Here is a 144,179-nt window from a genome sequence, read left to right on the forward strand (position 1 = left end):
TTTCTAATTTAAAACCTGTTTATTAAATTTTTATCACAAGGAGGTGCCTTAATTGGAAGGAGTGTTAACCAGATTGACCAGGTTTTCAAAATGCAAAACTAGGACACACCTGCAGTGGAATGTTTGGTATAAATAAAACAGTTTAAAGAGTGTTTAACATTGTGCATTCTGTCAGTCACAATCTGAGGGACTTTAAACTCTACTTCTTTTTACTTTATGGTCATTTGCAAACACGTATTTCTGTATTTTGCCTAAAAAATGATAGTTTATGCTCCGTTTTTCTGTTGGCAGATGTCAGATTGGTCAAGAATTGCGATAGTTCTGATCTAGACTTGATGTAGTCCTGGTTTAGACATAGTTTAGACCTGGTTTAGATCAAACTGGTCAAAAATAGGGATGCCTGGAACATTTCTTGTGTAAAACTGGGACAGATCACTGGTTTGTATAAATCTGCTGGGACAGGGGACACAGGGCTCAAAACTGGGCCCGGGAAAATAAGGACATCTGGTCACCCTATATTAAAGTCCATAGAACAGTTTTTCACTCAGTCACTCTCACCTTTTTTTGCTGAAAACACCGAAACAGAACCATGAACACTCGTATTGATCACAGCTTCTGAAAATGTGCTGTTTAAACCCATTTTGTACTTTTTCTTTTGTGCATTGAGCAAAGGTGGGACCAAGTCTTTGTTTTGCAAGTCTCAAGTAAGTCTCAATCTTTGACCTCAAGTCAAGTCAAGTCCCAAGTCAAATACAGGCAAGTCCAAGTCAAGTCTCGAGTCACTGGCCCATAAGTCCAAGTCAAGTCCAAGTCGTCTGCTTTGAGCTTCAAGTCATTTCAAGTCTTTAAACCAAAAAAACTACCAAATTAAGCTTAGATTTTTGCAATTTATATGAATTTTAAACTAAATTGTACTTATAAAATCATAGTATATTTACATATGAGTATTTATAGAGTATATTAGAGTTGTAAAAATATAAATTTTTCCTTTTTAAATGTCTTGACAAGATCTTAGTGTGAGTCATTACGGTCAGAATAGAACAAATTCAGATTTAAAAGTGCTTCTCAAGTCTTCTCAAGTCACTGACCTTCAAGTCCAAGTCGAGTCCCAAGTCTTAGTCCATTTTATCAAGTCAAGTCTCAAGTCCTAAAAATAATGACTTAAGTCTGACTTGAGTTCCAGTCACGACCTCACTGAAAAAAAAAGGTTGCTGGATTTGCGTAAAAAAGTTATGGACAGCGGTTGCACGCAATAAAATTATGTTTAGGCTTTGAAACTTATTCCGATCCCCTCTACACATATTTTTCTCGGAACATGAACATCACTTTTTCATGTTGATGAAATTTGAACAAATCATGCTGAATATGCATATTTATCTTATGGTACCTTATCATGAAATGTATAAGTATGTATAATTTAATTTAATTGATCTAATTCTGTAAAAGAATACAAAAACAGTCTTTAGTTTTCCACAGTTCTGTATTGTCTTAAACAGAATCAAACACAAAAGAGAGCACAGGGACAGAGACACACAGTTTGGAGCTGGACAGTGTGAAGATTTATTCCAGTGAAGAAGCTCTGGTCTCTGCCTGTGGACACAGAATAACACATGATGATCACATTCTGATGATCTACTCTGTTGTACATGTTTAAATACACTTAAAGTACTTATTACTACAATAACGGACCAGAACAGAATCACAAGAACATTAGAACTGTATCTGCAGAAACAAAACTCACCATGTGCTGCTTTTCTTCCTCTAAACACAGTAACAGGGAGGGCATCTGGTATAAAGTCTCCTAGTGCCACATCACCTTGTACAAGTACGATAACAGTTTCAATAGGAAGTTCATTTTGAAAAATTTTAAAATAATTTTAGTTGGTTTACTTACTTTGTTCATCTGTGGTCTGTGTTTTGTTGGTTCTCAAACATCTTCCTTTTTTCTGAAACATCAGCTGTAACATTCATGAACTTCCCCACAGCTCCAGCAGAGCTCTGGACGTCACTCTGTGTTTGTAGACGACTCTGGAACAAACACATTCAAATCTTAGTACAAGTGTCACACTCTTGTAGATGGACAGTCAAAAACAATTTGTTTCAAGCTGTCCTTACATTAACTCTAATTTCAAATAAAACAACACAAACATGTTTTAACAATGACGACATTCTAGGCCGGAGAAGCACATAATAAAATCTTTGAAAAGTCTCACCTCCAGATCAGCTCTGATAATCCTCCTGCTCCACACTGTGTGTCTCTGCTCCTGTAACTGTCCTGTGTCCTGTTACATTTGAATTTTCCCTCCAAAAGTTTTGGGGAGGAGAATTCCAGAGGGAGGAGCCTTCACCACAGATTATAATAAAGTCATGTTTCCTCAACCTGATTAAAACATGCAGGTCTAACATCGGCCACAATCAAGCGATGTTTGTAAGATTTAAACATGCTTGACAGAGAAACGTAAAAAAGTGATGTTATTGTTGTCAAATTTGTTTTTGCAATTTGAGCAACCCCTCTCAGACCGTTTTTTCAGTGCTGCAAGTCCCCACCTCTGTCATTGAGTCACCATGGTCCGGTGTGTTTACATTCATGTTGTCATGTTTGTCCATTGAACATGCTCTGTCCCAATCAAATAAATAAATAAAATAAATAAATAAATGGTAACTGATGAACATTCCGCCATAGAAATAATAAATACACCCCCAGCCTGGTGTCACTGCAAAATATCAATAGATTTGTTTATTCTGAGTAGCCCAGTGCATAGTTATACACTGGAAAAAAATATATCTAGGTAAGTTAAAATGTCTTAAATTATGAACATTTTACTTTACCTGAGTAGATTCAGCTTGACAAATAAAATGATCTACCAATGGAGTAAGTGTGTTTTTCTTAATTCAAGCAACATTCGATTTTGTTTTGTATTTAAATGTGAAAAGTTGTTGTTTTTCTTCTTCTCTTCCTATAGCAAGATGTGTTTTCATATTTTAAGCACAAAAAGTCTCATTCCATTGGCAAATAATTTTACTGACAAGTGAAATTTACTCAAATCATGATAAAACTTTCTTGATTCAAGTCATCTTAACTCGACTAGATTTTGTTTTTTGCAGTATACGCTACTATTTTATTTTATAGACGATGCTCAGGTTGTTGTTTTGTTATGGTACATGCTGTTAAGTGTATATAGTAGGTTATAATGGGAAAGTAGGCTACAGAATAGGCTAAATGTTCAATTGAATGCCATTGATCAGTTGCCATAGTAATTAACAATTCAATTAGGCTACTCTTTTAGTGGTCAAAAGTCTACAATATAACATGTATATCCAGGAATATAAAACAAAAACTTATCTTCGTGTAGGAATCTATAGACTGCTGCGTTCGACTCAAAAACCTGAGGTGTGTTTTATTTTGACAGGGCATTTCCGGCGTGCCTTCGTGTTTTTCCGCGTGTTGACGGCGGCGGCTGCGGAGGCCAGAGGCTCCTCGCTCCGTGTCCCCCGCGGTGGACATCCCGCCGCGCGCGCAGGGTCGGCCCATTAGCGCCCCCTGCAGTCCGTTCACAGCTCGGGGGCTTTGAAAGGTCTTCAGTGACATAACGAGCAGAGAGCCACGCCCATGTCCGCGCGCCCTGGTTATTCACAGGTCAGATGCTATTTTTACGTCCATCTAATTACGCTAATGCTTTACGTGAGTGTAGGCAGAGAGTGTACGTCTGTTTAACACTGTGCACGTCGTTATTAGATCTGCACACACGAGATTAAACAGGCGACTCACATTTAAAGTTAAAGGGCTCGGGTTACTTTATTCTCTCATGTACAAACAGACCTCGAGTTGTGTTTTTTTTTTTTTTTTTTTTTTTTTTTTTTTCCATTCCCACATGTTTAACACACAAATCCTGCATATTTAGGATGAGCTCTTCTCTCAAACAGAAAACACTCTGTCCCACCTTGTGATGTCATGTGGTAATGCACAAAGTTCTCTACTGTGTTTTCAAACTCCCAACATTTTCTTTAGACTCATTTGGATCATTTCAGGCCTGGAATTGCCGATCTCTACTGAACAAGATGTAAAAGGTAGCTGTTTGTGTAATCCTTCAGTCGTCCCTGTAGGATTCATAACAAAAGAAAAATGTGTCCATTTGGTTGCACTGAATTTTTCTTTTGCTATGTTAAATGTAGCTATGGAAAATAAAACAATATATGCTACATTTAGGCTACGTTCAGGCTGCAGGGCTTAACGCTCAATTCCGATTTTTTGTGAAATCCGATGTTTTTGCGAGGTTGTTCGCATTTCCAATTAAATGCAACTTGTATGTGACTCCAGTGTGAACAGTAAATGGCCCGAAAGTGTCCCTCATGTGCACTGGAGACACGATGACGTCAACCGCAGTGAGCGTGCTCTGTGTTTACGGAAGTTGTCCAAACATGGATGTGAGCATTGAGCACCTGGAGATTTTAAAGTTCCTCTTGTACTGGAGCCAGAACATGAACAACTTACTTGTTTTAAAGAGGAGAATGAGAAGGACGAGGTTTTTGGCCTTGGTGTTTTGTGGGGCAGCGGCAGAAACGTCCGTTGAAAGGAACGTGTGGATGTGGAGACGGAGCCAAGAGTGGTGAGTGGGGATGTGCTTCGCTTCAGTGACACAGAGTTCATTAACAATTTTCTCCTACTTCAGCGCAGAATAGTGACGTTTGTGGCTTGTTGATAACGTGTGGGTGGATGAATGCACTTTGGCCGTTCACACTGAAGTCGCATGTCAAAAGATCTAATATGTATCGGTTTCAGGAGCACATATCCAAGTGGCCTGAGTCGCATTTGATAAGATCAGATCTGTGTCGTTCAGACTGTCATTAAAAGATCAGATACAGGTCACATAGAAGCCAAAAAATCAGATTTGGGTCACTTCAGGCTGCAGTCTGAACGCAGCCTTAGAGATGTCAGGTTGAAACTTCATCTGTAGTTATAATTGCGTGAAAAATAAGTTTTTTGTCATTCAATATTTTCATATATAAAGGGATTTTATGTGTAAGTCTATATGAGCTTATCCAGGCTGGCGCTACCTAGTGCCTCAGCTCAATTTAATTTCTCTCTAGCGACTAGCTCAGGAATCAGAACACACTAAACGGTTCGCAAAAACTCCGGAAGTTGTAGACCGCGCACCGGCCAATCAGAGAAGAGCTGAACCAACCCGAATCGCGATAACAGACTGCTATCCTTCTTTGGACTTCCTTTGTCAAATACAAACTTCGCATTTTTTATTTTGCCTTTAATTCGCAAGTTCATCTCGCAGAAACGACAATGATTTTTGACATGTTCACTCTCTGCTTTGTTTGCTGTTGTGCCGGAAATTACTTGGACACCACTGAGTGTTCCGGCACATTACATACATCACGACCAAATAGCATCGACTGGTTAAATTTAAAAAAGTACCCACCTATCGAGTGAACAAATCCTAATGCTGGTCAGACGATTTTCTACGAAGTGAAACCGGCAATGGGCTAACTTCCAATTCCGCACATACGTAGATTAAAATTAAATTTGAAAATTGTAAAAAAAAAACTTGCCTGAACCATAATGTTTTAATAAAAATAATAAACACTGGATTTGAATGTGTTCTTCACTTTTGGTGTTTACTTCCAGATGGCAGCAAGAGGCAGTTTTTTCTATTGATTAAACTGGATTTTGCCATGAAATATCCAAAAGGTAAATTCACAAATATTGAACCTGATCATTTCTGTTAGTGGTTAGACCTAAGAACTCACTGTACTGCAATAAAAAATCTGCATTTCAACAATATTCATTTTACCTGCCCCCATCTGTACACAGCAAAAAATGGAGTGTTACAGAATCAACTTTAACATTTTCTCAGAGTTTATAAGAGTCTAATCTGTTCTAGAGTTAATTTAACATTTTTGGAAATGTTAATTAAGTAACACTGGACCAAAGTTCCTGTTTAAAACCGAAATCCAGAGTTATTTTAATGTTTTGAGAGTAAACAGATAACACTTTGTAGAGTTATCCTGATTTAGCTAAACAACACACAGAGGTTTTTTTTTTGTTTTTTTTTTTACTTTATTTTAGTTAATTTAAGATGAAATTATGTACAAAACTGGTTCAAACTGGTCTTCTCTCACAAGAGTTTGAAGTGGTGAATGGGAGGAGCCAAATTAACACTAAGAAAAGTTGAATTAACACTAAGGGAAGTTGAATTAACACTAAGGGAAGTTGAATTAACACTAAGAAAAGTTGAATTAACACTAAGGGAAGTTGAATTAACCTCAACCACATCAACTCTGACAAATAACCCCAACTCAAACCCCCATTTAACTTTCAAATAGTTAGAATAACACTTTTGGTGTTAAAAACAACTCTGAAATATTTTACCTTTGAATTTTTATCTCCAGTTTTTGCTGTGTATGAATCATTTTTGGCCTCTGAAACCCAGCAATCTGATTAAACTAGAGTCTACTGAAAATATGTACAAAAAATGAGTTGAAACTTGAATAAATCGGTCTGAGAATTTAGAAGTATGTGGAGTACAGGTGCTGCTTTAACGGTGATTTCGATGTTTCTATGTGAGATTAATGCGTCTGGAGAAAACAACCTTTGTCTCATAACAAAATTGCAAGTTGAAAATTGTTTTTGTTTCCAGACGTGAGTTTAAATGAACGAGTAAAATGAGACACAGGCAAAACATGTTATTAGAACCCAGAATTTGTGCCAGAATTTAGACTTTAGCGGCAAAGCGACTGAAATAAGACACAGGCAAAACATGTTATTAACACCTAGTTTTGCCTGTGTCTCATTTTACACGTTTTTTCAGTCGCTTTGCCACTAAAGTTTCAATTGTGGCACAAATATTCCAAAATTGCTACTGAAGGAACAAACAGTCCTGTCACGTAGGCTCAGTTTTATCTCCAGAGTTTAAAATTTCAGATCAAAACTACGAAACACTTTTTGCAGAACTTAAAACTTAATCATCAGACCATAATTGTAACTCTCTCTGCAGTTGCTTTAGTCTGTGTACATAAATACTGCAGACTCTTACAAAAGTCCACAGACCAAAGACCAGGAGAAGTTGAGAACTACAGTATAAACAGACACAGAAGCTCTGGAAGCACAATGTAAAAGACTTCCTCTTGGAGCGAGTTTATATTTATTTAAGAAATTATTAATTTGATGAATTTTATATAATAGTAAACTGCATTTTTCTTTCTTATAGAATTTTGTATAGGTCATCCTGATCTCCTCTCCCCTCCCCTCCTCCTGCAGTCAGGTATCTCTTGTGGCTCGTAGCAGCAGGACGAGGAAGGCAGCGCCCACAGAGAGGAGAAGATACTATTTTGTGACCACACATTATATCGAAAAGAAAGTCAACCATGGAGAATATTATTATCTTTTTTGTTCTTTAAAATAAATGGATAAATGAATCTGGATCTCCACGAGTGCTTATTTTTTACCTGAGTTACAAACCTCCTCAAACAAAAAGGGCTCAACACTTCAGTAGAGAAAACCTGAGCTTCATTCAGAGACAAGTCTGACACAGTTCAGATGAAAATTTTACTTTTTTTGTTCCCTACATGATCGTGAAATATTGTACACATATTTACAGCATTTCCCTCACACGATCAGATGCAGACTTAAAGTGTAGGAGCATTTTCCAACTAGTGTCTAGATCAGGGCTCATCAAACTAAGGCCCACGAGCCCCTCTGTTCTCACCACTTGAACTGGCCCTAAAAAGTTGTCATGACCTGTTTTTTTTTATTACTTTTTGGTAAATAATAACATGTCTGCATCTTATTAAGCCAATGATGTTCATTTTGTCTTCTTATATACTTTAACTTCTTAGGTTCTTTTTAAAGACAATGCAGTAAAGTTTATTTACCTTGTTGACATGTTCCTGTAGGCGTGGTCAGTAGGAAGTAACAACAGCTGATATACGACACGTCACCACCAACACCGGTGACAGTTCTGAAGATGCAGCAGCCAGGAGCCGAAACATGTCAACAAGGTAAATACACTTTACTGCATTGTCTTTAAAAAGAACCTAAGAAGTTAATGTCTGCATCTTGTATTTTGTAGATTTTTTTCAATTAAAAATGATATTTGTATGAAGTATTTATATTTAAATAATTATGTGAGGTATTTACATTTGCCGCTAAATTTGTCGCCAAATAGTTCTGTAGAGCAGTTAAGGACAGCAAAATGGCGAGTGTTAAAGTACAAAAAGTTGACAGAGAGTGACGAGTTTTCAAAGAACAGTGGTCGACCCATTATTTTTTGTTCAGCGTAAAGAGCGTGCAGTTTGTCTGATATGTAAAGAAAGTGGGGCGGTTTTCAAAGAATATAATCTGCGTTGCTCAGGTCATAGAATTCTGTTATACGGTCAGCCTAACCCCGGACCTCATTACAGTCAGAGCGATAATGTGGCCCCCAGAGATAAAAGTTTGGTGACCCCTGTTCTAGATGATAGCTACATGAGTTTATTAATCTGATGACTGTTTGTATTTGAAGATTGTTTTACGTTGCGTTCACAAAGTTACATTTTTCAAACTTTCTTTGTGGATAGTTTTGCAAAGTACGTAAGAGATTTGCCAGATGTCAGAAAAGTTTCAGAAAATAGGCCAAAGTGATTAAAAAAACTGTAACATATGCTCATGCAGGACTGTGTACAGTTACGCTGACCTCTAGTGGCCACTGTAGTAAGTGCAACCAGCGTCCCTTTGGCTTTATTGGTGAATTTGTTCTAAGATGTTGTGACTATTGTATTGCAGAAAAAATAAAAGTTACACAGTCCACCTTTAAGCTTTTATTCATCAGCACATAATATTAAGGCAGTGACATTCAACACAAACTTTTCTGTCTTTCTTATAACATTAACTGTGACTCATATGTTCTTCTGTTTCCCATTAGACTCTCACCTTCAGGGTGTTGACACTGTGGCTTCCTGTCCAGTTGGTTCAAATAATTTAATTTAATGGTCCTGTATCACACACAATTTACTCTTGTGAGCTTTTAGCCATGTTATAAGGAGGAATCCTGCATTATTAGTCTATATCAGGGGTGTCAATCTCAAATTCACAGAGGCCAAAATTAAAAACTGGGACTAAGCCGTGGGCCAAACTAAATATTTATTGAAAAATTTCAACAACATCTGCATGTTTTCTCCTTTTGAGATATGTAATGTTAAATCTTTTCTCATTAAAATAAATGTTTAATAATAGTTTTGCTTAAACACTGAATTCAGAACAAGCAAAATATAAAATAATAACAACATTTTAAATAAATAATGTCTCTGTAGTCGATCTGTAGCCGGTGGGCAGCTCTAATACATATTTGATATGATCTTGCTGGCCAAATATAATTATATCACAGGTCAAATTTGGTCTCCGGGCCTGAGTTTGACATGTCTGGTCTACAGCTTCCAGCCTCAAAATCCTCTGTTCCATCTTGTGATGTCATGAAGTGGTAGTTCTCAAATTAACAGCTCCTTTCACCTTTAGTTGAGGAGAGACTGGCAAATCCAGGACTGAAATTAAATTATTATAATGATTCTAGTGAAGGTGTTTGGAGTAAAAAAACAAAAACGTGGAGTTAAAAAAAAAAAAAATAAAATAGTGGAGCAGTTCTTGTAACCCCACATGACATCACAAGGTGGAACAGAGCGCTTTCCGTTTGAGAGAAGAACTCAGAACTCTAAATATGCAGCATTTCTGTGTTCACTCCAGGTCTGTTTGTGATGAGGAAACAACATTATAACACAACAACAGAAAACAGTGTAATATGAGCTGTTTAGAGACAAACCCAGTGTGTGAATGATCCTCTGTTTTGACCAGCGTGGGGTGTGTGAATATATTTAAATCTGGCCTCGTGGACGGCCCTGTGTGTGTGGGTCCTGATGTTTGTCTGTTGGCAGCAGCCGTGGCCCAGACTCAAGGTCATGGCTCAGTGTGGACGCAGCTGCTCTCTGACCACTGTGGACTGCAGGCCTATTCTTGAACTGGCACAATAACACACAATGATTCAACTACACGGTCTTATGTTACACATGCTCAACTTTTAAAACACTTTTATGTGCAACAAATAAGACCGTCGACCAGAGGATTGCTGGTTCATATTAAAGAAGGCGTATTATTATTATTTTTATCTAATATTTATAGGGCCTACAGTATATTACGCTATTTTCTGATGTTATAATGTTGTTTCATCATCAAAAACAAACCCAGTGTTGTGTTTTGTTTCATTCACACAAACACCTGTTATTTAGGAATCTGTGTATCATTTGTTCATTCGTTTTTCAAAATAAAATCAAAATTAAGAAAATGAAAAAACAACAATTTTCTTCATTATTTGTCTTCAAAAGCAAATGAAAAGAACGGACAATGATTAGTTTTTTCAGTTTTCGATTTTGTGTTTCAATGAGTAATGGAAGAAAAATTGATAACCTCAGTTTCCCGTTTTCATTTAATCTTGGTTCAGTCCTGGTTTAGTCTTGGTTTAGTCCTGGTTCATTTAGTCCTAGTTTAGTCCTGGCTTAGTCCTGGCTTAGTCCTGGTTTAGTCTTCCTGGTTCAGTCCTGGTTCAGTCCTGGTTTAGTCCTGGTTCAGTCCTGGGATCAGTCCTGGTTCAGTCCTGGTTCAGTCCTGGTTCAGTTCTGGTTCAGTCCTGGTTCAGTCCTGGTTCAGTCCTGGTTCAGTTCTGGTTCAGTCCTGGTTCAGTCCTGGTTCAGTTCTGGTTCAGTCCTGGTTCAGTCCTGGTTCAGTCCTGGTTTAGTCCTGGTTTAGTCCTGGTTCAGTCCTGGTTCAGTCCGTTAGCAGCGCAAAAGTCTGGCATCTCGATCGATGTTTCTTCTGCCTGTGAAGTGATGACATATTTTTGACAGTAAAGTCGTGTCTGTGAATTCGTTTTTGTACTGAAGAAAGCATAAATTTTCATTTCGTGATTGTAATTTTTGATGTCATAACTTTTCAGTTCGTATTCTGATGGACAAAATACACACAGTCGTACATTTTATTTACGACTGGACTCATTCGAATATTTATTTAATGCTCAATTACAGCCAAATATGCATGGATTTCTCTCCTATGCACACGAATATTTCTGAAAGCTTTCTTACTCCATACATGTGTCAGACGCAGAACTGGACACTGCTCTCCTGTCCTGTCATCAATACATGAGGTAAGTGCAAGCTCTAAGTATTTTGTTTTGTTAACATGATCGTCTGAAATGTTAGACAAGCGCAGACTAAGTCACGGAAGTGGGAAACGGCCGTTATCTGTTTGTCCAATTATTCATTTAAACACAAAATCAAAAACTGTTTTGGAGACAAATAATGAAGAAAATCATAGTTTTTTTTTAAAATTTTCTTATTTTTGGTTTTATTTTGAAAAACATATGAACGAATGATAATCGGGTTTTAGGCTGAGTTCTTACCATCTGAAAACACTCTGTTCCACTGTGTGATGTCATGTGGTAAAACAGGAAGTGCTCCACTGAGTTTTGAAACTCCATAAACCTTCACTAGAATCATTTGGATGATTTAAGCTCTGGAATCACCAATCTCCACTGAAATAAAGGTAAAAGGAGCTGTTAAAGCTGAAAAACTACCGCTTCATGACATCACAATGTGGAACAGAGCATTTTAACCTGATGCAGACAGACTAATAATAAAAGATTCCTCAAAACAAACACAGCTCCAGGAATGTTTTTGAGGACCTGGTTTAAAGCTCACAAGAGTAAATTTTTATAATAGGATCTTTAAGTGTGGAGCCAGTTGCCATGTCACCAACGGAAAATATTGACAAGAAATATTAAAGAAGATTTAAGTCCTGGGTCAACATTGTTCTAAGAGGATTATGAGGCATCGTCTGACAAAACAATAAAATGTCCCGGCTGCAGACTGGACTGTCCAAATAGAAGCGGCTCCATCCACACCCCAGATATTTGCCTTTACGATTGTAATATATAAATTTACTTTCACATTCTTACGTCATCTCAGATGGAGGGACATTCATATTCAGAGTCATTCCATCAAACAGCAATCTCTTTTTTATAAAGTAGTGTCAAGATAATTTCACTTTTTATTTATACTGACAGAGAAGATGTTGACATTTTTGTTTTGTGTGGATAGTCAACAAATCTCCAATCCTACAGTTAAATGTTATGTTTCCTCATCAAAAACAGACCTGGAGTTGTGTTTTGTTTTATTCATACAAGATTAACATGCAAACCCAGCATAATTAACTCTGTTCCACCTTGTGATGTCACTGTGTTTTTAAACTCCACACACCTTCACTAGAATCATTTAGATCAGACATACCAAATTCAAGCCCAGGGGCCAAATTGTTTGTTTTGGATTCAATGTTTAAGCAAAACTATTATTAAACATTTATTGTAATAAGAAAAGGTTTAACATTGCATATCTTGAAAGAAGAGAAAACATGCAGATGTTAACATTTTTCAATAAATATTATATTTATTTTTATATAAATATAATATTTACAAAAGTACAGCGTTAAAAACAGGCACAGCCGTAACCTGCACTCACACACAACACCTTCCCCAGACAAAGGTGAGGCTGGCTCCTTTTATAGGCCTCCTCCTTTAATTGGGTGAGCTCAACTTACACTGCAGGTAAGTTCAAACTATTTAATATTTACAAAGTTCACTATCAAAAACAGTGCTCAAATATTCAATTAAATCTAAATACAAAAATATATATCTTTATTAATTATTATGAATTTAAAATACTAAGTAGAAAAGTTAAAATCTCTGTGCTCCCCTCCTCCCCACAAAATGGTTGTCTGCCCCTGAACCTTCTTAAAGTGCTCCAGCTCCCTGGGGACTCTTTTAGCTGGAACACCTGAGGCAGACAACACAAGAGGGTAAGTACATTAATTTCAAACACAATTACTTAAGTTAAATGCAATTGTTTCTTTTACTTATTTTCACAACAATCAATTATTCAATAAACATTTTTAAAATTCTGCATTTGTTTCTCCTTATTTCCAGTGTTGGCAAGGTTACTTTTAAAATGTATTCCTCTACAGATTACATACACCAAAATGTAGGTTGTAAAGTAATCCATTAAGTTACTTAAAGTGAGTAACGTAATCTGAATACTTTGGATTACTAGATATTGTCATGCTTTTTAAAACGACATGAATGTACCAACTACTTCCTGAAAATTCTTGTTTGTTCTCTTCAAATTCTCTGTTGAGCCCAAGAGACAACTGTTTACTGTAGTCCTGGTTTTAATCCTGTTTTAGTCCTGGTTTTAGTTCTAGTTCAGTCCTGGTTTTAGTCCTGGGTTTAGTCCTGGTTTAGTCCTGGTTTAGACCTGGTTTAGACCTGGTTTAGTCCTAGTTTAGTCCTGGTTTTAGACCTGGTTTAGACCTGGTTTTAGTCCTGGTTTTAGTTCTAGTTCAGTTCTGGTTTTAGTCCTGGTTTAGCCCAAAATGAGAAAACAAGAAAATACCACTGTGTAATCCATTTATTTCAACAGTTACTCATATTTGTATTCTGATTACGTAATGTCGGTGCATGTAATCTGTTACTCCCCAACACTGCTTATCTGACCTGTTGGTTAGCACCAGGCCCATATCATGGACTAGCTACATTACAATCAGATCTGGCAAAATCATCCATTCCACTCAACATTTACTAGAGACGTGATGTAAAAAACAATAAACACTGATAGTGATAAACCTTCACTTGAATCATTTGGATGATTTAAGCTCTGGAATCACCAATCTCCACTGAAATAAAGGTAAAAGGAGCTGTTAAAGCTGAAAAACTACCACTTCATGACATCACAATGTGGAACAGAGCATTTTAACCTGATGTAGACAGACTAATAATAAAAGATTCCTCAAAACAAACACAGCTCCAGGAATGTTTTTGAGGACCTGGTTTAAAGCTCACAAGATTACATTTTTATAATAGGATCTTTAAGTGTGGAGCCAGTTGCCATGTCACCAACGGAAAATATTGACAAGAAATATTAAAGAAGATTTAAGTCCTGGGTCAACATTGTTTTAAGAGGATTATGAGGCATCATCTGACAAAACAATAAAATGTCCTGGCTGCAGACTGGACTGTCCAAATAGAAGCGGCTCCATCCACACCCCAGATATTTGCCTTTACGATTGTAATATATAAGTTTACATTCACATTCTTACGTCATCTCAGATGGAGGGACATTCATATTCAGAGTCATTCCATCAAACAGCAATCTCTTTTTCATAAAGTAGTGTCAAGATAATTTCACTTTTTATTTATACTGACAGAGAAGATGTTGACGTTTTTGTTTTGTGTGGATAGTCAACAAATCTCCAATCCTACAGTTAAATGTTATAATGTTTCCTCATCAAAAACAGACCTGGAGTTGTGTTTTGTTTTATTCATATAAGTTTAACATGCAAACCCAGCATAATTAACTCTGTTCCACCTTGTGATGTCACTGTGTTTTTAAACTCCACTTCTGGATTTAAGCATTATTAAACATTTATTTTAATAAGAAAAGATTTAAAATTACGTATCTTGAAAGAAAACTAAGCATGCAGATGTTGAAATTTTTCAATAAATATTTAGTTTGGCCCACGACTTAGTCCCACTTTTTAATTTTGACCCTCTGTGAATTTGAGTTTGACACCCTTGATTTAGATATTTTCAAACCTGGAATTGTCAGTCTCAACTGAATTAAAAGTAAAAGGAGCTGTGAAAACTACCCTTCATGACATCACAAGGTGGAACAGAGCATTTTGAGCTTTGGAAACGTAGACAGACTAACAATGAACGGTTAGTCAAACATGTGTGAATGAAACAAAACACAAGTCCAGGTCTGTTTGTGATGAGGAAACAACATTATAACAGATCAGAAAATAGCCTAATATACTGTAGGCCCTTTAATTACTAGAAAAAAACAGGGGGTAACAGCATTATAACATTCCTGAAAGCTCACGGGGATCAGTTTTGCATTATATAAGACACATTTTAGTGGCCTGACGGTTTCACTTCGTAGAAACCGTCTGACCTCGCAGTATTATGATTCATTCCCTCGACATTAGGCAGGTGCTTTTTAAATTTAACCAATCGCTGCTATTTGGTCGTGACGTATGTAATGCGCCTCTAACAGGGGTAACTGGTATATTACGATTTTCCCAAATCCCGTAGGAAGAAGGGCAGTAACGTCTTTCCCCTTGATAAAATTCACCAAACATTATCCTTGTTCCAGCTTTAAATCCTCGATCTCGGGAATCGTGGCCAACACAGGATGTATGGCTCTTTGCTGATTGGCTGGTGCCCGGACTCGAACTTACGGGGTTTTTGCAAACCGTCTAGTGTATTCCAATTCCTGACCTAGTCGCTGGAGAGAAATGAAATTGAGCAGAGGCACTAGGTGGCACCAGGATGGCTAACATCTTAGGGGTGAGTAGATTTTCCTGTAAAGCAAAATTAAACCAGGACAAAACATGATTTAAATACACCAAAGGCCCAAACAGAAAAAAGGACTTCACTTGGTTTGAACCAGTTTCTGCAAGATTCCAGACAAATCGTACATATGTAGGCTGAGTTCTTCTCTCAGAAACAGAAAACAATCCACTTCCACCTTGTGATGTCATGTGGTATTACAGGAAGTGCTCCACGGCGTTTCTAAACTCCATACACCTTCACTAGAATCATTTGGATAAATTAAGCCCTGGATTGGCCAATTTCTGATGAACAAAAGTTGAAAGGAGCTGTTAATTTGGAAACTACTGCTTAATGGAACAGAGTATTTTGGGCTTTGGAGATGGAGACAGACTAATAATAAAGGATTACTCAAACATGTGTGAAGGAAACTGCTCACAAGAGTCAATTTAGCGTAATATCAGACCTTCAAACAAACCTGCCATAGGATCCTGACCTGTCCTGCTGCTCGGCGTTAAACTCTAGGGATTCTAGATGATGCCAGGTTATGTAAACACAACCTATATTCTCTGGAGACAACATAAAGAGCCCATAAAGACTCACTTATGTAGCACCTTTTCACTCATGTGAGCCCCAGCGGAGGAAAGCGCATAGCAGACAATGTGCAGATGCCAGGTCCTGTCTGAGATTTATCCTCAGAGTTTGTGGTCCAGGGGGAGGTAGAGTTACAGCAGAAATAGCCTTCCACCTGCTCAGGATCACACTGAAAAGATGAGATGATATGCGCCGTCTTGAAGATTTTGGTTTGGCACTATGTAAATCTACTATTAACCCAAGCCTAATTTTCCATCATAAATACACAGAATTTCGGACCCTGTCATTAAAAAAACATATGAAAGATTTTCATAAAATTCTACAAACATACACTACCGGTCAAAAGTTTTAGAACATCCTAATTTTTTGAGTTATTTATTGCAGTTCAAGTCATGCAAGTTCAATGAAAAACATGAAATGGTACAAAAGTAAGAACTGAACAGCCACAGGTTAAAAAAAAAGATACAAAACACAAGTCCAAGTTCTGCCAAAACTACCTAAGGAGAAAAGAGCAAGATGGTATCAAGCTGGGTTTGGATGAACTGGACAGAAGAGTGAAAGCCAAGAAACCTACAAGTGCCGCACATTTATGGAAACTTCTGCGACAGACTTGGGAAGAACTGTCAGAAGAATATTTGATTTCTGTTGTAAAAAGAACAAGCCACGAGTGTGTTCAGCTGTTATATCTGCCAAAGGTGGACACTTTCATGAATCAAAAGTTTAGAATATGTTTTGGTCAACACTAAAAAGTAAAAATTGGAAAAAGTTTGGTGTTCCAAAACCTTTGACCGGTAGTGTACCTTAGATACCCAGATACGAGGTAAAAAGGTTCAAACCAATAGTCCAATGAGATTAGTTTGGTCTTTCAGATATTTTATGTTATTAGGTTCTTTTTACAGACCAAGAGTTTGTTTTCATACCTGACAGTTTCCTGTTTAAATCAGCTGACCGACATGTCACAGCAACATCACGTGACCACTCAGGTGTGAAAAAGAACCTAATAACATAGGTTCAAACCAAATATAGCTCTCACTGTTAACAATTGAAACGCTGATTTATTCTTCATTTTAAAAAACCTTGAAGATGCTACTTATGTTTTAATTTGAGGGGTTTTTTTTTGGTTCTTAAGATGATTATCCAGTCAGAAAGCAGAATGAGTCTCACATGAGTCTCTCATTTGGGTTTGTTCTGTTAAAACATGCTGCAAAGATTAGTTCTAACTTTCTGTCTCCGTGGAAAAATGCAGGTGGCGTGCCAGGGCCCTAAGAATCTTACACAGTGTTGCTTTAAAAATTGTTCCATGATGACACTGATCAGTATAATACCTGGATAGCAACTTTAGCAGTATAAGAGGAACAGAGTAGAGCTGAGCCGATTTACAGTGCAGATCCCAAGTTGAAAAATATTTACAAAAGTACAGCGTTAAAAACAGGCACGGCCGTAACCTGCACTCACACACAACACCTTCCCCAGACAAAGGTGAGGCTGGCTCCTTTTATAGGCCTCCTCCTTTAATTGGGTGAGCTCAACTTACACTGCAGGTAAGTTCAAACTATTTCCATTTAATATTTCAAAAAGTTCACTATCAAAAACAGTGCTCAAATATTCAATTACATCTAAATACAAAAATATATATCTTTATTAAATTAGTAGTGTTTAATTATGAATTTAAAATATTAAGTAGAAAAGTTAAAATCTCTGTGCTCCCCTCCTCCCCACAAAATGGTTGCCTGCCCCGGAACCTTCTTAAGGTGCTCCAGCTCCCTGGGGACTCTTTTGGCCGGAGCACCTGAGGCAGACAACACAAGAGGGTAAGTACATTCATTTCAAACACAATTACTTAAGTTAAATGCACTTATTTCTTTTACTTATTTCGACAACAATCAATTATTCAATAAACATTTTTAAAACTCTGCACTTGTGTCTCCTTATCTCTAGTGATGGTGAAATGAAACCCCATGAAGCACTGAAGCGTTCCAGCCATTTGCTCGACTCTTGCGCCGACGCTTCAAGGTGCTTCATTTGCTCCACTGCGCCATCAAGTGTCCAAAAAAATTTATAACAGGCAGAGTGAAAATAGAACAATCAACATGATCATCGAGGTTCTGATGGAAAGATTTATACCACAGGTGTCAAACATAAGGTCCGGGGGCCGGATCCAGCCCTCCAAGACCTTTAATGTGGCCCTTGGCTGATTTTCTACTAAAATATTTTAATTATATTTTCTATTAAAATATTGGTAATTTTCTGCGCCGTTTAGCATAACAGCGTCTCCAGTGTCTCTGTACGTGGCCCCTCCCACCAGAGCAGCACAAATGAAGACTTGTCTCTTTCCAAACGCTCTTAAAGGACGATCGTTTTGACCTCATCAGCAAATTGTCAGAAATGAGAAAAGTGGAGCCAAGTGCAGGATTTTCCAAGAAAAATTTACTTATTCCTATTATATACAAGTTAATGTTAAAACATTGTGTTGAAATTGCATTTTTCTTAAAGTTTCAGGTTGTTCATAACATTATAATATTTTTGTGAAAAAAATAGTTCATCAATTAAAAAAGATTTCTGCAATAGATTTGCGTTTTTCTGCACAAATATTTGAACTTATTGCTATTTTGGGGGTATATATGCCATGAGTTTTCTGATCTGGACACTTTGGGATCAAAGTAGGCCGGATACGGCCCCCAGACCAAAATGAGTTTGACACTCCTGATTTATACTGAATAAATGAACGATTAAATATTTGAATGTTTGTGATTTCAACATAAAGTGTGAATGGAGTCTGTGTTCGTGATATAACGGTCGGGTTAAAGAAAAAGTAGGAACAAATTGGAGATCAGGATGTAATGTGACTGTGCTTGTGTTACGACTTTGTGTCTGTGCTTATGCCATAATAAGGACGGCAAGATAGGGTCATTTTATTCATTTTTATTTAAAAATATCAATTCCCCCCCCCTTAAAAAAAATTATAATAATAAAATAAAAACATTCACAGCGTACAGATGAAGCAGGCGTGCAGAGAAAAGCCACTTACTGGCTCCATCGCAAAAAAAAAAAAAAAAATCTCAAATAGAATGTACCAAACTCGCAATAACCCAAAACCACAAAATGTTTTGGGGGAATCCGTTGTGTTCCACTGGCCCTTATGTTTCGAATCGCGCCAAATCCGCAAACCACTTCCCGAAGCAGTCACGTGGTAAAGCCTTTAATAGATCCATGGTAGAGCCGTTTAGTGAGGCTTCGGATGTCATTATTTTTGGCTCCTCACCCAAATGAAGCAAGCCTCGATATGCGGGGGGGAAACACCCCCTTCATTACTCGACACAGGCTTTGAAGCCTCGGCACATCTCGTAACATCACTACTTATCTCACCTGTTAGTTAGCACCAGGCCCATGTCACGGACAAGCTACATTACAATCAGATCTGGAAAAATCATCCATTCCACTCAACATTTACTAGAGACGTGACGTAAAAAAATAATCACTGATTGTTGAATGTGATATTTTACACTGTATTCAGCTCTCTGACACTGCCTATACACTTTTGAATGTATAAATACAATGAGTATGATAGAGAAAACAGAGATTATTTTGCCATTTGTACCTGACAGAACTGCAGAGACACTAAAAAAGGTGAAGACAACTGGATCTGTACTCACAGTAACAAAATCTGCGCAATCTCACACTAGGCTAAACACCTTACACCATTTTGGGGTTTGTTTATTCAAAGATCATTTAAAGGCAAACTTGATGAAACCAAAATGGCCCCATCAGTCTGTTCTCACCTGGCCTCCTCCATTAGGGTTAAATCATTGTCTATAAACGTCTTCACTCTTGCCTCAGTGGAACATTAAAGAAACCTGATGCCCTGGAGATGAGACAAGCTCTGACCGACAAATGCATTATCTGAAATCAAGACACACTGGAAAACAAAGTACAAATCTGACAAAGTAAATATGTACACAGTCATATTAAAGGGCCCATACTACACTCTAATCTATGTATAATATTGTTTCCTCATCAGAAACAGACCTGGAGTTGTGTTTTGTGTTACTCACACATGTTTAAACCCAGCACTTCACCTTGTGATGTCACTGTGTTTTTTAACTCCACACACCTTCTCTAGAATCATTTAGATAATTTCAACCCTGGAATTACCAATCTTTACTTAACTAAAGGTAAAAGGTTTGTTTGTTTTCTATTTTGTGTTTAAATGAAGAATGGAAAAAATGGATAACGGCCGTTTCCCGTTTACGTGACTTCCGTGACTGCGATGCCAGACTGAACCAGGACTGATCCAGGTCCAGGACCAGAGCAGGACCAGAGCGGGACCATGCGGACTCCGAGCTTTGACTCTGAGCCTCCGCGGGGTCCGAGCCTCAGCTTCGAGCTCCGGCCCTGCAGTGGGCTTTGAGCCTCCGGTCTGGTCCCGGTCTGGTCCCGGACCTGGATCAGTCCTGGTTCAGTCTGTAACTGAAACCGTTATCCATTTTTTTCCATTCTTAATTTAAACACAAAATCGAAAACTGAAAAAACAAATCATTATCTGTTTGTTTTTTTTCATTTTGGCTTTGGAGACAAATAACAAAGAAAACAGTTGTTTTTTTCTTGTTTTCTTATTTTAGGTTTTATATTGAAAAACCAATGGACGAATGATAGACCCCGGAAGTTGTAGACCGCACACTAGCCAGTCAGAAGAGCTGTGAAGCCATGACGTCAAACTCAAGAGCCTGTCTGGGTCCCTTTTGTGGTACAGCACAACAGTAAACAAAATGGTCAGATGGATGTAGACGAAGACAGACATTCTGTGTTGGGAACGATTCCCAAACAAAGAGCATGTTTGGTGAATTTTATCAAGCGGAAAGTCGTTATTGCCCTTCTTCCTACAAGATTTGGGAAAAGCTTAATATATCAGTTATCCCCGTTAGTGGCGCATTACATACCTCACCACCAAATAGCAGCAATTGGTTAAAAAAAAAAAAGTACCCGCCTACTGTCAAGCGAACAAATCCTAATGCTGCGAGGTCAGACGGTTTCCAAGAAGTGAGACCGGCTGATGAATCAAGCTGTTAACTTGAAAACTATGCTTCATGACATCCCAAGGTAGAGCATTTTGAGCTTTGGAGATGTAGACAGAATAAAAATGAAGGGTTACTTAAACATGTGTGAATGAAACAAAACACAACTCCAGGTCTGTTTTTGAGGAGGTAACAACATTATAACATCGCTGAAAGCTCACGAGGATCAGGTTTGCGTTATGTAGGACTTTTAACTACTTGCCTCAAATTTTAGTGGTGAGTGATATGGAAAGAAAAAAATCTGATTTTTTTATACAGGCTAGATTACAATGTAGATTTTCCTATAAAGCAGAACTAAACCAGGACAAAACATGATTTGAATACGACAAAGGCCCAAACAAAACACTTCACCTAGAATGAACCGGTTTCTCCAGACTAATCCTTATGTAAACTTGGTTCAGTCCTGTTTGGTCCTCTTACATTTTGGCCTCAGTTTTGATTAGATGTGCAAGTAAGTGAACACACCCATAACAAACCGGTATCTTAAAGTATAATGTCTGTAGCTCCCTGTGTTCAGGCAGCGTGTGATTATAGAGCTGGAGCCTCTTAAATAGCAGTGATGCCCGGACACTAATAATAGAATCTGATGCAGCTGTATTGTTATGGGCAGAGTCTGGGTGTGGACTCAAGCAACCTGTCTCTACATTATTTAGTCTTCTATTTAGGCTTTTTGTTGTATTTAAACCACAAAGAAATAAGTTCTTTAATTCCATATGACTTATAATAATAATAATAGTCGTGCTAAGTTTTGTATTGTAGGGATGTAACAATATCCAAATCTCTCGGTACAATATTATCACAATATGCATCTCACAGTACGATATTTATTGTGATATTTTGGAGAGGCTGATATAATTGTAAATAGAATGCTTTTTTGGTTTTTAAAATACCCTGAAAAGATTTTGGTATAAATTATTTCCGTCATAATCCCAAGAATTCAAGTAAAAAACATATTTCTTCATGTTGTCTGCACTGAAATGAATCATGGGCAATATCGGGAGTAACGCGTTATAAAAGTAACGAATTACTGTACTGCACTGTAACGCAGTAATGTTACGACATTACAGGGAAAAAAATGGTAATATTTTACTCGGTACAAATGTCAGTATCGTGCGTCACAATGCATTTTTAACCTGGATTGAAGTGGTGAATTTTTCTTTTTTCTTTATATAAATTTGCTAATATCACAGCAATATCAGCAGCGGTAAAATGCTATTGTTACAGTTCCGAATGTCTGGATGGGCCCAGAGGTGCGCCCACGTAGACCATCAGGTAACCCCGGGCAAAAGGACTAGCACAGAGCTCCACGACCCACAGCAGCGATCGTGCTTTGCAGACGCCCTGCTCCACGGGCTCGGGGTTGTTTCAGGGGCAGTCCTTGATTTCAAGTCCTAGTTCAAGATTAGTCCTGGTTTAGACCTGGTTTAGTTCTGGTTCAGCTCTGGTTTACTCCTACTTTATTCCTGGTTTAGACCTGGTTCAGTCCTGGTTCAGTACTCATTTAGACCTTGTTTAGTCCTGGTTCAGACCTGGATTAGTCCTGATTCAGTCCATATACGGCTCAAAAGTTCTGCATTTTCGCACGTTGATTGTTATTTGACGATCGGCCACAGTTGTTTTGGTGAGAGTAACTTAAAGTGCTGCAATAGTCGTGTAATGTCTTATATTTTAAATGCAGTAATATTGTAAAGTAATGATTACTTTGAAATGACAGTAACAAGTCATAAATAACACATTACAGTTTTGAAGTAACTTGCCCAACAGTGATCGTGGGATATGTAGTTCCCAATTTTTATTAGCTATTGGTAACATAAAACCATGAATTTAAGCAAAGGATTTTGTAGTTCAACATATTGTGACAGCCCACTGTATTATTGTGAGACTTTTGATGATATCACAATATTTCAGTTATTGTTACATCCCTTTTATCAATTGTACATGGTGAGCTAATTTGTAATTTGTCATATACTGTGTTTTGAACTACGTAAATTCTGTGGGCCAGTGTGAGTACTATTAGATGTTTTTTTTTGGATTTTTTTTAAGTTGCAGGTTTGGTTCTGGTTTGATCAATCCAGATGTAGACTTAATTTGGTCCTGTTCTAGTCCTGGTTTAGTTCATGGTTTACAGCAGTCTCACAACTTGATGTTGATGTAAGTATGGATGTGTGAAGTCATATGGCAGTAATCTGCCTTCCTATATTACACAAAATTGACACTTGTGAGCTTTAAGCCATGTTAGAACATTGTTACCTCCTCAAAAACAGACCTGGAGTTGTATGAAAAAATTGAAAACAGATAATGATTTGTTTTTTTCAGGTTTTGATTTTATGTTTAAATGAATAATGGAAAAAAATGGATAATGCCGTTTCCGTTTCTGTGACTTTCGCGCCGCATACAGACTGAACCAGGACTGAACCAGGACTGAACCAGGACTGAACCAGGACTGAACCAGGACTGAGTGTCGGGACACCCGGAGGTGCACCCGCGTAGACTGACGGGTGATCAGGATTGATACAAGTACCAGACCAAACCGGGACTGAGGCTGGGACTGAGACTGAGACTGAGACCAGACCAGGACTGACATCAGGCCCAGACTGGGACTGAGACCAGGAGTGAGACCAGGACCAGACCAGGACTAGGACCAGGACTGAGACCGGGCCCAGACCGGGACTGAGACTGGGACCAGGACCAGACCGGGACCAGACCGGGACTGAGACCAAGACCTGGTTTAGTCCTGGTCTCAGTCCTGATCACCCGAGAGCCTATGCGGGCTCCCCTCCCATTTAAACCCAAAATCAAAAACTGAAAAAACTAATTGTTATCCATTTTTTAATTTTGGTTTTGGAGACAAATAATGAAGAAAATAGTTGTTTTTTTCATTTTCTTATTTTTGGTTTTATTTTTGAAAAATGAATGAACGAATGATTCTTTAAAGTACGTATATGATTTTAATGGAATTGTCATTATTATCAGATCAACTACAGAATAAACAGTTTTCTTGTGATATGTGATACAAGAAATATTTTACAGCCATATTGCAGTATTTTTAATTGTAAGCAGCATATTTTTTCGAGTTGTTTTTCACACACGCATTGTTCTATTATAGACCCTTACCCCGATAGTGAAAGATGACTTCACCCACAGCCTTCAAACAGGTTTATTCTTACCCCCCAGTGCTCTGTAGTACTCAGTATCGAGGAGTCAGGGGAGGTGACTAAATCCTGGAGCAGAGCCAGACCTCCGCATTTTCCCCTCGCCCTCATAAAAGCTGACCATTTTCCACCATCATCACTGTTTGAAACTGTCCAAAGCAAAGACCCCTCAAGGTAAGGACTAGTTTACTTATTTTTATGAAGTAAAACAGTATTAATAAAATGCATAGTGACCATTCTTAACTACTGAAGAAACCAGACAGAATCATTTGTAGAATTTTGTGTTTTAAAATATGTAAACTATATATAAATGACCTTATATCTTCTTTAACCTTAATAATGACTTGCACATTCTAAACTCAGGCTAATTGATTATCTATAATCTATACGTAAAGTCCAATTGACTAAATAATGAACAGACTTTAATAATAACTATTTTATGGTATGTAGATTATTGTATTTTCTATGTAAAAGCACCAAAATCTCTCATTTTTCATTAATTATATTTTTTATTATTATTTAAATAAGATCCAGCCTATTCCAGTTATTATTATTTTTATTTTTTATTTTTTTATTATTATTATTTATTATTTATTTAAATACTGAGCTTTTTGACAAATTAGTAGAAATAACTGTACCAGCCAAGACTCTTTGGAAAATATCACTTGAAATTTTTATCTTAAATCTTCTTCTTTTTTTTTTTTTTTTTTTTTTCATTTTTCTTGTTTTCTATTTAAATACTTTATGTTGACCCAAAGAGAACAACTTCAATTTTTTTATGTTGCCAATTTAAAATCTATACATTAATTCAGAAAAGCGTGACTTTATTCTGTTTATTTAAGGTGATATTTTTACTGCTGATATTTTTTACATTTTTCCCTTTGAAGAGTGAAAACTTATAACTTATTTGTACATACAAGAACAAAATTACAGTTTGATTTGATGAACTGTATTTGACTCAAAGCGAAGAACTTGGATTTTTTATGCTACCTACTTAAATTTTTTACATACTTTCTACTTTAAAAAAAAAAAAGAGTGACACAATACCATTAATTTGAGGTGAGCAATTTTTATATTATGTATATTTTTCCATTTTTAACTCTTTTCTATACGCATAAAGTCCTGGTTAAACAACAATAAAATGACGTTTGATTGGCTGAGCTGCGTTTGTCATTCCAGGACCCTCACGAACTCCGCAGCCATGAATGTGAAGGGGGATAAGGTGAGTTGATCCATGACTTTGGACTATGGGCACAGTCTGTCCCTCCTGCTCCTGTCTCACTGCGGACGGTCCTGGCAGAGAGCAGGACCTGTCAGTGCTGTTATCACCTGTCAAGCTCTTTCCCCTTGACCTTAGACTAATTATAAAGCATTATCTACGGACAGGCGCAGAGAGGTGCGGGCCTGACACCAGCATATGTGCTTTACTGTATATGGGGATGTGTGAAGGTTTGACAGATAACAATGGTATAGAATGTGCTTCAGATTAGGAGTCACGGGGAACAGACTGCAGTCACATACACACTCCAAATCTGATCTTTAGAGTTTTAAGATCATTAAAATGAGATGTAAACAGCAAACTATCAGATTTGTTTCTTATTTTGGTCCCTCACATCAGATTTTGTGGTTTGTATATCATTTAAATAATCTTAAAGGTTGAGAAAAGAGATAATAAACTGAGTTTGGTGAGCATGGAACTGCAGCCAGTGTCTCAGGAGGTAGAGCGGTTATCTTATAAATAGGGCATAATGTTGTGCCCTTGGGCAAGACACTTGAACTGTTTGTTTGAATGTGAAGTGCAGGTCAGAGAGGCTCTTGGCTGTTGTCTGTAGGGAAAGGCTTGGTGTTTTTGGTTTGGCTGTGAAGGGAGCAGCAGAATATTCTCAGCCCCAGGGCAGCTGTGGCTACAGTTGTGTATTTTACCACCACAGTTATGTCAGTGATGCAAAGTCATCTTTAGTACCAATAAACAGCCATATAAATTATACACCATGTTATACAAGAGCTGCATATTTGTCATAGTTGTCCAAACTATGGCCTGGGGAGCCAAATGCGGCCAGCAGTCAGATTACCGGGGCCCTGGAGTTTGGTGAAATGACTCACCAACCACAACAGTACTTTTTCATTTATAGACCCAATACCACTTGGTATTAATGTTCTAAAGTCAAATTAAAGGCTCAGTGGCTAAGTAAGTAAATTTTTATTACAGCATAATGTCACAAAAACACTTTACAGATCATTATTCATTCACTCCACACCTGGTGGTGGAAAGCTACTATTGTAGCCACAGCTGCCCTGGGGAAGACTGACGGAAGCTCTGCTCCATCAGCCCCTCCGACTATCACTGACACACACACCACTTTCATACTAGGCAATGTGGGTGAAGTGTCTTGCTTAAGGACACAACAACAGTTTTCTTTTTGCCACTGTTGCCCCCCTGTGGCACCTGGAATTCCCAGTGATCTCCCATCCAAGTACTAACCAGACCCGGATCTGCGCTGTTATATTAAATACAGCTGTTTAAATACATTGGCTTTGTTTCAGTATTGCTCTTGTCCCTTGATAATGAGAAAAAGTCTGGGCTGCTCTAGTTTGTGTAATGAAATTTCATTATTCATGGAAAATTATTATTTGCTAACGAGGCAGAACAAGCCTCCACCTGACTGAAAGGTGGAGGGTTCATTCCTCACTCCGATTCAAAAAACTGTTTTGTTCTTTGTCATGATCCTACACCTGCTGGTCCCGTGTAGATTGTCTTGGATAATATGGCCGCCATGTTTCAGTCTGTCCAAAGACTCTCATTGCTTTGAATAACTACAAAATATTACTCTTGAGTTAAAGATGCATTGTGTAACTTTTCCGGTGGCGGGTCTGTCAACTGCTTTTCTCCATGGAAATGTTATTGCTTTGTCTGGAATGTTTCACAGTATGGCATTAAACCTCTCTGTCTTCATGAAGACCAAACCAGATCCAGTTATAGGTCAGATCTGTGGAGAGGCGACCCTGCTTACAGTCAGAATGCCTGCTTTTCTGGGTATTTATGAGCTATAAAAACATCTGTAACTGAATAAATGTAAAGTAGAGCTGTTTAATGTCATAGTGTGGAACATTTCCAGCAGAGCAATGACATCTCCATGGAAACAAGCAGGTGATGGACCCCCAAATAAAAAGTTACATAGTGCACCTTTATTGTTAGCTCGTCCTTTTCAAGTTGTAAATGTATTATGAAAATGAACATGGTTGATTTGAAAACAATATTTATTTCTTCCCACAGCCGAAGAGCAAAATTACGGCCTCTCGTAAGCTCTCTCTCAAAGTAAGTACAGTCACAATATTTTGCATCTTATATCACAAATGTAGGAGTTTGGGACCAGACTAATCCTGGACGTGGTGTTTTCAGATGCTCCTGTTGACCCGAGCGTCAGAGGATCTTCAGCGTGAGAGGCAGCAGAGAGAGGATGAGAAGAAGAAATACCTGGGAGAGAAGATGCCCCCTCTGCAGCTGTCCGGGAAGTCCTTGGACGAACTACAAGTGAGACCAGAAGCAACATCTAGAGTCTGGGATTCATATAAAGACAAGTCCTACCTCTTCACATGGGATTATTAGTGTTAAAGACGCATATCGGGTTTAAATGGACTAAAAGATTCTTGGTCATAGTAGTAGATTTATGAATTTGCACACTGTCAGTAGTTTAGAAATTGAAATATGTAAGAGACCTGTTACATAATTTGGTATCTTCATGGCACAAACTGATTTAAGAATATTATGTCAATACTTTTTCACATCGACTGCCACTTAAAGGTGAACCGTTTAACATTCCCTTTGTCTTTTAAATACTCTGTTATTATTAGTAAAATCTTGTCTTGTCTTGTTTATTCACAGAAAATTTGCAAACAGCTTCACGCCAGAATCGACGTGGTGGATGAAGAGCGGTACGACTGTGAATCCAAAGTCAACAAACACAACAAAGATGTGAGTAAACTTTTATGTGCATTATTATGAATAACTTCTAAAAGTGTCGAAATTTGTCCCATATTTGTTTTTATTTGCGCTTTAGTGATATTATTTTGAAGTCTTATTATACTTCCAGCTATACATTTTAAGATCCATCCATTTTTTATTTTTTTTTTGTGAATGACATACATACATAAAAAATAAACCGTGAATCAGATGTAATGTCAGTAAATTTAACCAAATCAGACCAAGTTACAGGTCAGATCTGTGGAGAGGCGACCCCGCTCACAGTCAGAATGTTTGTTTTTATATTATATACTAATAGAAAATATTCCTAAAATATGTAAAGTGTAACTTTCCTTGTGTAGAGTCGGCTATCTGCTTGTCTCCATGGTGATGTGATTGCTTTACCTTGAGTACATTAGATTAATTGAATAAATGCAAAACAACTAGGTTTAATGCCAAACTGTGAAATATTCCAAGGAAAGTGTTGACTTCTCCATGGAGACAAATGATGAAATAAAGCAAAGATACTAAACAGAGTACAATACTAATGTTCTGGAGGTTTGCTACTACTGTCTGGTTCAGTAGAGTTGTGATCGAGGAGTGTGCATCGGTCAGAATGCAAGGATCAGGTGGAATGATCTTTACTTTTCTTTACTGTAAACTTGAGTCTTTGGATGGGATGGGTATGTGAGCGTGTGTGTGGTTCTGTAAACAAAACAAATAAACACAATATTAGAAATAGACTAGATTAATAATAAAAATAATAACACATAACAATATAATATAACAATAATAATAATAATAGACAATATTGCGCAATACTAAAAATATAAATCCAAAATATATATTAACCAATAAGTACTGGGCAGCCACATGAAAAAAGTAGGCCTCAAAACCTCTACTACTAATGAAACTACAAACATAATCCCCAAACAAGACTGACTGAGGCATATAAACAAAAGACTTGAATAACATGAATTAAATAATAAGATAAAGTGCACATAAAACGAGGGGTGGCTTAGCGTCCGAACGAAATTTAGCATAGAACAACTTTAAACACTCAGTTTTTCATCAAACACCCTAATATAACATGGCAAAACACCCACCTGTCTCATGGACGCACACTACAATAAAAAGAAACAGAAATATAAGAGACAACAACACACTTCCGATGCACAGACTAATAATGAAAACACTAAACTTATCATTTAGTCACAAAAATGGCCGCGCTCAGGCTTGGTACTGCACCCTAACTGAATAAATGCTACAATACAGCCTTGCCTTCATAACAACTAAGAATAAAAGACATTATAAATAAAGTATTGTCTTAACTGGTCTTGTATGTACTTCCTCTTTCTCCTCAGATCCATGAGTTGAAGCTGAAGGTCCAAGACTTGGGCGGTAAGTTTAAGAAACCCGCCCTGAGGAAGGTGAGGGTCTCTGCAGACGAGATGATGAGAGCTCTGCTGGGCTCCAAACACAAAGGCTCCATGGACCTGCGCTCCAACCTCAAGTCTGTGAAGAAGGAGGACGTCAAACAGGATAAGGTACAAACATGACCACATTTTATCCAAAAGGTTCAGAATGATTCGTTATTAAGAAGCCGTATTGATAAAACATTTAAAACAAAATTCAATGGGAAAAAGTCCACAAAACGTTACATATATGGTAAAAAAGCAAAATCCCGTTTGTTAAGTGAGAGGTACAGAAGACAAACAGGGTGAGCTCGCACTTTCTTGTTCTTGTGGCTTTACAGCAACATCATGTCTTGGTCTCTTGACAGTGGAAGGTGTTTCTTGGTGAACAGCTGGTGCCTTTTGCTTTGGCGTTGACTTTTTAAATTCGTAACCAAGGTTGAGCGAGGAATCAGGATTTTGCTTTGTTGGCACTCCACATGCAAAATGTTCACTGCAAACTTGGGATGATTTCTTAGGCAGCCAAAAGGTTTCCTTTTTGGATCCTTCCTGTGTATCAATACTGCCCATCGCCATCGCCTTTCACTGTTTTTCAATTCCATTGCGAAGGGAAACAGTTTGAACGGAGGTTTGCGGTCACACACATCTGACAAACAAATTTCTCGAGACGTTTTCCGCTGTTAGGACATCCAACAACCACACAATTTTGATGTCCGAATCCCATAGCTAAAATATGACAACATCAGAACCAGAAACAAAAGTGATATGGTTCAAAAGACTTGAAAAGATCGACTTTGACAATAGACACATCCCACTGACCTGAAGTGCAAAGTTTGGGATGCATGTATTGGCCATTGTGAGATTCTTCAGGGATACAGGTATATTCTACAGTTCTAATATTTGCTTATTTTCTAGTTTAACTCCAATTTAGGCCAAGAAAAGTCCTTGCAAATACCTGATCTAGATCTGGGGATTAAAAACCCTTTGTCTCAGATTATTGCAACTAACTAAATTAGCATATTACATAATTAAAGCGTCCGTATTACGCTGTTTTCTAATCTATGTTATTACATTGCTGTGTTTCATTTACACATGTTAAAAGCACAAACCCTGACTAAAAATAAAGGGTTACTCAAGCATGTGTGAATGAAACAAAACACAACTCCAGGTATGTTTTTGAGGAGGGCACTACATTCAGAATTTTATACCTTTAAAGTTAGTGGTTAATAATAACAGATTCTATGACACTCCATAGTCAGATGAATAGTAGCCTGATTCATCAGCCGGTTTCACTTCATGGAAACTGTCTGACCTCACAGCATTAGGATTTGTTCGCTCAACGGTAGGCAGGTACTTTTTTATTTAACCAATCGCTGCTATTTGGTCGTGACGTTTGTAATGTCAGTGGTGTCCAAGTAATAGCCGACACAACAGCAAAGAAAGCAGAGAGTGAACATGTCTGTCAGTGATCATTGTTGTTTCTGTGAGATGAACTTCCAAATTAAAGGCGCAATAAAACATGCAAAGTTTGTATTTGACAAATGAAGTCCAAAGGAGGATAGTGTATGCGGTCTGTTATTGCAACTCGGGTTGGTTCAGCTCTTCTCTTATTGGCAGTGCACGGCAAGCCCCCAGTCTGGCCGTCCACAACTGGGCTCTCGGCGCATGATCCCAGCTTAGCTAGCTGGCTAACTTCCGTGGCCGTGGGCCGACCGAGCATGTAGTGCTCTTTTCTCCCACGGGCACACGCAAATGCATGCTCGTGTATCACGTGATCGCTTTGACCAATCAGAGCGAGAGGAACTAGAGCTGATTATAAAGCGTTTTTTAAGACAACTCAAGGATTTTGAGCGAGAAAAAGTTTATGATCTAAAAATAGGTAAAAATCGCCAACAAATCCGATAATTTTGAAAGCTGTAGGTGACCTGTCAGACGAACACGAGCAATTTGTGATCACATTGCCTCTATGAGAAAAATCTTGTCTCGGCCCACGGGACTTTTCTGCTGAAGTTCCAGTGAGTGACACTACGTCAACTGGAGGCAGCTACAAGCAGCAATACTGTATCCAGTTATTTTAATAGATCCATGGTGCACGGTCTACAACTTCCGGGTTTCTTGCAAACCGTCTAGTGTATTCTGATTCCTGACCAACTCACTGGAGAGAAATGAAATTGATCAGAGGCACTAGGTGGCACAACCTGGCTACATGAATAGTAACGTGAAAGAAGCGGCCCAGAGCAGCCCAGGCAAAAGAAACCATCGATAGTTATAGTTTCTGATAATGGGGTGTCAAACTCAAATTCACAGAGGCCAAAATTAAAAACTGGGACTGAGTAATGGGCTAAAATAAATATTTACTGAGAAATTTCAACAACATCTGCATGTTTTTTTTCCTTCTTTCGAGATAAGTAATGTTAAACTTTTTCTTATTAAAATAAATGTTTAATAATAGTTTTGTTTAAACACTGAATCCAGAACAAGCAGAATAAAATAATAATTAAAAAAAATTAAATAAATAATGTCTCTATAGCCTATCTGTAGCCAGCAGGCCAGCTCCAATACATATTTGATATAATCTTGTGGGCCAAATATAATTATATCGCAGGCCAAATTTGGCCCCCGGGCCTGAGTTTGACATGTCTGTCTTATATAGTCAGAGGACATTGGGCAAACTATCCGACAGCTGCTATACGAGAAAAGTGACATAAAGCGTATTCAGCTGTAATTCACGTCCAAGCTCTGGAAGACCGGAAACCTCCAAATTTCTGGGAACAGAATGTTGTAAATCTGTGCTCACATCTGGAGAAGAGCAGAGGAGGATTTCATGCTCACACTGTGTGTCTTTGAAAAGTGAAGAATTAAGTCAACAGTGTGTATTTCTGTGTAATTCCAGGTGCTTACGAGTGAGGTTGGAGACTGGCGTAAAAACGTGGAGGCCATGTCAGGAATGGAAGGTCGTAAGAAGATGTTTGACACAGGCGGAGCTGCTCAGTGAGGTGTTCAAGGACCGGAGGAGAAAGTACAACTGTCGACATGAAGCTGGGGCAAGTTTAAAGTGTTTAAGGGTAACATGAATGAAGAACTTTGAGCTTTTTACAGTGTTATAGTTAAAGTTATGAAGTTTTTTGTCATCAGAATTACCAGAAGGCGTCTTGTATTTGTGTATTCTCTGGCATTGCGTTTCTGTGTCGTGCTACCGTGTAAGTTCAAAGTGTATTAAAACTAAAATAATCTAATGCTAAACAAAAGTGGGTGGGTGGGTGGAAATGTGGGATTGTTTTTAATCTGTGTAAAGCACTTTGTGTTACATTTTTGTATGAAAAGTGCTTTATAAATAAAGTTTGATTGATTGATTGAAAAGTCAGAATATAGAAGCATAGAATAACTGAGTATGTCCAATGATATTTTTATTTGAACCCTCTCCTGTTTTGCTATAAGATGTTTGTAGAGATTAAAACAGAAATGAACAATGTGCTGACATAATAGTTTTCCTGTCTTTTGTCCATGCAGCTCTGAGGAAAAAAACAAAAAAGAAAGTAAGAGAGTAAATACAGCTAAATTATGTTGAAACGTGTATTATAATATTTTTATTATTATTATTATTATTATTATACTACAGTACAAATGACAAATTATAATAATTATTACCCTTATAATTAACTTTTTCAGATGTTTATAGCGTAAGTGTAACAAGGCCTAATTACAAATGTTACTCTGGGTGGGGTTTCTGGGTCATTGTGCCTTTTTGTGTAAATTATTTAAACATGTATTTTTAACTGGGTGGGATTATAATTAGCCTGATTCATCAGCTGGTTTCACTTTGTAAAAACAGTCTGACCTCGCAGCATTAGGATTCACTCGCTCGATGGTAGACGGGTACTTTTTTTTTAACCAATTGCTGCTATTTGGTCGGCTAAGCTTTTTCCAAATCCTATAGGAAGAAGGGCAATAACGTCTTTCCCCTTCATGAAATTCACTAAATATTCTCTTTGTTCCAGCTTTAAATCCTCAATTTCGGGAATCGTTGACAGGACAGAATATATGACTCTTCACTGATTGGCTGGTGCCCGAACTCACACTTCCGGGGTTTTTGCGAACCATCTAGTGTATTCTGATTCCTGACCATGGACATATTAAAATTATTAAAATAACTGTATAGGGTGTTGCTGCTTGTAGCTGCCTCCAGTTGGCATAGTGGACACTCACTGGAACTTCAGCGGAAAAAATCCCATGGCCTGAGAGAAGATTTTTCTCGTACAGCACAATGTAATCACAAACTGCTGGTGTTCGGCTGACGGGGCACCTACAGCTTTCAAAAATGTTGGATTTTGTGGCGATTTTTACCTATTTTTAGATCATAAACTTTTTCTCAGCTCAAAATCCTTCAGTTGTCTTAAAAAACACTTTATAATCATTAGCTCCTGCTCTGCTCTAGTTATGGGAGCAGCTAAAAATGCTCTGTTCCACCTTGTGATGTCATGAAGCGGTAGTTTCTCGCTCTGATTGGTCAAAGCAATCACGTGATTCGCAGGTGCCCGCGGTAGAAAAGAGCACTAATGCACATGCTCGCCACTGGTAGTACCTCGCCACGCTAAAGGCGAATCTGGAATCATGCGCCATTGAGCTCGGCCCATTGATTTGAATAGGCGACCATTTTGAAACTCCGGGCCTTGTTTCTGACCTAGTCGCTGGAGAGAAATGAAATTGAGCGGAGACACTAGGTGGCGCCACCTGTCTAGGATTATAATAACACTAGCATGCAAATGTAAAGATTAACATTTAAAATAATACGTTAACGTTTTGTCTGTTATAAAAGTTCAAATTGTCCTAGTGCACCACTGACTCACTACTGTCTCTTTCTTCTTTGTATTCTTCATTCTTTGTATTGGCCTACTTGTGTTAAAAAGTAACTAGGTTAGTACTTTGACTAGTATTTTTATGTGTACCTTTTACTTAACTGCAAATTTGACTGCAATAGGCTACTTATAGTCAGTGTTGGGAAGGTTACTTTTAAAATATATTCCCTTACAGATTACAGATTACACACCCCAAAATGTAGTTTGTAACGGAATCCATTAAGGTACTTAAAGTGAGTAATGTAATCTGAATACTTTGGATTACTTGATTTGCTGTAGAGAAGCAAAGACTAGGATATCTTAACATAAGAAGTTCTTTCTGATAAAAGAAAATAAAAAGCCCAGACTTTACTGAACCAGATTAAAAATATTATTGATAGAAGAGGAGGAGATACAGTCCACGCAGCATGGTTTAGTGCTGTTCAACCCTGTTTTAGACCTGGTTTAGTCCTGGTTTTAGACCTGGTTTTAGACCTGGTTTTAGTCCTGGTTTAGACCTGGTTTAGTCCTGGTTTAGACCTGGTTTAGATCTGGTTTTAGTCCTGGTTTAGACCTGGTTTAGACCTGGTTTTAGACCTGGTTTAGTCCTGGTTTAGTCCTGGTTTTAGTCCTGGTTTAGACCTGGTTTAGTGTCCAGCAATGAGTGGAATTACAGAAAAAAAAAAAAAAAGAGATATAGCCCAAATGTGAAAACAGGAAAATACCGTCATGTAATCCACTCACTGAAACAGTAACTGTAACTGAATACAGTTAATCATAATTTGTACTCTGATTACGTAACTCTGGTACATGTAATCTGTTACTCCCCAACACTGCCTATACTTGTAATTGAGTACATTTTAGTCATGTTACTGTACTTTTACTACACATTTTCAATACTCCTTCCATCATTGGATACAGTGAGCCTATATTTTTCTTAGATTTTTACTCTTATTGTCTTATTATCATGTTAAAGGTGAGATGACAGCACCCCCCTGTGGATAACATTTGCATTACACTTTGCGTTACACTTTCGTTTTGTGTTTTTATCGAGTTTCGTTTTCCTTTCAGATGAAATGTGTCGTAATTTTTAGTGTCTCGGCGCTCAGTGCGGTACAGTCATGGATACAGAGATTTTAAAACACATTTTGAGCAGTCAAGGCTCTGTGGACCGAGAAGAACTGGAGTGTAATCTCGGCGACGCTTCGTTTATCGCAGAAATTATTGACTCTAATGACAAACTCGTGCCGTGTTTGCTCAACGGGACTCCGAAGGTTGTGGCCCGGTGCAGAGTGAGACTGTGCCGGGCCAGAGAGTGTCCGGGCTGCGGGGGACTGCACCTGTGCAAAAACGTGCTGTTCACTGGAGACTGCCCGTTTCAACAAACAAGGTACAAATCTGCAAGTTAAAGTGCATGAGAGGAGTTAGAAAGTGGATATATTTTGGGATAGGAAACACACCCCCTCCCGTATTTAGCCCACAGTGATTTTGAACTGTATAATAATAAACACATCCATTGATTAAAGGTCTTATATTACGCAAAATTGACTCTTGTGAGCTTTAATCCACGTTATAATGTTGTTACCTCCTCACAAACGGACCTGGAGTATATATATATATACACACACACACATATATATATGTATGTGTATATATATATATATATATATATATATATATATATATATATATATATATATATATATATATTTATTTTTTTTTTTTTTATATATTTATAATTTTGTAACATGTCCTCTGTAATGGACACCGGGAACATTTTAGTGTTAAATCCACATGAAGTTAACAACCACAACCGAACAAAAACAAGTTTTTGATGACCAACATCTCTGACAAGCTTCTACAGTCGCCTCAAAAAGTTTTTAGACTCTTTTTAAATTTATTTTTCTTTTTTTAATCATAGTGCAGCCACAAAGTAACTACTATTCAGTTTTTTTTTTCATCCTGAATGTGATAGTACAATATAATCCCCCAGCCCTTTTTAGGCAGAAGAACCTAGTCCCCCCATTATGAATCTACCTCAAAACACTTAAAAGATTGATTGATTGAAGACTGGTTAACTTAATGTCCACTATAAAAGACACAAATGAATGGGCCGGATCTCAGGAGGATATGCAGGATTTATGTGTTAAACATGTGCGAATGAAACAAAACACAACTCCAGGTCTGTTTATAATAAGGAAACAATATTATAATGCTTTAAAGTGGTTGTTTCCATAGTGACAGGCATTTGTTCCCCATGATTCTTAGCACACAATATTCCTGAATGGATGAAAATGAGAGACCCTGTCAGTAGCTTCTTTATTAGTAATTATCCAACAGAATACTTTGTAAAATGCATAGGTTGTATTTCTTTTCAATTGTTTTCCTAATTGTCTACACTTACATTACACTGGATAATACACTGCAAAACAGCTTGACCAAAATTTAAGATATAAACACTTGGGGTGTAACGATATCCAAGTCTCACGATACGATATCATCACGGTGTGAACCTCACCGTACGATATTTATTGCGATATCGTGGGAAAGCTCACGATATGATGGGGAGGCTCACAATTAGGGATGTAACAATATCCAAATCTCTCGGTACGATATTTTCACGATATACATCTCACGGTACGATATTTATTGTGATATTTTGTGGAGGCTAATAAAACTGTTAATATTCTACTGTTTCCTCTTAAAATGTCTTCACAAGACTTAAAGAACTAAGACTTAAAAGTGCTTAGAACTGTTATTTCTTCATGTAGTCTACAATGAAATGGAGCAAAGGATCATGGTCTATGTAGTTCCCTCTGTCTTTTTTTTTATCTATTGCTGCACCATAACTTAATAATAATAATTTAAAGAAATTCAATATATTGTGATGGTCCATGATATTATTGTGAGAACTTTGACGATACGATATCACGATATTTCGGTTATTGTTACATTCCTGGTAATTATCCAACAAAATAAACTGCATAGTCTGTCTTTCTTTAATTATCTACATTTACATTACACTACAAAAAAGCTTGGCCAAAATTTAAGATATACTGTAAACACTTAAATCTATCAGAAAATCACTTAAAAGTATGAAATTATCTGTCTATGCAGCAAGATCATTTTACTTGACAAGTTATTTTAAAATAAATTACCTCTAGACTGGAATGAAGCTGTAGATAAATCTGAAAACAAGATGTAGAACCTGATATAAGTTTTAAAATCTTGGTCAGATCAGAGAAATTTGCAGTGTCTAAAGATCTTGCGTCTCAACCAGAAGATATTAAACTCAGGCATGGGTCAGGATTCATTTGGAAACAGCCTGTTTACTCAGTTTTGTGTTTCTGTTTTGCTTTTGCCTCTCCGTGCTGTCTGTGTTGTAGGAGAGGCTGTTCTTTCTCCCATGAGCTCCACTCTGAATACAACATGGAGGTCCTCAGGGAGTTCGGTCTGGAGACTCTGAGCAGGACGGCGCTGTGTCTGCTGCTGCTACAGAGCAACAACATGCTTCTGCCTCAGGTTTGTTTAAGTGTAATGTACGTCAACAGTGTTATGACAACCACTGCGTTACACAAGACTGGGTGTAGTCCAGACTCTACTTGATATTTTGAGTTAAAGGGACAGTCCGCAATTGTTGGAGTGTTGGAGACGTGTGGAGACACTTTTTTAAATATTCCATCCAGTCCTTGTATTTGCAGAGGTCGCTGGTGCTAGGCTAGTGCATGTCAATGGCCATAGTTATCCTGACACTAAAAACAGTCATATGCCGGACATACATAGTGCGATATTTTCAATCGTTTCACTCAGCCCCAGGTCGAAATGTATGATCAAATCACAGGGTTTAAATGGTCATAGGATGAGAGGCCGATCATGAGGTAATGGTAAATGGTCACATTTTTCTATAGCGCTTTTCCACCTTCAAGGCACTCAAAGCGCTTTACAACAAGGAACCACTCACCCATTCACACCCATTCACACAGACACTGTGGGCAAGGTGGGTTAAGTGTCTTGCCCAAGGACACAACAACAGCATTCATCTGTGGGAGCTGGAATCACATCAGCCAACCTGTGGGTCAGTGGATTTGATTGTGATGTTTTATGTTGAGAACTGGATTCGAACCACCAACCTTCAGATCAGTGGGCAAATGCTCTACCAACTGAGCTACTGCCGACCCCGAGGAAGTAATCAATTCTCGTTACCCCGTGTATACAACACGAAGCACGACAACAAACACACAACACAAAACTCGGCCCGATCCCAAAAACAGTTGCACGAGTGAAAAGTCGGCTCAAAAAGGGCCAAAAATCGGATAATGTACGGACAGGTTTACCCACTCCACAAAGCATCCAAAGCAAATCTGTTATTACACCAGACTGTCGATGTGAATGTCTGTGTTAATAGAATCATTTTAGAAGTAAAACTAATCTTGCATTTGAAGGATTTATGTCTGAGGAGCAGCAGCGAGTTGTACTTCCTGATAGAAAACATGGCAACGGCGGACTGATATATGAGAAAATAGTTCCTCAACGTTCGACGATTCATGCGATGCAAGACCCATTATCACAAAATAATAAGCCTAAATAGGTTATGACCCATACGATATGGAGAAGTTTGACTTTTCATATAATTTGGATGATGCTTGTCTTTCTAAAAAAAATGTCAAAAAAAAAAAAAAAACTTTGAAAATATTAATTAATAAATTCCTCAATCCTTATCTGTTACAAAGTGGTCGCTGCAAACTCTAGCATTGTTCATTTTTGCGTCTCCTGTTTATAGCTGTTTTTAGATTGTCTTTCGTCGTCTTTTTTCTCGAAGTTTTTTTTAAACTAATTCACTTGTAACACACCACTTTTGGTACATGAAAAAACTTGGGTCTTTCTCCCGATTAGAGCGGTTGCGGCACAGAATTTAGGCATTTTGGCGCCAAGTCAACGGAGGTAAACGCAGTTCTGTGCGTCTGTCTTTACGTCCTGACTCCCATCTGCTTTTTGTGATGTGACGTCATCTGAAACCCAGCAATAACTGTTAGCATCATGAGCTTCATTTGACGGGAGCCATATACTGTGGGCACCTTTAGTCCACTTCGTTATACAGCCTGTGGTATGTGGTAAATAAATAATGTTTCATAACTGGTTGTACTTGTCTCATGCACATGTCAGTCTGTTGTGATTTCCTGCATTTATATTAAACCAGTATGATTATAGGCTTTTTAAACTGGGTGGATGTGAGACTCCCCTTAGAGCTGCCGAGAACCACATCCCTCACGGCATGGTTTAGTCCTGGTTTAGTCCTGGTTTAGTCCTGGTTTAGTCCTGGTTAAATCCTGGTTTAGATCTGGTTTTTAGACCTGGTTTTAGTACTGATTTTAGTTTTGGTTTAGTCCTGGATTTAGTCCTGATTTTAGTCCTGGTTTTAGTCCTGATTATAGCCCTGGTTTAGTCCTGAATTTAGTCCTGGTTTTAGTCCTGGTTTAAGTCCTGGTTTAGTCTGGGTTTAGTGCTGGTTTAGTTCTGGTTTAGTCTGGGTTTAGTCCTGGATTTAGTCCTGAATTTAGTCCTGGTCCTGGTTTAGTCCTGGTTTTAGTCCTGGTTTAAGTCCTGGTTTAGTCCTGGTTTAAGTCCTGGTTTAAGTCCTGGTTTTGTCCAGGGTTAGTGCTGGTTTAGACCTGGTTTAGTCCTGGTTTTAGTTTTGGTTTATTCCTGATTTTAGTCCTGGTTTTAGTCCTAGTTTTAGTTTTGTTTTAGTCCTGGTTTAGTCCTGGTTTAGACCTGGTTTAGTTCTGGTTTAGTCTGGGTTTAGTCCTGGTTTTAGTCCTGATTTTAGTCCTGGTTTAGTTCTGATTTTAGTCCTGGTTTAGTCTGGGTTTAGTGCTGGTTTAGTCTGGGTTTAGTCTGGGTTTAGTCCTGGATTTAGTCCTGATTATAGCCCTGGTTTAGTCCTGAATTTAGTCCTGGTTTAGTCCTGGTTTAGTCCTGATTTTACTCATGGTTTAGTCCAGGTTTACTGCTGGTTTAATCTTAATTTAAGTTCTATTTTAGAGGCGCAGCCAAAGCAACGTACGTGAGAAGACACAGTCCACGCTGCGTATACAAGCCAAAACAGTGAAACTAATAGTAAGTTGTCAGAATGGCAACATAATTTTACAGCTACGACACACGCGCACAATCACCGATATCAATCCTGCTGCAGATGTGTACAGACGTGGACCTTTAGTTTTTTCTTCACCTTTTGAAACCCGCTGTATTAAACCCTCACCAGACTGATGCTGTGTCTCGTCTTCTTCAGATCTGCCATGATTACAACAATCGCTCCGGTTGCCCTGGAAACTGCCAGCGTCTGCACGTGTGTGAGCGTTTCCTGAGTCGAGACTGCAGCTGCCCCAGGACGCACGACTTCACCGCTCCACAACCCCTCAAACTACTGCAGGAAAAACACATCCCCGACCATCTCATGAAGGTTTTAAAGTCCGTGTACGCGAACAAGGAAGCGCTAAGGCTCGTCGACAAAGAAAACGGGAGTAATAACAGTCACACGGCGTCAAGCTCAGATATTAACAATGAATAAATGTTACGGGGCTGATTTTCTAACATTTCTTTTTGTTCTCATTTGATTTTACTAGTTTTATTTTCTTAATTAGGACTAGTGGAGTTAAAAAGAGCTTTGTTTTTAGTAATGGGATGAGACAAAATTTCCACAAGACGAGACGAGATACGAGATTGGGTCCACGAAAATGAGACAAGATAAGATTTTAAGATAATTCTTAATATTTAAATTTCACAGTTCAGTTTTCAATTTTGACCTCACATTTTTTTAATTTGATTTCATAGTTTTGTTTCAATTCTAGTACTGTTTTTTGGAAATGTAACTCACCAAAGTGTAATCCATTTTTAAAGATGCACAAACCCAAGGCACTCACTGGTTAAAATAAAATGCCTTTATTAATTTACGGCATGTCTTAATGGACAACTTACAAAGTCCCGACGCGTTTCAGCCTATGATTTTCCTCAGGGGACACACAAAATTGAGAGCAAATCATGTGAATAGGAGGGTTTCAGTCACGTGATCACGATGATGCGCGAATTTCAGGTGGAGGGCAGGAAGTGAAGACAAACACGGCTCTGGAGAACACAGATATGGAGAAGAGTTCTTATTGTAAGGATTTAGAGCCAGGACCAAGGCAAAAGTACGAGCAGTTAGTCGACAAATATATTGGACGTGACCCTGATCTTATTGAAAATGAGAGAATTTTCAACCAAAGTAAAAGATTTGCTAACAATCGAGGCCGAGGAGATCACAAACTATTTAGCTCTTCAGACATCGTTCTACACCAGACAACAGATGAAGACGTACAAAAGTTTGGAGGCATAGAACTTTTTATCAGTGGATGGGTCCTCAACCTTGGTGCAAAACGCCTAAATGATGATTATCGTTTGGTTTTGGCCAGGGTGAGTGTTTCTCTTATTTTATGTGTATAGACTGTTATGGAAAAAACTGCAGTGTATCGGCAGTAACCTCTATCTGAACTATTTAATGTCAACAAATCTCGTTAGCCGTTAGTCGTTAATGATTCGTTTATGTTTAGGTAAACCACAAAAAACAATTTAGCTTTGTAACAAACCTTTGACGAAGTGGTCACTGCAGACACGAGCATTAGCGAATTCTGCTCCTCCCGACCGCAAACAGGTTTGTAATCCACTTTTTATAGCGTTTTTCTGTCAGCTTTTCCCATTTCTGACCTTTGTGGACGACTATCTTCGGTACTCTAAAAAAATCGCTTTTCCTTCTCTCGGTTAGAACGATTGGCACAGCCGTAAACTACACAACACATCAGCATTTTCCTCCAGTCAGTTCACTTCCTGCCCTCCATCTGATTTTGCGTGCTGACAAACGTAGCCCTGTGACGTCACGTGAAACCCAGATATTAAATACAAAAAACCACCAATAGGGCTGCTCCACCTGGAAGAGGAGTGGAGACTCACCTGTGGACACCACCTAATAACACCACAAGATGGCAGTGTTAAAACAGTGGGACATCATAGAGTGTATAAAAACTTATTATTTACAAAAATATTAAATATATACAAAAAAATACCATGCAGTTATAAAAACACCATGCAGTTTTGTAATCCTTTTTTGTCCAGTCCAAATGTAAATACACAATCTTGTGGAATGAGATTTTGTACCATCCCCATTTATTTTATTTTCGCATTGTATTTTTATTTTATTTTTTAATACTTTGTTTATGAAATGTGCTGTATAAATGAAGTGGATTGAATTGGATCAGTCGGGGTGAGACAAGACACAAACTTTGGATTCATGAGAACAAGACCAGATTTTAACATATTTTATCAAGCATAATTTACATTTATTTCCTTTAATATTCTTGCTGCACTATTTTTTGCAACTACGGCTTCTCAAAATATGTAACTTACCAACATTTAATCGTGCTGAAGTTGCAAAAGGATGTAAAAATATAGAAATTATTGACACTTAACACATATACTGAAGGTGACCAAAAATGAATGTAAGCATGTTTGGTCTTTTTCACTTTTCACAAAGACCACTTTCCTGTTTCTATGCAATGGTGATATACAGTATAATATTCCACGGTCTGGCATAAACCTCTTCTGTCTCCGTGGAGACGTACTGTATCTTTAAAGACCTACTCTGTAAAATCGACTTTTAGGAGCATTTAACCAGAGGTGGGACCAATACTTTGTTTTGTAACTCTCAAGTCTTTGACCTCAAGTCCGAGTCAAGTCCCAAGTCAAGTACAGGCAAGTCCAAGTCGAGTCTCGAGTCACTGGCCCATAAGTTCAAGTCAAGTCCAAGTCGTCTGCTTTGAGCTTCAAGTCATTTCAAGTCTTTAAACCAAAGTGCCAAATATAGCTTAGGGTTTTGCAATTTATATGAATTTTAAACTAAATTGTACTTATAAAGTCATAGTATATTTATATATGTGTATTTGTAGAGTATATAAGTAGAAATGCTATTTTTTCCTTTTTAAATGTCTTGACAAGATCTTAGTGTGAATCATTACGGTCAGAATAGAACGAATTTAGATTTAAAAGTGCTTCTCAAGTCACAGGCCTCAAGTTTGAGTCAAGTCCCAAGTCATTCACCTTCAAGTCCAAGTCGAGTCTCAAGTCTTAGTTCATCTTATCAAGTCAAGTCTGAAGTCCTAAAAATTGTGACTCAAGTCTGATTGAGTCCAAGTCACACAATCTTTAATCGCTGATTATTATCAAATTAAATAGAACTGAATAAAGAAGCTACAGTAAAGTGTTAAAGTGATCATGTTACATTTCATTGGATCTTTTGTCTGTGTGGTTTTAAGTTAGACGGGTTAAACCATGAGACAGATTTAAACTTTGTAGAAGAAATCTTGAGGTGTCTGTTTTTAAATTGCATGTAAATTAAATGTCATAAATAAAGAGTTGTATTTAAAGTTTTGTTGTTGTTGTTTTTTTTTTTCTAATTATGACCAAATCAGCGTAAGTAATAAAGTAAAAGTATGCCAAAAAAATACAGCTCAAAGTTCTGTTTACTAGTTACAACTGAATGCGAAGTTAGTCCATTTTACATCAGCCCCTTATACAAAACTTATCAATTAAACGGTTTAAAGCTGAATTTATAATGAATAAAGTTGTTTTAAATCACAATCTGATCTGATCTGAGCTCTGGCCAATCAGAACAGACGACATGTTGTGGGTTTGTGGGTATAGAAATAAGTAGCATGTTTAAAAATCTATAAAAGTACAATTAAAGTACAAAATAAAGCACAATTACCCCAAAGCAGTGACCTGTATTACTTACTTTCCACCCTGCATATGTGTAATGACTTTTTATTGTCTTATTGCCTGACGACAGCTTCCCCTTGTGGATGAAATTTGCACGTCATTTAACTCTGATTTGCATTGGAATAAGTTTCGATTTCTGCTGAAGGAACATGTCCACTTCCATGTTGGCGCTGTGGTCATGAGTTTTCCCGTCACTTTGAGATTTTAGAATCATGGATACGGAGATACTAAAACACATTTTGAGTTGTCAAGGCTCCGTGGACCGAGAAGAACTGGAGTGTAATCTCGGCGATGCTTCGTTTATCGCAGAAATTATTGACTCCAATGACAAACTCGTGGCGTGTTTTGTCAGCGGGACTCCGAAGGTTGTGGCCCGGTGCAGAGTGAGACTGTGCCGGGCCAGAGAGTGTCCGGGCTGCGGGGGACTGCACCTGTGCAAAAACGTGCTGTTCACTGGAGTCTGCCCCTTTCTACAGTCAAGGTACAGATCTGCATTACATTAAATCAGCACTACGTCACTTTTTGGTTGAGGGTCTGTCGACTTCTTGTTTCTATAATGTGTCACCTTGTCTGGAATGTGCCGTAGTGTGACATTAAACAGCTGTACATTATACGTATTAAATTACAGGTGGTTTTATGTCTCGTTTACATTTATTAAGCGTTTTACGAAGGCACATTATCTACTGTGGAGAGGCACAGTTCTTCGTGTCTCAAACTCTACACCACTTTATTTGATGAAAATTGACCTCTTATTAGCAGAGATATGTTTTTATAATAAATCCCAGTTGAAAAAGTTTGTAGCGTCGTGACCTCAGACGCACGTAACCGCGGCGCGCGCGCGCTACACGGAAAAAGTGCACAAGAAGGTCTGGCTGCAGACACATGGGGAAAGTGGAGCTCCACTCCAGACCGGAAACACGTGACCTCCACCGAAGACGTCATCTCTACTTTTATGTAGACTATGGGGGACGAAACGATTTATTTTGACCGCAATTAAATGTTTATTAAATAAGATTGTTTTTACGTTATGGAATTTGTTTCGCACAGACAAACACAGAGCAAAACGACCATCTGGAAGACGGAGAAAACATGTGAGTAACACGCTTTTTAACTTTAGGAAATCATTACTAACACAACTGTAAATGTAAAATACAGCCATAACTCCCACAAAACTGTCAAATAAGTTTATTTTTAACTGCGTGAACTCGGAGATTTGAGCTAAAAGTTTGATTAGTAATCTGCAGCTAACGCGATGAAAAGTCAGCTCAAACTTTCATATTTGGACAGATTTCCATCAAACACTAATCATGTTTTTACTGTTAGGGGTAAAGAAGCCCACGGAGTGATTTAATGAATCTACGAGGAGAAAACTTGTAAACACTTGGCCAGTATAAGTGTAAGTGCGGTAAGATAAAAACACGCATTATTTCATGCATTAAACATAAAAGACACAGTTTTTTATGTTTAATGTATAAAACATTAAATATATCAAAGCTTATATTTACTTATATTCATGTAACATAAACCTCCAACGTGTGCATTTCATTCTGGGAATACATTATCTGCTTTTAACAATCCGTGCATGTTTGTAAAGTGAAAAGTAAAGAATCCTGCCTGGACAGGTCAGATATAAGGTGGACATAAGGCCATTTAACAGATTTTGCAGACACTGTTGTAGATACTAGACACCTGTGTCTGTTTGGCCTATCACATCTAATATCATAACAGTGAGTAAACTGTTTGATATTCATGTTCTTTTCTCATCTGCAGCTTCCTGTATGAGAACACAACACACTGCTGGGGCCACAGAAATGTTGGCTGATGAGACGCTCATGATTCATGAAATGGGTCAAATGCAGATGACAAAGAAAAGTCAACAGCAGGAGGTGCTGACCCAGACTTCTGCCTCTGTTTAGGTCTGGGACATGTTACATTGAAAACTCCAATAATAATAAATGAATCAGGCTCATGTTGAAATCATTATTTAATTTTCTGAAAATATACATTTCTCAAATGTGTGATATTTAGCTGTTTGGATTTATGTAATAGTTTTCTTAATGTGTGTGTCATTACAGGTTTTCACTCTGCAGACAGAAATTTCAACCAGTCAGACTTAAGGCCCATTCTGCTCTTCCTCCTCCAGAAAACGAGAGATATGTCAGACTGAATGATCCAAGTACACTGGGTCATGTCTCCACTGTCCATGTCCAGACTCACAGAGGAGGAGGAGGAGGTCCAGACTGTAGACCTGTGGGGCCTCTGGTTGCATCAGGCCTTCCTCCTGCACATTCTGTTTGCTGCTGTTCCTAATGTGTCCTAATAGAGATGTGTCCATAAAGATTAGGTTTAACGTTTTATTTCCTCCAGAAGTGAAACAGTAAAATGGTGGTTTCTGTTCGTCTTAGCTGAAGAGCACCTAAACAGCTTTATCACTGAGGAAGTGTCCCATGATAAATGTGGCCTTATATGATCTTAACAAGTGTATGAGACAAAACTAGTCATATAAGTTGCTCATAATAAGTTTTTCTGAATGTTTTTCAGTCTGTACTGATGTTTGATTCATGATGAAATGTGCTATTTACTTTCTGTCTCTTTTGAAAGTAACTAATTACATGTACTATAAGAATGTACTATTGTACTGCAGTTAAGCAGTGGTATTCCACCTGATCATATTTTGGAATTTTTTTTTTCTGCTTCAGCAAAATGGGAACAACTCTTTGAGAGTACACTGACATACAGCTATTTGTACTCACCTATTAATGCAGAGTGTGTTTGTGTAATGGGTTTAATGTTTGACTAGTCACATTATGATAAAGTATTTATAATCCTTTGATTGTTTAATAAACCATCTTTTCTCAAAGCAGAGACGTCTTTCTTTATAAACTGACTTAAATACATCCCCGGTATAAATGTAATCCTTTATCAATTTAAAAATACTTTATTAATAATTAATAATCTCATCAGTTTTTGAAACTTTAAGGCAATTTAGTCTATTTTAGATGTATCCCAGAAATATCGCCGTTTTGTTTTGCAAAAGTTAAACATAAGTTATCGTTTTTAGCCATAAGATTTGGATGAGAATTATTAGAATAACTTGGTCTGAAATTCCAACAGTTTGATTACCCGTGCGTCATCTGCGTGGTACGTGTTGTTAGCATTAGCATTAGCAAAGTGTCTCGGTTGCTAGGCGACGGGGCGGCTCCGTGGGCTACACCTGTCACATTTCAGCTACAGTGAAGGCCACAGCCTTCACAACCTTCGAAAGCTGCCGCCCTGGAACTGGGACACGGCTAATATGGCTAATACGAATAAAAAATAAAAGTCTATCGTAGATATGACGTATTTCCGGTGGAGGTCACGTGTTTCCGGTCTGGAGTGGAGCTCCACTTTCCCCATGTGTCTGCAGCCAGACCCCTCTCAAAAAGTGTGACGCTCAGCAGCTGCTCAGAATAAATACAGGGTAAAGTACAATAAAACATGCTTTCAGACGCGCTGATAAAGACTTAAGTCTGTAGTGTTTGTTCTGCTCTGAATCACAAACTGAAGCCTCCTGTCTGTGAGAAGTGACAGGAGCAGCCCCTGTCAGAGCAGGGCAGGGACATAGACACTTGAGATATGGCTTAGTAAACCAAAATCCCCCTGGTGAGGGCCCCAGACCCCCGATACACAAAATATGACACATTTATTTAATATTAAATGCAAACATCAACAGAACTCTACAAAAGTACAAAGTACAAATATAGACATTTTTTTCACCCCTGAACCTGGTGTCCTTTTTGATCACCCCAGTCTGGTCACCAGTGCCGCTGTAGACATCTGTCTGCCCTAAGCACAAATGCTTTGTCGGGCCCCACCACACTGCCTCACCCAGAATGAACAATAATTCAGAATTTATCAGGGAGATTCACTTTATTTCCAAAACAAATACACCAAACATGAAAGTTAAAATATAAACGATTAAGAAAGGTTAATAAATAAATACCACCACCATTTTTATAACAAAGATATTTGTGCAGTGACTACAGACTGAACACTGAACTGAACATTGTAAACACAGAACAAGTACATACTCTTGTAAGTAATAATGTGCAAAGTTTTATATTGTAAATAATGTAAATAAGTACAAATAAGTGAACAATAGAACTATTACTCAATCAAGGAACTTTAAATAAGAGCATGAGCGGAGGTCCAGACATCGAGGGAGAGAGAAAGTAAGAGAGGAAGAGAGAGACAGGGAGAGAAAAAGAAAGAGAGATTTTGCTTCTTTCAGTGCACTTTGGATGAATAGTTTTGCGAGGATTCATGAGCCTGATTTTTGGTGGTGCCCCTGCATTTCTGCTTACTGTGCATGTGTGGAGCGACGCCACTGCTGGTCATCCTACTTAAGACAATATAAAAACTCAAGAAAAAATACCAAATGGATTTAAACAGCACATTTTAATGATTCTGTGGTCAATACGAGCGTTCATGGTCCTGCTCAGGAGTTTGATTTTCAACAAAAAAAGACGAGAGTGACTAACTGAAAAACTGTTGGCTAATTCTAGCTTGTGACTTGTGAATTTTACGTGTCACGTGTTGCAGTTCCAGTTAAATCCGTTCTTTCCGGTCAGATTGTGTAAAAATAAAACTCAGATTAAAGTGTTATAAAGCCTCAGACAGAGCAGAGCCTACAGTTTGCATTTACACCCCAGGTAAAGTTGACGTCAAAGTGTGAGCAGCAAAGTGTCAATAGAAATAACAGAAAACAACTTGAATGTATCGTACGTATTACAGAGTGACCAATTTTAGCCAAATATCTTTCTCATAAAATAGTGTTCGGACAGATTTGGGTTACGACAGGAACCGAGAATATTAGGATGATGAAGAAATTGTTTTTGTGCACAACTTCCTGTTCAGTTTTATCTCTGTGTGTTTTTTGCAGAGTCGTGTCCAAATGAATAAATATTTAAAGATGAAGCAGTGAACAGGGAGTGACTCACAACATGTTAAACAGATAAAATCGATTCTTCACCAGAGGACACTTCTGCTTTTTGTGTTTCAACGCTAATACTGATTTTGAGACATAATAATTAAAACAACGCCACAAACTGAACTATTCTACACATGGAAACAATTAGTCTTGACTTTGATTCATGTGAATTTTAATAGCTATTTAAAGAGAACAATGTGGTTGTATCGTACAAACAAACGTCACTATTCACTCGGGACAGTCCTAGATTTATCCAAAACCATTGAGTTGTCCCAGTTTTATACAAGAAATGTCCCCGGTGTCCCTATTTTTGACCAATTTGATCCCTGCCAACAGTAAAAAGAGGCATAAATTGTTATATGTTAAGTTAAATACAAAAAAGCATGTTAAAAAATGACCAAAACACAAAGAAAATGACTATACGACATGTGAATAAGTCATGAATGGGTCAGTTTTCTTTAATTATGCACTCGTTTCAGTTTTATTATTATCAACCAACCCAAATCTCCCAGAAATCCCACTTTTTATTTTGAAAATCTGGTCACCCTTATGTATCATGAAGTGATCTAGGCCTACTTTAGAGTTTTCAGTGTGGTTATGTCATACTAGACTGGGGCAAAAGTCAATAGATCTGCTTACTTCATTTGAAATAACCTACAATATTACAACATCAATGCGAAAGTTGTGTTTAAAAAGTAAGAATTTTGGCTTCTCGTCCCATTTCCATTCAATATTTTCTATGCTATGTAGTTTATAGAACACATAACTTGAGTAGGGATGCAACTTATTTTAATAGTCAAATATTCATTGATACATTTTTCAATTAGTCATCTAGACAAACAATGACTTCTTTTACATTTTTAACCATATAAAAGTTGAAATTTGGTGACTAATGGCTTCTAAATAGAGAATATTTACAAATTACATGTATTATTGTTTAAAGTCAGATATTGTTAAATCTTTATTGGCATTTTGTTTTCATAATGCCATTGTCTTTGCTTTAAAATGTGTTTTCGAGTGTTTCAGAGTCTGTATGGCCCAGATCATGAAAAAAAAAAAGAAAATATGACAACCTTCATATATAACAAAGTTCATTTTAATGCCGTGTCTGTGCCATATTTATTAGTTTCTCTGTGCTGTCTGTGTTGTAGGAGAGGCTGTTCTTTCTCCCATGAGCTCCACTCTGAATACAACATGGAGGTCCTCAGGGAGTTCGGTCTGGAGACTCTGAACAGGACGGAGTTGTGTCTGCTGCTGCTACAAAGCAACAACACACTGCTGCCTCAGGTACGTCTACTGCTAAACTGTGTAGAGTTTTTAAGTTTTCAGACATTAATGGTGCATTGTGTAACTTTTCCGGAGGAGGGTCCTTCAAATGGACTATTGCAGTTCTTTGTAAGTGGGGTTAGACCAGGTCTCCCTGCAGCACTTACAACACCAGAACACTGCAGCTCGTCTGCTGAGAACACATCACACCTGTGCTGTGCAACCTGCACATAAGACACCTGTCTTATATCAGGTGCAATTTTAAATATTATTACCATATTTTTCGGACTATAAGTCATACTTTTTTTCATGGTTTGAGTGCTCCTGCGATTTATACTCCAGTGCGACTTATATATTTAAGTTTTCACACTGACAGCCACAAGAGGCTCTAGGCTTGTGTGACAGTATCTGCTACTACTGTTTCTCCTGTACCACTGTCACTTCGCCCTTTACTGTGCATGTCTCCTGCAGAAAAAGCTGCTGTCCTTCTGCAAGTAGTGACATATTCACTCAAAAATGGTAATTGAGCAGCAGAAAGAAAGTTTGGAGTGAGTGAGAAACTTGTGAGGGACTGGCAGAAAGCGGGGATGGAGAACACAGCTTCATGGCAGCCAAGTGGGTATGTCATGCAAATTTCCTGGAAGTCATTGGATGAATTGACAAAGCCTGGACTTCAGTGAGAACCAAAACCCATCCTGTCGGGATTCAGAAAAGATGGAATAATTCTAACTGGAACTGATGCTGAGTCTGACGACAGCTACACAGAAGTGGAAGCGGCGCTCTGTTTACTTCCGGAGTTCGCATGTTGCTCAGAAGTGACACGAGTCAAGAGTTTAGTAAACTTGTTATGGTCTGTGGTTTATGCTATAATTATCTGAAGAACTGTTCATATGTGACATTAACACTCTGTTGTTCTCTGTTCTATTGTTTTTACTATAACTTGCCTTTCAAGATGAAATGTCGGTTACTGGTCTTGGATTTTATAAAATAAATTTCCCTCGAAAAGTTCACCTTATATTGTTTTTTTCTTCTTCATTACACATTTTTTGACTGGTGTGACTTATACTCTGAACTGAACTTCAGACTTATAGTCTGAAAAATACGGTAATTGTTTCAAATATTTGCACTCTATTGGTCCAGTCTATTTGAGGGAATTACTGCAACCTTATATTCCACCCAGAGCCCTGAGATCAACTGACCAGCTCCTGTTGGTCGTACCCAAAACTAGGCTCGTGTCAAGAGGTGACAGAGCCCTTTCTGTGGCAGCGCCCAGACTGTGGAACAACCTTCCTCTTTCTGTCAGATCCTCTCAGTCTGTAACAGAGTTTAAGACTAGACTGAAAAGAGTGCATTGTGATATGTTGAAACGTTCATGGCAATGCACATCTCTACTACACACTGTCACAATATTGGTACTGCGGGTTGATGAGAATTTCTGTCTTTTGTCTTTTCAGATCTGCCATGACTACAATAACCACGGCTGCCAAGACGACTGTCAGCGGCTGCACGTCTGCGAGCTTTACCTCAGCTTTGACTGCAAATGCTCCAGAACGCATGACTTCTTTGCTCCACAACCCCTCAAACTACTCCAGGAAAAAACCATCCCTGACCATCTCATCAAGGTTTTAAAGTCTGTGTACGCGAACAAGGAAGCTCTAAGGCTCGCTGACAAAGAAAACGGGAGTAATAACAGTCAGGCAGAGTCAAATTTAGATGCTAATAATGAAAATGAGTTAAATGAAAACAACCAGGATATAAGTGAAGACACGCCAATGGACGGTTCAGACGTTTCAGACGCAAGCAGCAGTATAAGCACGAAACAAGATCAAAGTAGTGTTCAGGTCACTAAAAAGAGGAGGACGAGAGGAGGAAAAGGAAGAAACCGCACGAAGCAAAAGAATAAAATGCCGGCAGCTGCTACTGGTGCAGAGCTCACCAACCCCGGACATGGACAGTACACGCAGAGCTCTCAAGGCCCAAACACTGCTCCAGATTCAAGCAGCGCTTCAAGGAGAGGCTCTAGTAAAGATGGTAGGTGCAATAATGATGGAAAATGAAAATAAGTTGTGACAATTTATTAATTCAAAGTGGAACTAAACACTGAATCCACTCCGTCCAAACTCTTAGGTGCAACTTTTGTGGTGAAGGGTGCGTCAAATGCTTTTCTCCATGCAGATGTTATCGCTTTGTCTGTAATGTTTCACATTTAACCTTTCTATCTTCATGGAGACCAAACCAGACCAAGTTACAAGTCAGATCTGTGGAGAGACGACCCTGCTCGCAGTCAGAATGTCTGTTTTTCTAGCTATTTTTGAGCTATAAAACCACCTGTAATTGAATAAATGTGAAGCAGAGCTGTTTAATGTCATACTGTGGAACATTCCAGGCAGAGCAGTGACATCCGTAGAAACAAGCAGGTGACAGACCCCCAACCAAAAAGTTACATAATGCACCTTTAAGTAATTCATTTGTGTAATTTTGGTTCATAATTCAACCTTCTAGACCTTAAATCTTATCATATTGCAGAAAAAATGCCCAAAATGTCCCACTACTACAGAGAAAATGATAAATTTTGACCCTCAAAAATGATAGTTCCATTTAATACTGATCGGTAAGTTGCTATAGTAATTATCATGACAGGCCTATGTGTGTGGTGTTTTAATAGCATTATCTACTGCAGTGGTCCCCAACCTTTTTTGCACCACGTACCGGTTTTATGCCCGACAGTATTTGCGGACCACCGGGTGCACCGGCCGGGGAAGGGGTTGCAGCGGCGCTCTTAGGGACAATATTTTTATATTTTTATGGACCGGCGGCATATGGGAAGAGGCGCTGTCTACGGTTCGCACAGCATGGTTTAGTCCTGGATTTAGACTTGGTTTAGACCTGGTTTAGTCTTGGTTTTAGACCTAGTTTAGACTTGGTTTAATCCTGGTTTAATCTTGGGTTTAGTCCTGGATTTAGACTTGGTTTAGACCTGGTTTAGTCTTGGTTTTAGTCCTGGTTTAGTCTTGGTTTTAGACCTAGTTTAGACTTGGTTTAATCCTGGTTTAATCTTGGGTTTAGTCCTGGTTTAGTCTTGGTTTTAGACCTAGTTTAGACCTGGTTTAATCCTGGTTTATTCCTGGTTTAATCTTGGTTTTAGTCCTGGCTTAGTCTTGGTTTTAGACCTGGTTTAGAACTGGTTTAGTCCTGGTTTAGACCTGGTTTAATCCTGGTTTAGTCTTGGTTTTAGTCCTAGTTTAGTTTTGGTTTTAGACCTGGTTTTAGACCTAGTTTAGACCTGGTTCAGACCTGATTTAGCCCTGGTTTCGTCCTGGTTTTAGTTCTGCTTTAGAGGCGTGGCCTGCACTGCGCACCCAAGAAGACACGGTCCACGCGGCGTAGGGGTCGGGGGGTTCGTGCTTTTGCGGCCCGGTACCAAACGACCTAAGACGACTTTTTACTTTGTCAAATTTTGATGAAACTTGGTATATAGGTAAATCATAGCCAGAAAAGCCAAAATTTCAAAATTTTTATTTGATCGGGTCATGGTTTCCAAGATATCGCAATTTCATTTTTTCACTTTTTTGTGTGGTCGCTGAATTTCAAATTGCATTTACTCAGCAACTACTGGTCCAATATTAAAAAACAAAGTATCTCTGGAAACGGGAAACGATAAGGAATCCAAATCTGTACATCAAATATATGAACTTGTACTCTGTGTGCATAAATGTATAGCCATATACTGTACACAGAATGGATATTTGGCATGTCTTAAGATGGGTGTAAGTCAGCATCTTGATAAATTTGTGTGAAAATAAAAAAGAAAACCTCCTCCAGATTCTATGTTGTAGTAGACATATAAGGGCTACATTTTTTCTATTGGTGTCATTAAGGTCAAACGTGTCCCTTATTGTCAGGTTCAAGGTACAGGTAGGTATCTATAGCTTAAAAGGTAATTCATCTCCAAAGTACTCAAATGCAAAAATAAATGCCAGATCTGGATTCCTTATGGTTTCCCCGTTCCTCGTTTTTTGATATCGGACCAATAGTTGCTGAGTAAATGCAATTTGAAATTTGGCAACCATGCAAAAAAGTTTTTAAAAAAAATGAAATTGCGATATGTCAGAAACTGTTACTCCGATCATGCTAAAATCTTAAAATTTGAATTTTCTTTGCAGTTGGAGAAGGTGAGGTTTCAGATTGCAAATGTTTTGGGCGAATTGAGGTGGAATGACCCAACAGTGTGATTTTCATTCATTCTTTTTAGATACAATCTGCATGTTCTTCATCAGAGGACTCTGTAAACATGGAGGTGAGTGAGAACGCTGTCATTTTGTCTATTAACATTATAACATTGTGTATATATAATGGCTTTGAGTAATATAGGACCTTTAAAAGACCATATAGTGGACTCAAAGAGCAAGAGTTAGTTCTGTGTGTTTTTTTTAAATTTTACTTCATATGTATTTGTTCCCACAGACAGCTGTCTTAAAGCCCATGACAAGATGCCGTACAGATGGCAGCTCAAACAGGGTCCCTTTTGGATTCCTTTGACTCAAAATGAGACCATAGAGGAAGACTACTGTGACCCCCACAACACATTCAGGTACTCTTTCAACTAATAACACTGTATTCAATTAATTAAGTACTGTATATAAGCATTTTGTATCACAAGAAAAATGCACAGATAGATCATTTGAAACAGTTTGCAGAGATCCAAAGTTTTTACTTCAAACTTTTACATTTTGAGCCCCCTAATTATTCACCGAGACGAGTGTGTGTGTTGTGCAGTACCGGTAAAGCTAACAACTAGTATGCTAATAGTGCTCTTCCTGATTATCTGACACCAAAATGCCCTCTAATTAGATGCAGAGAGCAGCTTATACAGTATGTACTGGGGCAAGACAAATTTTGCTCAAATACATTGGGTACATGGCCTTTACAGTATAACAGGTTTTGATGATTCTCTAATTGCTACTTAATTTGGTGGGATAATGCTTTTGTAAGTATAGATTATAGTTTTACACCAGTCAAGAAGTAATTTGAGAAGAAAAGTTGAACAAAAATGTTGAAAATTACAGACAATAAAGAGTTCTACTTTAAAGCCAACACACAACAAAACGCCATTTGCCGCACGTCGAACCTTCGCATCAACACACACTGAACACCCCTCGTCACGACTTTTAAAAAGGCTTTAACACAAGTCTTGCTGTGTTATAAATGACTGTTTGAGAGGAGAGGTGCCAGTTTGAGGAGGCCATATTGAGTTTAGCGAGAGGCGAGAGATACAGAGTACAGAGAGAAGCAGGAGAAGAGGCCTGTCTCTCCTGCAGCATCGAGTCTCTCCTCACAGTTTACAGCTCCTTTTATGGGTTACAGCCGTGTTTCACAACCTTTTTTTCTGGGGAGCCATATTTTAAAAACAAACCTTCATGACCCATGTCACAAAATAAAGATGGATTTGACCATTATTGAACATTAATGAGGATATTTTATTGTTGACTGAGTGATTGTGTCTCTCTGAACAATTAGTATGACTCAAGATTTAAACTATTTAAAACAGTAATTGAACCAGCAATAAAAGATGTCCATACATATCCTGAAGTGCACTGACCTTTGCTGATTTATCACCCTTCTTTTTGGACAACCAAAACATTTTTCAACTTTAGCAGCAGGAACACTCGTCCAGGGCAGGCAGATAGGATTCGCTGACTCTCTAGTGCTCTCAAGTGTCAGAACTGTATACTGCAGACGTACATGCAGATCGTGACAAGGCGATCCCCAAAAAAATCTCTTGCGGCCCACCTGAGGTTCGTGACCCAGTCTTTGGGAAATGATGGGTTACAGAGCAGAGACATGTCTGTACTCACCGCACAAGTGTAGAATGCCTCGTGTGTTTTCAGATGCAGTGCTGCGTCCTGATTCAACATTTATTAATTTCTGTTTAAATGTATAAATTAGAGGTTTTGGCGTACAACATAGCTGCTTGTTATCAGTTATGGAATCCCAAGCATGATGTCAGGAAGGGAAATTTTAATCCTACAAAATTGCCAAACTGGGAAAGCATTTTTTAGTCAAATCTCTTATGATCTTAACTGTGTTTTAGTCCAACCTGTCATAGGCATTTTGAAGCTAGTGAAACAAGTCAACTCATTATAATGTATCTTTATTATCTGTACAGCTACACTAACCCTTCTATACATTTTGACCGAATGAAGAGTGGACAAAACAAAGTAAGGCGACTGTCCACTGTGAGCTCTGTAGTGAAACCGAACTACAGCTACACCACTCACTGGATCTGGTACTGGGAGGACGAGGTCGGAATGTGGAACCAGTACATTGTAAGTATCTGCTAACACATGAGTGTGATCAGTGCATGATACTAAAATGGTATGACTGTAGATCTTTAGTAGTTTAGCCGATTAATCTGGTGTCTTAGTCCAGTGGTTCCCAACAGTTTTTGTAGCGTACCACAAATCTCTACTACCTCAACTAACTCCTATATCGTATAACAGTGCTTTTTGTTGTTTTGCTGTGTTTTAAATGAGAAATGATTCACAAGTTGAATCTGTTTTTTATATAAATACACTGTTTCCTATACTTTTTATATAAATAATAGTTTTTGCATGAACTCCCGTGCAGGTTCATTCTTGTGAGTGCAGTTTGTGTCAATACGTACTGTAGAGAGGCGTAATAGTTTTGAGAGCTTTCGCTACACCTCCTTTTAGTTGGCTAATCGATCGGCAGGACATGTCCCTAGTTGATCAAAATACTTTTTTTTTTTTTTTTTTTTTATACAGCCAAACGAACGTGGGTTACTCAGCATCACCAGTAAAGAACTTGAAGAGAAGTATGTGAAAAACAACAATGATATGGTGACATTTACTGCAGAATCACAATTGATTGAAATCAGCTTCCAAGGTAAAATTTATGCACATATGGACGAAGGTTTAAATATTTTTACAAATGAAAAGTACTGAATTATTTCTTTAATTTTTCTCAGACATGATTGAAAGAAACCTGACATACGGTACAAAGAGAGCGGTGAGGAGACGGCCGCGATTTGTCTCTGAAGCTGAAGTGAACAAAAACAGGTATAACTCAATCACGTCACGATAATTAATTTTGAAGTTTAATGTATTTCTGAAAAAAATATATATACAGTATATAACATCCTAATAATAATACTCATATCTGAAGGAGCGGTGCGGGAAACACAACTGTTAAAATCATTTAATATTGTCAACATAAAGCTTTTGTCACTTGTACAGAAATAGTCACAGTGGGTAAAGGAATCAAAACTTGTTAACTTCTTACTTCAATAAAAATATTACTTAAACAAGGGTAAAAGTATGCTTAGTATTAGGTATGTTTCTGGGATATCGCAATTTCATTTTTCCACTTTTTTGCTTGGTTGCTGAATTTCAAATTGCATTTGCTCAGCAACTACTGGTCCGATATCAAAATGTGTGTGAAAATAAAAAAGTAAACTCCTCCAGATTTTTTATATGCTGTAGTAGATGTTTAGGGCTTTCCAGAGATACCTTGGTTTTTAATATCGGACCCGTAGTTGCTGAGTAAATGCAATTTGAAATTCGATGACCATGTAAAAAGTGAAAAAATGGAAATATCTCAGCAACCTTTACTCCGATCATGCTAAAATCTTACATTTTCGCTTTCTTGGCTATGACTTACTATTACTTACTTTTACTTTTTTGGGTGAATTGAGATGGAAAGACCTGTAACTGAATAAATCGATATAGCAGTTTTAATGACAGGTATTAATATCATGTAGTTTTCAAGTTTTCATAACAATTGTTTTCTATTGTAGGGAATGTACAACAAACATCACTGCTGTATCAGACTACTTGGAGAAAATGCAGATTGCTCAAAAGGGACATGCTCAACTTACCACCACATCATCTACAATTAATGAAGTTTTTTCTTATTATTTATTTCCACCGACTAATTTGGCACCAACTCCTCAAGTCGCATTCACTAAAAAGTTTGTTGGACTGTCCAATTTTCAAACTGCAAAACCAGCGAATGCAGTTTCATCAGCGACCGCACAAGTGGCATCCACAAATAAAACAAATGTACAGGCTGCGTTGCCCATGACAGCTGCTGCCACGGCAACACCTGCAATGAAATCTGCATTGACAACAACATCAAGATCGCAATTTCCGTTCACAACTGAAAGTCAAGCCACAAAATCAGCCACATCGCGGTTCACGTCTGCTTCAACGACTGGGGTGAATTTGACAACTGATTTTTCAAAAACGCCATCAACATCTGGATTGAAATCACCCATGGAGACCACAACATCTGCCACAAAATCACAAATTGGATTCAGAATTTCAGAAGCGTCCGGAACCGTTACAGCAAGTGCCTTTTCAGCTTCGACAAAATCATCAAATCCATTCTCACCAGCTTCATCTGCTGGAAAATCACAAGTGACACCTACAACATCTGCAGCTTCAACGGCACCAACATCTGGGTTAAAATCATCGAATCAGTTTTCAACAAGTTCAGATTCAGAATCGTCAAAACTTGCAATCGCAAAATCACAATTTCTATTCGACACAAAGCCATCAAAATCACCTCTCATGACCTCACAAGCCACAAAATCACAATATACTAGTACATTCGAAACAACTGCAGCTCCAAAATCAACATCAGCGATTACACCTGAATTGAAATCAGCAAATCAGTCATCAAAATCAGTGCCCGTGACCTCACAACCTACAAAATCAGCTCCAAAATCAACATCAGATATTAAATTTTCAACACCAGGAACAAGTTCACCAGCTTCGACTTCTACGAAATCACAACTCACAACACTACTCGATCCATTTTCACCAACTTTTCCAGTAAATTGGTCGCAAATGGCACCTACAACATCTGCAACAACAAAATCACAATGCACACCTTCAACGGCATCAACATCTGGGTTAAAATCATCAAATCAATTTTCAACAAAGCCAGAATACTCAAAAGTCACGACCACATCAGCGCCCACAAAATCACAATTTGCATTCACAACAACTACAACACCAAAATCAACATCATTTTCAACATCTGGGACAAGTTCGTCAGCTTCAACTTCTACGAAATCGCAACTCACAACATCATCAGATCCGTTTTTATCAGTGGGCAGATCACAAATGAAATCTACAACATCTGCAACAGCGAAATCACCGTCGACTCCTGTTACATCACGGAAAACATCTGGATTAAAATCATCAGATTCATTTTCAACTGATTTAACAGCGTCCAAATCTGTCTCGAAATCACACTCAACAGTTTCTTCAACATCTCGAACGAATTCACCAGACGCATTTTCAAGATCTTCATCAACGAGACCTCAACTGAAATCTAAAACTGCGTCTGACTTCTCGACGGCAAAATTGGACACTCCGACGAAACTAACGTCTGTAGCGTCTTCCACAAGATCACGGACGACACCTGATACAACATACGCAACAAAATCACAGCTCAGTTCAGCGACGTCAAGACCGCAAACGAGATCTACAGCGTTTGAAACAGAACCAGAATTTGAAGTGGAGACAGCGTTCACGGCCGTTTCATACTTTGAGTCGACTGCAAGTTCTCCTCGTCCACCTCGAAAAAAAAAATCTTGCATTATTTCTTAACATTAAAGTTTCTATATTACACCAAAATTGACTCTTGTGAGCTTTAGGATTCATGTAGGATGTTGTCATCTCCTCAAAAACAGACCTGGAATTGTGTTTTGTTTCATTCACACATGTTTGAGTAATTCTGCATTATTAATCTGTCTACATCTCCAGAGCTCAGTAGAGATCGTCAATTCTGGGGCTGAATTCATCCAAATGATTCTAGTGAAGGTGTATGCAGTGTAAAAACACAGTGGAGCACTTCCTGTATTACCACATGACATCACAAGGTGGAACAGAGTGTTTTTTGTTTAAGAGAAGAATTCAATATGGAGGGTTTTTGTGTTAAACATGCGTGAACGAAACAAAACAAATCTTCAAGAAACAAAATTATAACAGAGATCAGAAAATAGTGCAATAAGACCCTTTAAGTCAGGGGTGTCAAACTTAAATTCACAGAGGGTCAGAAAAAAAAAAACTGGGACTATTTCGTGGGCCAAACTAAATATTTATTGAAAAATTTCTGCATGTTTTCTCTTCTTTCGGGATATGTAATGTTAAACCTTTTCTTATTAACCCTCTCCAGGCAGGCGTTGTAGATTTGCAACAGCTAAATGCCAATTACCTACTTACTCCAAATCCATATTTTATTAGCTTTTTTACGCAGGAGCCTTTTTCTCATCCATGCTGATAAATGTGGACGATGCAGACTGTGCGAGAATTGGCTCCATGCAAACGGCCTGTCAGAAGTGCAAAGTACTTTTGTTGTTTACAAAGGATAAAAATTGTTTCTTGGAGCACCACACGAAAAAGTGATGTTGTTCTGCCACTGTAAAGCTGTTACACTGTGCTTTATGTTTTCATTGTTATGAAAAGTGGTATACACATAAAGTTAGCGTTCATATCATTTTCAGTCTTCAGTGTTAATTTACCACACCGGACCAAGGCTCAACATCCCAGAACGCATTGGATGTGAAGGTCTCTCTCAAAAAAAAGTCAGGATTGTATATTACTACCCCATATGATCATTTTCCTTACTAAAATTTTATTTGAGCCTGAGAGGGTTAAAATAAATGTTCAATAATAGTTTTGCTTAAACATTGAATCCAGAACAACCATAATATAAAATAATAACAAAATTTTAAATAAATAATGTTTCTAAAGCCTATCTGTAGCCGCTGGGCCAGCTCTAATACATACTTGATATAATATAACGATATCGCGGGACATGTCTGCTTTAAAAGAACCATTTATACGTATTTGCTTCATTGCCTACAGAGGTGACTGTCTAGTTCTTGCTCATGACAATTGTAATGCTGATTTACTCTTAATAACAAAAATACTGGACATGATGGACAAGTTGTTTATGCTATAATTTGATTTGATTCTCAAGTTTATTATCCAATCAGAAAGCAGAATGAGCCTCACATGAGTCTCTGTTTGGGGTTGCCAGATTTTATGTTGAAATCCAGTTGGTTTAAAACCTAAAAGGACTCTCAGCCTCTTCTCAGTGAGGTTTTCGGATCTGTCCATTAAATGAGAAAAGCTTTGTGGCCTCTTAATGGAGGTTTAGCCGCCGGCATCTCAGGGTCAGACATGATTGTATTGTATTTTTTAAAACATGGACTTTCTTTAATGTAATCCAGTATTATGTTATGTTTTAGTGTTGGAATTTTCTTAGACTTGAGAATCGAAAGTGCTTAAGAAAAGCTCTATTAATAAACTTTATGATTCTATTTTACATTATTGATTAAAACTATCATACTTATATGTTTTGCTGTTGAAAAAAAACAATACTAGGACAAATGTATCATCAAGATCAGTTTAAGTCCAAAGCAATATTTTGTTTTTTCTTCTCACCTGAAGTTGCACTTTCCCTTCATTTGAGTTTTGTCAGTATATATTTGCTCAAGAATTGCCTTTTTTTAAAATCTTTCTTTGTTTTATTTTTTTTTCTCTCCATAATTGCAGTTTTGTTCATGTTTGTGTATAATTATGTGAGGGACATGAAGGATTCTCACCCCCTACTGATAAAATATAAAAGTACTGATAATAATAAATGGTTTTGCAATCAACTGTACTAACATCTCACCACTGTAATAAATAAATAAAGGGAACAACACATTTAAGGGCAAACTGTGTCATTTTTCTGAAGATGCTACCACATGCTGGTCTCCATGGAGATATTATTGCCTTGCCTGGAAAGTTCATACTATGGGTTTAAAAGTATCTTTCTTGTATATTAAATTACATCCATCCATCCATTTTCTTCTGCTTATCCGGGGCCAAGTCACGGGGGCAGCAGTCTAAGCAGGGACTCCCAGACTCCCTTCACCCCAGACACTTCCTCCAGCTCCTCCGGGGGGAGATGATCCTAGGACAGCCAAGAGACATAATCCCTCCAGTGTGTCCTGGGTCTTCACTGGTACATCCAGAACAGATGCCCGAGCCACCTCAGCTGCTCCTATGGGTCGTGGAGGAGGAGTGGCTCTACGCCGAGCTCCTCCCGTGTGACTGAGCTCCTCACCCTATCTCTAAGGGAGCGCCCAGCCACCCTGCGGAGGAAACTCATTTTGACCACTCGTATCTGCGCTTGTATCTGCGCTTGTATTTGTCCTTTTGGTCATTACCCAGAGCTCATGATGATGAGGGTCGGAGGGCGGTAAATCGAGAGCTTTGCCTTTTCAGCTCAGCTCCCTCTTCACCACATCAGCTCGATACAGCGACCACATCACTGCAGACGCTGCACCGATCTGCTATCCCGATATTAAACTACATATACTTTTATTACTGAAAAAAAAATACATTCTCGCTGTGAGCAGGGTCACCTCTCCACATTTTTGACCAGTAACTTAGTCTGGTGTCTCCATGAGGACAGATAAGTTTAATGCCATACTGTGGAAAATTTCACAGCATAACTTCCTCATGTATATGAGCAGGTGCGGGACCCCTCCACCAGAAGAGTTGCGCAATTTATGTTAGTGAAGTAAATGTCTAAACAAAAAAAAAAAAACAAAAAAATACAGTATACATTACTAGTGTTTTCATTGTTAGTTATTTACTGCCAACACACAATGACCTTAATCAAAACATAGACTGGATAATAAAATAATATAAGAATAAGAAAATATATAAGAATAAAATATAACAAAAGGTGCATTAACGCTTCATCACTACCATAGATTGTAGCCTATATTCAGTGTTGGGAAGGTTACTTTTAAAATGTATTCCCCCTACAGATTACAGATTACATACCCAAAATGTAGTTTGTAACAGAATCCATTAAATTACTTAAGGTGAGTAACGTAATCTGAATACTTTGGATTACTTGATTTGCTGTAGAGAAGCAAAGACTAGAACATCTTCACCTAAGATGTTTTGTCTGATAAATCAAAATAAAAAGCCCAGACTTTACTTAACCATATTAAAAATATTACTGATAGAAGAGGAGACACGGTCCACGCAGCATGATTTAGTCCTGTTAAATCCTGGTTTAGTCCTGTTAAATCCTGGTTTAGTCCTGTTAAATCCTGGTTTAGTCCTGTTAAATCCTGGTTTAGTCCTGTTAAATCCTGGTTTAGTCCTGTTAAATCCTATTTTAGAACTGGTTTAGTCTGTTAAATCCTGTTTTAGACCTGGTTTAGTCCTGTTAAATCCTATTTTAGTCCTGGTTTAGTCCTGTTAAATCCTGTATTAGACCTGTTTTAGTCCTGGTTTAGTCCTGTTAAATCCTGTTTTAGACCTGTTTTAGTCCTGGTTTAGTCCTGTTAAATCCTGTTTTAGACCTGTTTTAGTCCTGGTTTAGTCCTGTTAAATCCTGTTTAAGACTTAGTTTTAGTCCTGGTTTAGTGTCGGGCAATGAGTGGAATTACGGGGGGGAAAAAATTTAAATAAGGGGGATATCGCCCAAAATGTAAAAACAGGAAAATATCGCAGTGTAATCCATTTATTTCAACAAAGTAACTGTAATCCAATTACCACTCACTGAAACAGTAACTGTAACCGAATACAGTTACTCATAATTTGTACTCTGATTACGTAACTCCGGTACATGTAATCTGTTACTCCCCAACACTGCCTATATTAGTAAATAAAAGTCTATAAACAGAACTGGAGCGAAGAAATGTCTCCCTCTTGTGGGCTATAGAGGTAATACATTGTTGTGATTCCATAAGTTTCGTTTTCCTTTCGTCAGAAGCGATCTCGCCTTCCTTGTTTTTCTGCGCTCCCAGCGTTATTTCCCCGTACGTGTTGTGGTGCCATAGCCCGGGTGGGAGTCCTTTGGTCACCCTTACGCCTAAAAATGGAGACTGAAATCCTGAAAATTATTCTGCACAACCAGGGATCCGTGAATACAGAGGAGCTGATGTATAATTTAGGCGACAGCGCTACACTTACGGAAATTATCGTTCAGAATGACTTGTTCGTGTCGTGTTTGGTGAATCAGCGGCCTAAAGTTTTGGTGCGGACGCGTATGGGACTCTGCTGGACTCGGGACTGTCCGGGCTGCGGGCGTCTGCACCTGTGTTTGGGCTTCCTCTTCTCCGGGTACTGCCAGTTCAACCAGCTCAGGTAAACAGGCTGCACAATGCCCCCAACTAACACAGTAAATCACTTTGAATGAAATCTGAGTGGTTTGTATCACAGATTTGACTCTTGTTTACATGTTTATCTCCAGTTTTTCCCCGGCCAGATTCAGCCCATCTTTTGCTTTTTTTCCTGCTGCTGCAACTCATTCCCTAATCAAACAAACGCTGTTGTTGAGATTTTCCCAGTTTCAAGTTATATAATAAAGACGTATTTTTCTTAGTCGTTTATCAGCCAGATTTGTCAAATTAAATGTGCACTGGTGGAAGTCAGATCTGTGGCGAGGCAACCCCACTCTCAATGTTTTTCTAGGTATTTCTGAGCGGTAAATCCACCTGTAATTGAATAAACGTAAGGTAGAGCTGTTTAGTGTCATACTGTGCAGAGCAATGACATTTGCATGGAAACAAGCAGGTGACGGACCCTGTAACGGAAAAGTTACACAGTGCACCTTTAAGTTTTGGAACAAGGTTGAGTCATCACTTGAAACTTCCAAGCAGATTATCCAGCAGTGTGACTGTGATGTGGTGTTGTCCAGTGCCCAAAATAAGCAAATAAACTTTTATGATTTCTATGATTGTCCACTACAGGAACAAAATTCTACTTTAAAGATTCACTATGTAACTTTTCGTGTTGAGGATCCACCATTTGCCTGTCTCCTATCAGAAATCAGACCAAGTCATCATTTTGCAAGTCCCAAGTAAGTCTCAAGTCTTTGACTTCAAGTCTGAGTCAAGTCCCAAGTCAAAGACAGGCAAGTCCAAATAGAGCCTCGAGTCACTGACTCATAAGTCCAAGTCAAGTCCAAGTCGTCTGCTTTGAGCTTCAAGTCATTTCAAGTCTTTAAACCAAAGTACCAAATATAGCTTAGATTTTTGCAACTTATATGAATTTTAAGATAAATTGTACAAAAATAATCATAATATATTTATATATGAGTATTTATAGAGTATATAAGAGGTGTAAAAATCTAAATGTTTCCTTTTTAAATGTCTTGACAAGATCTTAGTGTGAATCATTACAGTCAGAATAGAAAGAATTCAGATTTAAAAGTGCTTCTCAAGTCACAGGCCTCAAGTTCAAGTCCCAAGTCATTGACCTTCAAGCCCAAATCGAGTCCCAAGTCGTAGTCCATTTTATCAAGTCAAGTCTGAAGTCCAAAAAATAGTGACTCAAGTCTGACTCGAGTCTAAGTCACGACTTGCAAGTCCCCACCTTTGTCTCCTATAGCATTTACCATATTGGAGACAAGCAGGTCATACCACTAGAGCCAAGTTACAGGTCAGATCTGTGGAGAGGCGACTCCACTCACAGTAAGAATGCGTGTTTTGAAGGTATTTTAAAAACTCTTATTAAGGAAGTACAATATCTAATAGCTTAGTGCCATACTGCGGAACATTCCTGTCAGGACACGAGTCAAGCAAACAGCACACCCTTCGCCAGAACATTTACATAGTGATAAACTAGTCCTAAAACCTTTTGAGATTGCTGTCTTAAAGGTGCATTGCGTAACTTTTCTGTAGAAGTGTCCGTCAAATGCAAAGTTAGAGGTCAGATCTGTGGAGAGGCAAGCCCGCTCACGGTCAGAATGCCTAGGTATTTCTGAGCTATAAATCTACCTGTAATTGAATAAATGTATGGTAGAGCTGTTTAATGTCACACTCTGGAACATTCCAGGCAGAGTAATAACATCTCCATAGAAACAAGCAGGTGATGGACCCTTCACCTGAAAAGTTGCACAATGCTCCTTTAAATAATTGGCAATAGTCACAGTTCTGTCTCTTGATGACAAAACTTGACATAATTTCTAACTAACTAACTAAATCTTTATTTAAATGTTTGTTGTGTTGTAGGAGAGGCTGTTCTTTCTCCCATGAGCTCCACTCTGAATACAACATGGAGGTCCTCAGAAAGTTCGGTCTGGAGACTCTGAGCAGGACGGATCTGTGTCTGCTGCTGCTACAAAGCCACCACTCACTGCTGCCTCAGGTAACTACAGGAACAAGAATCAGGAACAAGAATGACTTTATTATTTATGATCATCATGTGACTTTACAACACTAGACTAGAGGCTGCATTATGTTTAAAGGTCCTCCTATATTACGCAAATTTGACTCTTATGAACTTTAAGCCATGTTATAATCCTGTTACCTCCACAAAAACATACCTGGAGTTGTGTTTTGTTTCATTCACGCAGGTCTGAGAGTAATCCTTCATTATTAGTCTTTCTACATCTCCAATGCTCAAAATTCTTTGTTCTACCTTGTAATGTCATGAAGTGGTAGTTTTCAAGTTAACGGCTACTTTTTACCTTTTGTTTTACAGAGATTAGCATTTCAATTGTATATTTATTAACCTAAATATACAGGATTAGTGTGTTAAACATATGTGAATGAAACAAAACACACCTCTTTGTATATTTGTGATGAGGAAACAACATTATAACATAGATCACTAAATAACCTAATATGGGTTCTTAACTACATTGTTTCTCAAAGACTGGGTCGCAACCCTCGGGTGGGTCGCAAGATCATTTTTTGGGGTCGTCTTGTCACAATCTGCATGTAGCTCTGCAATAAACAGTTCTGACAATGATCTACGTGTTGCATTCTCCTCCTGCATCACGGACTGGAACGTGTTACAAAAACGCAGACCGGCCCACCTATCTTAATAGAAATGTTGAAATGTTAAGACATGTTTTGTATAATTTCTAATCTTTTTGTAATTATTTATTGACAATTTGTTCCAATATTGCTGGTTTAATTGAATGTTGAAAAGAAAAAGAAATGGGCTACATTTAATGTCCAAATAGGCAAAATACCGTATTTTTCAGACTATAAGTCACTATAAGTCGCACGAGCCAAAAAATGCATGATGAAGAAGAAAAAAACATATATAAGTCGCACTTTTGTGGGGGGAAATTTATTTTATAAAATCAGACACCAGGAACTGACATTTCATCTCGAAAGGCAAATTATAGTAATAACAACAGAACAGAGAACAACAGACTGTTAACGTCACATATGAACAGTTCTTCAGATAAATATAACATAAACAACAGAAATCAAATCCATTTGAACCAAACAAATCACTAAAACCATTGAATTCTTCATCCTCTGTGTCACTTCTGAGCAACTCCGTGACCTCCGGCAGTAAACGGAGCGCCGCTTCCTCTTCTGTGTAGCTGTCTTCAGACTCAGCATCAGTTCCAGTTAGAATTATTCCGTCCTTTCTGAACCCCGACAGGATGGTTTTGTTTGTCACTGAAGTCCAGGCTTGGTCGATCCGCCCAGTGGCTTCCAGGAAAGTTCTATGGCGCACCCTTCTGGTTATTATGAAGCTGTGCTCTCCATCCCCGCTTTCCGCCAGTCCCTCAGAAGTTTCTCACTCACTCCAAACTTTCTTTCTGCTGCTCGATTACCGTTTTTGGCTGAATATTTCACTATTTGCAGCAGAACAGAGGCTCTTTCTGCAGGAGACATGCGCAGTAAGGCGTCAAGTGATAGTGGTACAGGAGTAATAGGAGCAGCAGATACTGGCACACAAGTCTAGAGCCTCTCGAGCCTCAGTGTGAAAATTTTAATGTATAAGTTGCACCGTAGTATAAGTCGCAGGAAACGGAAACCATGAAAAAAAGTGGGATTTATAGTCAATATATGATTAATGTTCAGTAATGGTCAAATCCACCTTTATTTTGTGATTTACAAATGATGTCTATTGACATGGGTCGCAAAGATTTGTGACTTTTAAAATATGGGTTCCCAGAAAAAAGAAGTTGGGGAAACACTGCTTTACTTTAACAGTACAAACAAACTTGGATTGACTGATTGAAGACTAATAGGGTTGCAGTCTCAAAGTCTTTCTGTTTTTCTTTTTTTAAGATCTGCTATAAATACAACAGTCGTGCTGGTTGCCAAGACGACTGTAAGCGTCTGCACGTGTGTGACCGAATCGACTGCAACTGCCCCAGAACGCACGACTTCACCGCTCCACAACCCCTCAAACTACTGCAGGAAAAACGCATCCCCGACCATCTCATGAAGGTTTTAAAGACTGTGTACGCCAACAAGAACGCGCTAAGGTTCGCCGACAAACAAAAAGAGTTAAATAATGATTCGTCTGTGGAAAATTTTACCGGTTATGATTCGGATTCAAGCAGCGTTAGCGCAAAAGAGACTAGTGGTCGTGGGAAGAGAAGGGGAAGAGGAGGGGGAAGAGGAGGAAGAGGAGGAAGAGGAGGAAGAGGCAGGGGACAAAACAGAGCGCCCTCTCATGGTGACTCGGAAGATAGCACTACTACTGATCTAACTAACGACTACACAGAAAACAGTAACAGTAACCAAGACCAAGATACTACAAATGAAACGCTGCAAGATGGTTACGATTCAGATGCAAGCAGCACAGTTAGTACAGGGAACGGTAAAGAACACAGAGGTGGATATGCGAGGGGTAGGGGTGCTTTCCGAGGGCAGCGGGGTAATAGGAGAGGGAGCAACGGAAACTATAGGGGCAACTTTCGAGGTGGGAGAGGCAACAGGGGGGCTAGTGGGGGCAGGTCTGACAAGGTTGAGCGCGTACCTTCTGAAAATGACCTAAAGACAAAAGAAGAAGATCATCTGGGTGTGAACAGAAGCCAGGATCCTACTCCAAACAGTGAAACGTTAAGTGGGTTTGAGGCTGGCTCGGATAGTGGACAAAAGTATTCAAGTACTGGCGCGAACGGAAAAACCAGCAGCGCAAGCGACGTCAAAAAAACGGACGCAAACAGCAGTAATGGACCACCAAGAAAGCAAACAGGTAACAGTCTCTATGAAATGTTAAAGGGTCCATATTACGCTATTTTCTGATCTATGTTATAATATTGTTTACTCAGCAAACACATACCCAGAGTTGTGTTTGGTTTCGTTTACACATTTAACTAGCCAGGCTGGCCGCTCAAATTCATTTCTCTCTAGTGACTAGGTCAGGAATCAGAATACACTAGACAGTTTGCAAAAACCCCAGAAGTGTGAGTTCAGGCGCCAATCAATCAGAGAAGAGCCAGACATTTAATGTTGGCAACAATTCCTGAGATCGAAAATTTAAAGACGGAACAAAGAGAATGTTTGGTGAATTTTTTCAAGGGGAAAGACGTTATTGTCCTTCTTCCTATGGGATTTGGGAAAAGCTTAATATACCAGTTAGCCTCGTTAGTGGCGCATTACATACGTGACTACCAAACAGCAGCAATTGGTTAAATGATAAAAAGTACTCACCTAGGTCGAGGGAACAAATTCTAAGACTGCAAGGTCAGATGGTTTCTATGAAGTGAAACTGGCTGATGAAACAGGCTACTCCAGGAGGCCTATTGTTCAAAAATGTGATGGCCGAGGGCATCAGGGTTCTGCCAAAGCAGGTCCTCCTGCACCTGAGCGCCCTGTACCAGAGTCCTGAGGGCAGAGGGGTGAGATGTTCCTGTAGTAGGTGAGTGGAGTCCTGCTCTATGGAGAGTGCGATCTATTGTGTCTCTATGGAGACGATGAATTAGCAGCAACTGATTAAATTTAAAAAAGCATCCGCATACCATTGAGCGAACGAATTCTAATGCTGCGAGGTCAGACAGTTTCCACGAAGTGAAACCGGCTGATGAATCGTTTAACACCCACATCATGGAAATTTAGGCTGTGTTCTACTCTCAAACGGAAAGCACTCTGTTCCACCTCGTGATGTCATGTGATAATACAGGAAGTGCTCCACTGTGTTCTTAAACTCCACACACCTTCACTAGAATCATTTGGATACTTTCAGATCTGGAATTGCCAATCTCTTCTGAACAAAAGGTAAAAGCTGTTAACTTGAAAACTACCTCTTCATGACATCATAAGGTGGAACAGAGCATTTTGAGCTTTTTTAGGCAGATTAATAATACTTAAACATTAAAATTAATAATTACTCAAACATGTGTGAATGAAACAAAACACAACTCCAAATGTGTTTTTGATGAGGCAACAACATCACAACATGGATTTGTGTGATATCGGACCTTTAATGAAATAGATATGATTCTGGTTTCTAATTTGAATGTCTCTCTTATAGATAAAACCGAGATTTGCATGTTCTTCATAAAGGGGTACTGTAAACATGAAGGTAAGTAGTAAGTAAGTAGAGGAGGAGACAGAAAGTAAAGTAAACCACATTTTCTTTGAGGCAGCTTCTTTTTAAGTGGGAAGTTTTGCTGGTAAAATATTATAAAAAGTTGGTTGATTTGTACAAAATGTTCAAAATTCATGTGTACCAACAAGTCAACAATGCACTGATTCTCTGGAAGCCTTTAAAAGGTATTTACAGTCAGGATCGGTAGCCCCATGTAAAAAAAATACAACCAGAATAGAGTTAGAGTTACTTTTTGAGTGAACATTTTGAAATATCAAGGTGCACAGTGTAACTTTTCTGGTAAAGGGCGTGCCAGTTACTTGTCTTCATTGAGATGCTATTGCTTTACCTCCAATATTCCAAAATATGGCATTAAACCTTTCAGTCTCCATAGAAACCAAGCAAGAGACACCACCAGGCCAGTTTACAGGTGAGATCTGTGAAGAGGCAACCCCCCTCACAGTCAGAATGCATGTTTTTAAAGGTGTTTTTGAGCCATAAAAACACCCATAATTGAATAAATGCATCTTATATAAATTTAACACCATATTGTGGAAGATTACAGGCAAAGCAATAGCATCTCCATGGTAACAGACCCCCAACCTGAAAAGTTAAACAGGGCACCTTTAAAAAAACACAACATATAGTATCTAAACTTGGAAAGACATTCAAAACATGTACCAATTAAAGGTCCATTATGTAACTTTTCTGGTGGAGGGTCCGTCAAATGACTTTCTCCAAGCAGATGTTATTGCTTTGTCTGGAATGTTTCACAGTATGGCATTAAACCTTTCTATCTTCATTAGGGGTGTGCAAAAATATTGAAATATCTAAATATCGCATTGTTTTAATGTGATGATACAGTATCGATATCGTGGGCTGCTATATTGATATATTGGCAAGAGTATTTTTTGGTGTATTTAACAAAATTATTTTGTTACAGTTCTACAGTTTTGTTGCTTGTTGAGAGGAAGGAAACTCATTTATGTAACATATTTGACATTTTCACTGTTTTGTTGATTAAAATGTTTGTGTTTCATATGAACTTTGCACGAGAAGTGGTTTAACAAAGACTTTTAGTATCGCAGCCATGACTTAGCATTTATTTTTTATTGAATTGTATCGAATCGATTTGAAATAAATCGTATCGAATCAAAAGCTAACCGTATCGAGATATGTATCATATCGTGGCCTACGTATTGAGGTCCATATCGGCAATTTCTTAATAATACCCAGCCCTAATCTTCATGGAGACCAAACCAGACCAAGTTACAGATCAGATCTGTGGAGAGGCAACCCCACTCACAGTCTGAATATGTTTTTCTAGGTATTCATGAGCCATAAAACCACCTGTAATTGAATAAATGTAAGGCAGAGCTTTTTAGTGTCATACTGTGGGACATGTCAGGCAGATCAATGATATCTCCATAGAAACAAGCAGGTGACAGACAGAAAAATTACATAATGCACCTTACACCGAACAAATAATAGCATAAAATAATAATAACAATACAATAATCTCTTCTTCAAATTTGAGTGACTGGTGGGTTTAAGCTCAAGTTTTGGAGTAATTTTTTTTCAGATTTGTTTCATGTGGTTCTTGTGTGTGCCTCAGCTCGCTGTTCCAAAGCTCATGACAAGATGCCGTACAGATGGGAGATCAGGAGGGGCGGTCAGTGGACTTCTATGGCTGAAAATGAGACCATAGAGAAAGACTACTGTGACCCTGAAAAAGTTTACAGGTAACTTTGAGTTAAACAACACCTTACGGCAGCTATAATATATGGAACGATAGATAAGTCGATATAGTCAACGAATGTTCTATCTGTGCAGCACTACCAGTCCTCCTGTGCATTTTGACACAATGACATGTGGATCTGACGAAGTGAGGCGTCTCTCTACTGAGAACTCTGTCCTGCAGCCAGGCTTCATCCACACCACAGACTGGCTCTGGTACTGGGAGGACGAGCGCGGCACCTGGTACCAGTATGGTGCTGTGGTAAGGCAGCGTCTTCAAGGTCCTATATTACGCAAAAGTGACTCTTGTGAGCTTTAAGCCATGTCAGAATTTTGTCACATCATCAGAAACATAGCTTTAGATAAGTGTAGTTGTTTCATTCATTCAGCATCTCCAAATCTCAAAATGCTCTGCTCCACCTTGCGATGTCATGATGATTGTAGCCAAGCGTGATGGATGAAAGTAACTAATTGTTTACGGAACGAACCATTCTGCACTGGAGCACTGTAACACTTTATTTTTTAATTGTGTTTTTATTGCACATAATGTGGATGAATGAAATATGAAATGTGGGACCTGCCTCTCAAATCTGCAAAACAAATTTACCTAAGGGTTCGAATAAAGCAATCTAACCTAAGTAGTTGGCAGTTTAACGCTACCTTTTACCTTTTGTTTAGTAGAGATTGGCAGTTCCATAACAGATATTATCCAAATGATTCTATTGAAGGTGCATGGCGTTTGAAAACACGGTGGAGCACTTCCTGCATTAATACATGACATCACAAGGTGGAACAGAGTCTTTTGAGAAGTTTGAGAGAAAGCCTAAATATGCAGGTTTTTGTGTTAAATGTGTGAATGAAACAAAACACAACTCCAGGTCTGTTTTTAATGAGGAAACAACATTTTTATAACAGATCAGAAAATAGTGCAATATGGGCCCTTTAAATCTATTTTATCTTTTACTTTTACAAATCTAAAGCTAAAGATGTCTTTCAAATGCTGCACTTGGTCACCTACAAAACAAAATTCCTTATGTTGGTACAATAATGTCTTTTTAGTTTCATAATTATAAGTTAAAGGTGCACTATGTAACATATCTTGTGGGGGTCTGTCACCTGCTTGTCTCCATGGAGATTATTATTGCTTTGGCTGAAATGTACCACAGTAGGACCTGTTGACGTCACCTACTTCACCTCGTTACAATAAATCATTTTACTGCAATACTGTGCAATACATTCCTGGAGGTAAAGGTGCACTGTGTAACATTTCTAGTGGAAGGTCCACCGCCTCTAGCCTGATTCATCAGCCGGTTTCACTTTGTAGAAACCGTCCTTGCAGTGTTACAACTCGTTCGCTCGACGGTAGGCGGATACTTCATTTAACCAATCGCTGCTATTTGGTCGTGACGTATGTAATGCACCATTAACAGGGCTAACTGGTATATTAAGCTTTTCCCAAATTCCGTAAGAAGAAGGACAATAACGTCTTTCCCCTTGATAAATTCACCAAACATTCTCTTTGTTCCGGCTTTAAATCCTCAATCTCGGGAATCGTTGCCAACACAGAATGTCTGACTCTTCTCTGATTGGCTGGTGCCTAAACTCGCACTTCCGGGGGTTTTGCGAACCATCTAGAGTATTCCGATTCCTGACTTAGTCACTGGAGATAAATGAAATTGAGCAGAGGCACGAGGTGGCGCCGACTTGGCTACACCACCTCCTTGTCTCCATGGGAATGTTATTGCTCTGTCTAGAATGTTCCACAGTATATATTAAACTTATCTATCATAAAGGAGAGAAGCAGGTTACAGCACTATGTTACATTACAGTTCAGATCTGTGGAGAGTCGCCCCTATTCACAGAAGGAATTATTGTATTTTTGAGCAATAGAAACACACAAAATGAATAAATACAAAATGTATGTGTTTAATGTCATACTATGAAACATTACAGGCAAAGCAATAACATCTCCACAGAAACAAGCAGGTACCGGGCTGTCCACTGGAAAAGTTCCATAGTGTCACTTTAAGATTTTAGATGGTTCACTATTTGCATTATGTGTTTCAGACAAGCGAACATCGTTTAGCCTCCATCACCAGTAAAGAGCTGGAGGAGATTTATCAACACAACAACAAGGATGTGGTGACGTTTACTGCAGGTCCACAGTCCTATGAACTCAGCTTTCAAGGTAAATTTATATATGAACCTTACTAATTAATTGTGTCTTTAAATTTAAAGATAGGGTATGTACTATTTCTATTTCTAAATTCACAAACATGACATATATTTATCCCAAAATACAGGGTAAACTTGAATCAGAATCAGATATAGCATTTCAAACAACAGTTGTCATGCTGAGTTATTGTTAATTACAAAAACACTGGATGCCATGGCCAGGTTGATGTTTTAATTTTGTGTTTTAGTTCTCAAGTTTATTATCTACCGTATTTTTTGGACTATAAGTCACACTTTTAAGCGTTTTTTTCTGTAGCGATTCTGTTATACATCGCATCTTGGAAAAAAAGACTGAAATATTTTAAAGGACTGGCCTGGGCAACATCCAGATTTCAGGGCAATTTTGGTTCATAATCGAGTATAAAGCTCAGATAGTTTGTTCGGATATCGCAGGACTCCACACAGATGCATCAGCGGCATTCTCATCTTCTCCCCGAAAGTCCGTCGCTATCACTGTTTTCCACTTTATAATCAACTTCAACATCATCACTTTGAAATCTATAAAAGTCACTTTCTCTAAACTTATCCATAAAATACGTCCGCTCCTCATTATTTCTAAAACTGTGCGCCGCAGCGCCGCGATCTTTCCATTGCACGTGTTTCGTGTTGTGTTTTTCCGGAAGCTGCCATCGTCACTATTTCGATTAACTTCGGAAAAAATCGGCGAAAACATATCTTTGAATCCTATCTCAGTCTAGTCTCTACCTAAACCCCAGCACCTACAGACAATCATGAATAAGTGCTAGTGCAGCTTCTGCAGCTCAGTGATACGGCGGAGGTGTCTGAAAAGTCGTCAATTTCACATGAGGGGGTCGTCAAAGGTCTCTCCCTTTAATAAAGCAATGTATTAAATTCATCCAATGATTTTCTCAGACATGATTCAGACAAATTTAAAGTACAGCACCAAGAGGCTGGTGAGGAGGAGACCGAAGTTTGTCTCTGCAGCTGAAGTCCAGACAAAAAGGTACGGCTCATTCACTTAAACGGTCCATATTACATTATTTTGTCATCTGTGTTATAATGTTGTTTTCCTTATCAAAAACATACAGGGAGTTTTGCTTGGTTTTAATTACACATGTGACAGACACAAACCCTGCATATTTAGGCTGACAAAAACACTCAATTTGTGATGTCATGTGGTAATACAGGACATGCTCCACTGTGTTTTTAAACTCCTTATTCCTTTACTGGAATCATTTGGATAATTTAAACCCATAAACATAAAAAGTAGCTACACTACATGACTTGGACATATTGACAGACTAATAATAAATGGTTTACTCAAATATGTGTGAATGGAACAAAACACAACTCCGGGTCTGTTTTTGAAGAGGTAACATTATAACGGCTTAAAGCTCACAACAGTCAATTTTGTGTAATATAGGACCTTTAAATATGAAATATGAGGAAGAGTATGACATTATAACCACTGTTTTCTGTTGTAGAAAGCGCCCCCCACACTCCAGTGCTGTGCCGGACCACTGGGACAAAACGCAGATCCCTCAAATCGGATTTAAGGTAAAAGTTTGTGCTGTAGTGGCAACCAAGAGGCCAATACCCCTGAGAACCAAATAATTAAATAATCTGTAGACACTGTAAAAAGACACATATATGTTATGACAGGAAATAAATAAATTAATAGATGAGACCAAGATTATAGCGTTATATATTGCCAAGTCTTCAGACATAGAAAATAACAACGTACTACAAACGACGAGAGTGCAGCTCAGGACCCCAGTCTTCTGTACATCTCCATCGCAAAGCCACTAACCATTCCTTTGAAGATAGTGAGGTGCAGATCTTAGCCAAAGAAAAGAAATGGTTTGAGAGGGGAGTTAAAGAGGCTGTTATTGTTAGAAAAGACAATCCATCTTTGAACAGAAATGGAAGGCTTAGACATCATCTCTCTCTTCTGTTTACAACGCCATCCTCAGACCCTCAATGAAAACAAAGAAAACAATAGTGATAACCAGTATGATAAGAGGTTGAGATTAGGGGCCTGAATGATCATGCTAATATGACTCACAGGCCCAACTTAATGCAGTTCAAAAGCCCGAGCTAACAAACAGAAACTGTAAATCAGTAGGTGTGTTAGTTTCACAGTAGTTTCAGTGTAGTTAGCTCCGACCCTTCAGGCAGATATAAGGCAGTGTCCACCAGCATCTGACCAGAACTGAAGAAGTTGCAAAACCCTGAAGATGTGAGGTGAAACGTCTTCACTCTAAAACTGGTCTCCTTCTTTTATTCCAGTTGACAGAATTTTTTTTTTTTCTTTTGCAAAGTACTATAAAGACACGACAATTTCCATCATGCTGTTTATCTAGAGCAGTAGTGAATAATACATTTAGGAAACAAATTCTTGACTTTCTCTGATGTTTTGGAGCTGTCCACCATGCTATAATATTGTTTCCTTATCAAAAACATGCCTGAAGAAGTTTTATATGACATCCATGCATCTAGTGATCTTTCTCGGGCTCTACTAGAACCAGGCTGTTGACCGTGACACCCTCATCAGAAAAATGTCCAACATGAGAAAAATGGAGCCGAGTGCAGAGATTTTACAAGAAAAATTGACTTATTCCTGTTTACATACAAGTTCATGTTAAAACATTGTGTTGAAATTGAATTTTTCTTAAAGTTTCAGGTTGTTCATAATATTATAATATTATAATAAGAAAGAGTTCATCAATTAAAAAAGATTTCTGTAATAGATTTGCGTTTCTCTGCACAAATATTTGAACTTATTGTTATTTTTGGGGTTTATATGACATGAGTTTTCTGATCCGGCCCCTTTGGGATCAAAGCAGGTTGGATACGGCCCCCAGACCAAAATGAGTTTGACACCCCTGCTCTAGACGGTGGGCAAAAACCCCGGAAGTGCGAGTTCAGGCACCAGCCAATCCACGAAAAGCCATACATTCTGTTTTGGCAACGATTCCCAAGATTGAGGATTTAAAGCCAGAACAAAGAGAATGTTTGGTGAATTTTATCAAGAGGAAAGACGTTATTGCCCTTCTTTCTACAGGATTTAGGAAAAGCTTAACATACCAGTTTGCCCCGTTAGTGGCGCATTACATACATCACGACCAATTAGCAGTGACTGGTTAAATGACAAAAAGTACCCGCCTAATGTCGAGCAAACAAATTCTAACGCTGCGAGGTCAGATGGTTTCTACAAAGTGAAGTCAACTGATAAATCAGGCCAACTCCTTATGGTACGAGCCTGTCCAAGACTCAGCCCCTCAAGTCTACGTCAACCATTCTCCTGCTCATGAGTTTTCCATAATTGTCCTACAAAAGCATGAAACTAATGATACAAAACAATCTAATACAACTTCACAAACCTGGTGCAAAGTACAGTAGTCTCATTATTGGAACACCCGCTGATTGTGTTGTGATCGAGTGACTTAACGCAGGGAGCAAGGGAAGTTGAGACTAAAACCAATTCCATATATTGATGCTGTTTTCCATGAATATCGCATTTTCAAAAGAATAAAATGCACCACGGAGATCTAAATATATTATGTGTCAACAATTAATACCCTGTAGAAGTGTAATACTTTAAATACTTTTACTAAACCAAATATGTGGATGGTAAACTTAACAATGACAGCTCATTTATACAAACTGTTTAATTTATTTCCATTAAACTGTGTTATTGTTTCTTGTTTGTTCGTAGAGAGTACAGCTGCAGCCCTCATCGGCGGAGTATAAACATATTCAAGAACTTTTCAATCAGACCATGGCTTCTTCTGAAATCCTTAAAATTGAAAGGATTCAGAACAGAGCCGTGTGGGAGAACTTTCAGCTGTACGTGATTTAAAATAAGATATATAATAATGTATGTTTATAATTAATTATTATAATCTAAAGGGATTTTTTTTTGTTACAGGTGCAAGACTCATATGAAACAGAAAAATGGTGGACATCCCGTGTTGGAGAAGCAGCTTTTCCATGGGACTGAACCAAAGTTTGTGGACCCCATTTGTGAAACTAACTTTGACTGGAGAGTGTGTGGATTCAACGGGACGGTTTATGGAGAAGGTCAGAGTTCATAGTTTCATAAAAGTTTCATATTGTTATAGTGTGATATGTGTACCTAATACACTTGCCTGAACATAGAGTTACTGATATGTTGGGAAGAATACAGTATTTTTCCGGACTATTGAATGCACCTGAATATAAGCTGCATCAACTAAATTTTAAAATTGTACATATATACGTCACACTTGAATATAAGCAGCATGTGTCCACGTCTTCAAGAACGTTTTCAAGTTCGGGCCGTCTGCTTTTATCTCCTCTGAAAGTTTTTGTTATCTTTTTGCATTGAGTCAGTTCGTTACGCTGCCTTTGCCTAAATCTCACTGTCGACTCACTGATGCTGAGCTCGAGTGCAGCGGCTCAATTTCCTTTTTCGACAGCCATTTCCATCGCCTTTAACTTAAAAGCTGCATCTGCATCATCTGCATTTCTTCGTGTGTTTTCCATGAGGAGGGTGTGTGTATGAAGCCCAAAATAACTGTTCAAAACACAATCAAACGAGCATCTTCCTCGGCGCATCACCCGTCTCTCCCTGCGCTCCACTGTGCTTGTCTCCTGCAGAAAGAGTCGCTGTCCTGTCTTTTGAGCAACAGATCCCAAATATGTACATGTACATATCCTTGTTTTTTTAGTTTTTTTTTTATTGTTGTTGATTTTGTTGCACCTTGCTTCAAATTAATCAATCATAGACTAGTATACGGCCATGGACCACTATGAAACCTACCTGGACGACTGAGGGATTACACAGATATAAGGCAGTGCTTCTCAATTATTTTCTGTCATGCCCCCCCTAGGACGAATAAAACAGCTCGCCCCCCCCCCCCCGCGTGACTATAGATAGTATCATTTGTCTATAAAATTGTTATAAGTACACCTGTGCGTAACACTGCCACCTTATATGACGCCAACAATGCTCGCTGGTTTACTGAAGTAGCAGTCACAAGCGGGATGATTGTCGGCAATATTCGGCACGTTTTCGCTGAAAAAACTCAAGCGGCTTATCAGAGTGATTGGGGTGTAATGTATTTAAGTGACGCCTTAATTTATTGGGCTTCATGCTGTCCGCTGCCAACATTTTTAGACACAGTAACACACCGGTCTTTCCTCGTCTCCCACCGTAGTCACAGTGAAGCCAAGCGCTACATACGCTTCGTCATATTTCCTCGTCTTAGCTTTCAGGAGATTTTCGTTTGTCTCTTTATCTCCGTCTCTCTCCGTCTGTCTTCTCATCCCTGTTAAATATTTTTTCATGGTGTCACTTGAGCGTCTGCTACACTTCGTGTCTACACTTCATACTCAAACTCTGTGCTGTGTGCAAAGCGCGCATGCTCAGTGCAAACAAAACTCCTACACCACCGAGCGAATGCTCCCTGCGCACACTCTGCCAATGAGAGCGCTCTGCCCCCTAATGTAGTGGAAGTGCAATTGCACTTTATTCTAAAGGCCCGTTCAGACCAAAGCGTCAAAGCGTCCACTTTCTATGTAAAGTCTATGTGGACGCGCGACTAGAGCGTCCTGCGTTTTTGCGGCGCGTTTTCGCGCGCGTTTTCGGCGTCAGCGCAGCGCGTCTTCAGCGTTTTGGCGTCAGCGGCCAAGACGCGCGTCCAAGGCGTCAGCGTCAAGAAGTTGAAAATGCTGAACTTTTCGCGTCAGACGCGCCGCGTCAATCAATCAGGGACGAGTATCCAGAGACGCAGCGACGTTATTATCAGGAAGAAAGACCCGAGAACCAGAACGAGAACCACAAACATGAACGGAGAATAAATATATACGCCACAATCACCGAGCCGATCGCGAGGACTACACCAGGACCGGACCAGGACCAAACCAGGACTAGACCGAGACTAGACCGAGACTAAACAAGGACTAGACCGGGACTAGACCGTGATTAGACCAGGACTAGACCGGGACTAGACCGGGACCAGACCGGGACTAGACCGTGATTCGACCAGGACTAGACCGGGACTAGACCGTGATTAGACCAGGACCAGACCGGTATTAGACCAGGACTAGACCGGGACTGATCCAGTGTCATTAGCGGAGTATAAATATATATACGCCCCAGTCATCGACTCGATCTCCTCCGTTGATGTTTTATGTCATAAAAACACTCTGTCAGTCTGGTCTGACATTGTTTCGGGAAAAGACCGGGACCGGGCTCTTGTTTCCAGGACAACGGACGCGCGTCAAGTATTTTTGTCCCGTTCGTCCACGGCGTCAAAGACGCGCGTTGGGGGCGTCTAAACTCAAATGCAAAGGCTCCAAATAGAGGCGACAAGGCGTTTTTTGACGCTTTGGTGTGAACGGCCCTTAAGACAGTAAAAAAAAATCAAAATAAAAAAATAAAAAAGCATGTTCCCCGAGGTCAAACGCGCCCCCCTTGACGGAGCCTCGCGCCCCCCACTATTTGAGAAGCACTGATATAAGGCCACGTGTAAAAGAAAGTACTATGATTTAATGTTGAAAATCACATTCTATTGTTTAAAGAAAGGGTGTTTTTTATTATCAGTCAGAATCAGTATTGAGTATCAAGTTTAAGCCTCAGTATCGAAATCATGTGAAATTGTAGTATCATGACAGCACTAGTAAAACGCTGTAATTGGTTCTCTAGTGCTAATCTACACACTCCTATGTTTTTACTACAGGAAGCTACTTTGCACGCGACGCCAAGTACTCCCATGACTACACCGGAGACAGCGATCCACGGTTCATGTTCGTGTCTCAGGTTTTGGTCGGAGAATTCACCAAAGGCTCTAGGGAATACAAACGCCCTCCTTCTAAAGACGGAGGACACGTGAACTTGTTTGACAGTTGTGTGGATGACATCTACAATCCTTCAATATTTGTGGTGTTTAAGCAGCAGCAGATCTACCCCGAGTACCTGCTTCAGTACAAACACTCAGGCAGAAGTAATGCATATGCTCAAAGAAGTACTAGCAGTTTCTATGGTCAAAGTACTAGCAATTTCTATACCCAAAGCAGTAGTCAGCCCCCGTACACTGCGTATAATAATGTACCTCCACCCTCTTTCTATACTCCATCACGCTCAACCTCAAGACCCACCTCTTCACCCACATCAAATAATAACCAAAACTCATGTGTCATTGCGTAAAGTGAGGCAGTGGTTAAAAGTACATTGTGTAACTTTTCTGACGGACGGTCCGCCACCAGCTTGTCTTCATGGAGATGTTATTGCTTTGCAGAGGTTGGGGCTTGAAAGTCTTGACTTGGACTCGAGTCAGACTTGTTTTTAGGACTTGAGACCTGACCTGATAAAATGGACGAGAAGCACTTTTAAAACTGAATTCTTTCTATTCTGACCGTAATGATTCACTCTAAGATCTTGTCAAGACATTTAAAAAGGAAAAAGGAAAATTTCTACAACTCTTACATACTCTATAAATACTCATATATAAATATACTGTGATTTTTTAAGTACATATTAGTTTAAAACTCATATAAATTGCTCAAATCTAAGCTATATTTGGTACTTTTTTGGTTTAAAGACTTGAAATGACTTGAAGCTCAAAGCAGACGACTTGGACTTGACTTGGACTTATAAACCAATGACTCAAGACTCGACTTGGACTTGCCTGTATTTGACTTGGGACTTGACTCGGACTTGAGGTCAAAGACTTGAGACTTACTTGAGACTTGCAAAACAGCGACTTGTTATGGTTGTTTCTATTGCTCAAAAATACAATAATTCCCTCTGTGAATAGGCGCGACTCTCCACAGATCTGACTTGTAATGTAGCGTAGTGCTGGAACCTGCTTGTGCGCATTTGATAAACAGTTTCCAAAGTGCTGCACAGACAAATTAAGACAAAAATCATAAATAAAAATAAAATAAAATAAACATTAAAAACATAAAGCAAAAAATAAATAAAAATTTATAAAAGCAATTAAAATAAAATAAAATAAAATAAATAAAAGTCTACACAACTCCCACGGTGTTAAAATCCAGAGAATAAAAGTGGGTCCTAAAGGGTCTATATTATGCAATTTACTGATCTGTTATAATGTTGTGTGAATGAAACAAACACAACTCCAGGTATGTTTCTGATGAAGGCACATGTTCAACACACAAACCCGGCATATTTAGGCTGAGCTTTTCTTTTAGACTGAAAACACTGTTCCACCTTGTGATGTCAGGTGGTAATACAGGAGGTGCTCCACTGTGTCCACACACCTTCTCTAGAATCATTAGGACAAGTTCAGCCCTGGAATTGCCAATATCTACTGAACAACAGATAAAAGGGACTCAAACGTGTGAATGAAACAAAACACACTTAAAGCTCACACGAGTCAATTTTTCACAATATCGGACCTTTAAATATTATTGGCTTATAGAATATTGTGATGTTGTCTGAAACCCACCAGTAGTTGAATGTCAGATCTATGGAGAGGTGGCCCTGCTCACACAGTGCATGTTTTCATTCCTCTTTACATCCACTAAAATTTGTAATTTTTGCACTCATTAAAACATGTCCAAAACATCCATGTGTAGTGTATGATGCTTTTGGAGAATATTTAATATGCACAAAAAACAAGATAATCTATTTTTGATTGTATCTTGACTGTATCTATTTCAATTAAAAATAAATAAAATAAAAGAGTCATCTGACCATGTTTACTGTCATGTCACAGTTTTGTAATCACTGGGGCAAAACCTTTCACACATACAGTATTTCTTTCTAAAGGCCACGTCATTACCCTTGCTAATTTGAATATACTGTGGTTACTAAATAATAAAAAATATTATAATAAAAATGAGAATGTAGGCCCACTTTCAGATGTTCATGTCTTTCTTTTACTTGACACATATGGAAGGAGTGCTCAATTTTGTCACTTGTTAAAAGTACAGATACTGGAGCAGATATTGGAGAAAGAAAAAGCTAGATTTTTTCATATGATACTTTTACTTTTGTAAAAGCATTAATAAAACTCACAGAATATCAAATGTGAGTAGTTCATTACATTTGCATTTACTTACAAAAAAGTACTACAGTCCTAAATAATGACTGATGAGTGAAATAGGATTCTCTAGCTATTCAAAGAATGAATATGTGACAAAAACATGAAGACAATTACTTGTAGCGCTGCATATCAACTTTAAACGCAAATGTGCAAGCGAGCAGCACTCCACAAGTACTACAGTCCACACAACAGTGTACAAATATACACACAACAGTGTACAAATGTGTACAAATATACACACAACAGTGTACAAATATACACACAACAGTGTACAAATACACACACAACAGTGTACAAATATATACATGTAGCACTTGTGGTCGGATAAAGAGGCTTCAGAGAGTGTATATTTACTTCCATTTAATGCCGTATGCACTGAAACACAAGAGACACATTTATGATCACGCTATTCATGTCAAGGCACACTTTACAATTAGGACCCGCGAGCCCCCCCCCCCCCCCCCCCCCCCCCCCTTCCCCTGCCTGCGTGTATCCCCAGCATATCTCCTGTCTACAATCGTATCCGTTTCTTGTGTCCATGAAATATAAAAAAAATACAATTTCCTTTGTACAAATTTGGTATAAAATAATTTTAAAAATAAAATGAGGTGGGTGGTGCTTTCTACTTCATTACCATTACAGTGCCTGCTTAATACTATTGGTCCCACATACACAACAGTGTACAAATATACACACAACAGTGTACAAATATACACACAACAGTGTACAAATATACACACGTAGCGTGGTGTGTTTTCCGTAGCTAACAAATACACTTTTACATCGTGTGGCAACATTAAAGTTACCGTACAAACTTCTCAAAGCTCCGTTTTAAACACCAGTAAATGTGAGAGTTGTCAAACTGTAAAACACAGGAAACGTGCTGAAATAAAAGAGTTGATCGCGGGAGTTTGCCGCGTTGTGGCTCTCAGACCCAGTAATAATATCCCCAGTAGCCAAAAGCAGCGCACCAAACTCACCTGAAGCCTGCCACACCCTGACCCCAAAACTGTGTAATCAATCGTTACTGTTGCGCCCAGCGGGGGAACTCAATGCACAGGCCGATGCATTTGAGCCGGTCACGGGCCCCCGCTCGGATTTATGTGGTGAAGGTAGATCCCGTAATATATGATGTATAATACTTGAGGGTTTTTTTTTTTTTTTGCAAACACTGTAATTTGAATAAGTTTATTGTCTAAATAGTTTTTCAATTTTCAGATTGTTGTGAAAAGCAGAAGTCCAGTTTGGGAGCAGAAATATAAAGAGGTTTGCTGATGCTGCTGGTGACGCCCTCGTAGCTGCTCGTGTCATGTCAAGTGCCCTGGTCAGACCTGAAATAGGCTCATATTGGTTCTGTCGTTTCTGCTTTGACTCTGCACACCTGACTGGGCGACAGGAGGAGAGGCACTTAACTTAAAAGATTTTCAAGAAGTTTACTACACACTGTAACTCTAACTTCCTCTGACCTTCCTCAGACCTTCCCTCCTTTCCTGAGTTAAAACCAGAAAAGAAAAGCCAGACTGAGACAGCACGCGAGAGTCATATTGATTGTCCAAAATAAATAACAAAGGTGTATTATCCAATGTCCACTGTCCAATTTATTTTCTCGCCTGGCGAGAATATATTTGAAAATACATTTTTGGGTTTGATTGACCCGCCCTAAGAGCGCGGGAAGGAAAAAAAAAATCTTTCTTCGGGTCAATGTGACCCCGAGGAGAGCGTGAGGGGTTTAAAGTATGATAAAGATGTGTGCTGTATTTTGTTCAAGAGAAACAACTGAATCAAACTTTTTTCCTGGCTGTTTCTCTTTGTATATTTTTGGACTGAGAAGTAAAGTAAAAAGTATCCACTTTAAAATCTACTGAAGTAAAGTACTGATAATTTATATTTAAGCACAGTACTATACTTCGTTACGTTTCACCACTGCATATTTGTGTTATACATAAGTTAAAATATAACTTTTAACTAGTACCATCATGGTGATTTGTCTAAATATGGTGTAGTCAAAGTATTCTATTGTATTTTTACTTTTTTCTAAGCAATACACTTGGTAATATTTGCTGACATAAACTTTCTGATGGTCTTTGAGGTCCGAGGGTCAGCTCCAGCTCATGGGCCCCAAAATGAAACTTAAAATCAGGGGGGACAGGGCCTTCTCTGTGACCGGCCCCAAACTCTGGAAAGCTCTGCCCCCCCACACGTCCGAACAGCCCCCACAGTGGAGAGTTTTAAGACCCACTTTTATTCTCTGGCTTTTAATACTGCGTGAGTTGTGTGTTATTTATTTATTTATTGTTTTTTATCTATTTTATTTTTTAGTACTGCTTTTATGTATTGATTTCATTATTTTTGTTCATTGATTTTATTATTATTATTTTATTTATTTATTATATTAGTTTCTTTACGGTTGAAACATAATTCTGCAGATTTTTTTTTTTTTTTTTTAAGTAAAATGTTTTGCATTGCTACGTGAAGCACTTTGGAAACTGCTTTGTTTATAAAATGCGCTATACAAATAAAGTTGGATTGGATTGGATAGTCTACTGGTGTACGTAGACTATCCAGTAACGAATCCAATAACGAAATCAACCAATGCGTTATTTATAAACCTTCAAACTTTGAAATTGTATGATTTATTCGACCTTTATACTCTGAAAATCATGTTCAAAGTAAACAACAATCTCCTGTCAAAATCTTTACAGAACATGTTCAAAATCCGAAAGAGCCAATATGAGCTCAGAGGCACGACCATGTTTATCAAAAAGAAAATTAGAACAAACATTATGAAATTTTGTAAATCTGTTAAAGGGGTGGAGCTCTGGAACAACTGTAAAGAAAACCTAAAATTGTGCACCAGTTTCTTTCACTTTATAAAGAAGTTTAAATGTTTAACTCTGGACAGATACATGAAATATGATAGTTTGTTTGTGCTGTAGAACTTTGTTGTACTGTTTCTGATTTGTTTGTTTGCTCTTGCTGTATTTATGAAGATGAACTGGTGTTAAGATGATGCTCTGACAAAGGAATAAAGGGTAAAGGCCAGTGTTGGGAAGGTTACTTTTAAAATGTATTCCCCTACAGATTACAGATTACATGCCCCAAAATGTAGTTTGTAACAGAATCCATTAAATTACTTAAAAGTGAGTAACGTAATCTGAATATTTTGGATTACTTGATTTGCTGTAGAGAAGCAAAGATGAGGAAATCTTCACATAAGAAGTTTTGTCTGATAAAAGACAATAAAAAAGCCCAGACTTTACTGAACCAAATTAACATTAATATAATATTAATATTATTGATAGAAGAGGAGGAAACACGGTCCATGCAGCATGATTTAGTCCTGTTAAATCCTGTTTTAGACCTCGTTTAGTCCTGGTTTAATCCTGTTTTAGTCTTGGTTTAGACCTGGTTTAATCCTGGTTTAGTCTTGGTTTAGACCTAGTTTAGACCTGGTTTTAGATCTGGGTTAGGTCTGGTTTAGACCTGGTTTTAGACCTGGTTTAGTTTCCGGCAATGAGTGAAATTACCAAAAAAAAGGGATATAGCCCGAAATGTGAAAACACGAAAATACCACCGTGTAATCCATTTATTTCAACAAAGTAACTGTAATCCAATTACCACTCATTAAAACAGTAACTGTAACCGAATACTGTTACTCATAATTTGTACTCTGATTATGTAACTCCGGTACATGTAATCCGTTACTCCCCAACACTGGTAAAGGCATAATAACCTTAAGCTTCAGCCTACACCTTTTCGGTCTGTGTATGTTAAATATGACTGTCTGTGAATTAATGTCAAAATATACCTGTGACCGAAATAAATAAATAAATAAAACATAAAAGAATACCTTATCTTACTTTATACAATAACGCCCCCTGGTGGATCACTTTTGCAACTCGGTCTCATGAAATGAAATGGTAAGTTTCAGTTTCTGGTTATGAGAAAGACGCGCGCTCCTCTTCACGCGCTGTGTCCGTCTGAGCTGCGCCGCACTCGGTTTGATGATCGCGATGGAGACGGTCATACTCAGATTTATTTTAAGTAACGGAGGAGCAGCGATCACCAAGGACCTGCTCTTTAACCTGTGCGACACTTCCACTCTTTTAGAAATCATAAACAACGATGACAAGTTTGTATCGTGTTCCTTCAGCGGGACTCCGAAGATTGTTGTCCGGAGCAGAGTGAGACTGTGCCGGGCCAAAGAGTGTCCGGGCTGCGGGGACCTCCACCTGTGCAAAGTCTTTCTCCTGTCTGGATCCTGCAAGTTCACTCAGCTCAGGTAAATTATCTGCTTATGTTTTCTAATGATCAGTGGAAGAAGTACTTAGTTTTGTTACTTAAGTAAAAGTACTAATACAGGGGTAAAAGATGTCTTAAAATAAATATATCGTTGTCACACCCACAGGAATAATCTGTCATACTCATCTTTTTCAATAATTTAAAAAACTATACTATATACAGTCATATATATATATATATATATATATATATATATATATATATATATATATATATATATATATATATATATATAGACTGGGCCTGGGCTGATTACAGAATGAGAGGCAGCTGTAGGGAAAGGAGGGAGGTGGCAAAAGGAGGACCGGAACAGAGTGAGAAATGGAACTGGGCTGAAAAGGCAGAACTGTGACAGGTTTAGTCCTGTTAAATCCTGTTTTAGTCCTGGTTTAGTGTCCGGCAATGAGTGGAATTTCCGGGAAAAAAAACTGATATTGCCCAAAATGTGAAAACAGGAAAATACTGCTGTTATTTATTTCAACACGATTTCAACACGATTTCAACACATTTATTTCAACAAAGTAACTGTAATCCAATTACCTCTCACTGAAACAGTAACTGCAACTGAATACAGTTACTCATAATTTGTACTCTGATTATGTAACTCCGGTACATGTAATCCGTTACTCCCCAACACTGTATATGTGTATGACGATTTTTCTATCTATCTGTCTGTCTATTTATTTATTTATCTATATACAATCATTGTTTATTCAAAAATGTCATTCAAACCAATCTAAACCCTGTACACTGTGTTTTAAAGATCACACTTTTGTCAAATTGACTCAGTGTGACTGGAAAAATCCCCCTCTGTTAAAATGTAAACATTATCCATTGATTTTGGTGATATTTTGTTTTGAAAGGGGGTTTTAGGGACAACTTGCCCCGTACCATCCAGGGGCACTTCTCTGGGCTGTGGGTAAAGTTACCGTCATCTAATCAGTTTCATTGATCATTACAAGAAAATTATACTTGTTATTAAAAAATAAAGCAGGTTACTTGTAAATAAAAAAAAAAACAAAACATTTTACTTAAGGTTTAAATTGAAAAATACAAAAATAAAATAAATACAAGATTTGTCTTTAATAATGTCAGTTTAGTTTAAAGTCAAGAAAAAAATATTGAATTGCTATGATTCCGAGTTGTTGTAGCCTGTATCAGTTTCATTTCTCCGTGCTCGCTCTAGTTTCTATTTGCTTATTTCCCTATGCTAATCTCCAGCTGACTTTATGGTCCAGAGCCAGCAAAGTTTTCTACCTTTGCTCTCTGCAGATAAGCATGGTACAGGTGGCACTGCTGGAGAATTGTGATGCACATTAGTTTGGTGCCATACTTACAGTATATTAGTACTTTTAAAGGTGCATTATGTAAGTTTTCTGGTGGGGGACATGCCACCTGCTTGTCTCCATGTTTGAAATGTTTGGTGGTAAACACATATATCTAACATTTATTAATTATGCGTGTTTCTATGACTCAAAAATACAATAATCCTCTCTGTGAATAGGGTTCTTTGTCCACAGATCTGACCTGTCATGTAGCCTATAATTGTCTCCCTTGAGTTAGATTGTTTTAATCTCTACCTGTCTCTAGACAAAGCAATAACATCTCCAAGCAAATTACCTGACAAGTTGTGCAATGCACCTTTAAAGCTGCATTATGTAACTTTTCTGTGGATCATTTGCACCAGATGCTGTTTGTTTAAAGGAAACAAACAAAAACATTTCCTGCCTCTACCCTGGTATTGTTTAATATATTTGCTATTGGCAGATACTTAAAGCCAAAGTACTGACATCGGTATTGAAATAGGAAAAACAGGATCAGTGCTTCTCTGGCCATTTTGCTCAGCCCTGAACAAATGTACTGTTTTTTTTTTATTGTGTCCTGTGTTAGGAGAGGATGTCTGTTTTCTCATGATATGAACTCAGACCACAACGTCCGGGTGCTGAGGGCCAATGGTCTGGAGACTCTGAGCAGGTCTGAGCTGTGCCTGCTCCTGCTCCAGAGTGACCCCACCCTGCTGCCTCAGGTCAGTGCACTCAAAGAGATCAGATTTTACACGGCTTTGTTTTATTGGAGCTGTGGTTGGAGATAGATTGGTTAAGTACAGCAACTTTCTCATATTAGACAAAAAGTCTGGTCCTGCTTCATAGAGGGTTGATTTCCCTGCTAATTTGTGTTGGTTGGAGATTAAATATGCACAACTAAACTTCTACAGAATACTATTTTAATCATCATTATATTGCATATTCTGCGATATTTCACCCTTTAAAAAAATATTTCTGTGTTAAACCACTACATGCCCATTATGTTTATGTAATATAATTTAAAGGTCTTATATTACCAAACTTGACTCTTACAAGCTTTAAATCTCACTGTGAAAAACCGCTCTAAACTCACAAAGGTAACACACACAGCTGCTAAAATCATAGGACTCCCCACACCCAACTTTACAGATCTTAACAACAGGGCCATTGGACGCATTGCACTCTCCATAGAGCAGGACTCCACTCACCCACTACAGGAACATCTCACCCCTCTGCCCTCAGGACTCTGGTACAGGGCGCTCAGGTGCAGGAGGACCCGCTTTGGCAGAACCCTGATGCCCTCGGCCATCACATTTTTGAACAATAGGCCCTGCGGAGTAGCCTGATTCATCAGCTGGTGTCACTTCGTAGAAACCATCTGACTTTACAGTGTTAGAATTCGTTCGCTCGACCTAAGCGAATACTTTTTATCATTTAACCAATCGCTGCTATTTGGCAGTCACGTATGTAATGCGCCACTAACAAGGCTAACTGGTATATTACACTTTTCCCAAATCCTGTAAGAAGAAGGGCAATCACGTCTTTCCCCTTGATAAAATTCATCAAACATTCTCTTTATTCTGGCTTTAAATCCTCAATCTCGGGAATCGCTGCCAACACAGAATGTATGTTTCTTCGCTGATTGGCTGGTGCCTGAACTTGCACTTCCAGGGTTCTTGAAAACCATCTAGTGTATTCTGATTCCTGATGTTGTTGCTGGAGAGCAATGAAATAGAGCGGAGGGACTAGGTGGCACCAGCCTGGCTACCTGCTGAGTGTACTGTAATGTCTACTGTAACGTGTCTTTGTGTGTTGTGTTGTGTTGTGTTGTGTTGTGCTGTGTTTTTTGCTGTGTGTGCCAAATGAGCTCTGTGTGTGTGCAATTGAAAGTCCCCTTGGGGACAATAAAAGTCTAAAGTTTAAAGTCTAAGTCATATTATAATGCTGTTACCTCATAAAAAACATACTTGGAGTTGTGTTTTGTTGCAATCATGTACAGTATATCTCCAAAGCTGCAACTGCTCTGCTCCTTCTTGGGAAGTCTTGAGGTAGTTTTCAAGTTAATGACTACTACCTTTTACTTTTAGTTCAGTAGCGATTGGCAACTCCAGGTCTGAAATCATCCAAATAATTCTAGTGAAGGCATATGGAGGTTAAAAACACAGTGGATTTCCACATGACATCACAAGGTGTAACAGAGTGTTTTCATTTTGGGAAACCCTAAATATGTCAGATTTGTGTGTTTAACGTGTGTGAATGAAACAAGACACAACTCCAGGTCTGTTTTTGGTGAGGAAACAACATTATAATATGTCTTAAAGCTCACAAGAATCCATTTTGTATAATACAGGACCTTTAATACTAAAAATTATTCCTACTTTCAAGCCTTTTTTTCTGACGAATTCTCATTTCTTTGTTAGATTTGCCATGACTACAACAGGGGTTCTGGCTCTAGCGGTCAGTGCAGAGAGGGCTGCCACAGACTGCACATCTGTGAGAGGTTTCAAGACTGCAGCTGCTACAGGAACCATGACTTCTTTGCTCCACAACCTCTCAAACTCCTGCAAGAAAAACAGATCCCCGAGAATCTGATGGGCTCCTTAAAGTCAGTGTGTGTGAACAAGGACGCGCTGAGGTTAGCTGACCAAAAGGCTGGTCGAATATATAGAGGAGGCAACGGAAATATGAGCGATAATTTGTCCAAAAGATCATTTTCTTGTGGGAATCTTCTCGGGGCGGTTGATGCTGACATGGATGGAGTCAGTGCCAGACGATCTAACCAGAGACAAAGAGGTAAATTACTGGTTAGTTCTATAGTATATTTATTAGGGATGTAACTATATCCAAATCTCTCGGTACGATATTATCACGATATACATCTCACGGTATGATATTTATTGCCATATTTTGGAGAGGCTGATATGATTGTAGATGGGACACTTTTTTGCTTTTAAAATACCTTGACAAGATTTTGGTGTGAATTATTTCTGCCATAATCCCAAGAATTCAAGTAAAAAACATATTTCTTCATGTTGTCAGCACTGAATTCAGTCATAGGATATGTAGTTCCCAATGTGTATAAGCTGTTGCTACTATAAAAAACATGTATTTAAGCAAAGGGTTTTGTATTTCGATATATTATGACAGCCCATGGTATTAATCTGACACTTTTCACGATACGATATCACAATATTTCAGTTATTGTTACATCCCTAATATTTATATTTGAGTATTTATAGAGTATTTAAGGGTTGTAGAAATTAATTTAGTTAATTTTTCCTTTTTAAATGTCTTGACAAGATCTTAGAGTGAATCATGACGTTCAGAATAGAAAGTATTTGGATTTAAACGTGCTTCTCAAGTCTTCTCAAGCCCAAGTCAAGTCCCAAGTTACTGACCTTAAAGTCCAAGTCAAGTCCCAGTGTCTTAATCCATTTTATCAAGTCAAGTCTCAAGTCCTAAAAATAGTGACTCAAGTCTGACTCGAGTCCAAGTCACAACTTGCAAGTCCCCACCTCTGGGGAGTGCGCATGGGGGCACCTCCAGCTCCATCAACTCTGGCTCCAATTCACTTCACATTGAAAAATTGTCACCCGGGGGATGACAAATTCATTCTGGTCTTAAAATGTTCGTATTAACGTGCTTTACATCGTCCTGGTGTTTTTATTTCACTATTTTGTCCATAAATAAATTCTTATTTCTAGTATGGAACTCAGCTCCAAATTTATTCCTATTCCTATAACTGCTGGCCTCGTGAGCTTCATTTGACTGGAGCCAAATGTTATGGGTGACATCGCACTCTCTTAGTCCAGTTTTTATACATTCTATGTCCTATATTTATGGTACATGTAATAAACCGAAGCTAACAACTTTCAATTCTCAGATAAAACCGAGATCTGCATGTATTTCATCAAAGGACACTGTAAACATGAAGGTGAGAGAAGTGCGCCCAAAAATATGATTTTGAACTGTTTTTAAAATATTGTAAACTTGACCGTTGTGTTTGCTGACCCACAGATCGCTGTTATAAAGCTCATGACAAGATGCCGTACAGATGGGAGATCAGACGGGGCGGCCAGTGGACTCCTATGGCTGAAAATGAGACCATAGAGAAAGACTACAGTGACCCCCAAAACACATACAGGTGAGTGGACCTGGCACAGCATTTTGAAGTACGATATATTGCTAAAGAAAATATAGACGATAATACTGAATGTGACTGACACTATAAGCCTAAAGCAGCATTTCCCTCGAAAAAGTGTTCGATATGTACAGTAATGTTCATGAGCATGAGCAGCAACACATAAATGAAACACTTAATGAGTAATAGAAGTTATTTATTTAACCCTCTACAGTTGAAATCTTATAGTACTGAACTATAATAATAAAAAAGATAATTTCTGTAATATATTTTCTTTCTGTGCAGCACTACCAGTCCTCCTGTGCATTTTGACACAATGACGTGTGGGTCAGATGAAGTGAGGCGTCTCTCTACTGTGAACTCTGTGCTGCAGCCAGATTTCATCCACACCACAGACTGGCTGTGGTACTGGGAGGACGAGTACGGCACCTGGTACCAGTATGGTGCTGTGGTAAGTGACAGCAGTGTTTCCCGCAGCACTTTATAGTTAAGGAGGCCGCCTTGACAACAAGTGGCCCCCACCTTGACTACGTCCCTCCAAACTACGTGAATACTTGCTAAACTACAGTCGTCGCACTGAGTCTCTGCGTCTCTCACCCCCCTCCCCACGCTCCTCACTTTTTCGGACCACCTTGCCTAACAACTAATCAGCTAAAACTGTTGTGCCGGTTTGCCTCAAGGCACCTGCAGCTACAATATTGTAGTTTAGAATAAAATCAAGCCCATGCTCAATAGCTGATGAAGATCAAAATTTTCATTATGAAATTTATCAGAATATGCTTCTTTTTTTGTTCTTCTTTTGCTGCTATTCTTGGACTTTTGGACTTTTCTTCCACTGTGGGACCATTAAAGTTTATTCTTGTTTCCTTTATTTCAGTCGAGTGAGCATCGCATGGCCAGCATCACCAGCAAAGACCTGGAGGAGATGTATGTGAGCAAGGAGAAGGATGTTGTGGAGTTCTCTGCAGGATCACATAAATATTCAATCAATTTGCAAGGTAAAGCTAAACTGGCTAACTTGTTCTACACATTATCAGTCTGGGATGGCCCTCGCTGAAAGTGACTGTAAAAAGCAGAATGTCATGATGAATATTTAAATCACAGCAGCGGAACAAAATCAAAATCAAGCTTTTGTTACATCCAGTTGAGAGAAAATCCCAGACATCTTCCTTGTCCACAAATGCACATAGAGCTTGCCTTCTGAATGTTTTTTCAAAAACAAAACAATGCTCATATTGATGCTAAAACTTAAGGTTAAGTATGTACATGTCTTCATTCTCTAGTCAAACTATGCAAAAAGAAAAATTAACAGACCAAGACTAACCCAAGTCTAATGTAATACTTAAAATAGACTAGTCTGTTTTGAGTTCAAAAACATTTCTGAACAATGGAGAACTTTGAGGTTTGTCAGTAGATATTGTGATACTGATAATTGTGAGATATATTGTGCAGCCCTAGTCAACAGTACAAAATGTTTCATCAACAAACAGCCATAGTTTCTCTCTCTGTTTTCTCAGACATGATTCAGACAAACTTAAAGTACAACACCAAGAGGCTGGTGAGGAGGAGACCGAAGTTTGTCTCTGCAGCTGAAGTCCAGACCACCAGGTACAGTCAGTGTTGGGACGAATACTTTGAAATTGTGTTACAAAAAACAGAATACCTGCATTAAAATGTATTGTGTAACATTCAGTTACATGGTCCAGTCAGAGTACTGTATTCTGAGTACTTTACAATACTTTTACATTAAGGTACACCACGAGTGAAAAGTTTGGACACACCTTCACACACACCATTCAGTGTTTCTTTCTTTATGTGTATTACCTTCTACATTATGGAATTGTGTAGAAGAGAAAATTTTGTCTTGAGATCTTCACAGTTGCCACCCTTTGCTTTGTCGACAGTGCTGCTTCTATATATTCAAGTACACACAGAAGACATTAAAGTAATCCAACTACATAAGGGGGTATTCCATCAAAGCTGCTCAACAAGTCCAGGCTTATCCTGAAATCTTGAACTGAAACGAGCTGCGCTTTGTGCAATCTCCCAGTGACTCCAGATTAAAGAAGCAACAGCATCACGGAAAATGAGCTCAAAGTGTGATGTTTTTTATGATCTGACTAAACCAGAGAGGCGCCAAAGCACGCACGACAGTTTGATTTGGGACACATTCATTTTGATCCAAGGAACAAGAGGAAAGAAGCAACTCCAGTCGAGGAGTGCACAGAGACAACCCACTGAAAACCAGTCCAGTCCATCCTCAGAGTCCACACAGCGTCTGTGCGTCAAAGCTGCACTGGCTTTCACAACAGTCACACGTGAAAGATCATTTTAATGAAATAATGGCCGTGGAATTTTATATGGATTGTGTCTTTTTGCTAAGTGCAGTGTCCACAGACACTTTTTAAACTATATCAAGCAGCGACAAAAAAAAACATTCTTGGAGACAAAGTTGAAATAATCTGGACAGTTAGCCTGGTCCTGACCAGGTTTGTGTCCATGTGCTTGCAGCGTCACCTTTTGGTGAGACTCTTTGGTGCAGTGGAATAGACGATTTGACGAGCCTGGATTGCTCAAACAGGCCAGGCTTTGGCTTTAGCTCGCTCTATGGAACTCTGCATATATACAGACCACTCCACTTATGCTAATGAAGCCATTCATCTGCACTGAGCTATAAACAGGAACCAGATGTTTAGAAATGTACAAGGTGAAGTTTAGAGAAGTAAGAAACTGTGAACAGCACATGATGGAACTTTTAAAAATAAATGTATTATTGTTTCTCTCGTAGAAAACGTCCAGCAAACTCTACTGCTGTACCAGACTACTGGGACAAGACACAGATCTCCCAAACAGGATACAAGGTAAAAAAAAAAACATATTTGTCCATGAAAGTCCAGCTGAATGCATAGACAAGGTCTGTTGTATATGTAGACTGGTAGTGTAGATATCAGTTTTAACAGTCACAGTCTCAAACATGTTCAGTGTCACTGATTGTGGCTCATAATTTATTATATTTCTATTATTTTTCCACATATTTCCTTGCAGAGAGTGATTGTGCCGCCCTCCTCAGACGAATATAAAGAGATCCAAGAGCTTTTCTCTCAAACCATGACGACTTTTAACATTATCCAAATCGAGAGGATTCAGAACAAAGCACTGTGGGAGGCCTTCCAGCTGTATGTATTTTTATTGTATATTTAACTTGTAATTGTAAGTTAATAATTAAAATAATAGTCAAAGAGGGGTATTGTGCAAAATTTACTTTTTGGGTTAGGGTTTCTAAATGTTTTTGTCATCAAAAACATGCCTGAGGAGATTTTATGCCATTCATGCATGTTAGAATAATATAGCAATCTCTCCCGGGCCCTATTTGAACCTTCACTACAGTTAGCAGTACGATTCTGTCCAAGACTCAACTAAGAGGCCTACGTCATCTATGCTCCAGCACAGCAATTCTCTATAGATATACAAAAGCATGATACAAAACAATTCACTATAACTGAATATACTGGTGAATATAGCATTATATATTTTGTGTTTGCAATGAATACCCCATAGAAGTGTAGTAGATTAAAAGATTTTGTTTGCTATTGTGTTATAAGGCAAAAGATTCACATGAAGAACAACAACGGCAGAAAACCAGTGTTGGAGAAGAAGCTTTTCCATGGAACAGATCCTAAGTTTGTGGACACTATTTGTGCCACAAACTTTGACTGGAGAGTGTGTGGAGTCAATGGGACGTCTTTTGGCCAAGGTGAGTTATTCAAGACAAGGCGAGGCAAGTTTATTTGTATAGCACAATTCATACACAAAGTAAGTCAAAGTGCTTTACAAAATAAGAAATACAAAATAAGAAATACATCACAATAAAACATACATAATCATGATAAAATTAAAAAGAGAGAGAGAAGAGTGCAGAATGAAACACTTTCAGTCATGTGCAGCTAAACAGAACAGTTTTGAGCCTGGATTTAAACAGCGTCACAGAAGAGTCTGTCTCACATGTTCAGGAAGACTGTTCCAGGTTTTAGCTGCATGAACCTGAAACGCTGACTCCCCTTGTTTAGTTCCTGACTCTGGGCACCAGCAGGAGGCCGGTCCCTGAGCTCCTCAGAGTGCGAGATGGTTCATATGACACTAACATGTCACAGATGTACTTTGGTGCTCGGCCATGGAGAGACTTGTACAAGCAGAGCTGCTTTAAAGTCTCTGAGGCACAGGAAGCCAGTGCAGAGACCTGAGCACAGGACTTATGTGCTCGTACTTCCTAGTTCGAGTAAGGACCCGAGCTGCAGCGTTCTGGATGTTCTGCAGCGTCTCACAGCTCGTTTGGAGAGACCAGTGAGCAGGACAGTACAGTAGTCTAACCTACTGGAGACAAACACATGAATAAGTCTCTCCAAGTCTGCTTTAGACAGTAAACCTTTGATTTTTACTATGTTTTTAGGTGGTAAAATGCTACAGATGTTATTGATTTGATGTGGCTGTTAAAATCCAAGTCTGAGTCCATTATTACCCCGAGATTTCTTGCCTGATTTGAAGGTTTCAAAGAGAGAGAGGCTGGAGGTGACTGCTGACACTGTCTCTTTGTTTCTGTGGGTCAAAGTCTATGACTTCTGTCTTGTCTGAGTTTAGCTGGAGAAAGTTGTTTTGCATCCACACACTGTGCTGACTATGTGCATCCACTAGGGGGACCCAAAGCTTAATGTTTAGCCTGAATCAATCTGTGTCTGGCCAATCAAACAAACAAACATGACTGTTTACAAAGGAAAAGGTGAGAAAGATAGATTTTGTTCTTGGATGAGTTGTGTTTTTGTTTCATTCACACATGTTGAACACACAAACCCTGCATATTTAGGTTGAGTTCTTTTTTCAGATAGAAAACACTATGCTCCACCTTGTGATGTCACACAAAACACAACTCCAGGTTTTAATGAGCTCACAAGAGTCAATATGCATACTATAGTACCTTTTAAGTTGAATTTTAGTGAAAATTCAGTACAACTGTTTAAGTTTAATGATCTTTCACTTTCTAATTCCAGGAAGCTACTTTGCCCGGGACGCCTCCTACTCCCACCGCTACACTGGAGACTCCGACCCACGTTCCATGTTCGTGTCTCGAGTTTTGGTCGGAGAATTCACCAAAGGTTCTTCAGAGTACAGACGCCCTCCTTCTAAAGACGGAGGAGACGTGAACCTGTTTGACAGCTGTGTGAACAACATCACCACGCCATCTATTTTTGTCATATTTGAGAAACACCAAATATATCCCGAATACTTGCTGCAGTATGAACCAAAGAGCTCAAGTGAAATACAGTTAAACAATACACTTCTAAAAATAAGACACCTAAACAGTGCCAGGTTGTCTCATCGTAACACTGGCATTGCAGATTCTGTCTCAGTGCCAACTTCAGCAACCACCACACTGGTATCAACTCCATTCTTATCAGCACTGCAACTGCAATCAGAAACAAGGCCTCCTATACCGAGAAAACCATTACTTAAACATGTGATATCAAATCCTACATCACAACAGGAACAACTATCAGAAGCAACAGAAACAAATACCACTTTAACAAGAATGAAACATCTAATATCAAATCTCAGATCACAACAGGAACAACAATCAGAAGCAACAGAAACAAGGTCCACTATAACCAGAAAACCATTAATTAGACAAGTAACTACATCAGCTGGAGATTTAGATGTAGCCTCGTGGAGAACCGCCATAGAAAAGCCAAAACCAGCGTCTTATAGTGAGCGTAACCTTCGAACTGAAGAGGCAGCCTCGTGGAGAACCGCCGCCATAGAAAAGCCAAAACCAGCGTCTTATAGTGAGCGTAACCTTCGAACTGAAGAGGCAGCCTCGTGGAGAACCGCCGCCATAGAAAAGCCAAAACCAGCGTCTTGGAGTGACCGTAACCTTCGAACTGAAGAGGCAGCCTCGTGGAGAACCGCCGCCATAGAAAAGCCAAAACCAGCGTCTTGGCGTGACCGTAACCTTCGAAATGAAGAGGCAGCCTCGTGGAGAACCGCCGCCATAGAAAAACCAAAACCAGCGTCTTATAGTGAGCGTAACCTTGCCTGTTCTGACCCAAAACCTGTTGTTATTCCGAGTTGTTTCACCTCCTCACTGCATCCTTCTCAATCAGTTGTTCCACCGAGTCAATCCTCTACTTCATCATTTGCGGATTTGCTGGAATGGGCAAAAAAAAATATGGGTTAAAGTGCGTGTAGCAGATTAAACCACACATTTTACTAAAGCAAAGTCGTCATTGTGTTTCTAGAGCCCATATTACATTATTATATTACATTACATTATAGTCAACTTTTTTTCTTTTTTGTGTTTATTAAATTGGTGTTCGCTAAAAAAAAATAAAGTCTGTGTGCAACCTCCGTTCTCCACAGATCTGACCTGGAATTTGGGCTAATAATGCCACCTGTCAGTATCTAGAGATCTAGAAACGCACAGACAGATGTTAAATGCCTGTTGAACATTTCAGGCAAAGCAATACGTATCTATGGAAAGAGGCATGTGCCAGTCCTTCCACAGAAAAGCTATGTAAATAATATAATGGTTAAGTAATAAATGGGAAAACTTAAAAAAAAAAAAAAAAAAAAGGTGTGCTTTGTAAAAAGTGAAATGGTAATACTAATAAGAATAAATAAATAAATAAATGTGTATTTTGATAGTAAAAATGTAATTTGCTTATAAAACCTTTATGGTGTTTTCTGTATGGAATTTTTATTTTTCAAAATACTTGTTCTTGTAAAACACTTGTATTTACTCAGGAACCTGCCATTTCATTTATTTGTTTGTTTCATATTTGACCTTTGGCATAATTCATAAAATGCTTTCATTTCTTTTTTATTTACCAATACTGATAAAGAATGTTATGGATCTTTTTTATGTAAGTGATTGAAAAGGTCTGCAGCACTTGTACTTGTAGAGGATTGTTTTGATTGTCGATTGTGTGAGTCAGAATACATGGAATTGTCTCGCCAAAAAAAAAGAAAATCGGATTTTCTACAAGAAGCATTGTGTGGGTTTCCCTGTCAAATCCAGAATCATCTCTCTGGTTCATTCCCTTTAAGTATTTCTTCTAGAAAGTCTTTTGCCACATTTGGTGGCACGTATGGTATAAAACATCTGTGTCAAATGTCCAGAGCTAGCTAGTATTGTCACTTTAAAGCATTGTTTCCCAAAGACTGGGTCACGACAGATATTTTTGGGGGGTTGCCTTGTCACGATCTGCATGTACCTTAGGTTTGCAATATACAGTTCTGCCTGTACGCCTGATCTGCTGCTGCCCTCTCCTCCTGCACCCTGGACTGAAACACGCAACAAAAACGCCCACCTGTCTCATTAGAAATGTTGAAATGTTAAGGCATGCTTTGCATAATTTGTCATCTTTTTGTAATAATTTTATTGTTCCAATATTGCTGCTTCAATTGAGTGTTGAAAGGAAAAGAAATGTTCTACATTTAATGTCCAAATAGGCGACTTATAGAACCTTTTATTGCTGCTTCAATTACGTTTTTCATTGTTTAAAACTTGAGAAATATTAATTGTTCAGAGAGACAATAAAATATCCTCATTAATGTTCAGTAATGGTCAGATCCTCCTTTATTTTGTGATTTATGAATAATGTCTATTGACTTGGGTCACAAACATTTGTGACTTTGAAAATATGGGTCCCCAGAAAAAAGTTTGGGAAACCCTACTTTAAAGGAGATTTATAACGTAACAGTGTCCCTAAATTATTGGACATGATTTATGATTATAATTTGGTGTTTGGTTCAGAATACAGCTATCAGAAAGAAGAATGAGCCTCACATGACTCTTTCATTTGGGTTTGCAGTTTCAATGATGAGTTAAACACAAATGGCCTCTTTCTTATCCGAATCCTCAAGACCTAAACCCTCGCGCCTGCATCATTAGTCAGTGCTCTGTCCTAGTGCCACCGGATTTCATTTCTGTCCAGCCACTAGGTCAGGAATCGGAATACACTAGACGGTTTGCAAGAACCCCGCAAGTGCAAGTTCGGGCACCAGCCAATCAGCAAAGAGCCATACTTTCTGTGTTGGCAACGATTGATGAGGATTTAAAGCCGGAACAGAGAGAATGTTAGGTGAATTTTATCAAGGGGAAAGACATTATTGCCCTTCTTCCATTGGGATTTGGAAAAAGCTCAATATATCAGTTAGGCTCGTTAGCGGTGCATTACATACGTCACAACCAAATATCAGCAGTTGGTTAAAAAGTACCTGCCTACCGTCGAGCAAATGAATTCTAAACCACAAAGTGAAGAAAGCAGGTTACATGATGTTCCTTTAAAGAGTTAAATTTGATGGTTTTAAACTTTACCCTTTCTCTCTTTGCATCTGTTTCCTTCTACTTCATTACAGTGAGGTTTGTCTTTAGCCATCAGACCCACAGCTGAGCCCTGCAGGACGCACAGCCCCAGTGACGCTCAACATCCTGTGACATTCACCCACATCTACATCTGCTTCCTGTTTGGACCAGGTTCATTATAACCAAGAGGTCTGGAGGCTGCGTATACACTCACGCACTTCATCAGAATCAGGACAAAACTGAGACTAAAGGTGCGTTCAGACTTGTCCAGTTTAGTCCAGATGTAGACTTAGTTTAATCCTGTTCTAATCCTAGTCTAGTCTTGTATTAGTTCTGAATTTTACCCAGTTTTAATGCGGTCTGCACCCTAAAGTTTGGACATACATTCTCATTTATTCTCTATTTTTTTCTTCGTTATGTTTATGCAAAGAAAATATCCACCCTTTGCTTTGTCGACAGCGCTGCAAACACTTCTCACAATGAGCTTTAGGATGAAATTTATTATTAATTTGTACGACCATAAATTAAAACCAGAATTCTTCTTACTTTTTCATTCGTATTACTGTTTACTTTGTATGTTCATAAATGATAAACTTGAGTGCCTTCTTCATCACTATTGTTAGGTTTGTAAACGAGCCATAAACGAAGATATATTTCTGCGTGTATGTACTATATATCTAACGTATATGTGTATGTATGTATGTATGTTTGTGTGTGTGTATATACATATATATATATATATTTATGTATATACTGTATATGTTTGTGTGTATATTTATGAAAAGTATACGACAGGTAGCACTCTAAAGGTGAAGGGGGAAAAAAGCGTCAACCTTTTGATAATGTAAAACAATTGTGGTATACATGATAAGATTTTTTAAACTTCATCCTACTCCTTTTGTAGCCTGATTCATCAGCCATTCATCAGTTTCACTTCATTTCACTTCGTAGAAACCATCTGATCTTGCAGCAGTAGATTTCGTTAGCTCGACGGTAGGTGGGTACTTTTTTATTTAACCAGTCACTGCTATTTGGTAGTCACGTATGTAATGCGCCAATAACAGGGCTTACTGCTATATTAAGCTTTTCCGAAATCCCGTAGGAAGAAGGACAATAACGTCTTTCCCCTTGATGAAATTCGCCAAACATTCTCTTTGTTCCAACTTTAAATCCTCGATCTCGGGAATCGTTGCCAACACTGAATATATGGCTCTTCGCTGATTGGCTGGTGCCCGAACTCACACTTCTGGGGTTTTTGCGAACCGTCTATTGTATTTTGATTCCTGACCTAGTCGCTGGAGAGAAATGAAATTGAGCGGAGACACTAGGTGGCACCAGCCTGGCTACTCCTTTTGAGCACCAGGTCCCAAATATCTACATGTACATATCCTTTTTTTTTAACCTTGCTCAAACAAATAAATAAAATAAAAATAAATACAATTTCACAGTTGTGCCTCGTCAGGGTCAAGAAATTCCAAAAGTGCAAAGCTGTGATCAAAGCAAAGGTTGAGTGTTTTTAAAATTTTTATTTCCACATTTATAGATTTGATGCCTTCAAAGAGACTCTACAATGTAAATAATCTTGGCAATAAAGAAGAAAAATAAATGAAAAAGTATGTGTCTGGACTAGGTCAGGCTGAAAACTGGAAACATTACAAACTGAACCTTGAGTATTCTCCAGGATTCACCTTGTAGACACACAACAACATGACTAAAGTTAAGGCGGTGTACCTGTGCCCCGTTGCCCACAGCTAAAAGCATCTTGGCATCTTCCTCAAACGAGTGAATCACATTTCCCTTATGAGAGCTCATGAATAAAATATGACGCAGTTGTTTGGGTTTTGTTGGAGAAGGATTGTGCTGAGTCGATGGATCTGTGCCAACGACAGTAAAAGCAGCAGTGGCAGTGTCCCAGGTGAAAGACGGGGGCAGGGGCTGCTTTCATTATTTGGCTTGTTTTAAATGTGAAATACGAACTCTGTGGTGGTCAGCAGTTATGTTTAGATCCGAAATTAAAGGTGCACGGTCACTTTTCTGGTGAAGGGTATGATGTTATAGTTTTGCCAGGAATGTTCCATGATAGATTATATTATATACTCATCTATCTCAGTGGAAACAATCAGTACAAATTTGTTTTTTGAAGGTATTTAGCAATTTAAGGAACTGTATGTGAGATCTGGATTTTAATATTTGCTGTCCATATACTAAGAATGAGAAAAAAAAAAACTTGAATCTTCCCTTTAAATGCAGGGGAGGGCAGTACCTTTTTAAAACTGTAGAGTGCAGACTACATACAGTTCCTTTAAAACAGTGTTTCCCAATTTTTTTTCCTAGGGGCTCATATTTTAAAAGTTACAATCCTTCACCACCCAAGTCAATAGACAATATTCGTAAATCATAAAATAAAGGTGGATTTGTCCATTATTGAACATTAATGAGGATATTTTATTGTTGACTGAGTGATCGTGTCTTTCTGAACAATTTGTATTACTCAAGTTTTAAACAATGAAAAACAGTCATTGAAGCAGCAATAAAAGGATCCATAAGTTGCCTATTTGGACATTAAATGTAGCCCTTATGTAACAGATAATACTCCCTACAACTGTACAACAACTCGTCCTTATGTAACAGATAATACTCCCTACAACTGTACAACAACTCATTTTTATGTAACAGATAATACTCCCTACAACTGTACAACAACTCACCCTTATGTAACAGATAATACTCCCTACAACTGTACAACAACTCGCCCTTATGTAACAGATAATACTCCCTACAACTGTACAACAACTCGTCCTTATGTAACAGATAATACTCCCTACAACTGTACAACAACTCATTTTTATGTAACAGATAATACTCCCTACAACTGTACAACAACTCACCCTTATGTAACAGATAATACTCCCTACAACTGTACAACAACTCACCCTTATGTAACAGATAATACTCCCTACAACTGTACATCAACTCACCCTTATGTAACAGATAATACTCCCTACAACTGTACAACAACTCACCTTATGTAACAGATAATACTCCCTACAACTGTACAACAACTCACCCTTATGTAACAGATAATACTCCTTACAACTGTACAACAACTAATTTTTATGTAACAGATAATACTCCCTACAACTGTACAACAACTTGTCCTTATGTAACAGATAATACTCCCTACAACTGTACAACTCACTCTTATGTAACAGATAATACTCCCTACAACTGTACAACAACTCACTTTTATGTAACAGATAATATTCCCTACAACTGTACAACAACTCACCCTTATGCAACAGATAATACTCCCTACAACTGTACAACAACTCACCCTTATGTAACAGATAATACTCCCTACAACTGTACAACAACTCACCCTTATGTAACAGATAATACTCCCTACAACTGTACAACAACTCACCCTTATGTAACAGATAATACTCCCTACAACTGTACAACAAACTCACCCTTATGTAACAGATAATACTCCCTACAACTGTACAACAACTCACCCTTATGTAACAGATAATACTCCCTACAACTGTACAACAACTCACCCTTATGTAACAGATAATACTCCTACAACTGTACAACAACTCATTTTATGTAACAGATAATACTCCCTACAACTGTACAACAACTCACCCTTATGTAACAGATAATACTCCCTACAACTGTACAACAACTCACCCTTATGTAACAGATAATACTCCCTACAACTGTACAACAACTCACCCTTATGTAACAGATAATACTCCCTACAACTGTACAACAACTCACCCTTATGTAACAGATAATACTCCCTACAACTGTACAACAACTCACCCTTATGTAACAGATAATACTCCTTACAACTGTACAACAACTCAATTTTATGTAACAGATAATACTCCCTACAACTGTACAACAAACTTTTTTATGTAACAGATAATACTCCCTACAACTGTACAAAACTCACCCTTATGTAACAGATAATACTCCTACACTGTACAACATGTAACAGATAATACTCCCTACAACTGTACAACAACTCACCTTATGTAACAGATAATACTCCTACAACTGTACAACAACTCACCCTTATGTAACAGATAATACTCCCTACAACTGTACAACAACTCACCCTTATGTAACAGATAATACTCCCTACAACTGTACAACAACTCACCCTTATGTAACAGATAATACTCCCTACAACTGTACAACAACTCACCCTTATGTAACAGATAATACTCCTTACAACTGTACAACAACTAATTTTTATGTAACAGATAATACTCCCTACAACTGTACAACAACTTGTCCTTATGTAACAGATAATACTCCCTACAACTGTACAACTCACTCTTATGTAACAGATAATACTCCCTACAACTGTACAACAACTCATTTTTATGTAACAGATAATACTCCCTACAACTGTACAACAACTCACCCTTATGTAACAGATAATACTCCCTACAACTGTACAACAACTCACCCTTATGTAACAGATAATACTCCCTACAACTGTACAACAACTCACCCTTATGCAACAGATAATACTCCCTACAACTGTACAACAACTCACCCTTATGCAACAGATAATACTCCCTACAACTGTACAACAACTCACCCTTATGCAACAGATAATACTCCCTACAACTGTACAACAACTCACCCTTATGCAACAGATAATACTCCCTACAACTGTACAACAACTCACCCTTATGCAACAGATAATACTCCCTACAACTGTACAACAACTCACCCTTATGCAACAGATAATACTCCCTACAACTGTACAACAACTCACCCTTATGCAACAGATAACCCTATGTCCTGTCAATCATCATATCATCTTTGCACTGTCTTCATTTGACCTCTTGTATATAAGTGAGATTTTATATTTTATTACTTATTTTTCTATTTTATTTTGACTTGTACATTTACATTTATATAATTATCTTTTATGCAATTTATTTATTTTCCCTTTTTTATTATATTGTATTGTGATGTGTGAGCTACTGTGTCCAAATCATTTCCCTTGTGGATCCATAAAGTTTGTCTAAGTCTAAGTCCAAATATTATTCTTGTTTTTTTTTTTTTTTTAAGGATTAATTAATTATTCACGCGCAGGCTATTACGCACGGCACGCCTGGTTCCATATCGATTTTCGCTTTCCCTGTTGACCAGTCAGCTGGAGGGGGGCGACTGCGGCGGTGGGCTCGTGACGATCGCGCACCCTCACGTCCCGATCCGTTCCCGGCATGCATTGTGGTGAGCGCGAGGCGAGCGGAGCGAGTGGAGCGACACAGGCGGAGGAGAGAGGACCCCAGGCTGAGAGAGAGAAGGCAGACGAGGAGCGCGGCGTGGACCAGAGCGCGTAAAAAGCAGACGAAAAAAGCAGGAGCAATAAAAATAAACTGCGAAAAATTCCACAAAGGAAGTATTGGACCACACCGACGCGCTCAGGTAAGAAAAATCAATGTTGGTTTCGCTATTATCCAAGCGATCCATGCGCTTCCCATATGCGCGTCTCGAGATGTGATGCTCCTGTGAAATTAGCAGGAGTAGCTAACAATCTCCTAGCATGTGCCGTAGCTTTATTTCGTCTTAACTTTGTATTTAGGAATGAGCCACGCGTGCAGCGAGTCCCGGTCTTTGTGTCTGAGCGGTTGTTGCAGTCGGCTAGCGTTATGCGTAAATGTACAATGGGTTTTCACGAGGGCTTCCCCAGCTGTGCCCCTGACTGCAGCCCTCAGTCCAGGAGGAGGAAGAAGAGGAGGAGGAGGAGGAGGAGAGGAAGGTGGAGTGATGGAGAGAAGAGTGGGCTATCCTTTTCAGCCATGCCCCGGTAGATAAGATGCCAGGTGATATGTCCTGAACTGGGACTAAGCTTTTTTTAATTAGAGCAGAGTGAAATTCATAGGGATCGTTTTGGAAATCTGTTAAGTTTGAGCACTAATAAATACTGATTTGTGTTTTAAAGGCGGCTAACTGTACCTCATCTATCTAAGGTTTGGTCGCCGGCGTTTTTTTTATTTGTAAAAGTAGCTCACCGGATTAAAAAAACGTTGGAGAGCCTTCGTTAAAGAGACCATCTTACACTATTTTCTGATCTATGTTATAATGTTGTTTCCTCATCACAAACAGACCTGGAGTTTTGTTTCATTCACACAAACCCTGCATATTTAGGCTGTGTTCTCTCAAACAGAAAACACTCCACCTTCCACCTTGTGATGTGGTGTGGCAATACATGCGTCATGAATTTCGGACTTCCGGTCATCGCACAATGCATACTGGGAAGGGTCCTCTGAAAAAGTGAGCATCAAACTGCCATGTTTGTTTTCCCAGTGGGATGCGTGTCTTGTCAAAGCCGATCTTTTCAAGTCTTTTGAACCATATCGCTTTTGTTTCTGGTTCTGATATTGTCATATTTTAGTTTTGGGATTTGGACATCGTAATTGTGTGGTTGTCGAATGTCCTAACAGCGGAAAACGGGCTTCAGAAGTTCGCAAACTCCATAACTGCAAAAGGGAATCAGATCTGTGTGACTGCAAACCTCCGTTCAAACTAGGGGTGAGCAAAAATATTGAAATATCAATATATCGTATCGCTTCATGTGATGACACAGTATTGATATCGTGGGCTGCTGTATCGATGTATCGTCAAGAGTATTTTTTTGTATATTTCACTCAATTATTTTATTACAGCACTACAGTTTTGTTGTTTGTTTAGTGGAAGGAAACTTATTTATGTAACACATTTGACATTTTCACTGTTTTGAGGATCAAAATAGGCGTGTTTCTTATTCACTTTGCACAAGAAGTGATTTATTAAAGACTTTTAGTATCACAGCCACAATTTAGCCTTTATTTTTATTGAACCATTTTGAATCGATTTGAAATCTATCGTATCAATTCGAAAGGGCACTGTATGGTGATATGTATCGTATCATGGTCTATGTATCGAGGTATGTATCGTATCGACAACTTCTGAATGATACCCAGCCCTAGTTCAAACTGTTTCCCTTCCCAGTGGAATTGAAAAATAGTGAAAGGTGAAGGCGATGGGCAGTATTGATCCACAGGGAGGACGAAAAAGGTAACCTTTGGCTGCCTAAGAAATCATCCCGAGTTTACAGCGAACATTTTTTATGTGGAGCACCAACAATTCCATTGGGAAGGGAAACGGTTTGAACGGAGGTTTGCAGTCACACAGATCTGATTCTCTTTTTTATGGAGTTTGCAAACTTCCAACGCCCGTTTTCCACTGTTAGGACATCCAACAACCACACAATTACAATGTCTGAATCCCATAACTAAAATATGAAAATATCACAACCAAAAACAAAAGCGATATGGTTCAAAAGACTAGAAAAGATCGGCTTTGACAATAGACGCATCCCACTGGGAAATCAAACTTTTCAGAGGATCCTTCCCTGTATGCACTGCATGATGACTGGAAGTCCAAAATTCGGGATGCATGTATACAGGAAGTGCTCCAGCTGTGTTCACTTGAATCATTTGGATGATTTCAGACCTGGAATTACCAATCTCTACTCACAAGTTGGAACAGAGCGTTTTGAGCTTTGGAGATGTAGATGGACTAATAATGCAGGATTACTCAAACATGTGTGAAACAAAACACAACTCCAGATGTGTTTTTGAGGCGGTAACAAATGTATAACATGGCTTAAAGTTCACATGAGCATTTTGTGTAATGTAAGACTTTTGAACAATTTATTTGGGATGTAGCCTATTCATTTATTTGCACAGAAAATAGATGAAAATCCATGAGTTCTTAGGCTACGTTTATATAATGACGGTCTGAACAGAAGACGTAAAAGTGGCGTCGCGACTTCACTTTTTATTCTGCGTTTAGACGAGCATTTTCGGGAGAAAATCTGCATGCATACGGTGACGCAAAAGTATGTGGAATTCGATTGGGTATGCATGCCAGGCGGCTAGGTGGTGATGTATGTGATGTAAACATGTACGTGACGTGAGCAGATCTGATCAGAGTTTTGCGTCTTGGGCAGTGTAGATGGAAACTCTACGGCGGAGTGTATTCAACTTTTCCACTCTGGAGGGTGGTTTCAGATGTTTGCGTTTTTAAGCCCCAAAAACGCAGTCACCGTCTAAACGAAAGACACTTCTGATAAAATATTTTGTTGTTTTTACCCGCAAATGTTCTCGTGTAAACAGGCCCTTAATGTGTGCAGGGTTGCCTCTCCACAGATCTGTCTCTTGGCCTCACCTGCTTGTCTCCATGTAAATGTTTTTAATACCATACTGTGGGACATTCTAGGCAAAGCAATCACATCTCCATGGAGACAAGCAGATGATGGATCCTCCACTAGAAAAAAAAATTACTTATAGTGCACCATCAAGTCAGATTGATTTTTATTGTCCCCATCTTGAGATTAGTTCTTCAACCAGAGTCACGTGGGCAGAGCTGACAGGAGCAGTGAGGAGCCCTTCTGGATCTTGGTCTGGAGGATCAGCCCACTGTTTAAGGCTGAAACGTTGCTATTAGGGCCTGTCAGGATAACAGATTTTGAGCTGAGATATATTACTGAAATAAATACAGGAGTAGACTATAAATGATAATATTTAAACTGAACCATAAATCTGAATTATCCTCAAAAAAATACTTGAAAGATTCATTGTGTAGTTGTTCTGTTGGAGCGTCCGTCAAATGCTTTTCTTCATGGAGATGTTTTCTGGAACGTTTCACAGTATGGCATTAGTGTTTTTTTTTTTCTTTTCTTTTTTTTTTTGCATATGCATATTCATGTACATATACTTGTAAATACTCCAGAATTAGCCCGAAGCCTTCTTTACATCTGTAGTCCCTGTGAGGTCAGAGAGATAGAGACAACATCACACGACTTCACACAATAAACAAACTGTCATTGTCAATTCATAAGACAAACATGGTAGAAACCTTTCTGTCTTCATGTAGACCAAACCAGACCAAGTTACAGGTCCGATCTGTGGAGAGGCGACCCCACTCACAGTCAGAATTCCTGTTTTTCTAGGTATTTTTGAGCTATAAAACCAACTGTAATTGAATAAATGTGAGGAAGAGCTGTTTAATGTCACACTGTGGAACATTCGGGACAAAGTAATGACAAGGATATGATGGAACCTCCACCAGGAAAGTTACACAATTGCACCTTAAATTAATTCATTTATAATTGTAGTTAATAATACAAATTTTCTATGGCTCAAATCTTATCATACTGCCAACAAAGTGATGAAAATAACTAGGGGTGTAACGATATCCAAGTCTCGTGATATGATATTGTCATGGTATGAACCTCACGATACGATATTTATTGCGATATTTTGTGGAGGCTAAACAGCTAAAACTGTTAAAACTTGACTTTTTCTCCTCTTAAAATGCCTTGACAAGACCTAATCCAAAGAACTAAGACTCAAAAGTGCTTAGAACTGTTATTTCTTCTCGTAATCTGCACTGAAATGGAGCAAAGGATCATGGTCTATGTCAGGGGTGTCAAACTCATTTTGGTCCGGGGGCTGTATCCAACCTACTTTGATCCCAAAGGGGCCGGATCAGAAAACTCATGGCATATAAACCCCAAAAATAACAATACGTTCAAATATTTGTGTAGAGAAACGCAACTCTATTACAGAAAGCTTTTTTTAATTGATGAACTCTTTCTTTTACAAAGTATTATAATATTATGAACAACCTGAAACTTTAAAAAAAAATGCAATTTCGACACAATATTTTAACATTAACTTGTATGCAAATAGGAATAAGTAAATTTTTCTTGGAAAATCCTGCACTCGGCTCCACTTTTCTCATTTTTGACATTTTGCTGATGAGGGTGTCACGATCAACAGTAAAAAAGATCGTCCTTTAAAAGCGTTTGGAAAGAGGCAAGTCTTCATTTGTGCTGCTCTGGTGGGAGGGGCCACGCACAGAGACGCTGGAGATGCTGCTGTGATAAACACGACCGAAAATTAACAAGATTTTAATAGAAAATATAATTTAAATATTTTAGTAGAAAATCAGCTGAGGGCCAGATTAAAGGTCTTGAAGGGCCGGATCTGGCCCCCGGGCCGTATGTTTGACACCTGTGGTCTATGTAGTTCTCTCTCTTTTGCTTCACCATATCTTTTAATTTAAACAAAGAGACTTGCAATTTGATATATTGTGATGGTCCACGATATTATTGTGAGAACTTTGACGACACGATATCACGATAATTCAGTTATTGTTACGTCCCTAAAAATAACCCAAACTTTCTATTGTAACAGGCCTAATAATATGGGATCTCTAAAAGTCCATATGACCTACTTGACTTCATTATAGTTAAGATTCTACAAAAAAATCTTGCCTATTTTGTTGATCATTATTTATATGAAGCCAGAAAATGCCCCTCTTGTGCCTAAATTGTCCCTGCATTTTGGATGGAAATTTCTTTGACAAAAGTAGACGTATCCTGTAATTATTAGAAAAACATGAAAACCCATATTAAGCTGTTTTCTGATTTATGTTATGCTGTTTGATCACTAAAAACGTACCTGGAGTTGTGTTTTGTTTTGTTTCATTCACACAAATCCTGCATATTTAGGCTGAGTTCTTCTCTCAAACAGAAAACACTAAAGTAAACCACAACTCCAGGTATGTTTTTGATGAGATAAGAGCATTTTAACACGTCTTAAATCTCACGAGACTCAATTTTGCGTGAAATCGGATCTGTAAAGCCTGCACGGTTTCAGTTTTCCGTGTTTGCAGTAGACGCGGGGTCACAACACTGCTGTATGATGCCATGCTGCTAAATTAATACCATGAAATATTTATCACACAATCAGGAGGTCACCGGCAAAACACCACGAGCACCGCCACGCACTCTCTCTCCTCTCTGCTCGTAAACGCCCCAGCCACACACACACACACTGATGTAATGAAAATCTATAGGCTTTGGCTCTTATTGGCTCTTGTGCGTCAGGGGTCATTGGGGAAGTGTCCGGTTTGTGAATGGACAGGGCTTCGTAATACTATTGTGGATGCTGAAGGCAAAGTGAATCACCGTCTATGGAAATGAGTCACAAGTCTGCTTAGTCACTGAACAAAGCGGCACCGACTAGTCTCTATTTTGTCTGTTTACAATAATTTCTATGCAGTTGTTATCTAGAATGAAGGGGTGGGTGACAGTTTCTTCAGATTGATTGACATCGCTCTGTGTTTTTTGTTCAGAGATATGAGTCTGGTTCCTACGCCCTCTGTCTCGTCTCCAGCCAGATCCAAACATCAGTGGTGGAATGTAACAAAATAGAAATTGTAGGTATCTGTACTTCATTTAAGTAGATTTAAAAATACATACTCTTTACTTTTAATTCACTACATTTGAGATCAGGTATCTGCAAGGGTGTAGGTTTGCATATGGACAGTGGGGACATGTCACAACCAAAATTTGGGGAAGACAAAATAATCCCTACCAATATTTGCCATTTTATTTTAATAAACAAAAATGTATTCAGATATTTTTCCAAACTATAGTATTAATTTAACACGTTTTAGTTCACATTTTGTTCATTAGATGTTACACCTGCCGCTGTTTCTTTGGCTGCAACAGAGCGATGTCATTAGTGGAGCCAGGAGTCTAAACTGGGGAAGCGGCAGGACAGGGCCAGCGCCTTAAGACTGCGGCTTCAGCAGGCGTGAGTGAAGACGCTGTGCACCAAACTTTGAAAAAACTTTGCAAAAGGAACTTACTTGTCTTCATCTTCAATTAAACTTGTCTTAAAATGAGTCGCCGTGGAAAAAGAGCGACTATCGCCACAAGTGCACCTCCCAAACGGAGCCCTACTGTTGCTGTTAGCAGCTTGACTCTATTTACAATATTCCATGGAAAAATGTTTTGGACATGACCTCACAAATATCTCGTCACCAACAAGCAAAGGGAAATCTGCTACCAACTTCTACATCGCTGTTATCCAATAAAGAATCATCTTAGAAGGACAATGGACACAAACTGTACATTTTGTGATATGAAAAATGAAACCACCTCTCACTTATTTTGGACCTGCCCAGACTCTGTGTGTTTATGGAAAGATTTCATAAAACATATATGCAACTTCTTATCCCATTTTACCATTTCTTATAAAGATGTGCTGATTGTTTTTTGCAGTGTGCATCATACGAAAGAAAAGTAAACACTATTATCTAATTAATCTGTTAATCAAGTAACCTGTCAGTTGGTTTCATGGGGGCTATCTTTACTTTCTACTCCATGATGATTTTTAACTTGACTGAAAAGTAAAAGTATTTTTTATGATCGTGTGAGGCCTGATGAAACGGCTGAGGATTTATTTTCTAACATGGTCATTAATTTGAGCAGACAAAAATATACAAAAATAAAAACAGAAAGGAATAAAAACGATTATATTTCAACTCTAGCTATCAAATTGTTGAAAAAAATCAGTTTCAAAATCACTATATTTGAAGCTATTTTAGATCTCAAAAATCTGCACTTTTACTTTTTACTCTTTAAGTACATTTTAAACTGGTATTTCTTGTTATACTTTTACATTTACTTTAGTACTTCTTTGCTCCAGTGTCTGTACTTTTACTTAAGTAACAAAACTGAGTACTTCAGCCGCCACTGGTCATTGATCACATATCATTTACAAACAAAATCGGCTTTCTATAAAGATTAGAGACGGTACAAGATCTCGTGAGACGAAATTGTAGCCTGACCAGCCAGTCCTTTCTACATTCTATTTGAATCCAGAAGAGACTGGATCAGGACTATATGATCATGATCCAACCACTGCTGCTCATTTGTAATTCTTCCGTGACTGCGATGCCGGACTGAACCAGGACTGATCCAGGTCCAGGACCAGAGCGGGACCAGACCGGGACTGAGATCAGAACTGAGACCGGGACCAGGGCAGACTCCGAGCTTTGACACCGAGCCTCAGCTTCGAGCTCTGGCCCTGCCGTGGGCTCTGAGCCTCCGTTTCGGTCTGGTCCCGGTCTGGTCCCAATCTGGTCTCAGTCTCGGTCTGGTCCCGGGTCTGGTCCCGGCCTGGTTCCTCTCTGGTCTCAGTCTCAGTCTCGGTCTGGTCCCGGTCTGGTCCTGGACCTGGATCAGTCCTGGTTCAGTCTGGCATCGCAGTCAGGGAAGTCACGTAAACGGGAAACGGCCGTTATCTGTTTTTTCCATTTTTCATTTAAACACCAAATCGAAAACTGAAAAAAACGAATCGTTATCTGTTTTTTCATTTTGGTTTTGGAGACAAATAATCAAGAAAACTGTTGTTTTTTTGTTTTCTTATTTTTGGTTTTATATTGAAGAACGAATGAACGAATGATACACAAATCATTTGTATCACGTGTTTCTCAAATACAGAAGACATCTCATCTCCAAAATTCTCGTAACATTCAGAACAATAACTTCTTTAACCTGAAATATGTAACAGTTTGGTGCTTTGATTGTTGATTCTGTAAAAATCCACGTTATTTCTCAGTCCTTTATGCTGTTTTCCCCTTTTTTACATGTAAGCAGCCATGTTTGTTTTGACGCGAATGGAGCATACATCTCTCTCAGTGGTTAATCCATCTCTGAAATCAGGGAGACAGGACACAGCTCCAGGTCCACTCGTCTTTGTAAAGTTTTGTCATAGCGAGTTCTGGCTGGACAGGTAAACAAGACTGTGCACACAAGAAAAATGATCTCATGAGATTTTTTTTCCAAGTCTGGATTGGACAAAAAAGGTTACGTGTTGGCGAGTTACATCTCTTGCAGTTCCAAAAAGCAAAACTGGAATAGAAACAAAAATATTAAATCAAATAAATGAAAAATTGTGAGCCCAACATTTGAAAATGAATCGTGAAATGTATATATTAGGAACAGGGGTGGAACAGACACAATTTTCATGAGACGAGACACATTGCGAGAATGAAACAAGATGAGATTTTGACCATTTATAATAAGTAAGTAGTGCAATCCATTTCAGTTTGACTTCACTATTTTTATTTACTTTATGTAATACTTTAGCGGTCATTGTAGTACTGCTTTTTGGAACTACAGCTTCTCAAATTGTATAACTCACTAACCAGCTCTTAACTTTTCTTTTTGTTCAAGGTAAAGGTAAATTCAAGGGGGGAAAAAAATCGCACGAGATAATCTTGTGCAAATGTGTATTGTGTAAACTGTATCTTGTCCTATCCCTACTTGGGCGATGGAAGGAGTGAAAGATTTTTCGGAGAGATTTTTTCATAGTTAAAAGTCCAGAACAAGTGCTCCTCAAGGACAAGGCTCGAAAGCTAAGAGACAGTGAAGAGGATCATGCTTGTAGTGTAAAAACTTACTGTGGTAGAGTAAAATTGTGGTTAAAAAAGGTCAAAAGCACTCCCAAGTCCTTTATTGGATACATACTCATTTCTCTCACTTCATATCAGATTGTTTAGTGCTTCATTCACTGATTCCACAAAAATCCATAATGCTTTTATATCCCTTCAAATGCCATACTGGGAAACATTGTAGACAATATTCTGTAAAGTCACCTCAGAAACAAGCATGCAGCAGAAAAGTTACATAGTGTGGTCAGTGTTGGGATTAACGTGTTATAAAAGTAACAAATTACTGTAATGCATTGCTTTTTGCTGTAATGCAGTAATGTAAGGCATTACAGGGAAGTAACGCGCATTACACTGGTGGGTTTTTCGTTTTTTTTCTTCATACAAATTCGCTAAAATGTTCGGATGGGCCCGACATTTGTCCAAGTGCACCCGAGGTATGTAGACCGTTGGGTGACCATAGGGGAAAGGACCGGTGCAGAGCTCCACGCTCCACAGGGCAAATCACAGCTGATGCCCGATTGCGCTTTGTGGACACCCTGCTCCACGGGCTCAGGGTTCTCTCAGGGGTTCTCTCAGTCCTAGCCCAAGATTAGTCCTGGTTTGGTCCTGGTTTAGTCCTTTTTTAGACCTGGTTCAGTCCTCATGGTTCAGTCCTCAGTTCAGTCCTGATTTAGACATGGTTCAGTCCTCGGTTCGGTCTTCAGTTCAGTCCTTGGTTCAGTTCTGGTTTAGACCTGGTTTAGTCCTGGTTCAGTTCTGGTTTAGTTCTAGTTTAGTCCTGGTTTACGGCACAAAAGTTCAGCATCTTGGCTCGCTGATTGTTATTTGAAGATCAGCGACAGTTATTTTGGTGAGAGTAACTTAAAAGTGCTGTAATAGTCGTGTAATGTTTTACATTTTAAACACAGTAATATTGTAATGTAACAAATTACTTTGAAATGACAGTAACAAATAATAAATAACACATTACACTTTTGAAGTAACTTGCTCAACAGTGAGTGTGCTTTTAAATGCTGACAGAGAAGATGCTGAACCATACACCAGTTTTTGTTTCATGTAAATAAGCGCAGTTATTTCACAGCTAAGCATAAACCTGATCAAAATATCAGAGTTCTGAGAGAAAAAAAAAAAAATCAGTTGTACAAAGAAGTAGCTTGATCTTGACACTAAAAAAAGAGCTTCTCGAAAAATACAATGACCAAAAACCCCATTCAGCTGCTTTTTAACAATTATTTAATATCTTTTTGACTTACCTGTAAAAGTCAAAAAAGAGTTTAATTTTGCACATTTTGTATCTTGGTTATTGTAGTAATAGGAAAGGTATTTTAATAATAAATTAAATAGGTAGATAACAGTCTGTAGGTAAGTTATAACGTGTTTTGTCTGTATTTTAATTGGTCTGGTCCTCATTTCTAAGCCAAGGCCAGCTTTTTGGGGTTTTATACTTAATATTTTTTACCGTATCATTTTGTAATAAATAAATAAATCTCTACTCTGAACAATATAGGCTAGCTTTTGCAGTTGTGACATCGCACGAAAGCTACAGAACCTAGTATCTACGCTGTACTCAAAATAGCTCCGCCTGCCTCAGTGAGTGCTCAGTATATAATGAAATGAGTGAGAAAACTGAACCAAAGCTGCCCTTGAGGAGCCTGCAGCTTGGACGTGGGTTAACATCAGCTCAAATAACAGGCTTTCCTCTCTAATAATGGGGCTGAGGGGGATTATAGCGCGCTGTACTCGTCAGGACCCCGCTGCACTACACTGCTCATACGTATGTGAAATAAAGCCACATTTGAAATAGAGCTGTCTGTTCTTTTTGTTAAAAGAAAATAATAGTAATAAATTCCGAATTTTCTGAAAAGTGTTGTAAATGTGTTTAGATTTGTGATGTGTTTAAAAAGTAGGTGTCAAAAGTAGGCCACGATAATTACTATATCAACTTTCAGTATATGATGGCTGGAACAATATATTTATGGATCCATAATTCATCATGTGTTGGTTTTCTTTGCAATAATAGGGAGATTTTAATTATTTTAGTTGTTATATAAGATTTGAGCTATAGAGGGTTGAAGTCACTTAATATTATAATAATTATTAGTATTTCTGTCTGCTATTCATTTGTTGCAGCTCAGGCCTTTTAATGATACTGTATATTTTAAAAATGGTTTACAGGGATTATTATCCTGCGTAGTTATTATTGTGTCTATCATTATATGTATTATGTATTGTCTTTATATTTCTGTGTAACAATATATCATGCTCAAAATACTTTCTTGTGACAGCAAAAGTTTTGAAAATCAGATACTAACTGATACTAAAAGAGATATCACAAGGTGGACCATCACAAGGTGGAACATCACAAATTAGACCATCACAAGGTGGACCATCACAAGGTGGACCATCACAAGGTGGACCATCACAAGGTGGACCATCACAAAGTGGACCATCACAAAGTGGACCATCACAAGGTGGACCATCACAAGGTGGACCATCACAAGGTGGAACATCACAAGGTGGAACATCACAAGGTGGACCATCACAAAGTAGACCATCACAAGGTGGACATCACAAGGTGGACCATCACAAGGTGGACCATCACAAGGTGGACCATCACAAGGTGGAACATCACAAGGTGGAACATCACAAGGTGGACCATCACAAGGTGGACCATCACAAGGTGGACCATCACAAGGTGGACCATCACAGGGTGGACCATCACAAGGTGGAACATCACAAGGTGGAACATCACAAGGTGGAACATCACAAAATGACGTCGCAAGGTGGAACAGACAGCGTTCTGAGATTTGGACGGCAGTAGCTCAGTTCGTAGGGCGTTTGTCCACTGATCTGAAGGTTGGTGATTTGAATCCCACTCTCAACCTAAACATAATTGGTTGAGCGCTCAGAGCCACAAAGCCACAGGTTGGTGGTGTTATACCAGCTGTTGTTGTGTCCTTGGGCAAAACACTTAACCCACCTCGCCCCTAGTGTCTGTGTACACTGGTGTATGAATGTGTGTGTGAATGGGTGAGTGGTTTCTTGATGTAAAACGCTTTAGTTCCTTGAAGGTGGAAAAGCGATATGGTAAATTTTTATATATTTTAGTTGAAATATAAGATTTGAGCTGTAAAGGGTTGAAGTAACTTAGTATTATAATAATTATTAGTTCATTCTGCTATGTATTTGTTGCAGTTCAGGCCTTTTAATGATAAAAAATGGGTTTACTAGAATTTTCCTGCTTACTTTTTATTGTGTCAGTGGCATAAAGTAGTTTGAATATTATCATTATATTTCTATGTAACAATATATCATGCTTCAAAATATTTTATTGTGACAGCCCTAGTCAGAAGTCTTGAAAATCAGGTATTAATTGAACTGTGGAATCTATACTGCACTAAATGTAAAAGGCGCTGTTGAAATCTTACCACTTCATGACATCACAAGGTGGAACAGAGCATTTTGAGAGTTGGAGATATAGACGACTAATAATAAAGGATTACTCAGACATGTCTGAATGAAACAAAACACAACTGTAGGTATATTTTTGAGGAGCTAACAACATTCTAACATGGCTTTAAGGTCACAAGAGGAAAGTTTGTGTAATGTAGGACCTTTAAATAACTTCAGCCTCTTGCAATTTGACAACTGCACCAACTCAGATTTCGGTTTCGGTTCAGTTGTGATGTATTGAGCTGCCTTAATCTGAAGACAGTGGATCAGAGCAGATGGCGGTGTGAATGTTCTCCTCTGTGTGTGGAGCTGATATCTTTGTCACGTAGTTGGAGAAGCTGTGAGTTCATTACAGACTCCTCTCGATCTGACACGGAACCATCACAGCCCAAATGGTGCAATAACGAGAATAACTGCGTTCACTGGAGCAGCAAACTCGGCAGATGTGCACTTCCTTAAATGAATTAAGTACAATGGAACACGCCCGCAGTTGTGTGCAAATACCTGAAGATGTAGACATATGCTTGGGAACTAATTAGAACTGAAGAAAATGCTGGTTGAGTAAAGACATATCCTGCTGAGAGGCCTGTCAGGATAATTAATTTATCAACTTAGCGTTCAGTGTATGAAAGCTTATTGTTTGTTCATTTTCTTTGCATTAGTGTTGGGATTTGTTTTTATTTTAGTTGTGATATGACAAGATTTGAGCTGTAAAGAATTGAATTGGTTCATCGTGCTCTTTATTTCTTGCAGCTCCTGCCTTTTAAGATGCTGTCAGTTTAAAAATGGTGCACTGGGATTATCCTGCTTTATTTTTATTGTGTCAGTGGCATAAAATAGTTTCATTATTGGCAAAGGAGAAATTCAATTTGTCAACTGGACAAAGGTTTATTTGGTCGAATATGTTTCACAGCTCATCCAAACTGCTTCTTCAGTTCTGATGTTCTTGGATGAGCTGCGAAACGTATTCGACCAAATAAACCTTTGTCCAGTCAACAAATTGAATTTCTCCTTTGCCATGGATTCTACCTGGACGACTGAGGGATTTATTATCATTTATTGCAATATAGTTAATACTGTAGCGAAATATCATGCTCTAAATGATCCTGGGTTTTTATTTCCTTCTTTTGTCACTAAATAAATTCCTTTTCCTTTTATGGACCTGACTCTAAATTCGTCCCATAACTGCAAGTCTCACTGAGCTTCATTTGACTGGAGCTGGGTGATGTCACACTCTTAGTCCTCTTTTTTATGCAGTCGGTGTTGGTCAGTGAGTTCAAAACAGCTATTAAAATACTAAGGAACAATCTATTTATATAAATATATACATCTTAAGAGGAAAAAGGAAGAAAGAAATCACAGTGGACTAAAAAAAATAAAACTTTCAGATTTCTGCAGAATCAGTGAATCACTAACCTCTGTTAATGTGAGTTGATTTTGTTTAAAATGATGTGATGTGACCAGTGAGCTTTTTTGTTCATTGTTTCTCGTGTCACTGAAATAAATCCGACTGTACGGCTGTGTGTGATCTTGGCTCAAGGCGTGATACAGAGTTGTGACCAGACTGATATCCCTCTGTATTAAAAATATAATTCTGGACTTGCCAGGCAAACAGTTCTTGTTGTCTTATTGTCTTAAAATATTTAAGCAGTGGTGATGGCTGGAGAAATGTTTTTTGTGATTGTGTACAGATCTGACATTGTAAATTTAAAGCTGCCTTATGTGATTTTTCTTTCCATTCGTGAGCAGCCGCCATTATAACGGATAATCCACGACATTAATCTCTGTGTTAAATTTCTGAATCTGAGAGAAGACTTCCTAAAATACCCCTGGTTTTATAAATAGTCTGGATCAGGAGCGGAGATTCTCGTGCAGAGCTGAGACATGCGGAGATGGTGTGATCTTTTGTGGGAGGTTGTGTGAAAACAAGACACAGTGAAGCTGCAATGTACCCACTGACTCTAAGATGCTATTTTTAATTTTTATGTTTAATAATCTGAACTCCTAAACACTAGTCTTGTTTTGTGTTAACTCATTGCAAAACACATATGCTCTGTTACGAGGTGGAGGTACTAGTATATTTTAATATCTTTGGGACAGTTTGGACAGAATTTGTGACGAGGTCTCCCTACTTGAGTAATTTCTTGGACCAATAGCCTATAGCAGGGGTCTTCAATCTTTTTTTCTCGGTGAGCTACCTCTACAAAACGAAAATGCCAGAGAGTTACTACTTATAAGAAACGGAGTACATATAAGAGCCATGACAAGCCTTAGATGAGGTACAGTTAGATGCCGATAAAACATAAACCATTATCTATTAGTGTACAAAGAAATCAAAATGATACATGTACAATGGTAAAAGGCATTTAATTAATCAGATTTAATTTATTCAGCACAGTATGTATAATTCAGAAATCCCTTGGCGAGCTACTTGGAAGGGGGTGGAGAGCTACAGAGACACATGGGCTATAGCTTTTAAGTGTGTAATGTTATGTTATGTTGAAGCACTGTTACTACTGCCACCAGTATACGATCAGATTAGATTTTTTGTCATTGTGCAAAATACAACAAAACTTTGCTAGAACAAAACTGCAACAGTACGGGATTTGATTGCTAGAGTGGTTATTTGGATGCTTATGCTCTACATTGAGCTTTATTCATTCACTCCACACTCTGTCATGGTGAACTGCTATTATAACCACATAGGGATGTAACAATAACCGAAATATTGAGATATCGTATTGTCAAAGTTCTCACAATAATATCGTGGACATCACAATATATCCAATTACAAGTCTCTTTGCTTAAATTAAGAGTTATGGTGCAGCAATAGCTAAAAAAAAAGACATAACTACATAGACCATGATCCTTTGCAAGAAGAAATAACAGTTCTAAGCACTTTTAAGTCTTAGTTCTTTGAATTAAGTCTGGTCAAGGCATTTTAAGAGGAAAAAGTAGCATATTCACAGCTTTGTTAGCCTCCACAAAATATCACAATAGATATTAACCGTGAGCCATATATTGTGAAAATATCGTACAGAGATTTGGATATTGTTACATCCCTAATCATGAGCCTCTCAACCGTATCATGATCTTTTCCATGATATCACAATAAATATCGTATCATACCCTGATATCATATCGTAAGACTTTGATATCGTTACACCCCTACAGCCACAGCTGTCCTGGGGCAAACTAAAAGAAGTGAGGCTGCCATTGACCCCTCCTCTCACACAATATTCATACTTGGCAACGTGGGTGAAGTGTCTTGCGAAAGGACACAACAACACTTTTGCCTGTACCTCCTTGCTGTGGTACCTGGTATTCTCAGTTGTTTTCTGTCCAATTACTAATCTGTTTATCCTCGGAGATCTGTTAATGGCGCTCACTCATTTTTAACACCCAGCCCTATAACGTCAAAGTCAAGTTCACTCAGTTTTCAGTTGACAAGACGTGAATGACCCATATCTCAAATAAATAATTCAATTAAACAAGGGACTATACACATGTTATGTAATAAAATAAAAATTATTTTACAGATTTATTGTAAAAGCTTCTCTTATGATCAAAATGAGACTGGTGTGTGTTATCGTCTGAGAATCAGGAAGACTGGTTGAGAATACATAAGATAAACAAGGAATAAATTGGCACCACTGCAGATGTTTTGAAATGAATTTGTTTTTCACATTTTAAACCTGCATAATCAGACCCTGCTCCTTTTAACATGAATAGATTAAAACAAAAACCTTATCTGCACTTACCTCCTCACAAGGTCAATTTACTTTTACACCGCTTTGAATGGTCTCATCTGCTCCTCTCCTTTTTTAATTGTGAGTATTCGCTGAGTTTAACTTTGATAGCTCTTCTAAAAACATCTTGGTACCACACTGGGTTTAAGAGTTACGTAACTGCTTTTCTTCCCCCAGAGGGTCCTTATGTTTCGCAAAGAAATGAGCCTTGAATCTGCCCCCACTTCCTCACTGCTGTGTCACTGGAATGTTCGCTGGCATCATTTTGTTGTCATGCATTTCCCACCCTCCTGGAAAACTTTTAAATGTGTATGCAAATGGGGAAAACAGCTAGCTAAATCCGTGTAATGTTATTGCTTCCTTTTTCAGGGCAATTTAAAGGGCCCATATAATGCCATTTTCAGATCTGTTATAATGTTTCCTCTTCACAAACAGACCTGGAGTTGTGTTTGGTTTCATTCACACGTTTAACCCACAAAACCTACATATTTACCCTTAGTTCTTCTCTGAAACGGAAATCACTGTGTTCCACCTTGTCATCTCATGTGATACTACAGGAAATGTACTCCTATATTTTTAAACTCCTTCACGAGATTCATTTGGATAATTTCAACTCTGGAATTACCAATCTCTACTAAACTAAAAGTAAAAGGAGCTGTTAACTTGAAAACTACCGTTTCTTGATATAACAAGGTGTAACAAGCATTATGAGCTTTGGGGAGCTTTCTGTAGACAGACTAATAACAAATAATAAATAAAAAGTTACTCAAACATGTGTGAATGAAACAAAACATAACTCCAGGTCTGTTTTTGATGAGGTAACAACATTATAATGTCTTAAAGCTCAGAAAAGTACATTTTGCATACCTTATTTTTCAGACTATAAGTCACACCTGACTGTAAGTCGCACTTTTGGGGGAAATTTATTTTATAAAATCAGAGACCAGGAACCGACATTTCATCTTGAAAGACAAGTTATAGTAATAACAGATCAAAGAACAACAGACTGTTAACATCACATATAAACAGTTCAGATAACTATAGCATAAACAACAGAACAAGTTTACCAAACTCTCCATCTCACTCCAAATTACTAAATCCATTGAATTCTTCATCCTCGGTGTCACTTCTGAGCAACTCCGTGACCTCCAGAGGTAAACAGAGCGCTGCTTCCTCTTCTGTGTATCTGTTGTCAGACTCAGAATCAGTTCCAGTTAGAATTATTCAGGTCTTTCTGAATCCCGACAGGATGGTTTCGGTATCACTGAAGTCCAGGCTTTGTCAATCCATCCAATGACTTCCAGAAAAGTTGCATGGCATACTCGCATGGTTGCCGTGAATTTGTGAAGGACTGGCAAAAAAAGAGGCATAGAAAACACAAGTTTCTCACTCACTCCAAACTTTCTTTCTGCTGCTCAATTACAGCTGCATATTTCACTACTTGTAGCAGGACAGCTGCTTTTTCTGCAGGAGACATCCGCAGTAGAGCAAAGTGACAGTGGTACAGGAGTAATAAGAGTAGCAAATACTGACACACAAGCCTAGAGCCTCTCTGTAATGAGGATTGTATAATATGAGAAAACTGGAGTGCTGGCTAGCAATCACTACAGGGTGTCGGGTCAGGACAGCGATTATAGACGTTCAGGTGAGTTAAAATGAGGGAGTCCACATCCAGGTAATGTCGAACGTTTCTTTAATGTCTGCGTGGTTAAACACGTGTGTGTGGTTCTCTACAGGAGAAAGAACAAACAAATGCAAACAATATATCAATAATAAATCAAAATGGTGGTTGATTGTGATTATTTACACAATACTGCAAACTACAAAGTGGGCGATAGGGGGCTAATATGTTCGGTGCAGTTTAGATATAAATAGATCCAAATCAAATTACCCAGGTTTAATACAAAGGAAACTGCATATATATGTATATATATATATAGAGAGAGTCTCAGGTATGAAAAACTGGACCGCACCGGGCCCTGACATGATCCATGCGTACTGGCTAAAGAAGCTCACTGCCCTCCACGAGCGCCTGGCAGCACAAATGAACCAGCTGCTAAGGGATGGGACTCACCCTGAATGGTTAACCCAAGGGCGTACGATCCTGATCCTAAAGGATCCCTCAAAGGGTGCAGTCCCATCCAACTATCGGCCAATAACCTGTCTCTCCACAACATGGAAGCTCATGTCAGGCATCATTGCGGCTAAGATAAGTGGGCACATGAATCAATACATGAGTGCAGCACAGAAGGGTATCGGCAAAAACACCAGGGGAGCCAAACACCAACTCCTGGTTGACTGAACAGTCGCCCGCGACTGCAGAACCCGTAAGACCAACCTGTGCACTGCCTGGATTGATTACAAGAAAGCCTATGACTCAATGCCACACACATGGATCACTGAGCTTGAAGCTGTACAATATATCAACAGGACTCTAAGGGCGTTCATTGCGAACTCGATGCGGTTGTGGAAAACCACCCTTGAAGCCAAGGGGAAGCCACTTGCACATGTGTCCATCAAATGTGGCATATACCAAGGAGACTCACTGTCCCCACTACTGTTCTGCATAGGCCTGAACCCTCTCAGCCAAATAATCGACCGCACTGGCTATGGATACCGACTCAGAAACGGGGCCACCATCAGTCACCTCCTCTACATGGATGACATCAAGCTGTACGCTAAGAGTGAGCGAGACATCGACTCACTGATCCACACCACAAGGATCTACAGTACAGACATTGGGATGTCATTCGGGCTTGAGAAATGTAGCAGGATGGTGACAAAGAGAGGGAAGGTAGTCCACACACAGAGGGGGTGTCACTCCCAGAGGGAACAATAGCAGACGTTGAGGACAGTTACAAGTACCTTGGTATCCCACAAGCAAATGGCAACCTTGAAGAGGCAACAAGGAAAGCGGCTACGGCCAAATACCTGCAAAGAGTGAGGCAAGTCCTTAGAAGCCAGCTCAATGGCAAGAACAAGGTGCAGGCAATCAACAGCTACGCCCTGCCAGTGATCAGATACCCTGCAGGGATTGTAAGCTGGCCAAAGGAGGAGATACAGACCACAGATGTTAAGACACGAAAGCTCCTGACCATGCATGGAGGGTTCCATCCCAAATCCAGCACCCTGAGACTGTACGCAGGCCGGAAGGAAGGGGGCCGAGGACTAGTGAGTGTGGGAACCACTGTCCAGGATGAAACATCCAAGCTCCTTGAGTACATCAAAGACAAGGCCCCGGCAGATGAGGTGCTCAGAGAATGTCTCAGACAGTGGGGTCCAGAGGAAGAGGTGCTGGAGGGACCATCATGGCAGGACAAACCCCTACATGGGGCGTACCACCGGAACATAACTGAAGTGGCTGATATCAAGAAATCCTACCAATGGCTTGAGAGGGCTGGTCTGAAGGACAGCACAGAGGCACTGATCCTGGCTGCTCAGGAGCAGGCCCTGGGCACTCGAGCAATAGAGGCCCAGATCTACCACACCAGACAAGACCCACGGTGTAGACTGTGCAAAGAGGCTCCTGAGACAGTCCAGCACATAACTGCAGGGTGTAAGATGCTGGCAGGGAAAGCATACATGGAGCGACATAACCAAGTGGCGGGCATAGTGTACAGAAACATCTGTGCAGAGTACGGGCTGGAAACCCCAGGATCAAGGTGGGAAACACCTCCAAAGGTTGTGGAGAATGACCGAGCCAAGATCCTGTGGGACTTCCAGATACAGACTGACAGAATGGTGATGGCGAACCAACCAGACATAGTGGTGGTGGATAAGAAACAGAGCAGAGCCGTGGTGGTGGACATCGCAATACCAAGCGATGGTAATATCAGGAAAAAGGAACACGAGAAGCTAGAGAAATACCAGGGGCTCAAGGAAGAGCTGGAGAGAGCCTGGAAAGTAAAGGCATCAGTGGTGCCTGTGGTGATCGGACACTCGGGGCTGTAACCCCCAAACTGGAAGAGTGGCTTCAACAGATACCGGGAAAAACAATGGACATCTCAGTCCAGAAAAGTGCAGTACTGGGAACAGCAAAGATACTGCGCAGAACTCTCAAGCTCCCAGGCCTCTGGTAGAGGACCCGAGCTGAATGAGGGTGAGAGAGACCTACCACCGTGGAAGGTGAGAAACACATTTTTAATTTTTTTTTATATATATATAACAGATGGTTACTGGGGATTTGTGAAGTAAAGGAAAAAACGGTATTCTAACGTACACACAATGCGCAATTACACAGACACGAGGCTAGCTAGCAATACAAAACGAAAGTCACGCACAAAGATTTCTAAACTGCACAAAACACAGTCAAACTACAGCTACAACTTTGAACATAATACCACTCATACACACACAAGAATACTCACGTCTAAAGGACGCACACTATCATTCAGACATTAAAGTGTCCGAGACACAGCCGATGCACTGAGCGTCACGCCGCTATACTGACTCAAGAGTTCGTGACTCACTCGGTGTGCAAGTGCGCCCCTCTTGTGGTGAGAAAGAGTATAACAACAAACAACAACTAATATATAACAATACTAAATGTCTTTTATACACTCTCATTGCTGTCAGTGTGAAAATTTTAATATACAAGTCACAGGAAACACCCAAACCATGAAAAAAAGTGCAATTTATAGTCACAAAAATACAGTAAAATAGTACTTTTAAAATGCTTCTTAAGGTGTGATTTTGTGGTTGTTTGATCCATGGATTTGCTCGGTTTGTATCAATGTCATTGTTGACTGACACAGCAGCTTACAATTATAGCTGCAGAGTTTCATAATAGAGACTGAGGAGGTGTTTTTGCTGGTCCCATGCAGATTAATGAGGTTTGATATTTGTGTAATAATGCAAAGACTTAGAAGGTGATTTTTCTTTCTTAAAACGAGAAAAACAAAACTAGTCCATTTTAAAATGTTTTGCAGTGGTCCAAAGTTATTCCTCACTTACCTTATGCATTATTCAACACAGTGAGTTTAAACACTTTGCACAACTTTCAGAGACGGGAATGGAGTTAAGATAACAATTAGAATGCCAATGTGCACATCCTGATCATCAGACAACAAAACATTTTTTAATTTGACAGCATGCAGCAGACATATTTTGACCTCAAAAGCTGCTTATATAATATATCTGTACTGGGGCAAGTTAAATTTCACTCAAATACGTGATAGGAAATTGGGTACAGATCCTTTGATATAACTGTACCAACATATGTGTTTATTAATCTTGCACAGGCAAGTGAAGTGTTTTGCTCAAGGGCACACAGATTGACTCCAATTTATCACATGCCAGGAAAACCAAATTACGGGTTTACTCAAAACTGTAAAGCAAGGACTTTGATTGGGCTGGTGGGCTGGGGGAGAGGTTGCATAATCACATTACTGCAGCATGTGGAGAAATCAGACTATAATAAAAAAAAAACAAGTGTACTTGATGTATGTGCATGTTGTAGTAGTACTAGTGACTACCAGTTATGGGAATTGCACCATCAACCTTGTGGTATGTGGATTGACAGACTGTTAAGGCCCTGTTGTACCGTATTTGCATTAATTATTCTTCTGTTTTGAGGTGATCCGGATACATTAGGGCCCAGTGCATCCAGCCGCCTGTAAAAAGGACCCACCTCGTACTCCCATGGCTGCTTCTCTGGCTCGACTCCACCTGGCCGTGGCCATCAGCCCATTGCCACAATGCACTTGAATATTATTTGCACATATTTATTGTAACTTATTAATAAATGCTCCAGCAGAGGGCTTAAAACGTTGCCATTGTCATGTCCTCCCTCCTTTGTTACGGTCTTTCGAGCCGGGGCCATAACACAGACTTCTGGCCATTGACATTTCATGGTCTTGTAAAGCAGACCTATTATGCAAAATTGACTTTTCAGAGCTTTTAAAATGCTGTTGTTGTTCGCCTTCTCTTGTGTCCTCTCAAAGTTGTATTTGGAGTGATTTATGCACATTAGAGCTATTTTCTTAATTGATGATAAGTGTAGGATTCATCAGTGTTGTGTAGTCATTTTGGTACTTTTTTGGAAAAACTAAATCAGCTACTTGCTAGTGTGATGTGCAGCTGTCCATAGGAGGAGCTGACAACTTCCCAGCTCTTTGTTGTGATGACGTTTATGGCAACGTTTCTCCCATTGAATTTCTTCACAACTGCCGGAAGTGCCCCGCTGTAGGTTTGCGGGACTTCCGGTTAGTGGTTTTCTATGTCAAAATGTTTGTGAAAATGTCTTACGTATTTTCCACCAGCTTCATAAATCTGCCCCATCACCAAATCTTCATTCAACAAGGTCGACAAAGGACATATTCTGTCCATGAAGAATTTATCCACAACTATCAAGGTAACAAAGACAAAAACGCAAAGGCGAACAACGACTAGTATAAGTGAACTACTCCTGAGCAAAACTAACATTATGGTCATGAATAAAACAGACATAACTTGTTAACTCAGACTGATTCTACAATTAAAATTAAAAATTGATTTCATGATGTAGCTTTTGGCATAGAAAGGGAGATTTGTGCAGTTTAAATGCGAGACATGTAATCATGTGTAGCATTTGAACTGCACAAATCTCTATCTATGCCAATATCTACATCAAACGATTTCTATTTTTAATTCTACAATCAGTCTGAGTTCACAGGTTACTTATGTTTTATTCATGACCATAACATTCGTTTTGCTCAGGAGTAGTTCACTAATGTGTTGTCGTTGTTGGCCTTTACGCTTTTGTCTTCTTACCTTGATAACTGAGGATAAATTCTTCATGGACAGAATATATCCTTTGTTGATCTTGTTGGATGAAGATTTGGTGATGGGGCAGATTTATGAAGCTGGTGGAAAATACGCGAGACATTTTCACATAAATTTTGCCATAGAAAAGCATTAACGTAAGTCACATTTACCTACATCGCGACACTTCTGGCCGTTGTGAAAACCGTCTATTGGGCTTAGGGATGGGCATGATTAATCAATAATTGATCATTAAGAATTTCATCGATTACGTTAATTTTAATCAACAAACCGAATGTAGGTTGCTGTGCGTAGCGTGACCAAACAGGGGTCCGTACATGTGTCTCTCTGCACTCAGAAGGAGCGAGACACAAACATTCGGTCAGTCTGCAGCGTACCGAAGCACAAATGTGTATTTAACGATGATTTGTACAAGAAATTCCACGCTTTCCGTTGCGTTCGGGACAAGTGTGAGTCCATGTGCACAGTGAACAAAGCAGCACATATGTTTCGGTGTCCAGCGGGAAAAAGCTTTGCCAGGTGAGAGTCGCGCAATGTCGATGACGAGTCCCCACATTAACCTGTATTCCACTGAGTCATGTCTTTTAATCCAACAGATATTGACCGCATCAGCACACAAGAGCTGTAGTTTTATCTTCACTTAGTTTATGCAAATTAGCGGTTTTAAGTTTAGTTTCTGTGAGAGTTGCGCAAAACTGAATTAATAATAAACACATTATAATCTCAAACGGATTGATGTGGCTCTAGCTTCGTTATGGTTTATATGTCGTAAAGTTGAATTTATTTATGCAGATTAGTAGTGCAGATAGTAGTAATAATAATGATGATAATTTTAATATAAAAACGTTAATGATTAATCGATAATCGATCGTTAATTCTTCCGACGATCGATTAAGAAAATTTCATCGAATGCCCATGCCTAATTGGGCTTAGTTTTCTAACGTGAAATTCAGCAGACTTGTTTCTTTTATGAAGTCATTTTAGATGAATATTGTGATTTAAAATGTCCAAATTATGATCCACGGGCGTCATAGATTATATTTCTAGTTTTACCAAATTGAGTTGTTACTTTATCTCATTCCCAATATCGTATACTTCTACATAAAAAACATTACATTACATTACTGCTTGAATATTGCTCGACCATTTCCTTTGTGAGGCTAGCAGCAGTTTGTGAAGTTATTCTAAATGTGTGTTCACTGACACTAACAACAGTTTCCCGTAGTTTACAAATGAGAGATTACAGTGAGTGGGCAGTTTTGGCCTCATGGAGCTGGACGGGCTTCTGGTGTCTGATTTTATGTGACAAACTAAAATAAACATGAACGTGGTATTTTACTGGACCGTGTGATGTTTTTTTGCTGGTCTGTATAGTAGGGGTCAGTTCAGGGTTGCATGATATCACTCACAATTAGAGGAAGAAGATATATTTCGTTATATAACATAGAAGGCTGTGTTGGTTTGTGATGTTATTACTGGAACTAAAGTGGACTCTGGGATATTCTGCTTTAGTGGTTAGAAGGCCCTGTTTTTAAGTGTGGAGTTCTCACGATCCAACTTTTTCTGTGTCAATCCTGATATTAACACTTTGATTTTAAGTATGTACCAATACCTGATTGTGACGGAGTCGCTCCGTCCGAGCGCACGCTTACTTAAGCACACCCGAACAAGCCCGCGCTAACTACCCACCTGTTTTCATTCATTCCGCACCGTACCCCGCTCTGTTGCTCACTCCCCGTCTGTCCACTCCGGTCCCCGCTACACATTTTCCCTCCGCTCACCACCGCAGTAGCCTTGGGTGCACACAAGTCCACTGCCAAATCCTTCACCTCCATAACTTCGTCTTCCATCTACCTTTCCGCATTATCCATCCCCTGTCCTCACTGTTTCTCATTTTCTATTGCTGCTACAGGCGCAGAGATATGGCCATATTAATTTACTATATTTTTCTGGGTTTTTCCTTATTTCGTTATTATCAGTAATTTGGGTTTTAAGGGTGAAAACCCAAATTTCTTAGTTAATTGGCTTGGGGGAGGAGTCATGGGGGATAAAAGAGGGCCACTCTCCCTCCCTCAGTCAGTTCAAACCTGGACCTGCAAGAGGAAGCACTCTTCAAACTTTCTTTATTTGGGAACTTTAACACCTATTAAACACTCAAAAAAACATCCTTCTGACTACGCCATCGTTATTTACCCATCAGCCAATACCAGATTTATATTTATTTCATATTACGCCTATCTAATGTTGTTTCATAACATGCGTCAATTTTGCGTAATATAGGACCTTTAAAACACAGTTAACTTATCACACAAGAAATCCAATTGTGTTGTCTAACTATTGTGTTATTTATCCTTCAAATCACTACTGAAAATGAATTTAAGTTCCTCCATTATGAGACATTTTAGGTCAAAATCAATATGTAAATTGTAGTGCAAAAATATAAAAATATGATATATGGTATTTATATATTGTTTAATGTGATGAAATGTTCTGCTGTATCGATATATCGCCAAGAATATTTTTAGGTATATTTTACAAAATTATTACACATTTGACATTTTCTCTGTTTTGATGATTAAAATGTTTGCGTTTCATTTTAACTTTGCACAAGAAGTGATTTAAGACTTTTAGTATCAAAACTATAATTTACCCTTTATTTTTTATTGAACTGTATCAAATCAATTTGAAATATATCAAATCAAAAGTGCACTGTATTGAAATATGTATCGTTTTCTGGCCTGTGTTGATACCCAACCCTAGTAAATAGGGGTGTGCAGAAATATCAGAATATTGATTTATTTTATCGTTTAGTGTGATGATAGGGCAGCTCACAATATCGATACCATATCGATATATTGTTGAGTGTTTTTTGGCATATTTTGCTAAACTATTTTGTTACAGTGCTACAGTTTTGTTGCTTGTTTAGAGGAAGGAAACTGTTTTGAGGATTAAAGTGTTTATGTTTCATATTAACTTTGCACAAGAAGTGATTTAACAAAGACTTTTAGTATCAAAACCATAATTTAACCTTTATTTTTTACTGAACTGTATTGAATCAGTTTGAAATATATCAAATCAACAGTGCACTGTATCGAGGTATGTATTGTATTGGCAACTTCTTAATGATACCCAGCACTAGAAAATAGTCTCATTACATAAAATTAAAGGCACAATCACAATATGGTCTTGACTGATGAAACTGATACCTGATACAGCGAATATTTCAGTGTTGGTGCTGATAATTTGTATCGGTGCATCCCTGTCTAAAAGCTAATTCACCAGCGAGATACTCTTGACCTGAAAACGGGGACCTGCTGTGAACATTGACTCATTCTGATCTCATTTTCTCTTTCAGGATTAACCCTTACGTCTCTGCATCCCGCCCCGACACCGGCTCTCACCATGAACTACCTTCGCCGCAGATTGTCCGATAGCAGCTTCGTGGCGAACCTCCCTAATGGTTACATGATGGACCTCCAGAGACCCACTCCCCCGGGCTCCTCCACCTCCTCTCCCGCCTCCCCGGCCACAGAGAGACGCAACCCCCCCGGATCCATCTGCCCCCCGCCCGCCCAGGCCCCCTCCCCGACCCCGGGCAGTTTCCTCAGCTCCTTCTCCAGTGTGGTCAAAAGTGCACAGATGGCACAAAATGTCGCTGCGGCCGCCCATGCCAAGTCTGCTGCTGCTGCCAGTGCCACGGGTGAAGCAGGGTCCACGGGAGCTGCCCAGCCCGCCAAGCCCGTCATACGCAAACCGAAGATTCTCCTGGTCATAGATGATCAGCACACAGAATGGTGAGTGGGTGTGGGATGGTGACTGGGAATCACAGTGTCCTTCATGATTCAATACAGTACACAATACATGGATCACAATATAGCAATACATGTTTGAGTAACCTTTTATCATTAGTCTGTCTACATCTCCAAAGCTCAAAATTCTCTGTTCCACCTTGTGATGCCATGAAGCTGTAGTTTTTACGTTTTGCCTTTGCCTATTTACGTTTTGCCAGTAGAGATTTACAATTTCCAGGACTGAAAATATCCAAATGATTCTAGTGAAGGCGTATGGAATTTAAAAACACAATGGAGTACTTCCTGTATTACCACTAGGGATGGGCCATTTGATAAAATTTTCTTAATCGATCATCGGGAGAATAAACGATGATTAATTTTATGATTAACGGTTTTATATTAAAAGTATCATCATTATTACTGTTCTGCATAAATACTTTACAACATATAAACCAAAACCACTATAGAGCCACATCAGTCCGTTTGAGATTATAATGTGTTGAAAGCAGCTTTGACACATTTGTTTACATTTTACAGAAAATAAACTTAAAACCGCTCATTTGCATAAACAATAAGCGGCTGAAAAAAAACAGCTCTTTCCTTGTGCGCTGATGCGGTTCAGCTTCTGTGGGACTAAAAGACATGTCTCAGTGGAATATGAGTGTTCTCTCTGTGACAGAGGGATGTTGATGATGATGATGGTGAGTCTGTTCTGTGTGTCGCGTTGGAGATGGTTCATGTTTTCAGAGATCAGACGTGTGCAGGTTTAGTGCAGCTCTTTATGTTGCAGTAACAGGGATACTGCAATCAATCAATCATCAATCAAACTTTATTTATAGAGCACTTTTCATACAAAAATGCAACACAAAACGCACTGCGTATACCATGAAGAAACCGGGATACCTGATCATATCCAGAACACTGATGTGCATGTGAACACACTCACTGAGTGGTACAGTGTCTCCAAGGAGGTGCCAGAGCCCAAACATGGGACTGTGAGGCCGCAACTCCAGTGTTTTCCTCTGTCAGACACATCCTCGTCTCCTTTACGCACATCAACTTACATTCGTTTTGTCGATTAAAAATGAACGTGGTCGACGAAATTCTTAATGATCAATTATCGATTAGTCGACTAATCATGTCCCTCCTTAATTACCACATGTCAGCACAAGGTGGAACAGTGTTTTTGTTTGAGAGATGAACTCAGCCTAAATATGCAGAGTTATAACACAATAAATATCGTACCATGAGATGCATATCGTGAAAATATGGTACCGAGGGATTTTGATATCGTTACATCTCGAGTGAAAGATGCACTGATGTCGTTGGGATTATTGGATATGTTTCAGAGATTATTAATAACACTTTGAAGATGGATTTTCCAGATAGAGACAATGCTCCAGGGTCATCATGATCGACTTTTGGATCAATGCACCGCTGTGGCGTTTTGTGAATTGTTATTTAGCTGTTGCCTTGACGTTGGCTGGGGGTAAATGATCCGTGTATCGCCATTAGTAGCGTCTGAATTTATCTGTTCAGTTAGCAGGGATCATTGTGTAACAGCCAGTGGCATCTGTCTGCAGGAGGCGAGGGAGATCAGAGCTTAAAGTCATCGCAGTCATGATGAATACGGATGTAACTGTAACTCGGCTTGTCATGATCATTTTCATATTAACTTATGGTTCAGTGTATGAAAGCTGGAACTATATATTTTGGGGGCTCAATATTTATCGTGTGTACATTTTCTTAATGGGGAGAATACATAACTTCTATAGCAAATTATTGGTTCATTCTGCCATTTATATGTTGCTGCTCAGGTCTTTTAATGAAAATAAATACCGTATTTTTCGGACTACAAGTTGCTCCACAGTATAAGTCGCACCAGCCAAAAAATGCGTAATGAAGAAGAAAAAAACATATATAAGTCACACCGGACTACAAGTTGCAAATTTTTTTTATAAAATCAGAGAACAGGAACTGACATTTCATCTTGAAAGACAAGTTATAGTAATAACAATAGAATAAAGAACAACAGGCTGAACAGGCATTAATATGTTAATGTAACATATTAACCATTATTCAGATAATTATAACATAAACAACAGAACATACCAAACTCTCGATCTCACTCCAATCACTAAATCCACTGAATCCACTGAATTCTTCATCCTCGGTTTCACTTCAGAGCAACTCTGCACAACTTCAGTCCAGGCTTTGTCGATCCATCCAGTGACTTCCAGGAAAGTTGCATGTTGCACTCTCCCGTTTGCCGTGAAGCTCTGTTCTCCATTCCCGTTTTCTGCCAGTCCCTCACAAGTTTCTCACTCACTCCAAACTTTTTCTTCTGCTTGGTTACTGTTTTCAGTGACATATTTTGCTACTTGCAGCAGGACGGTGGTGTTTTCTGCAGGAGAAAAAACTGACACACAAGCCTAGAGCCTCTCGCAGCTGTCAGTCTGAAAATTTTAATCTATAAGTCGCACCGGAGTATAAGTTGCAGGACCACCCAAACCATGAAAAAAAGTGTGATAGTCCAAAAAATACGGTACACATATAAATTAAATATATTATATATATTATATATAAATATATTATTAATATTTAAAGCTTTTTCTGTTTAAAACTGGGATGATCCTGCTTTGTGTCAGTGGCATAAAGTGTTTACAGTATTATATCATTTATTGCAATATTTCTCTGTAGAGATACATTGTGTGTTACCTCCTCAAAAACATGCCTGGATTTGTGTTTTGTTTCATTCACACATGTTGGAGTAACCCTTTTATTATTAGTCTGTCTGTTCTTCAAAGCTCTAAATGCTCTGCTCCACCTTGTGATGTCATGAAGCAGTTTTCAAGTGACCAGTTACCCTTTACTGTTAGTTCAGTAGAGGTTGGATGTTCCAGGGCTGAATCATCCAAATGACTCTACTGAAGGTTTGCGGAGTTTAAAAACACAGTGGAGCACTTCCTCTATTAACACATGACACTGAGAGAAGAACTCAGCGGAAATATGCAGGTTTCTTTGCGTGTTAAACATGTGTAAATGAAACAAATCACCACTCCAGGTATGTTTGTGACGAGGAAAGAGTGTTATAACATAGATCATAGAAATTAGTGTAATATGGGCATTGATCTCCATAGCTTGATGTAATTGTTGGAAAACGCTGACATTTTCCCAATAACGATTAAATAATTAGATAAAGTAGCGATGGAGAGAGACCAGGACTGTAGGATTAATTGCAATCTTATCAAAATTGCATTATTAATGGACACATTTAGCAAATCGCAAAGAGTGCAATTTCAGAAGGACCATCATTTCCTCCATAAACAACAAAATCTGCGTAAAAACTGATAACCCTGTTGTTTAAATCTGTACTAAACATATTCTAAAATGTGATTCTTTTATTAGTTTGTCAGTTCATATTTCAGTATTTTTGCCAATTCTTCTGGACATGTTTAAAAATGCAAACTTGGAACAAAAACCTAAAACTTAAATCACAAAATGAATCGCACAAATCGTTCAAATACTGTTTAACGTTTCTGTTTTTTGAGTGTAATTGGTGTATTTCTGGTTAACTTGAGTTATTTGCTATTATCCATGATTTATTATAAAAGCTGATCTATTTTAATCAGATGTCTTTATTGCAAATTTTCAAACAACTCTTGTAATTTGTGATTTAATGTTTCATGAAGATTAATTTTAGATTTGCAGTTTTTAAAAGGAACTGTATCTTTTGTCTTCTATCAACTGATAACTGCTGCTTTTCTGGTTTTCTAATAATGTCTGCCTTTGAAACTGCACTTTTGTTTTGAATGTGATTGATCTTGCAGTCCTGATAATCTTTGGTTAATGAAAATTTTGAAGCATTGTTGTAAATTTAATTGTAAAGCGGTAGAAGCCCACACAGATGTTGGACAGTGTCTGAACTCGCTCTTAGTCTGTTTTCTGTTCTGAGGCCCGGTGCCAAAAGTCCTTCTGTCTGATCTATTAATAAACCGCACAGTAATAGTGTAACAGTGTGTAAGTGTATAAGGGAATGAGAGAAACGCATAGGCTTACCACAAACTGTATCATAGACTGAGCTCAGATTTCCCCACAAACACTACAATTCATTTTAGTTTTTACTCTATATGAGGATTTTATGTGAAATGTTCCACTGAGTCATCAAAATATGCAGTGGTGGCAAGTAAAAGTATTAAAGTACTGTATTTAAGTATAAAATTCAGGTATCTTTACTTTATTTTTTAATTCAATACATTTAAGAGCAGATAGCTGTACTTTCTACTTCACTACATTTTTGAACAGGACTAAAAAGTTAAAGTATTTTTATGATTAAATAGTTTAGATCTGTAAAAAACATGTTTGAGACCTGCTGAAATGCTAAGGGTTTATTTTTTTTTTACAAAAATATACAAATAAAAACAGAGCAGCTAGAAAAAAATGATTGATTAAATTGTTTCTGTTCAACAAAATTCAGCGCAAATCTCTCTTATCAAAATCACTATATTTGAGGCTTTATTAGACCTCAAAATCTGCACAAAATACTTTTCCTTTTTATTTTTTTGACAGGTACTTTTACTTAAGTTGAATTTTTATGTGATACTTTTACTTGAGGATTTTTTGCTCTGGTATCTGTACTTTTACTTAAATAAAAAAAATTGGGTACTTCTTCCACCACTGTTACGTAATTGGGACTTTTTGTAATCAGAGTTGGTTGTTAATCAAGTTGGTATAATTTAGAAGATCAGATTTTGTCCATAAAGAGCTCTTGTTTGTGATTATTTGTTTGCTGTTTCTGTGTTGACCACTTGGCGGCGCTGCACCAAAACACTGCACACTGCTCCCCCTGTTTCTGTGGCATTGACATTCTTCGACCAGCAGATGGCAGTGTCTGATTGGGTTTGATCTTTTTCTAAGCCAGTCAGATATTCACTGTATGTACACTGTTTTCACAACAATATCGATGACCAATCAGTTTTATCAGTGTAGTTACTGATTGACAAACTTAAAGGTGCACTGTGTAACTTTTTGGTTTGGGGTCTGTCACCTGTTTGTTTCTATGGATATCTCATTGCTCTGCCTGAAATGTTCCACAGTATGACATTAAACAGCTCTACTTTACATTTATTAAAATATAGGTGGTTTTACTGCTCAAAAATACCTAGACAAACAGACATTCTCACTGTGAGCAGGGTCGCCTCTCCACAGATCTGACCTGTAACTTGGTCTGATTTGGTCTCCATGAAGATAGAAAGGTTTCATGCCATACTGTGAAACATTCAAGACAAAGCAATAATTTCTCCATGGAGAAAAGCATTTGACGGACCCTCCTCCTGAAAAGTTACACAATGCACCTTTAACAGACATTGTGTATATAAACTGTATATGGCAGACATGTCAAACTCAGGCCCGCGTGCCAAATTTGGCCCGTGACATAGTTATATTTGGCCCATGAGACCATATCAAATGTATTAGAGCTGGCTACAGACAGATACATTATTTATTTAAAATTTTCTGGATTGAATATTTAAGCAAAACTAGTAAGTAAGTAAGTAAGTAAGTCTTTATTTATATAGCGCTTTTCACTATTATTAAACATTTATTTTAATAAGAAAAGGTTTAACATGACATATCTCGAAAAAAGCAAAAACATGCAAATGTTGTTGAAATTTTTCAATAAATATTTAGTTTGACCTACAAATTAGTCCCAGTTTTGACCCTCTGCGAATTTAAGTTTGACACCCCTGGTATATGGTATTAGTCATTGCTTTAAATACTGAGAGTTGACGAATGTGGATCTAGAAAATAAGTTGTACAAACTGAGAAATGTGCATACAACAGTTGAAGCAATTAAGATGGAGGAGTGATAAAAAAAATAATTAAAAAGAAGATAATATAACTTAATAAGTGTGTATTATTGTAGCAAGTGCATTAACATAAAGAATGGTAAAGTATCAGTACATATTTTCAAAGCAAATAAACATGATTATCTAAAGTAACTAAAGTGTACTTAAAATAAAACATCATCAAAATGTCATCAACATCCTCTGGGGGTGTGATGCTAACTGTAGGCATGGCTCTGTCTGAAGCTGTTACTCAAGCTTCGTTTTAACACAGTCTGACAATCAAGAAATTACTTACTTGAAAATACAACAGGTGAGCTCATGTTGTACCATTAAACTCTGAAATAAATTTACAGTCACAAGTATCATTAGTAGGGCTGTAACGATATCAAAGTCTCACGATACGATATCGTCACGGTATGAACCTCACGGTACGATATTTATTGCGATATCGTGGGAAAGCTCATGATATGGTGTGGAGGCTCATGATTAGGAGTCTGACAATATCCAAATCTCTCGGTACGATATTTTCACGATATACATCTCATGGTATGATATTTATTGCGATATTTTGTGGAGGCTAAACAGCTAAAACTTTTAATATGTGACTTTTTTCTCTTAAAATGCCTTGACAAGATTTAATCCAAAGAACTAAGACTTAAAAGTGGTTAGAACTGTTATTTCTTCTTGTAGTCTGCACTGAAATGGAGCAAAGGATCATGGTCTGTGTTGTTCCCTCTGTCTTTTTTTATCTATTGCTGCACCATAACTCTTAATTTAAGCGAAGAAACTTGTAATTTAATATTGTGATGGCTCACGATATTATTGTGAGAACTTTAACAATACGATATCACAATATTTCGGTTATTGTTACATCCCTAATCATTACCCAACAGTTTTTCAGGTTAGTCACTTTCATATTTTTGTTGAAAATCAAACACCTAAACAGGAACATGACCTCTTGTATTTATCACAGGCTCCTGAAAGCGTGTTTTTAAAATCCATTTTGCATTTTTCTTTAAATTTCAGACTATTTTAAGACTTTTTTTTTTGGCAGTATTTGCTAATATGTGCATTGTGTCACCATGGTAACTGCTGAAAAGTTGGCCATATACCAGTAAATACGTATAGAACCCCCTTCAGCATGATGTCAAGTATCAATAAAACAATAAAAGAATATTACGAGAGATTATAAGATTTCATGACTCAAGACGTAAAGGTAAACCGTGCAATAAAAACATATATTTAGAAGTCCAGTTTACTGAGAGAGAGTAAACCAGCTTTAACATGACTTTAACACTGGGACTGTAAATCTGCCTGGCGACACGGGCCACATGGGGTCCAGGCGGCTCTGTTTAAACTGTACATTAAATACATTTAAAGGTGCGAGGGCTGCAGTAACACTTCTCAATGGGTTTGACTCTGGACTCTGGACAATCCCTTTAAGGCCTGTTCCTCCTGTAAAAACACCAAATATTTGCCTGCTGCTTGGGAAACCTCGGCGTGTGTTCATGTGTATCAGGCGAATGATTCCTTCCTGATTTGAAGGATTTCGTGAGGACCTTTCCCCATTCGAAAGATATAATATTTTGATTTGATGAACAGTATTGCTATAACAACAACAGTTTCCACGCCAAAGCCCTCAAATCCGGGAGGAGTCCTTATGCATCACAAGTTGGAAAAACAAATCAGGAACCTCAGGCGAAAAAACCTTCTGCCCGACTTCCATACCTGACAACGCCTGCTCTGTGGAGATGTGCAAAAGTATTGAAATATCGGTATATCATATTTAATTTGATGACAATATCGATATCGTTGGCTGCTTTTTTCTTTTTTCTTTTTCCAAATGATTTAGTGAGATTATTTGAGAATATTGTGTTGAGAAGAAGGAAACTGGATTGTGCAATACCTTTGACATATTCCCTGTTTTGATGATTAAAGGTACATTGTGTAACTTTTCCGAGACGTTATTGCATTGTCTGGAATGTTTCACAGTATGGCATTAAACCTATCTATCTTCACGGTGACCAAACCAGACGGAGTTACAGGTCAGATCTGTGGAGAGGCGACTCCGCTCACAGTGAGAACTTTTTCAAGGTGTTTTTGAGTTGTAAAATCACTTGTAATTGGATAAGTGTATGGCTTAATGGTGCTGTTTAATGTCATACTGTGGAAAATTTCAGCCAGAGCAATGACATATCCATAGAAACAAGCAGGTGATGGACCCCCAACAAAAAAGTTACATAGTGCATCTTTAAATAACATTTTTTTTGTATAAAATGTTTGTGTCTTTGACAAGAAGAATAACCTATTCATCTCTAGTAAATACTAAGACTCGAGTATTTGTTAAACCACTATCTGTGCAAAGTTAATATTAAATACACCTGTTTTAAAAGGTGCACTGTGTAATGTTTTTGGTGAAGTCCATCGTCTACTTGCCTTTGTGGAGATGTCATTGCCCTGCCAAAAAAGTTGCACAATGCACCTTTAAGTAAGTGGTTGAAAGTCTTTATTTTTTACTGAATCACATTGAATTGATTTGAAATGTATTGTTTTTAAAGTGCACTGTGTTGAGATATGTATCGTATCGTGGCCTATTGAGGTATATATCGTTTCAGCAACTTCTTAATCATACCCAGCCTTAGTGGAAATCAACGAAACATCAGCTGATTTGTTCATTTATCTAAAACATTTGAGCTCTTTGACAAAACTTTACTACATTTAATGTTTTAATAAGGTGCTCATTGGCCTAAGGAAATCTGTGCAAGAAATATCAGACACAACAACTGCTTCATTAATTACCAATGTAAAGGTAACTACCGTAATTTCCACACTATAGGGCGCCCTGGATTGTAAGGTGCATAGAATGGTCAATTTTCGAACTTTTTTCACAAATAAACCGCACTGGACTTTAGACGAAACACAACAGTTTGATGGGTCATTCGGTCTTTGTTTGGAGCGTTCATGGTGACTTTCGGGTTTGTTCAGTTCTGGCGTGTAGGGAGGGTGCTGTCTGGGACCGCTGGATTGTTTGGCATGTTCGCAGTGACTCAGTTGTTCAGTTGTGGCTCAGAGTAACACATCGCACTTTTTCGGTTCGTTCCTCCGTTCCGTTCCTCGTCCGTGTGGAGTCCGAGTGTAGCTGTGGGTGTTTTTCGCTGCACGGTCGCTGTCTGCTCCGAGTGTGTTTGGTGCGGCTTTGTAGTTTACTGAAGTCGTGCTGGGACACCCGAGTGGAGTCGTGTATAGGGTGCTCTGGATTGCGGATCACGTAGCCGTTTTTTGATGGGGTTGGAGGTTTGAGAGTGCGCCCTATAGCCTGGAAAATACGGTAGCTAAGAGGATACTGTAAAATCCCATTCAGAAAGACGTCAAGACGCACAGAAATAAGAAACTTGACCTCTATCCAGAGCTTGATCAAACTTGTTGATTTTATTTCAGGTGGGTATTTAAGGTTGAACTGTGGAACATTACAGGCAAAGCTATAACATCGCCATGGAGACAAGCAGGTGACACGAGTGCCTCCACCAGAAAAGTCAACATTTCATTTTTTGAGTAAAGATTTAATATTTTCTTGGCTTTAAGGCTTTCACTGTGCTTTCATGAGAAATCCCATAATGCTTCCTGCTCTGTACAGTGTAAACCCCTTGTTGGGACAGTTTTCGCTCCTGGCCATTCCTGACGGGCGCCTGTGGTCTCCGTGGAAACGCCGCTCTGTCCTGACAGCCTTGGCCTCCAGCAATGACTCGCTCACAAAGGCAGTACACAGCTTTAAGGCAGAGTCCCATAGAGCATCACTGCCACCAGCTACACCCCTCCTCCCTCTCTCCTGCCCATCCTCTTCCTCCCCTCTTCCAATGCTCCACTCTCCTCCTCTTCGCTGTCCTCCCCCTCTTCTTTTTCCCGTCCCTTCCTCTCCCTCCTCGTCCCATCCTGTCTCCTCCTCTTCTTTCTCCTTTTCTCCTCCTCCTATGTCCCTTCTCCTCCATTCTCCTCTCCTCTTTCAATCCTCCTCGCTCCCCCTTCTATCCCTCCTCTCCTTTCTCCCTCCTCTTCCTCCTCGCCTCCCTTGTGTCAGTGTCCAGGGCTGCCAACTCTCTGTCTGTGTGTTTGCTCAGGTCTCTGAATGATATGAGCGGCTGATTGCTCAATTCACTAAAGCTCCAGAAAAGGGCTAATCTCGTGGAGCCGTGTGTGTGTTGTGAATGAACACCTGTTTTGTAGTTTTTCTGATATAAGAAAATGTTCTTATCTATGGAAAATTATCCTTGATCAGTGCTTGGAATAAACAAATCATCAAACTATTTTCAGTTGATGGGACCATGGTAAACTTTACTTATT

The 144,179-nt window shown here is 38.7% G+C and overlaps 6 protein-coding genes and 2 long non-coding RNA genes across 12 annotated transcripts in view; 7 read left to right on the top strand and 1 right to left on the bottom strand.

Moving 5' to 3' along the window:
- Positions 1 to 1,542: 1,542 nt before the first annotated feature.
- On the bottom strand, positions 1,543 to 2,337 carry LOC129409049 (uncharacterized). Its single transcript, XR_008632247.1, has 4 exons — positions 2,214 to 2,337; positions 1,895 to 2,028; positions 1,742 to 1,816; positions 1,543 to 1,590 (listed from the first exon to the last, which is right to left on the bottom strand). It is a non-coding gene; the product is annotated as an uncharacterized LOC129409049 (long non-coding RNA).
- A 22,728-nt stretch (positions 2,338 to 25,065) lies between these two features.
- On the top strand, positions 25,066 to 33,084 carry LOC110170322 (troponin I, slow skeletal muscle-like). Its single transcript, XM_055153306.1, has 6 exons — positions 25,066 to 25,447; positions 27,500 to 27,541; positions 27,626 to 27,757; positions 28,109 to 28,198; positions 29,551 to 29,733; positions 32,495 to 33,084. Exons 1-6 carry the CDS (start codon positions 25,367 to 25,369, stop codon positions 32,594 to 32,596), a joined length of 630 nt encoding a protein of 209 aa, XP_055009281.1. The 5' UTR covers positions 25,066 to 25,366; the 3' UTR covers positions 32,597 to 33,084.
- Positions 33,085 to 35,486: 2,402 nt separating this feature from the next.
- LOC110170321 (protein mono-ADP-ribosyltransferase PARP12) lies at positions 35,487 to 43,888 on the top strand. The gene is made up of 3 exons (XM_055153305.1): positions 35,487 to 35,826; positions 37,823 to 37,958; positions 40,726 to 43,888. Exons 1-3 carry the CDS (start codon positions 35,558 to 35,560, stop codon positions 41,002 to 41,004), a joined length of 684 nt encoding a protein of 227 aa, XP_055009280.1. The 5' UTR covers positions 35,487 to 35,557; the 3' UTR covers positions 41,005 to 43,888.
- Positions 43,889 to 44,361: 473 nt separating this feature from the next.
- Positions 44,362 to 62,219, top strand: LOC110170323 (mucin-2-like). Of its 2 annotated transcripts, none has more exons than XM_020935964.2 (9): positions 44,362 to 44,721; positions 50,361 to 50,496; positions 51,930 to 52,506; positions 54,728 to 54,772; positions 54,940 to 55,066; positions 56,642 to 56,801; positions 57,261 to 57,381; positions 57,464 to 57,554; positions 58,292 to 62,219. In XM_020935964.2, exons 1-9 carry the CDS (start codon positions 44,453 to 44,455, stop codon positions 60,111 to 60,113), a joined length of 3,348 nt encoding a protein of 1,115 aa, XP_020791623.2. In that variant the 5' UTR covers positions 44,362 to 44,452; the 3' UTR covers positions 60,114 to 62,219. The 2 variants fall into 2 exon arrangements, with proteins under 2 accessions (XP_020791623.2, XP_055009277.1); XM_055153302.1 differs by having other exon boundaries at positions 51,930 to 52,497.
- Positions 45,293 to 47,100, top strand: LOC110158915 (uncharacterized). 3 transcript variants are annotated; one of them, XR_008632143.1, is made up of 3 exons: positions 45,293 to 45,331; positions 46,011 to 46,156; positions 46,316 to 47,100. It is a non-coding gene; the product is annotated as an uncharacterized LOC110158915 (long non-coding RNA). The 3 variants fall into 3 exon arrangements; XR_002318708.2 differs by lacking the exon at positions 45,293 to 45,331 and adding an exon at positions 45,552 to 45,636; XR_002318709.2 differs by lacking the exon at positions 45,293 to 45,331 and adding an exon at positions 45,577 to 45,645.
- A 2,057-nt stretch (positions 62,220 to 64,276) lies between the features above and the next one.
- Positions 64,277 to 83,458, top strand: LOC110170324 (protein mono-ADP-ribosyltransferase PARP12-like). Its single transcript, XM_020935966.2, has 12 exons — positions 64,277 to 64,667; positions 66,536 to 66,671; positions 68,564 to 69,479; positions 70,758 to 70,808; positions 72,430 to 72,556; positions 72,648 to 72,813; positions 74,619 to 74,739; positions 75,660 to 75,750; positions 76,232 to 76,304; positions 78,466 to 78,596; positions 78,679 to 78,830; positions 81,473 to 83,458. The coding sequence occupies exons 1-12, from the start codon at positions 64,399 to 64,401 to the stop codon at positions 81,937 to 81,939; spliced, it is 2,700 nt and encodes an 899-aa protein (XP_020791625.2). The 5' UTR covers positions 64,277 to 64,398; the 3' UTR covers positions 81,940 to 83,458.
- Positions 83,459 to 87,749: 4,291 nt separating this feature from the next.
- Positions 87,750 to 101,161, top strand: si:ch73-252i11.1 (uncharacterized protein LOC553517 homolog). 2 transcript variants are annotated; one of them, XM_055153303.1, is made up of 13 exons: positions 87,750 to 88,088; positions 89,999 to 90,134; positions 91,833 to 92,205; positions 93,296 to 93,346; positions 93,430 to 93,556; positions 93,839 to 94,004; positions 94,431 to 94,551; positions 95,071 to 95,161; positions 96,342 to 96,414; positions 96,599 to 96,729; positions 97,156 to 97,307; positions 98,596 to 99,260; positions 99,570 to 101,161. In XM_055153303.1, exons 1-13 carry the CDS (start codon positions 87,811 to 87,813, stop codon positions 99,777 to 99,779), a joined length of 2,574 nt encoding a protein of 857 aa, XP_055009278.1. In that variant the 5' UTR covers positions 87,750 to 87,810; the 3' UTR covers positions 99,780 to 101,161. The 2 variants fall into 2 exon arrangements, with proteins under 2 accessions (XP_055009278.1, XP_020789573.2); XM_020933914.2 differs by having other exon boundaries at positions 98,596 to 101,161.
- A 32,445-nt stretch (positions 101,162 to 133,606) lies between these two features.
- LOC110168475 (synapsin-3-like) overlaps positions 133,607 to 144,179 on the top strand; it is a 186,687-nt gene continuing 176,114 nt past the window's right edge. Inside the window, exons 1-2 of the mRNA XM_055153304.1 lie at positions 133,607 to 133,825; positions 133,880 to 133,998. Coding sequence (XP_055009279.1) covers positions 133,607 to 133,825; positions 133,880 to 133,998 — 338 coding nt within the window. The remainder of the gene's footprint in view (positions 133,826 to 133,879; positions 133,999 to 144,179) is intronic.

This window comes from Boleophthalmus pectinirostris, unplaced genomic scaffold (assembly GCF_026225935.1).
Source record: "Boleophthalmus pectinirostris isolate CB_2022bp ecotype Guang Dong unplaced genomic scaffold, ASM2622593v1 HiC_scaffold_18, whole genome shotgun sequence".
NCBI lineage: Eukaryota > Metazoa > Chordata > Actinopteri > Gobiiformes > Gobiidae > Boleophthalmus > Boleophthalmus pectinirostris.

Bases quoted from the DNA above. Each gene is read 5' to 3' on its own strand.
- LOC110170322 (XM_055153306.1), top strand. From the start codon at position 25,367: ATGACGTTTGATTGGCTGAGCTGCGTTTGTCATTCCAGGACCCTCACG. The intron at 27,542-27,625 runs GTAAGTACAGTC...TGGTGTTTTCAG, and splicing joins CTCGTAAGCTCTCTCTCAAA to ATGCTCCTGTTGACCCGAGC. The intron at 28,199-29,550 runs GTGAGTAAACTT...CTTTCTCCTCAG, and splicing joins TCAACAAACACAACAAAGAT to ATCCATGAGTTGAAGCTGAA.
- si:ch73-252i11.1 (XM_020933914.2), top strand. From the start codon at position 87,811: ATGATCGCGATGGAGACGGTCATACTCAGATTTATTTTAAGTAACGGA. The intron at 88,089-89,998 runs GTAAATTATCTG...GTCCTGTGTTAG, and splicing joins TGCAAGTTCACTCAGCTCAG to GAGAGGATGTCTGTTTTCTC. The intron at 93,557-93,838 runs GTGAGTGGACCT...CTTTCTGTGCAG, and splicing joins GACCCCCAAAACACATACAG to CACTACCAGTCCTCCTGTGC.
- LOC110170323 (XM_020935964.2), top strand. From the start codon at position 44,453: ATGGATACGGAGATACTAAAACACATTTTGAGTTGTCAAGGCTCCGTG. The intron at 54,773-54,939 runs GTGAGTGAGAAC...TTGTTCCCACAG, and splicing joins AGGACTCTGTAAACATGGAG to ACAGCTGTCTTAAAGCCCAT. The intron at 56,802-57,260 runs GTAAGTATCTGC...TTTTTTATACAG, and splicing joins GAATGTGGAACCAGTACATT to CCAAACGAACGTGGGTTACT.
- LOC110170324 (XM_020935966.2), top strand. From the start codon at position 64,399: ATGGAGACTGAAATCCTGAAAATTATTCTGCACAACCAGGGATCCGTG. The intron at 70,809-72,429 runs GTAAGTAGTAAG...TGTGTGCCTCAG, and splicing joins GGGGTACTGTAAACATGAAG to CTCGCTGTTCCAAAGCTCAT. The intron at 76,305-78,465 runs GTAAAAGTTTGT...GTTTGTTCGTAG, and splicing joins TCCCTCAAATCGGATTTAAG to AGAGTACAGCTGCAGCCCTC.
- LOC110170321 (XM_055153305.1), top strand. From the start codon at position 35,558: ATGGATACAGAGATTTTAAAACACATTTTGAGCAGTCAAGGCTCTGTG. The intron at 35,827-37,822 runs GTACAAATCTGC...TCTGTGTTGTAG, and splicing joins TGCCCGTTTCAACAAACAAG to GAGAGGCTGTTCTTTCTCCC. The intron at 37,959-40,725 runs GTTTGTTTAAGT...CGTCTTCTTCAG, and splicing joins ACAACATGCTTCTGCCTCAG to ATCTGCCATGATTACAACAA.